Source organism: Eublepharis macularius, chromosome 12 (assembly GCF_028583425.1).
Source record: "Eublepharis macularius isolate TG4126 chromosome 12, MPM_Emac_v1.0, whole genome shotgun sequence".
In the NCBI taxonomy this organism is placed as follows: Eukaryota; Metazoa; Chordata; class Lepidosauria; order Squamata; family Eublepharidae; genus Eublepharis; species Eublepharis macularius.
Genome location: NC_072801.1, coordinates 61,688,372 through 61,813,234, shown reverse-complemented (window position 1 = coordinate 61,813,234; position 124,863 = coordinate 61,688,372). Strand labels below are relative to the sequence as shown.

The 124,863-nt window shown below is 44.8% G+C and overlaps 4 protein-coding genes across 5 annotated transcripts in view; 1 reads left to right on the top strand and 3 right to left on the bottom strand.

Moving 5' to 3' along the window:
• Positions 1-9,425: 9,425 nt before the first annotated feature.
• On the bottom strand, positions 9,426-24,082 carry LOC129338274 (beta-2-glycoprotein 1-like). Its single transcript, XM_054992352.1, has 8 exons — positions 23,741-24,082; positions 18,038-18,181; positions 16,126-16,311; positions 15,831-15,942; positions 15,576-15,652; positions 13,449-13,628; positions 13,095-13,292; positions 9,426-12,555 (listed from the first exon to the last, which is right to left on the bottom strand). The coding sequence occupies exons 1-8, from the start codon at positions 23,817-23,819 to the stop codon at positions 12,491-12,493; spliced, it is 1,041 nt and encodes a 346-aa protein (XP_054848327.1). The 5' UTR covers positions 23,820-24,082; the 3' UTR covers positions 9,426-12,490.
• A 1,348-nt stretch (positions 24,083-25,430) lies between these two features.
• Positions 25,431-67,683, top strand: PRKCG (protein kinase C gamma). The gene is made up of 18 exons (XM_054993152.1): positions 25,431-25,597; positions 40,757-40,788; positions 46,481-46,563; positions 48,266-48,377; positions 51,163-51,294; positions 53,814-53,970; positions 54,074-54,208; positions 54,641-54,728; positions 54,991-55,020; positions 56,616-56,753; positions 57,546-57,719; positions 57,851-57,942; positions 59,942-60,004; positions 60,310-60,448; positions 62,441-62,521; positions 63,897-64,004; positions 64,481-64,621; positions 65,897-67,683. The coding sequence occupies exons 1-18, from the start codon at positions 25,431-25,433 to the stop codon at positions 66,125-66,127; spliced, it is 2,103 nt and encodes a 700-aa protein (XP_054849127.1). The 3' UTR covers positions 66,128-67,683.
• Positions 67,684-78,929: 11,246 nt separating this feature from the next.
• CACNG6 (calcium voltage-gated channel auxiliary subunit gamma 6) lies at positions 78,930-110,961 on the bottom strand. Its single transcript, XM_054993148.1, has 4 exons — positions 110,468-110,961; positions 84,685-84,759; positions 81,424-81,561; positions 78,930-80,458 (listed from the first exon to the last, which is right to left on the bottom strand). Exons 1-4 carry the CDS (start codon positions 110,790-110,792, stop codon positions 80,223-80,225), a joined length of 774 nt encoding a protein of 257 aa, XP_054849123.1. The 5' UTR covers positions 110,793-110,961; the 3' UTR covers positions 78,930-80,222.
• Positions 110,962-119,105: 8,144 nt separating this feature from the next.
• Positions 119,106-124,863, bottom strand: part of CACNG8 (calcium voltage-gated channel auxiliary subunit gamma 8) — a 15,541-nt gene continuing 9,783 nt past the window's right edge. Inside the window, exons 3-5 of one of the 2 annotated variants that reach the window (XM_054993151.1) lie at positions 121,041-121,181; positions 119,318-119,749; positions 119,106-119,275 (exon numbers count right to left, since the gene is read on the bottom strand). In XM_054993151.1, coding sequence (XP_054849126.1) covers positions 119,106-119,275; positions 119,318-119,749; positions 121,041-121,181 — 743 coding nt within the window. Of the gene's footprint in view, positions 119,750-121,040; positions 121,182-124,863 lie in introns of both variants that reach the window. The other variant, XM_054993150.1, reaches the window with a different exon arrangement.

The following is a 124,863-nucleotide window of genomic DNA, read 5'->3' as shown; positions in this document are numbered from 1 at the left end:
ATAAACAGCCACTTTGAATTCTTGCCATCTTTTGTTTGAAAACTATCCGGGGGAGGGGAGGCAGCATCCAAGCATCCTTCCACGGAGGGCAGGAAGCAGTCAGGCTCCCCTCCTTTATGCCTAGACTCAACTCTGAGAATCCCTTTATTATGAGTTTTAATGAATTTTGACTGCTGAGAGTTGCTTTAGGGAACCAATTTCAGCTGAAAAGAGGGATGAAATATGGAAAAACGAGCTAGCTAGAAGGGCGGGCAGGTCCTCCATCTAATTCACATTTTGGATGGTTGGAAGCAGTATTCTAAAATGTCCAAGGTAGCTGCTTTAAACTGGTACACAGTCATGGGCAAAGAGCCTAACTCATACAGGATTTCAAGTGGATTTCCAGATGCCATCCCATACTAAATAGATGGCTGTGTATCATTCATTAATTTTAGATTCTGGCTGTCTGCCCCTATAGGCCCAGAAACCATAGGATGGACCCATGCATAATAACCAGAATCCAAACCCATAATATCATTCACAACATAGTGTGCCATAGACATCATCCCTTCTTGCCCAAATCTCCAATATGGGATGTCAAAATTCTGTAACACAATGTAACCCATTCCAAACTTCTTTTTCACCATCCTTACAAGTACAGATGTCCTGCAGTTTTGTAAAGAGTCTAGGGAACCTCAAACTAAGAATTGTTATCAGCCTCATAAAACTTGAATTACCAGGGATTTTGTGTGTGTATGTGTAGGTCCTGACACTTAAATATGAAAAAATGCAGCCACTCAAAAGTGCCTAGGGACAGCAGCAACTCTACAATACTTTCCCATGTTCTCGATCTATTGCTGTAATGTGTAATTGAAAATACCAGTAGTGTCCAGGAGGAATGCATATGGGACATCCCTGCAGGGAAAACGATCAACTTGTCGTGTAGACAACTCAATTCAGTTGCATGGATTGTGGCCCTTTTCACACTACTTACCTGCTCCTGGAACGTTGCGAAATATGCAAAAAACGTGGAAGATAGCGTCTTCTCATGAGAGTTTTGCGCGACATTGCTATCTTCTGCAGTTTTTGCGCGATATTTCGCAACATTCCAGGAGCAGGTAAGTAGTGTGAAACGGGAGACAATTCACGTATCAGTGGGTGAGAGCAACACTGAAGTACAGAACCTGTGTTAAGGCACTTCTGAAACCCGCTTTACATGTGTTCATATGTGTTTTGTATATATAATCTTGTCCCCATGCCTGTCCTAGCTAAATTATATCCCTGCTCAGTGTGTCTGGGCCACAATGTTTGGGAGCACCTTTTCAAACAATAATGCATACCATCTGAGTAGCTGTAGTATGTTATTGCACTATTGTGTTCTAACCATTTTTCCAGCAGCTTTGCAGCACTTGATTCACTCGTAATACTTTCAGGAAGCAGTATTGTTAGTTACTATCATCTCTAGGACTCAAGAGTGAGCTATGCCCAAAGAGGCAAGCGAAGCATCTATGTTTTGCTCTGGATTTTCCAGATAAATCAATAGTTCTTCATTAAGTATATACATGCCACAGATGGTTTGTGTTGTTTTCACAATACAAAAGAACCTTAGAGGGACATTTTTGCATAAGATTTTGAAAGTGAGCCTTGTACATGCTATTGGTGTGTACACATGAATCTTGATAATGTGGGAAAGAAAGCCATTTTAAAAGTCGCATATGCAGTCTAGCCTGTGTTGGATTTAACCGGCCTTTCAAATCGCCCCATCCAAAGAGACCCTAGGCTACTTCCAGCTTTTAAAGCCCCTAGCCGTAATACAAAATCTTAAAATGATGACATGTGATTCACATAATGATAAGGCATGAAATACATCAAATGCAAAATTTTTACAGTCTGTTTAAATTTGAGCCAAAGGCCAAATGAGTCCTCTGGTCCTCCCCCTCCTTTGACCCTGCTTAAAGATAAGCCTACAAAAGATGCTAATCTATAACAAATGTATTAGCCCATGGACTTCTATTAATCATTTAAAGGGAGGGGGGACACACCAACTTTGCTACTATTTCTTGGTAATTCTTACTCACCAGGAAACTAGGTAAGTGGCCACTTATAAGTCTGTTTTTTACTTTGAATTACAGATGAAAGAAAGAAAAGCAAAAAGCCATTTTAATTCCATGTGCAACTCCTGTCCCCCTTTGAGAGTAGATTGAATTTTAGCTGAATCTCCTGGCCTTTTTGCTTACATGTAATTAGAGTAAACTTTCTTCCTGACGCTGCAAGGACAGTGCATGGCAACAACATCGCCTGCTCAGAGCATAGCTACAGCATCTATTCCTGCTTTTCCAGCCAAAGTGGAGGGTGGCCGTTTGTCCAAGGGTCACTTGCCTGAGGTCAGACTTTGGCTATTCAGGAGAACTAATGCAAGGTTTAGGGAAGCGCATAGTGTGCTCTTGGGCAAGAGACAGTCACCTCTTTCTCACTCCTCTACATTAACATCACATTCTGTCCCTTTCCTGGTGTCTTGTCAATCATTAATGAATCCAAGGGCACAAGGGAAAGGACAGCAGCAGGAAGGGTCAGATCAGCCATCATATGACTATCCACTGAGAAATGAATGGATTGCTTTCTTCCATCTAGGAGATTCGCATGCTGTCATGATTTTCAATGATGTCACATTCTATCTGTCATCAAGCCTATCTTGTGAGCCCCACCTGTCCCAATTTTCTAAGCTTTCGAGACATCATGGAATGTTCACAAGAATTCCAACTGCTGAGGGATGGGAAGGGTCAACAACGGCATGCTCACAAACTGTACAGCTATAGTTATAGAAGTAAAAACCTTGGAAAAACCATTGCACCTATTGGGATTATCCTCTTGGACTGATGTAGGATATATGTTGTTTTTGGACAAACTGACATAATAGAGGACATTGCTGGGAAGTGGGCACTCTTTGTGATCTTTAGTGGATGTCCGTAGATAATGTGCTGCATGGATTGGGGAGGTATAGCAGTGGGTGGGATGATATGTTTGTTAGAGGCTCAGGGAGATATGGTTATGGTCACTGCCCTTCTAACTTCCAGCCCATCACTAGGAATGTGGGAAGGAGGGTTCTCCCTTTAACCCCTCCCCTCTACCCTTCAAGTTGTGTAATGCCAGGTCTGTTAAAAATAAGGTTGCCATTTTATCTGGCCTGACATGCACTATGACCTGGCATGCTTGTCCAAAGACTTGGCTGGATGATTCTGATACCGTTATTCTGTCTTCTCTCAGTTGGTCCCAGCTGGATATGAGGCCCTTCAATCAATCTTGAATGGAGGTTGGGGTTTGTGACATGGCAGTTGTCCAAGAGTCTTTCTCCTTCCACAGGCCCCCAATGCAAAGTGTTGCTGGAAATCATTGTGTCCTATTGGTTTACCATCCTCCTAGCATGTCACCAGATATCCTGTCTGAGCTGGTGGAGGCCGTCTCTGGTTTGATGTTGGAATCTTCAAGACTCTTGGTTCTAGGGGATTTCAAGCATCTAGCTAGAACAGTGCAGGAAGTGTTGGTGTACATAGAAGAGTTTCTGGTTTCATTTCTGGGAAGGTTCACAGCAAACACTTGTTTTGCTAAGCAAGGCCTAGTCCTGTCTTTGTTATATACTATGTTCATAATACAAAAGTGCACCAAAATAAAACTTTCCAATGCAGCTGTCTCTGAGGGATTGCCTGCCTCTCAAGATAGGTGGCCCAGCAGGAGATTTCCCAGTGAGGAAAATGCTCTGCCCCTGGGAGTAGCAGAGCAACATCTGCCTTGGTCCTGCTCAGCTGGCTGCAGGCCTGGGTTTGGGACAGCAATGTCCTTGGTAGCACTGTGGATGTTCTTCGCCTCAGATGGAGAAACAGAATGCATCACTGTTGTTGTGAGATCTGTCAACAGCCTTTGGTATGGTGGAGTATGCAGTACTGCTGAGGCACCAGGAAAGTGAGGTAGTTCTGGGTGGAGCAGTGTTGAGATGCTTCTGATCTTTTCTATCAGACAGCTGACAAAAGGTTGTAGGAAAAGGTGATGAATCATCTCCTTGCCAGCTGACATATACTGATGACACCTGGGTACATAGCACTTTGAAAAAGCCACCTGCTGCTACCATCTCTGTCTTGGCTAGTATCTGAACGTGGTACTCAACAGGTGAAAATGAATCCATATAAGGTGTAGGTGATGTGGGATTGTGCTTCTTTCCATTGATACAGTACAGCTTTTGCTGAAAGACTTTTGTTAAGCACTTGCTGGATCCCGGTTCTCCAGTTTGGGAAACAGGTGTCCATGACAGTGGAAAATGCTTTCCCCCTGGCTGCATCTAATTAGGAAGCTGGCTTCCTATTAGCAGATGCCTGATCTGGCTACACTGATCCATGTGTCAATAACCTCAAGGCTGGATTACTGTACATGGAGCTGCACATGGAGCTGCTCTTGAAGACAATTCAGAAATGGCAGCTGGTGGAAAATGCTGCAACCTGTTTGTTATCTGGAAATAGATGAATATGTCACTCCTGTTCAGAGGTCCTTTCACTAGCTGCTAATTAGTCTCCAGGTCCTAGTCAAGGCTTTAAAGCCTTCAGGGACCTGGGAACCGCATACTTGAAGGATGGCCTTTCCATGTCCTCCAGTGTGGCAGTTGCATTCTTCCCAGCAGTGTCAACTGGCAGTCAACCTCTTGTCCAAGGTGCATTCAGAGCATCGCGGAGGGCAATCTAAACTTCCCTCTGTCTGGAGATCAGGAGGAGGGGGTCACCAGCCATGTGACCATTTTCAAGAGGTGCCAGAACTCTGTTCCACCACGTTCCAGCTGAAAAAAAAACCCTGCTTGTCAGAGATGCTTTAGGCTGTTCCTGCATTGGGCAGGAGGTTGGACTAGATGGTCTTTGTGTAACACCTTCCAACTCTAGAACACTATGATCCTATACCCTGGAAATCTAGTTGGTCTTTAAGGTGCTACTGGAGCCAAACCTTACAATTGAAGCCTGTCACTACAAATGATGCAAATGGGCTGTGACACTGCTTGCTGCAAGCATGACAGTTTTTATATTTTAGGATATTGTGTGGCAGGGAATTGTGTACCAACAAAACTTCATTTGGGAAGCTGTAATAAAGGTTTGGCTGACTACAGAGTTTGGTTTGGGAAGGAATGTTTCTCTTGGTCAACTTGGCTCGCATCCATGTTATATATCAGTGTTTTTTCTTCCTCTGCAGTGTGTGGCTCTGTTCACTTGCTTCAGCCCTCTGGGACTCTCTGTTCTCCACCTTTCTGTGGTTTTCCTGCCCTCTGCTTGTCTGGATGGCATATTTTATTTATTTTAAGTATTTATAGCCTGCTTTCTGACCCATCGTATCCACAAAGTAGCTCAGCCAAACCCCAAATCCAAACAATACAGGCTAATCTGTGGGTGGGAAGGGCAGCAGAGGTCTGGTGGGCCCTACTTCTCAAGAAGGAGGTTAGACAATATTTTAGGAGCATCTCTCTGTTCTGATTTAGTCAACATGTCGCTCAGAAACTTCTGATGCATTCATTCAGCAGGGAGGGCCAAAGGTGAATGACAACCTAATCAGGAAGAAATCAACAGCAAATGACATTAGTTCCTGTCCTTAGGCTGTTGGGTACAGGAAAGAGACAGACTGCATCTCAGATGGCCAAACTTACAGCATTAATTGGAGATAAAACACTCTCTATATTCATGGCAAATTGGAAACCCTTTATGGACTATCTGCGAGAGAAAGAAAAATGAATTAATGATTTGTGGCTTTGATTTTTAAGAATAAGGTTCTGAGATATCAAGAAGAAGAGAGACAGAAAAAATATATTAATGAGACCACAAGCTGATTGATAATAAGGAGGGAAGTGTCGTAGGCGAAAAACTGTAATGGATTAATAATATGTCTATTATGTTTCTTACTGTTTTTACTTTGTAGATTGATTTGTAGGCCATTCTTGGCCCTTGGTAGTTGTCTTCTTGTTATGTTCCACTTTCTTCCTCTTGTTCTATCTTTTAACTTTTCTACAATAAAAATAAAAATAAAGGAATGGGACAGACTCCAGACTGAAACACAGAACTGACTCCAGGGACCTCACCAAAACGGGCCATTTCATGATCAGCGGCCATCACTCCCTTTACTCTCCCAGTCACTTGTCCCCATCCTGTGGCAGTATGAAGACTCCCCCAGTACGAATGGGCAAGGCACTTGGTGAGTATTTGCAAACATTATCTCTAGGATGGGGAATTGCTTGTTCTGGGGAGGCTGTTTTCGGTGGCGTCTCCATGGCAACCACAATGTATGCTGCAGCCCAGTGGTTTGACATTTGGCAGGCAACAAGAAAAAAAATGCTTTCTCGTCACTGGAGACCTTCACCTCTTTCTCACACAAGGGCAGGCTCTGTATATACAAACAATGCCAGGAATTTTTCCAGAATAAAGGTCTCTGTCCTATTGCCGTTGTGTGTGCCTTCTTTCTCCCCCTGCCCTGTATCAAATACTATTTGTCTCATATTCTGTGAAATGTGGCAGTAACTATGAGGAATACCTCTCATCCACTCTTTAAAAAATTGTGAATTTCTGATTAATTTTATCTTCTCTATTTCTTTAAATACTTCCAAAAGTAGTTGGCCCTGATGCGTACCCTCCCAGGAGCTTCCATGTTCAGAGGAAGTTTGCCTGGAAATACTACATGCTGGAGGATAAAAGCAAAGGAGGCCTGTCGCTTGTCCCCTGCTTGTGACTTTCCTTGGTGCGTCTGGTGGCCCTGTGGGAAACTCTAATATGGGTCAAATCCACATTCACCCATTACCCGTATGTTTATCAGATATCTTCCGTTTGCCTCCAATCCGCGATTTTTTCCTCTTCATTCACATTCCTGCTTCCATTCCGTCTTTCTTGCACGTCCCTCCGGTCACACGGCCGCTCGAAAACCGCTTTTTTGGGCGGGACCTTTTTTCCCCACCCATTTTTTTAATTTTTTTGAGCGCACTTTTCCATTATTTCGATCTTGCCTTATAAAGAAACATCATTGAAGATAATGATGCCTCTCTTTCCCCCACTGACAGCACTGATGGCTCTCTCCCGTTTCTTTTTTGGAAATTTGGAAGCATGTGGGAAGCTTTCGTGGGCATTTCCTATGCAGGACAGTTCAGTGCCTGAATTTTACTGAAGTTTCACTTCCTTGGAGTGTCATTATTTTGATATTTCATAATTTCGATATTACAGTAATATAAAATAAAAAAAATTAAAAACAGTTAAAAAGGAAGTTTCGCGAGTCCATTCTGAGGATGGATTCACCCCCAAAATGATTTTTCAAACTACCAGATTTGATTCAGAAACAGCATAATCGATAAATCCAATGCTATGAAGTCAAAAACAGTCTTTTGCAGACTACGGAGCACTTGCAAGTTGAATCAGCCAATAGGAACTCTCGGAATGGCTGGAGAGACAGGAAGGGGGGTGGTTTTTAAAAAAACCGCGTAAATTGCGCATTGGCCCATTCACGGCCACCGTGAAACTCCCATTGAAAACCTATGACCACATATTCAGGAGAAATGCGAATGACATGCGTCTGTTTAATGAGGTAATGTGACCGGCACTCGGGATTGCGTGGGGAATGCGGGGAACATGCGACTTAGAATGAGTAATGTGGATTTGCCCATGGAGTAATCCGATCTTTGGTCTGATCTCCATACACGGCAATGTGCTCCCCTCCCTCTCCTGTGCAGGAGCACAAACCCACCTGCTCTCTACCCGGCTGCATGCAGGAAAACCTTCTGCCAACTTTCACTAGGAGTACTGAAACTCCTTTTGTCTCCTGCAAAATAACAGTGAACTTTTGCTCAAGCCGATACCTCCAAGTTTAATTAAAAATTTCATTTTAGGTGAAATTAGATGGAAACTCTGGCTGAGGCCACCAGGTGACAGGTATGTGAGGGAGAGCAAAGGTAGGGCTTGGTAAGGCACACCACATTTCCAGCCTCCCTTGGTGCATGTTTATAGGCACACAGATCACATCAAGATGACGTGGCAACCCTAAACAGGGTGAGTTATAACCCCTCAGCCTCAGTTTTCCATTGATGAAACAGAACTATGAATCTAAGTGTCAAGATTTGTTGTGACAATAAATGAGCCTCTAAAGGAAGATTTTTCATTCACAATAATATTCCTGTGGTAAAGATTTAGTCCAGCTCAAAACACACAGGGAATCTACTGAACTGTGTTATATGGACATATTTTCTGCAGCAGTTTTAAACAGCTGCTTCTTCAGTTGTGGTGGTATCTCCCTTCCAGACATGCTGCCTGGTAAGCTAAATCCCATGTTTACTACCTCTCTTGACCTTCTTTGCAAGACTGGCTGTGAAAGTGCCCTGAAGAGAAGCCCAAATCTCTCCCCAGCCAGCCCCGTCATCCCTTTGCTACTCCCTTTAATGTCTGGACTGGAGTAGTTTCTCCACTTTGCCGCCCTCTGGGGAGTAGTATTGTCAGCTGGCCGGGTGAAAAATGTCCCAAGCCTTTACAAAGGTTTAACATGTGCACGTGGACAGTTGGAGCTTTCATGGCATGGAGGAAAATAACATCACCAGGTAAATAACATCCCATTAAGCTTCTATTAAGGGACAGGACATTTCTTCTCCAGACCATTTAGCTACCCTATGGAGAAGCATGTTGCCTAGGAACCAAAAGGCAGTGGCTGGGGAGCACTTGGTGCAGGAAACTGCCCGGCACTTCCATCTTTCTTTGCATTGTGTGTAGAGAGAAAGAAAGAAGGAGCATGAGACGGGGGGGGGGGGCAGGGAGAGAAGGGAATGCCGCATTAATGGTGAATACTCGGAAGTGATGTTATGTCATTGTGAAGCTCTAGGATTTGGACAAAACTCTAAAGCATCATGCCAGTGTCATGCCAGCAACATGATTTCACTTATGGGTATTTGCCAGAAGTGATGTTACGTCACTGGCGTGACAAGACTTAAAAAAAATTCCCCCGCCAGAGGAGAGGATGGAAGACCTTGTCTCCTTAGCTGTTTGTATCCCACTCTTCTTGCAACGAGCTTAAAAGGGTCACACAGACTTGGCGTCAATCATTCTTGGACTGCCCTCATCATCTTCTGTCCTGAATGTGCAAAATGCATAGCTGTGTAGGGGGCGGGGAGACAGGAGGGTAAATTAATGTATTTAAGATCTTTATAATGCAGAATATGCATAAAGAGCAACCATATACAAATAAAAAATGATGGTTGGCTGTGGCCTGGCTTTACCTACCCTCCCCAGAATTGCTATCCCCCCTTTAATAACATAGTGATGGGGAAAGTAATGTCTCACTATCATGCAGGTCCTTGGCACAGAAACCTTTCCAGAAAGCAGCAATGCTAAAATCACATTACATAGGAGAGGCTTCTTTGGCTTCTCTGTGAGTTATGTAGCAAGCACAAGATCATAGCACTATATACCAAGTATCGTTTATTAAATACAGATGGATTTATGTGGGTGTCCAGCAGAATTTGCTTTAAACCTGTTCTCCCCTCAAGCATATTTCTCTACTGCCAACCTTGCATAAAGATTCCACTCCCTTAGTAGTACATTCACACGAGGCTTTGAACCTGCCCAGAATGACTCTTTTTTGTTTGCTGTAGTATCATTACTACACTATATTCAATTGTTTGCTTGATTTAATTGTCTTTCTTCATTTCCCTGAGCACAATCCATTTTTACATGTGTGTAAGGAATGCTACAGCAGCTGCATCATGACAAACTGGTTTGCGTAACAAACTTTAGTTTTGTCTATCAGAGGTATGTAACAAAATGGCTGTTTGTGCATAAACTTTGGTTGTCTGTTTCTTCTTCTCTGTCTCCCAGGTGGGAGGACATCCTCTCTAAGCTGCAGTCTCTATGGTAAGGCAGTGGCAAGAGACAGCGCTTCTGAAGAAACTATAGTTTGCAGACTCGGACATCACATCAATCCACAGTTAAGACAAAGAGTGGTTAACAAAGCAACTACAAACCCTAGTTTGAAATCCCAATTTGATACTGATAAGCCTATTGGACTTTCTGTATTTGCCTGTCACGGATAACCGGAGTTTCATCAAATGATGGGCCGTTTTCACACTGCTCACCGGCCACGGAACATCATGCCAAGCTCCCGGAACAACAGTGTCTTCCTGGAACAATTTCGCGTGAGAACTGCAGTTCTCATGCGAAATCGCACCAGGAAGACAGTGTCGTTCCAGGAGCTTGGCGTGATGTTCCGTGGCTGGTGAGCAATGTGAAAATGGCCCTGGTTTACTGAGATGTCTGAATGCAATGCAGCCTTAGTGTAAAGTGAGCTGGTATAGTATGGTGGCTGCGCTAGAGATTCCTGGTTTAAATCTATCTCCTCATTAACTAACTTGGTCACTGGTGTTTCTCAGACTCAGCCTTTCCACCACATACAAAGAGATAAATAATAATAGAGACCTACCTACCTTCCAAGCTTGTTTTAGGGAAGACAAAGATTAATGTTTGTGAAGTCCATTGAATGCTTGACACACACTATATAAATACTGTGCATTGTTTAGTGTTGTGAACTTTGAATGAAGCTGCCTTAATGTAGAAAAAGCCCTCTAGTGAAATCCCTGTGGTGCTGATTTATCAGTCCAGCCATGCAGCCAGAGGAAGAAGGATAAACAAGGGGAAGGGAGAGCAGAGGATTGATGGGTCTAGCTGAACTAAAAGGCATTCCAGTGTACTGAACTATAATAGCAAGTCACTAAGCTCTCCCAAAGGGTTATGGTTGCCAGCCTCCAGGGAGTGGCTGGCGATCTCCTGGAATTACAATTGATCTCCAGGCTGTAAAGATCAGTTCCCCTGAAGAAAATGGCAGCATAGGAGGGTGGACTCTATAACATTATACACTGCTGAAGTCCTTCCTCTCCACAAACCCTGGTTTCCCCAAGCTCCACCCCCGCAAATCTCCAGGAATTTCCCAACCTGGAGCTAGATTGTATCTGGATTCATATGCCAGCTTGATTGGGCCTTATGCGAATTCTTTCCAGATCAGAAAGGGACAAGCGCAGGGCTTCTTTTCAGCTGGAACGCAGTGGAATGGAGTTCCGGAACCTCTTGAAAATGGTCACATGGCTGGTGGCCCCACCCCTGATCTCCAGACAGAGGGGAGTTTAGATTGCCCTCTGTGCTGCAGCAGTGCAGAGGGCAATCTAAACTCTCCTCAGTCTGGAGATCAGAGGGTGGGGCCACCAGCCATGTGACCATTTTCTCCAAGGGCAACCCACTGAGTTCCACCACCTCTTTTCCCAGAAAAAAAGCCGTGGACAAGTGTATCAGTGCTGGGAAGGAACTGGATCTGGATTGTATGTAGCCACGGGAATGGGGTAGGCTTTTGCACATTTGTGTCCATTGGCCCTGACTGGTGTATGTTGTTTGACTTTATTTACTTATTTAATTCATTTATACTCCACCTTTCTGTCCAATGGCAACCCAAAGTGGCTTATTTCATTCTCCTCTCCTCCATTTTATCCTTAAAACATCCCCGTAAGGTATATTAGGTGAGATTCTGTGACTGGCCCAAGGTCACCCAGCAAACTTCCATGGCAGAGTGGGGATTCGAACCTGGGTCACTCAGATCCTAGTTCGACACTCTAAATATTATCCCACACTGTCAGCTGTGACTCCTGTCTAAACATGCCTCCCTTTCCAAAACACAGATTGTGCACCAAAGTAGAAAGAAGAGTGTAAAGAAGAGAAAAACCCTGAATTTGAGCTTAATAGACAGGATAGTTGTATTCTTGCATGCATCTCTTCCCTTTCCTTGGAAATAGCTCTCTACCCATTGCCTACCAGGGCTTTTTCTATATTGCCAAAACTCTTGACCACATTTCTATTTTAAATGAGGATTGTTATTATTTGCTTATATCAAATGCTTTTTAAATGTGTTCTGATATAATTAGCTCATTAATTAATTAAAATATATTTAACATGAATTTCTCCAGAATGCATCACTTTATATTTAGCTTCATTGGGGAACTGGGAGAAAAAACTGGCACCAGGTTATCTTGCCATATGCCATAGACTGAATTACATTTTAATGTATGTCTCCCCCACCCCCCCAGCCTGAACCTAAATAATGAATGATAACAAAGTCTAGGATGAATGTAAACCCTCCCCCATCTCTGATCCCTCTCCTCCACTTCCTCCAACACAATGAATATATCAGATTGTGTTTAATGTAATAAGGTGGGAGAAAACCTGACACTAGGATTTGCTTCTAGGTGGAACAAACTGAACCGAAGTATCGCCTTTCCTCTCTCCTCCCTTCCTTTTCCTAGACATAGATTATTCCAAATTGTGACAAGTGTCAAATCCCAGTCTGGTTTCCTGTAACGGTGCCAACAGTGTGAAATGTAAACCAGTGACCCCCTTAAGCTTTCCCACGTGTCACTTAAATAATCACGCTGTCTTTCCTACACCTTCAAGACTCCTGTCCAGCAGGAAGAAGGAGGGTAGCAGAGCATTCAACACGCAGGTATTTCAGATACAACTCTTTTGGGGAACAGGTGGTATTGCAGGTAGGTGGGCTCTGAAAGAAGAGAAAGGAAAAATTAAAATAGCCCCTCCCAATTGTATATGTGCGCATCCCACCCTAGCCTTCAATCATGGGAAGCAGGTAGAATATCTAAGAGCCGGGTGCCCAAGTTTCTATGCTATCCATTTCCTGGCTCAGTACTTTGATCCCCCGTAAATCCTGCAATTAGCAAATGCACTCTAGTTCTTAGGTATGTTTTCTTTTGCTTACACGGTTTTGTGTTATGAAAGTAGTAGGAGATTCTTTTGTTTGTGTAGAGCTTGGGACTTGTCTTAGTGAGGTGCTGGACTTTTCCATGAAAACCATTGCAAGTGAAGCTTTAATCAAGGATGCTACAGGACTAAGCATAGCTACTTAGACTCCCTTGTACGTTCTGGGACATATCTTGTGAGAAACCGCTGGTGGTGTCACTACTATCTTCTGAAACCATGACTCCATAGTATCCATGGTAGAGTTCTAGATCATTTTTCCTCATCTACTAAACTTAACCTTAACGTTTGTTTGCTTGCTTGTTTATTTATTTACTATCTCACCTTCATAGCAGGAAGGCAGCTTCAATACACCATCAAAACATCGGCTTTCGGCTTGAAAGCTACAAGTTTTGTTCTGGCTGCGGCAGAAAAACATGACCGATTCTCCATGATGGACCTCACGTCCAGGGATATCATCAATCCAGAGCTTGTAGCCTTGGTACACCACTCGACTCCTCCGGGCAAGGATGGGACAACGCGCTGAATAGGAAAGGAAAGCCCTCATTACTGTCCAAGATTAGCTCATTGGCATAAGATGGTAAAGATAAGAGAGAACTGGATTTGGGCAATGAGTTGGAAGGATAAGTAAAATCTTGTTCATGTGCAAAGAGGGTACAGGGAATAGAAAAGAATTACCTCTGCAGTAGGGGGGCTGAGACCAGTTCCCATTCTCCAAGCAGATGCCTCTAATGGGGCCATCCAAGTAAAACTCCCTCTTGCACAAGTAGTAGATCACAGTGCCCGCTGGGTACTCATCTTGGTCCACAGCAACCACACTTCCATTGGCAATGGTGCCAGGGCGTGAACACTTAACAGCTAGAAAGAAAGAAAAGGAGGCGTTCTAGCTGGATCCATTGAATATATGTATAAGTTCTAATAATGGGCAACTGGGCAAGCAAATGGACAGAACAGATGTGTGGACAGGCACATTCCCCACTCTCCCATAAAACTCACTGGGAGACCTGGGCCATTTCCACACTACTCACCTTCATCCAGAACGGGGTGCAACATCGCGGAAAAAACCCCACGGAAGATAGTGTCTTCTTGTGTGAGTTTTGCATGACATCTTGCAAAACTCGCGCGAGAAGACGCTATCTTTCGCGGGTTTTTCACGACGTTCCACAGCGTTCCGGATGAAGGTGAGTAGTGTGGAAACGGCCCTGGTGGACCAGTTACACACAAACTCACGTACTCTTTCTCAGCCTATCCTACCTCACAATTTTGTTATGAGAATAAAATGGAAGAGGGAAAAGCCGTGTAGCTAGAGATAGAGAGATGGATGATAAATGGATGAATGTTTGCATGTTAAGTACAGATAGATAAGCTGTGGGACTTGGAGGAACCAAGGACAGGATGGAAAGGAACAACTTGGAATTTTTCCTTGTCCCTCCTCCAGAATTCGATAAAGTCTTAGGAGTTTGTGGACGCCATTTTGTCTGTCTCCGTTTTTTCCTCTTTAACTGATTTTCAGCCTGTCTAAACATTCTATGCCTCCTAGAACCCAATCAAGCCTTTTTCTTTTTCTTAATTTACTGTTATAATTTTCTGAGTTTATAAGAACTTACTGACCTGTTTTTGCTGCTTTTGTGACTGACATAAACAGCTTAGTTTAGAGGGTTGGATCCCACCAACTTCTCTGCCGATGACAGAAAGCAAGGGGTGGGGTGCCCTCAGACAAATTTAAAAGGCTGTGCTGGGGGTCATGGGACTGAAATGCAAACATAGCATGTGGGATGGGGACTGTGGAGTTTCTCTACATGAGACACCTGGGCGTGTGTTCATCAAGTGCAGGGGGAGACAATGTTATCTGGCAAGCGTAGTTTTAAAAAGACAGAGCTGGCAGAGATCACTCCTCACAGGGATTGTTAATTTCATCTTTGCCTCCCCAAAGGTTCTGTCAATATCACCTCTCCAGTCTAAAACTTTGTGGGATCGCAACCAGAGGGCAGCAAGGAATAGAAATGGGCTGGAGCTGACTTCCAGAGCCAGGCTCGGAACTGGAGAGGTTATAATGGGCTGAAGTTTCCCTTCTGGCATTTCATAGCGCCTTCACACAGCATCAGTGTGTAGCAAAGCCTTTGTCCTGCTGCTGGCTCTTTTTAAACTACCCTTCCCAGTTTACATTGCATCTCCCAACACATGTTCTTCACATGCCAGATATCTTGTGTAGAGAGACTCCTTGTTAAGAGGGGGAATTGATGTGATTAAGTGAAAAATCTTGACTGAATCCAGTCAATTGTGATGATATGTAGAAAGATGATGGACATGTTATTGGCTGGACAAAAAGGTGGATGGATGGATGGATGATCATGCTACTGATAGATGGACAAAACCAGGGAGATACTAATAAGCAGGGCTTTTTTTCTGGGAAAAGAGGTGGTAGAACTCAGTGGGTTGCCCTCAGAGAAAATGGTCATATGGCTGGTGGCCCCGCCCCCTGATCTTCAGACAGAGGCGAGTTTAGATTGCCCTCCGCAATCTAAATTCCCCTCTGTCTGGAGATCGGGGGGCGGGGCCACTGGCCATGTGACCATTTTCAAGAGGTTCCGGAACTCCATTCCGCTGCATTCCTGCTGAAAAAAAGCCCTGCTAATAGGTGTTCCATGTCAGCTGTGAGTTTATGATTTACTCACAACTACAGTTGTGTTTTCATTGAGAAAGGAGTGGTATAATGTATGAATCTGGATTACTAGGCAACAGAGCATGTCTACTTAACCCCAGTTGAGAAAGTTGTGCTTCACCACCATTGACTTGACTACTTACATTTGCAGATTGGGGCCCTGTGTGACCATTCCTGGTTTTCCTGGCATAAGAGGGCACTGGCCCCTTCCAGACGATATCTGTGAAATACAGGGGGGAGGATGATATTAGTGTATGTGTGGCAGGGGGGGGTGCTCATTTGCCTTTCACAGCTTCCATATGCATCCAAGTATGGGCTAGAACAACATTCAGGATTTGGGGCGTGGGGGAGAAGTGTCTTTTCAGGAGTGTAATTGGAAAGGAATATATTGTACACACCCATAGGCACACCGGTAATGTACTTCCCTCCCTGTCTTAAAGGGGCCATCTCCATGGAACCCATTTTCAATGTCTGGTGGAGGTTCACAAAAGGCTGGAGGAGTAGCAACATCTGGAAAAGAAGAGCAAGAGAGGATGCATGCTTTGCATATGTGAATGTAATCCATTAGTTCAAAGGTCTGGGAATCATTTGCTAGAATAATTGGTCATCAAGTACTAGTCTTATGATCTCGAATAACTGCGTTAGAACAAATCCCGCTCAGTTATTGATTATGCCGGAGAAACAATCAGTTACCTTCACAGGAGGCAGTAAAGCTCCACTTCTTGTCTCCTTGACAGCGACTCATTGTCACATTCTGTCCGTCCTCCATTCTAAAACCAGGCTTGCACGTCACCTCCATGAAATTCCCAAAAGTACTGGATTCCTGGGCGAGACGCGTCTCAGCATTGTTAATGGTCACTGGCCATGGACAGTGTAAGCCTTGAATGAACGCAGTAACGGGGGGGAAATCAGATGATGGTGGACATAATTCCAAAGGAAAGAGTATAATGTATTGTCGAAGGCTTTCACGGCCGGAGAATGATGGTTGTTGTGGGTTTTCCGGGCTGTATTGCCGTGGTCTTGGCCAAGACCATGGCAATACAGCCCGGAAAACCCACAACAACCATCGAAAGAGTATAATGTTCTCATTCTTGAAATCTACTATGATACATTGGAAAAAGAACTTGGAACCAGAATTGTGGGGTTCCTTGGGTAGGAATAGGGATCTTGTGAGTTAGGCAGAAAGATAGGAGCCAGCGTTGCTGCATTTCATTTTCTCCCAGAGTGGCACTTCTCAAACAGATATCTTGAATCTCTGGAATGAGGGCAAAGGAGGAGGTGGGGGAATCTTGAGGCTAGGAGTAAAGACGAACAAGGATGGAAGGACTTCAAGCTTGTTTTTCTGGGAGATTAGTATAGAGTGAGAAGTGTTTTGAGCCTCTAGGAAGCCAGGAAAGCAATGAACGTTGGTGAGCTACAACAGGTGGAGAGGCTGTATGAAGCTATTATAAGTTGTCTGGAAAGGGAATGTGATTAGAACAGGGGCTCCCAACCTTTTTGAAGCTGTAGGAACCTTTGGAATTCTGACACAGTGTGGTGGGTGCAGCCACAAAATGTCTCATGCAGGAGGTAGAACCAGCCTCAAAATGGCGCCTGCAGCTCACCTTCAGTCACACAGTGCTTTGGTGGCAGCTGCTGCCAAAGCAACATCTTTTATAAATCTGCACCGATAAAACTCCAATGGCAAATCAGACACACTGGAAAGCCATGGGTTAGAGCACAGAGTTTGGGAGTCAGTATTCCTAAATTCTCAATGATGGGTGTTTGGCAACCAGAACTCCTGGATACCTTGGAAAAAGCTGACTAGTTAAGTTAGGCCAGGCTTCATGTAGTGGTTAAGAGCAGCAGGACTCTAATCTGGAGAGCCAGAATTGATTCCCCACTCCTCTCCTTGAAGCCTTGGGTAAGTCACAGCTTCTCAGAGCTCTCTCAGCCCCACCCATCTCACAGGGTGATTGTTAGGTGGATAATAATAACATACTTTGTAAACTGCTCTGAGTGGGTGTTAAGTTATCCTGAAGGGCGGTATATAAATCGAATGTTGTTGTTGTCATGTTAGGTGGGAAGGAAGGAGATGTGAAGCATAACTCCTTGGTTTTTAGTGACTGTATAACTGAGAGAGTGAGGAATTTGGGGGAGGCCAGTAATCAGCCATCCTGTGTCCCATGTCAGGTCCAGTGTATATGTAAACTGTACTGACTCCATTTTCTAACATTTCTAGTGCTTAAGTGCTTTCCCCACAGGTGCACCGGTTCCCAGGCCGACTTCTCACCATGCGAGATTGTTTTGTCTAACACCGTTCCACCAAGGATTGGCCTTGAGAGAGAGAGCAACTTTCCCGAGACTGAAAGATGTTGTTTTGAGAACTATGGGGGGAGGCTGGTGCAGCTGGGAACTGTTACTTTGTACCTCATGCTTTGCTCTTCATTGGTAACAATGATCTTGTACCATCCTGAGTCTCCTATTCAGGACAGTGGACTATAATGAACCATTTCTACAGTAAAGTTTCCTTATTCAAACAATGGACTCTTGTTTGCTTGTAAAGGGGAACCTGTGAGAAGGACATTATTTAGCCACAGTCTGACATCCCATACCTTCGTCGTACCTGACACAACACAGCTCAGTCCACATAGCCCATCACACCTACACTCCCGGAGTTTGCATTGGCTGTGTTCACAACTCTTCTGACACCTCTGCCCTCTCAACTCTGCCGCGTTCTTTTTCCGAAATGGGCATAGGGGGTCTGTAGCTGGAAAATAAGAAAGGCGTAGAAGTTAAAAACAATATCAAAGATTTGAGGTGGGATTCATGGGCTTGCTTCCATGGCCATAATATAGTATTTAGGGCCGTTTTCCCACTGCTTGCCGGCCACGGAACATCGCACCAAGTTCCCGGAACGACAGCGTCTTCCTGGTGTGATTTCATGCAAGAACAGCAGTTCTCACATGAGAACTACTTGGCACAATGTTCCGAGGCCGGTAAGCAGTGTGAAAATGGCCTAGGTCTGCAGCTGCTGTATGGAGGAGGCGCAGGAAGATCTTTTACAAGATAGCCGAAGAGGTTTTCTAACCTAAAGCAGAAGATACATATGGTGCTCCCTCTCCTTGTGGTAAAAAAATCACCATAAACAAACAATTGATAATTCAGTGCCCTTTAATGTTATCCTCAAAGCTGCCGCTTAATGTGGAATGCGTCACTGTGCCTTGAAGTAAATCTAGTCCTGCTTCTTCCACTTCTTGTGCAAAATGAAGAGTCTTGGCTCATTTCCTTCCAGAGCACTTCTCAAGTGTCCCTCAGCAGAATCTAAATTTTGTGCTGTGCCTCATTACCCTCACAGCATCCTTGATTCTTGCCATGTGGGCCTGTTCATTGAGATCTGTCTATAAGGCAGCAAACTGAACTGAAAAATGGATCGGACCTTTGTTTTCTCCCCTAAATTGTAATTCGGGTTTCCAACCTCCAGGGGATATAGAGATCTCCAGGAACTACAACTGATTTCTGGACAACAGAGATCAGTTCCTTTTGAGAAAATGGCTGCCTTGGAGGGTGGACTCTATGGCATTATACCCTGCTGAGGTCCCTCTGCTCCCCAAACCCTGCTCTCCCCTGACTCCACCCCCAAATCTCCAGGAATTTCCCAACCCAGAGCTGGCAACCCTAATTGTAATATAACCCAAACGATGATTTGAAAGGGTCTGTTGAACAAACACATTAAACAAATAAAAATGAGTTACCAATTTAGAATAACATTTGACTTGAACAAAATAGATGTGGTTTTACTGTTGCTGACCCCAGAGAGTCATCATGAGCACACAAAAGCAAATCAATATTGGGGATAATTTGTACATTTTCGGGGATGGAATGTATGGCAAAATGCTGACAGCTGGGAATAACTCAAGGAGAGAAGAAGAAACACAGAGCCCTGACGCAAAGGAGCTTGGCTTCCAGCCAGCTTTATGGGAGTTCCAGAAAAACATATAATCCATTTTAATTAGGTGGCAGTCCTTGATTGGTAGTGTCTCCTTCTTTCTTTACATTTTCATCCAACAAGTTCTAAGTGTTTCACCTTCATTACTATGGTAATTCTGGCAATAGTAAGGCAAGATGGGTAGATTCCTGTATTGCACATGGAAGACTAAAGCTGGGAGTTTGAGTGCCTTGCCTCAGGCCATCTAGGAAGTTCGGAGCAGAGGAAAGATTTGAACTGGCAAACTTTTAGATGATTGCTTAGCTCCCAGGATACAGCATGAAATGCGCAGTATTCATGCCACTCCACTAGGGTTGCCCATTCTAGGTTGGGATAGAGTCCACCTTCCAAGGCAGGGCCGATTCCGCACGGCTTACTTGAAGCCGGAACGTTGCAGAACATGCCGGCAAAAATGCGATCTTTCGCATTTTTGCCGGCATGTTCCGCAACGTCCCACAACGTTCCAGCTTCAGGTAAGCCGTCTGGAATCGGCCCAGCTGTTTTCTCCAGGGGAACTGATCTCTGTTGTAATTCTGGGAGATCTCCAGCCACCACCTGGAGGCTGGGAACCCTACATTTTACACCAGACCATGCTTAGACTTCACTGCCCATCAGTACCCACCTCTTCTGAAAAAAAGGCCCAACATTCATTACTTTTTTCTGCAGGCTTTGAGTCGATACCTTTTATTCTGGACATGTTTGTTACACAGAATAAACATGCTAGGGCTTACCCCATTCTGTGCAAGGTTTTCTTTGTAACAGTTGACGTCTCACACAAAGACTGGCAGTTGTTTGAAAGTACTGTCCCCCCCCCTTTATAGTTGTATATTGCCACCTGAAGGACTCCAACATAAGGAAGACCATAAGAAAACAGCACCCTTATGTGCTTCAGAACATTACTAATATTTTGTTAGATAGCCCAGGTGGGCTTAATCTCGTCAGATCTCAGAAGCTAAGCAGAGTTGGCCTTGGTTAGTAATTGGATGGAAGACCTCCAATAAAATCTAGGGTTGCAGAGGCAGGGAATGTCAAACCACCTCTGTTAGTCTCATGCCTTGAAACCCCCACTAGGGGTTGCCATTAGTCAGCTATGACTTGAGGGCACTCTACCATCACACCAGACTTCTAATGCATAAAATTAAAACCTCTCTCTCTTTTTTTGCAATTATAGTGCATCTCCTTTTCTCCAGGAAATAAAGACGAAATGTTGCAACCCTGTTTATAATGACATCTTTCATTTCATTTTATCATCAATTGCTCATGTTTTAAGGGTCTGAGGCTGAGTAATGTTTATCAGTTTTCCCTGTTTTTTCCAGAGGAATCAAAGGGTAGGGCTCCTTGTCACTGTTTTAACTTCATCCCCACCTCCACCCCCATCTCTTCTACCTTTGTTATTCCAAATACTGATTTACATCCTTTTAACATTTCACAGATCAAAACAGAGACAGGCCTGGTCACACCTCTATTTTCCTTACGAGGTTTGCTACCTGAGCCTCACCCCCCCCCCCCCATTATTACACATGGCAGGAGGCTCAACTCCGCTGGCTGTGTGTTGCTTTCACTTAAACGGCCCTCTGCTGAATCAAAGCCAGAATGGCTGTGTTCCTTTGGAGTTGAAGACATAATAGGGAAAAATGTGTAACTATTCTCCAATATGTTATCAACAATTGCAAACTTTGCTTAGCAGCTGCAGCATGTGAAATGGCAGGTTGTGCAATGGAAGGATTCTTTAGAGCTCATATGCCTGAATTAATCTACATGTGTGCGAGAAGCAGGGTTGGATTGAGATCAAACGGGTAATTTCATCAGTTCCCCCCCCTCTCCCACTACATAACCTCTTCGTGCTGTTGATGGAGACCCCCTATCCCCCAGGAGCAGTGTTTGGTGAAGATAAATGGGCTGGAGGAGAAATGGGAAGGCAAGAGGTCTCCTTTCTGCTGATGGAAATCTTAGTCTGGATTCAATCCATTAGACGGAATCCTCCCCACACACCAAGATTTGACTTTCAGAGATCCTGTAGAGCAAGCTGAGCCTTGAAGAATCACAAATTTACAGTGAAATCCTAAACAGAGTTACTCCAGTCTAAGACCATTGAAATCAATGGGATTAGACCGGAGTAACCCTGTTTAGGAATGCACTGTTAGACTCTCACATTAACGTTTTTAAAAAATATCTAAAGCATCTCCAAAAGGCAAAATATAGAGAATGAATGGGATACATACCAGGAAAGAGACTTACTAATTAAATGGGGGACAATTGGGCCATATTAATAGGGTTTGGGGTGGGCCAGAGTAACATTGCCCTGGCCTGCTTGTGACAGCCATTTTATATGCAGAAGTCAGCAGGTGACGCTTTTCACAGGATGGTGATAAACGTTATCACTGGCAACACTAACTGTGAATATAACATGGGGTTGGTGGCGTGTTAATAATCAGCGTTAAAGAGCACTTGAGACTGCACCTTTGTACGTGTGTGTGTGCACGTAGAAGAATGGGTTTGATAAAAGAAGGAATTTTTAGATTCTTATGGAAAGTTCTCTCACAAATACATCCTTCCCTTCCTTTCTCAGCATGAAGTTGTGTTGCTGTCAGTGACCACCAGATGGAGAAAAAACTGTTTTGGGCATGCAGATTGCCTTTTAGCTCCATCTACAAAAAACCCCGAGTCTTCCGCTTTATTATAGTCATGCATATTTGTTTGTTTCAACATTTAGCCTACTTGGCACTGAAGGCTTCAGGTGGGCAGTAACATGTTCAAAGGTGCAGCGCATAACATAACCAGTCAGTTAATAAAACGTAACAAGGGGCTCTCGGCTGGCTGCTTGTCTATTGAGCAGCCAAGGAGTCTTATTAAAAAGATGGCTCAATTATGCAGGTGTGAATCTGGTAAGGTTGCCAACTTTTAAACTAGTGCCTCTAGCTGTCTGTTTAATATCGGCTTGGTCTACAGCAGTTACCAGGTGATGCCACAGGAAGCTTTGCCTGTTCATTTCTGTATATTAACCCTGTATTAAAGGGAGAGAATATTTTTTTCCTGACCCTTTGGCAACCTTAGAAACTGGGTAAATGTAAGGGTGATCCTTGTTTTATACAACTCCTCCAACAAATTACAGTAGAGAATTACAGCACTGAATTCATAACTACAGACATCCTACCTGGGAGGAAGGAGAGAAAGGAACTGGGAATCACATTTGTCCAGGGGAAAATATTAGAAAGTATTAGAACGGAGACCTGGAAAAGTGTGATTTTGCTGCAACAGAAGTACCAGCTTGCAGAGATTTAGCTGGATCAACTAAGCTTCAACAACAAATTAATTACAACTGAACTTTTATGCCTATTGATAAATAGAAAGGCAGCAAGAGGAAGTGTCAGAGTAGGTGGCTTACCTGGATTTAACGTACAGAGGGATGGCTGGCTAAGCAGGCAGGTAAGAAATTGAACACTGGATGAATGGGATGGGGAAAGAATCAGACTATTATCTGAGAATACCAGAAGAAATGGAGATGGAAGTTAGAAAGATGGGGAAGGAGCCCAACGCATCAGCCTTCCCGAAGGTTAGAGTGTGGAGACAGTTCAGCATGAATTCACAGGGTTTAAATCACTCTTTAGTCTAATTCAAGGTTCTTTTGATGCTGTGTTGGGCTCATCTTCAATTCTCTGTCTGTAAAATGGGTTTAAGAGTGACCCACTTGCCTAGAATGACCCAGATTGTGGTTATGCACCCTGGATTTTAAGAATGAATGAAGTACACACACACACACACACAGATGTGTGCATGATTTAGATAGAAAATGTGTGCATCTGTGGAATGACAGATACTTGGGAAAGTTAACAGTTGAAACTGTCCTGAGCCAACAGTGAAATCTGGATTCCAAAAAAGACTCAGAGGTAGAAGAAAGTGAATGGGTGATAAAGCTCCTGCCTAACCTACAGATTCATGTATGTGCTATGGCGGTGCGTGTGCAGGGAGCCTCAGTCTCTTGCATTCTGTGTGGGTGGTGTACCTGATAGTACTGCCTCGAAACAATTTTGCTGGTGTAAGCAACTGTCCCAATCAGACACCTACTTTCTCCTGCATCGTTTGAAATCTAATGCCCATATGGGAATACACTGTTTGACTAGTGCCCCTTGAAAGATTGCAATCCCAACCAGCTGTTTGGGTGCCCTATGCAGAGGAGACAGCCCTGGGAGCTGGCAGCAGGGCTTAATATAAATGCCAAGCTGAGCTGGGAATTTGGTGGGAAATGCAGCTTAGCAGCTTGAAAAGGAGTGAGCAGAGCGAAGAAGAATAGAGGAGGAGGAGGAAGTGAAAAATCAGGGGAGGGTGGAATGTGGGACTCACCTGCTATTTGCTTGGTGCCTTCCGAACAGAGGGGAGAAAGAACCATCACCAAGAGCAGCAGGGTAGCAAAGCTGGACATGCCCCTTGGGGTTCTTTGGTTATGTTCAGGATCACAGTGGGTCAGGACTCCTGGGTTCTCAGGGATGAAGCAATACTTAGAAGACTCTCGGAAAGATGGGGTGGTGGTGGTTAGAAGGACTCCTTGATTTGATGAAAGAAGTGTTGTGTCCAATGTGTGGAGAGTGGGGGCTGAGACCCAAGACCTCCCGAGTCCTTTGAGAAAGGAATTGGGTTTAGTGGGTGACAGGATCCTTGGAGGGCCAGTCCAGACTTACTGCAAGGGTTGGACCTTCCTGTGGGATATATACTGTCTCTGTCTCCCACTCTGCACCTGAAGTTATTCGTTAACCAGGCCTGGAAAGTGCCAAAGGGCAGGGTGGCCTTCTACAACTGCCATGAGGAACTCTGAACTCCTCAGTAAGAAAACAGAGCAGGGTCAGGGTGGGAGCAGATGGAGATGAACCCAGGAGTCCCAGATCCTCAGTCCAGCATCCACTGCATGGGCTCAGTTCTCCTCTAACCAGGACCACTGCAGATACAACAGAGAGAGAGGGACCCACAAGGACCAGGGCTGCTTCTCAGGCAACTGTTTGAGGGGTAGCACAGTCAGGAAGGCGCTGGTGCATGGCACAGATGGCTGCCCAAGAGTCAGCAGCGTGAGAAGTGATGGGTGTACCTCCTTGGGGGGCATCAGAATACCCCCCCTAGATCCCCCCCCCCAGAACCCAGGCATCCTGTTCTCAGCTCCGACCTTTGGCAACACCGGTATCTGTTCTGCAGTCGCCACCAAGCCAGCCCCTCCTCAGCCGGACTTCTCAGCCCCGCACCCGCTTCTTTGAGCAATCCTTCTTCTTTCTAAGCCGAGGACCAAGATCTCCCGGGTCAGATCCTGGGCGGCGGCGGCGGCGGGGGGGTGGGGGTGGAGGGCTGGCGCCCAGGACGCCTGGGTTCTCCGGGAGGGCAGGGCTTCGCGCGCAAGGGTTAACTGGCTCGGGGAGGGGGGGGGACTCCCGGGCTCTCTGGCGAACGAGCGATGCCTCTTTAAACTCCTCCTCCTCCCCCGTCCGACTCTCCCGTCCCCGAGCGAGAAACAGACCCAGCCCAGCCCCACAACCTGTTTGTCCCCCTCCGGCTGCGCTTCCCCCCTCTGCTTCGCTCTGCCGCTTCCCTTTCGCCCGTCCCCGGCTCCCCTCCGCCTTTGGACCGCTCCAGCCGCCGCCGCCTCGTCTCCTTCGCCTCCATCCCCAACTCGCCGCATCCGCGCCTCCTTGCCTCTTTCCATCCATCTTCCCACGCCCCGCGGCTCCTTCTCGCCATCCCTCCTTCCCTCGGCTCCCGACTTCCAGTCTATCCTTCCGCACCCATCTGCACGCCAGGACTGGAGTCCAGCGGCACCTTAGAGAGCGTCAAGATTTGCAGGGTCTAGAGACCCGCTCGCCCGCTCGCCCTAGCTGCCCCCCAGCCCCTCTCCCTCCCCTTACCCCCCAGCCCCTATTTCTCCGGCTCCTGTATTCGTTACTTCTCCACCTGCCCCGCTTCTTCTTCTTCCTTTCCTCCTCCATCCCGCCATCTCCTCCCCGCCGCTCGGCTCCCTGGATCTGGTCACTGGGGCTTCCCCCAGGGGGGCACCATGGCACTCCTGAGCTCCCCCACCGAGACCGAATGCTTGACCAAGCCGCTCTTCTGCCGAAAGGGGGCGCTACGCCAGAAGGTCATCCACGAGGTGAAGAGCCACAAGTTCGTAGCCCGCTTCTTCAAGCAGCCCACCTTTTGCAGCCACTGCACGGACTTTATCTGGTGAGACAAATCTGACCTCCCTGTATGATGTCCCTTGGTTGGCGCTGACCCTACAACCCATTGGGCTTCGAATCTCTAACCTCGTAGGCATGCAGCCCTCGTCCTATAAAACCCTGGCCCTAAAACTGTCCCCTGGTCGCAGGGCTGCCCTGTCTTCCACGATCTGTTCAAATGCAAACTGAATACAGAATTTGGTGGTGGTTGGATCCTGAGAATCACAGCTTTGATGTGTAAGATTTCAATCTAGTGGCGCCTGAGAGACCAAAAAGATTTTTAGGGTCTAAGCTCTTGAGAGACAAAGCTCTTTTCTTCTTCAGAACTTTGACCCTTGAAAGCTTGCAAACTGAAAATCTTGTTGATCTCTAAGGCGTCACTGGACTGAAATCCTGCTGTTTTACTGCAGACCAACAGGGCTCCCTACCTGAAATTAGCTTTGATGTGTGTCTTTTTCTCTGTATTAAATCAAGTTTCTAGTCCTTATGGCTTTGGAGGCAGTCATGAGATATTGCAAGCAATGACATTCTCAAAGTCAGAGAGAAGTAGGGTTTTGAGTGCCTTCTGAAATGTTGTGCCTTTCCCTGTAATTAGAAGAAAAAAGAAACTTGTGCAAGTGTTCATAAATGTGTGTAGGTCATGGTGTTTACTTTTTTCTTGCTGGAGAGCTTGAATGATCTTGACCCAGAATTGTAGACTCACAACCCTTGCTAACAACCCTTCCAGCTCATCTCTGTTATCTGTGACTATTGGTGTGTGTCCAGTCAAAGCTCTTGAAATTGAAGGGACCTTGCCCTTGCCTTGCTATCCAAAATGTCTTAACAGAGTTTGCCAAGACTGGTATCAATAGATTCAGATATGCAAAATAATTGTGGTGTCACTGATGTCTCATATCCTATAATCCTGGTACCCTGCAGCTCCATAGATTTTGGGCTATAAAGTTATAGTTTTAAAGGGGTAGCCATGTTGCCCAGATCCTATCATGTCACTACCTTGAGAACACTACATTCCACTAATAGGATCTCTTAACACCACTTGTGTGGTCCCACAATCGTGTCATATGCTGTGAGCCTACTAGACTCCTAGAATCTGCAGTCCTATATAATCCTATTTGCTCCTGTAGAAACAGAGAGAGAGAGAGAGAGAGAGAGAGAGAGAGAGAGAGAGAGAGAGAGAGTTTCTGTGTTCCCCCTTCAGTTGCAATTCTGCTTCCAGGAAACCAATGTCTGCAATCAGAAAATATTATGTAAATAACCTGAGTTTGAATAATTCATTTTGCTTCTGTGATTCAGACACGGAAATGATTAGATATGTTTGTGGCAAGGAAGGGAGTAACAGGAGGTGAGCAGAAGAAAGGAAAGAATAACATGGGTATGTTTCCAGGCTTCACCCTTGAACTAATGAGGACTAGAAGCCTGCTTTTTAAAAACAAATGATGCAATTATCAGGATCTCAAATACCACACTATATATATATATATGTTTATATTTTGGATTGTGTACAGTCATCATCTCAGAATTCTGCACCCCCCATGCCAGCCCCTTAATTCTATAATTTCAATATTTTGTTTCTAATCTCATTTTTTTTTCTTTAGAAGCTGTAGTCCTCCTGACCAATCTGAAATTTGGGGCAGGGGAAGTACTGAGTACACACATCTATGCCCCCAAATCAGATAATGTATTATCCCCCCATTGTACCCCAGATTTCAAGAGGGCTTGTCCCTACTACTTCTGTTTCACCCTTGAGAGTTCTGGGATTCAGAGGGACTTCACAAACTGTGGCTCATTCATCAATTCAGTGCTTCACTGGGGTTATTGTGATCACCATGCAATCAAGGGGAATATTTTTTTAAATGATTAAATCTGGAGTTGGAAAACAAGTTCCCAATGCATAGTGGCCATTAGGTACAGTCCTTTATTATTTTTCCACATGGCAGGTTGAGCTTTCAGAGTGGGTGTGACAGCCAAAATAACAGCGCTATGCATTGCATTGTACTTCTAAAGAACAATGTACCATTATTAGAGTCTCTCTTTCGGAAAGCACATTTGGTGTTGCTTTTTGCTGCTCCCAGAAGCTCCCCTCTCTCAAATATATTTTTCCCCTGAAGTATATTCCCGAAGACAGCAGGAGTGATGGAAATTTGTTCCGACACACAGTTCTGCCGTCACAAAAAGCTAGGGACAAACTCTGTGCATAATACATTTTCTGCTTATTATGGGCAGAGATCCCAAAAACATGAACAATCCATTAGGGGAAAAAATTATGAATGTGTGGCAAGCCTACAGCTGTGACAGGCTCCTATAATAAACAGTTTTCAAGTCTGCAGAATTGCTAAGGATAGGCAAGGAATGGGCTGCATTCCACTGAAGGTGGCCAGAAAGCACAAGGGGGAGAGCTATAGCTGGAGAGGGACAGGTTTTTAGGTTAAGCGACAAATACAGTTTTCTAATTGTTCAGGTTAGTCGGATGAAAGAACCAAAAGCTCAGGGGCATTGTGGCGTTTTAGAATCTGGAAATCCAAACCAACCACCAGGAAGCTCTGAACTAAATAATTTAGACTTTCCCCAACAATTCCCCTCTGTCTAGGAATGCCCATCCTGCAAGGCTGCAGCAGAATTTGATGGTAACCTCAGTCAGTCAGTCAGTCAGTCAGTCAGTTTTATTACGGTCCACAAGCTATACAGAAGCAGGAAAAACAAGAAGAAAACACTTTATACAAATACCACCAATACTATTTGACAAGATATCACAGGAAATATTGTGGTCTAAACATCAAAGGTATAACATAGCTCTCAAGTGTTTATTTTTACTTTACTCTTTCCTTCATAATGCAACAATGTAAGTATGTTGTGATAAATGTGGTTATCTTACTTCTGATATACCCAGAATAATCTTAAAACTGCTAACAACTGGATTCAGGCTGCACAACCTTGGCCCAGTCACTGTCTCCCAGCCTAACCTACCTCAAAGGGTTGTTGTGAGGGGAAAATGTGAGACACATACGCCACCCTAAGCAGAAGCAGGAAGGTTCAAATTATTATATTATATTATATTATATTATATTATATTATATTATATTATATTATATTATATTATATTATATTATATTATATTATATTATATTATATTATATTATATTATATTATATTATATTATATTACCTGTCAGGCTATGGATGACAGGATACTGCAGACAGATCTCTGGCCCATTTGCAGTAAGACACCAGTGCTTAGTCAAATGGATTTTATTCAGAAATCAGTTCATTTCAATATACAGTTCCATAGGTCTACTTAGGAGTAATATAAACATCTAAGCAGCTCGACTAGAGATTGACCAGAATGACAACACGAGAAAGAAACAGTTCTTTTCTAGTTCACTCTTCTCCTCCCCCTCCCATTTATCAGCAAAGTTTCCCGCTTCTTCTCTGTGAGAACATTTTACATATTTGTGCTATCATGCTTCGTTGCCAAGGAGAAAGACATATCATAGTCTGAGAGGAAGCCCAAGGTCATAACAGTAGAGTCCTGTAGATAGCCACCTGTAAGCTTGAGAAACAGTTATAACACTAACAAAGAGCAAATCAAAGTACATCAAGCCTCTGTTTACAAATACTGGCATCAAACATCTAGCATCCAGCGTCAAGCACTGAGCAGTAGAATCAACATTGGCATGGATAGCTAGGCAGAGACATACATGACAATACCACAAGCCAGAAGATTCACCTCACTGCAGTGAGTAACACTAGTTTAGTAGCTGAAAGGAATAGACAACGTCATGGAGGCTAGGTCGATCAACACTTATTAGCTATGATAATTCAACAGAACTTCCATGTGCAGAAGCAGTTAACCTCTGAATAGCAGCCACTGGGAACACATTCATCATTTGTTTGCCTCCACATCTAGCAACTCTCTGTCTACTGCTGGAAAGAGAATGCTTGTGATAAATAGTCCTTGGGCTGACCTAGCAGTTCTGATGTGCCTCCTATATTCTACCATCCAGGGCTTTTTTTCAGCTGGAACGCAGTGGAACGGAGTTCCGGAACCTCTTGAAAATGGTCACATGGCTGGTGGCCCCGCCCCCTGATCTCCAGATAGAGGGGAGCTTAGATTGCCCTCCGCGCTGCCATGTGGTGTGGAGGGCAATCTAAACTCCCCTCTGTCTGGAGATCAGGGGGTGGGGCCACCAGCCATGTGACCATTTTCTCCACTGGCAACCCTCTTTCCAGGGCCTTAGTCCCTGGAAAGAGCCAGATTACATGACGCACAAGCATGTGTGTCTTTTTGCAGATGTTTTTCTTTTTTGATTATTTTTGTAACCAGCTTGTGAGGCTGTGAGTTTCTGGTGAGGAAGGAGAAGAAGAGGGAGCCGAGGGATCTGCTTAATTTTCTCCCTTCTGGTTGTTTTTCGACTCCAAAGTGCACTCTAATTGCTTTTCCCCTCCTGCAAGTTCCTCCACATGTTCTTCCATGGAAGAGAAAGCAGCAGGGCAGGGCATTTTTGAGCAGAATAAGGGCCAGTTTAAGCTAGGGTTGCCAGCTCCAAGTTGGGAAATTCCTGGAGAGCTGGGGAGTGAAACCTGGAGAAAGCAGGGGTTGGGGAGGGAAAGGACCTCAGCATGGTATAAAAGCAGCCATTTTCTCCAGGGGAACTGATCTCTGCGGCCTGGAGATCAGTTGTAATTCTGGGAGATCTCCAGCTACCTGGCAACCCTAGTTTAAGCACCCCCCTATACATACACACTTACTATGCTTTCTCCATTATCTGTAGTTTCAGGGGCAGCTTTTGATTTTTTAAAAAAGAAAACAGTGAAAAGAGTCACATGTCCACACATACAACATGTACTCACCTGGGGGACCAAACCAGACGAGGCTCTGGAAATGCTGTGATTGGAGTGCCTAGCTTTTTGACAGATAAATGCAGTTTTCTGGCATGTGGGCCCCTGATTCTGACTGGGATCAGAATACGAGGGATGCTGTGGAGTTTAAGCCTTTCCCTGCACTGTTTTCCTAACATAAAACAGCCCCAGGAGGCCCTATTTGCCTCATTGAGCGTGCATAGGATTTCAGCCTAAATGTCGAAGTCCTGTTAAGACTGCTATCCCATGCTGCTTCTTATGCGTGGAACTCCTTCCCAGAACTAAACAAAATCTAAATTTGTGTAACTGCATTTGCACAACTGCTTTCTTTTCCTTCCTTCCTTCCTTCTTCCTTCCTTCCTTCCAAGATAGTTCAAGGATGCAAGAAATGATTGAAAGTTTACTCCATGAGAGTGATCTCTTCAGGCTATTTGATTTGAGTATAAATTGTTACCTTTTTTCAGAGCAGAAATTTTTCTTATTTTGCTTACGTTGCTGTCTAAAGCATAAGATGGAGTTAAATGAGACAATAGGGATTTGCAAAAAAAAAAAAAAGGTAACCAGATTTGGTTCTTCTGTCAACTTATTTTGGTTCTTCAGGTACTGGGATTAAGGCGAGCCATTATGAAATCTGATAGTCATTTCTATTTGTTTCAATGGGAAGCAAATTGGAGATGTAATTCCCCCACTACAATAATGATGTCTGAACCTGAATCAGTCATTCACTAAGGACAATCTGGTCCTTCGTTATCACAGATCTTTCTCTTTCTCTCCCTGCCTCTTTGAAGCCTCTCAATGATTGTCTGTATATGTTTGTTCTTCATTATCATGGGGTGGAGGAAGCCTAAGCCTCTGCCTCTATTTCCCCCCACCTCTGCAGTCTCATCTGCCTGCCAGTGTATACAAGCAAGTGTATACAGTCTCATCTGCCTGCCAGTGTATACAAGCCTGCCAGGGTACTGGTCTGGCTGCCTGTTCTGTTCTGTTCTGTTTCTGTCTGCTCCTAATCTGCCTTCCTTATTTGACAATAGGTATATAAGTGAAGAGTTTGCTCCTGTGTAGCAGATGCAGCTCCAAATAATGAAAAAGCATGAAAACACAGGATCTTTTCTTATATAAGATTAGGTCCCCTAAAGCCATTGAAACAGTGGCAGGCAGTGGAAATGTGCATAGAAATATCAATTGGGATCATTCTATTTGGCGTGAAGATGAGCTAAGTGTTGTGACTGGTCTAGGTCCCTATCAGACACACCTGCTGAATCACCCTCTTTCCTGCTTGCCTCCTGGGGAAATGAATGCTGATATCAAGCCACCAAAATTGGGTTGGACGGTTTTTCCAGCTGCTCCTAGAATTAATTCTGCTCCAGTTCAGAGCATTTATGAACAGGCATGGTTTGGGTTGGATCTTTATTAGTAAAGTTCCAATTTTACATCCCTATAAACTACAGCTGTCAATTAAAAGTTAATTGTATGCATTTTAATTGTTTGAGTAAATCTGCATCAATTTGCATATGGATAAAAGAATTCTTATGGAGGGAACAGCATTTTTAAATGAGATAGTCCCATGTCATCATCTGAGAAGAGGCATTCCTTCCTGTGTGAAGAGGAAGAAGAATACCTCTTCTAAGAAAGCACCTGCCATGTATAGATTTGTAAACCCTTACATTAAAAATAATTAACTTTTTTAAAAAATGTGCTGCTCAGTTAACTGGGGGGGTACACTTCATAGACCTGCTAATTGATACATCTGATTGATTGATTGATTAATTGATTAAAATAAATACATGCCATAAGAACCATGATAGTTTCCCAGAACTAAACTGATATGCTGGAGAGGAAGGCTGATGGAAGGGGCATCAAACTCTATTTGAAATCAGATGAAAAGGCAGTTGTATGTCAGCTTGTGGTAAAACCTGGAGCTCTGTAACAACCACATCCCCCGCAACGTCGGGAGTTAGTGTCAGGCGGAGACGAAATATGCTAAACCCCTCATTTCTATTCATGACTCATTGCAGAGGGCACAGAAGTCTTTATAATAACTAACTCTGATACATACAAACATTTCCAATTCCCAAATGGGTATGTGACAGTCGGTGCTCCTCACAAACACAAGTGTATTTATTTTGCATTATTTATTGATAAAACCTCTGAGCACCTTTCCAACTTGAATAAGCTGCTCAGAGAGACATACAGCATAATAAAACCCAAGCATATACACCCAAATTTAAAATACATGCGCGGATGCGCACTTGCGCACGCACACACACAAAACATCCCATTGAAATGGCAGAAACTACAGAAACTACATGGCAGAAACTACAGAGAAACAAATCTATTTCACAGCTTATAAAATGAGGGCAATCTTGGCAAAAGGTAGCAAAAGACTTGGAAAAACAGAAATGATTTCAGTTTTATGGCAAGAGGACTGACACCACTGAAACAGTCCTGCTGTAGCTGACATACAACTAAAGTACAGGAAACATGCATGTTTTCTCTAATTGGACAAATGCCTGCTCCCAGGGACAGTTGAGTTCAGGAAAACAGTGTGCAGGTTGGTAGGGGTGGAAGTGATAAGAATCAACCCCCCTTGCTATTTACTAATAGAAAACCCTAAAGAGATATCTCTGGGACCTGACTAGTTTGGCCCTTGGTAGGTAAAAAGGTAAAGGTAGTGCCCTGTGCAAGTCACCAAGTCAAGGGTAGTGCCCTGTGCAAGCACCCATGTGGGGACGTCACATCACGACGTTTTCTTGGCAGACTTTTTACGGGGTGGCTTGCCATTGCCTTCCCCAGTCATCTTCACCTTACCCCCAGGAAACTGGGTACTCATTTTACCAACATTACCTTGGAAGGATGGAAGGGTGAGTCAACCTTGAGCTGGGTACTTGAACCTGGCTTCTGCCAGGATTGAACTCAGGTCATGAACAGAGCTTGAGCTGCAGTACTGCAGCTTACCACTCTGCCATGGGGCTCTGGAACCTGACTAGTTTGGCCCTTGGTACTAAAAGTATAAGACTCTAGACCTTCACCTGATGATCTTAAGGTGTGCAGCTGGGAGAGACACATATGGGAGAAGGGACTTCCACCAGTATGCAGTGCCTAGGTTGTGATGGTTAGAACTGCCATTTTGAGGTTGCATCTGGAAACGAATCAAAAGCCAGCATAGACAAGTTAACACTGGTGTGATAACAGGTGGGCTGCTTTTTGAATTGTTTGCAAGGACAGTCCAACGTAATGTGCATGATTGTATTCCAAGTTAGAAGTTAGTGTTGCATTCTGGTACATCTTCTGAAGCTGATGCAAGGCTGTTCTGTCCACCATATCCCAGAGCAAAGTGGGAGCAAGGAAAAAAACACCCCCCATTGCAGATTACCTGCTTCATCTTGGTTATGTAAGCACAATTGCTATTCTTGCCTTGGCCATTTTTCTATGGGATGTAAAGCTAGGAGCTAGCCTAGTCCACAAGCAATCCCGTATCCTAGGCAGTCTCATGTATATGCTGGGATTCTGCCACAGCACTGGGAACATTCCATATTGTGTGCAGAATTTAGCATCCTGGGAATCTCAGATTTCATTACAAACAGCAAGGTTCTGTTCAGGGCTTTTTTCTGGGAAAAGAGGTGGTGGAACTCAGTGGTGGAACTCAGGACCGCACAATGATGTCACTTTGGGTCAGCTGGAACAAGGGGGGAGGTTTTTTAAAGTTTAAATCTCCCTTGGCGAAAACGGTCACATGGCTGGTTGCCCCGCCCCCGATCTCCAGAGAGAGGGGAGTTTAGATTGCCCTCTGTGCCGCTCCAGCAGTGCGGAGGGCAATCTAAACTCCCCTCTGTCTGGAGATCAGGGGGCGGGGCCACCGGCCATGTGACCATTTTCAAGAGGTGCTGGAACTCTGTTCCACTGCGTTCCCACTGAAAAAAAGCCCTGGTTCTGTTCCTGAAGGCTGAGAAAACATACTTGGAAAAGTGTGTGTGTGTGTGGGGGGGTCGTCTCAGAAGCAAAAGAGAGGTAGTTAGGCAAACACTGGATAACTGTCGCTGCCATTGTGTATTTCTTTGTTCAACTTTGTAAGAGATTATCTTTAACAATTTGTTTCTTGCCTCAATTGAGTGTGAATTTATGTGGCAGTAAATTCCAGTGAAATCAACTGAGATTGCAACTATTAAATAAGTTAAAGACAGTGGTTGACAGCTAATTATATACCTTGCCAATTCAGCAAATTTGTGCAGAGACCTCTTTTCAGCTTTGTTTTTGTTTTCCCTGGGGTTTTCCTCATATGCCTATGGTTCCCAACTGACCAGAACACAAACTTGGCCTTGTCTAGTACTGTGGTTTTAACAGTGCTGGACCATCAGAGATCAGCCAGTAAAGCTTTTGGGAGGCATGGAGATAGACATTACCACCTGCTACTGTCTGCTGATTTTTTTTAAACATAGGAACAGGGGTGTGATGTTGGCAACGTTACACGTGCCTGTTTATTTTGGTATTCCTTAGTGACACTTTTTAAAAAAGATTATGCACGCCTCAGCAACATTAGAAGTGTCTATGTGGGGTGAACATCTGGCAATGTACAAATTTGGAATGATAAGAAAACTACACTGGCACACACACGCATGCACCTGCCCCCATACAAAGGACAGCCCAGTAACCATGGGAGAAGGAAATGTGTATATAAATCCAAATTCTCTCCATCAAGCTACCCTGACTGTAAGTTTGTCAAGTCATTTATTGTTTGCCAAGGCATAATTACTAAGAGATTGAAGCTAGTTCTCTGACAGAAAGCAGATTAATCACTACAAAGAGTGACTGTAAAATACTGCCCAGTTCAAAAATCCTTTCAATTTGTGATTTTAACCTGAGAGATTGGAGGTCTGCATAAACAGACTTTTTGAATAGCTAGAACTTTAAATTCAGATCGAAGGGAAATGTTGCCTGATTGGTCTGATTTGGGGTAGTTTAATCATCACTATGGCAGAGTGCAGCAAAGCACTCCAATTCCTTATGTGCTATTGTGTTTTTAATATGAGAGGCAGGATCAACCTACTTGTCAGTGTGTGGACCGCAAATGGATTTTTGGACTGATTGGATCTTACGGAAGTTAGGCAGAGACAATCTCCTTTTTGTGTGGACCTTGCAGAGTCCCATTTTCTATTTCAACTTATCCTGGGTTTGCACCTTTATATCAAACAGAGAATTAAGAACTACGAATCAGAAACATCAGAAGGGAATGGCCTGAGGCCTTGTAAACTAATGTATACTAAGCATACCAGCAGCATTTCACAAACGAAAACAGAAGTGACCACTCCATTCTTAACAACAAAGATTGGAATCTCAAGCCCCCTTCTCATTGCACACTGCTGAAGGCTGAATGGTGTGTTAATTTAGCTCATCCTGCACTGTTTTAAAAGCCAGGAAGGTCTTTGTTCTTTAGGCTGAAGATAAGTGCGATAAAGATAAAGGGGGGGGGGCGGATACGTGATTGTTCTGCCATCTGATATCAGCAGTTCATAACTAAACCTCGCCAGTGTGTAAACAGCAGGCTGTGTACAACATGGCACTTTCATGTTCACTTGCATACATTTAAAATGCATGGACATTACATACAAGAAAATTAACTATAAAAGAAGGAATCACAGGGTAAGATAACCAAAACAAAAAATGCCAAAGCACGCAATGTAACTGAAAGAAGATAATAATTCTCTGTATATCGTATTGCGAAGCCAAAAACTACATACAGAAATCCAGAAAATCCTTCATGTAGACCAGAAATTCAATTCTAAATCTTGCATACAGAGCAAATTACAGCAAATCTTGCATGGAGAGGAGATTCAGGAATCCGGATGTGGTCCCCGCTTCATATTATACTTCTTCAGTAAATCATTAAATGCAACTCCCATCCTGTATGGAGACCAAACACTTCTTTAGCTAAAGTGAATTGTGAATTCTGGAACCCTCAGGGTTCCTGTACGCTTGTACAATCAGCATGAAGGTTTTCAACAGCAGCAGGCAGGTTAAGGCTCTCTCTGCCGGTTGCTGTTGAAAACCATGCTGATTGAACAAGCATAGAGAAACCCTGAGGATTCCAGAATTCACAACTCACTAGATGTTCTATGAAGCTTTTCAGCCGAAGAAGTATTTTGTCTTCATACAGAGTGGTGCTTGCATTTGATGGTATACTGAAGAAGTGTAATACAAAGTTGGAGCATATTCAGATTCCTGCATCTGCTCTCCATGCAAGATTTACTGTTGAATGTCTGTTCTATGTGTATGATTTCCTGAATTTCTGTATGTCGTTTTTGGCTTTGTGATATAGTACACAATGAATTGTTACATTTTTCAGTTACAGTGTACTTTGGTATTTTTCTGTTTTGGTGATTACAGACCAGGTACATCCACCTGCCTGTCCATTCAAACTAGACAAGGCATTAGAGCTCAGGGATGGAGTCTCCTGCTTAGTTAAATGTCTATAACAAGAGTATACAATTCTCTAGTATGTTACGTCAAAGAGTGGCACAGTGGACCATTTGATGCAGCGTGCAGGGCTGGTTCTCCTTCTGAGCTGCCAGCAGTGCCACTGGTGCTTAGCTTGCTTCCAGTATGCCTGCCCCCCCCCGGCCTTTGTTAGCATACCAGCATCTTCACAGGTAAACACAGCAGAGTTTTTTTCCCCTGACACTTTTGCCCCAAAAGTTGCCCATCTCACTCTGTAACTACCAGCCATGGGGTGGAGATGGCATTGGACTGGGACTGCAGCACTAGGCAAGTGGGAGAGAACCATTTCCACCTGCCTTTTTCCCCAGAGGGAATCAGGCTCTTGGAGATGCTATTTATACTCTACAGAGACAGGAGATCTGATCATAGGTCTCCAACATGTCTAGTCTGTTCCTCTAAAAGAGTGATTCTCTCCAAACGTGGCACTCAAGAGTCATGTAACCTGCAGATGTGCTTCTACCCAAAGCAAAGAACCAGTCCTAGCTTTCAGGAGTTTAAGACGCTTCAGAACAGCCCAGGAGAATCTCCTTTGTATCTACAGGGAGTCACTGTTCAGAAACAGCTGCCTCCATCATAGAACAATGTTTGACTTGGAACCTACCAACATTTTGTGATTGGCCGCTGCCACCATGGCAGCCATTTTGTGGTTGGTGTCCACTACCTCTTCTCAAAATTCCAAACAAGTCCTCAGGCTCAACATGGTTGGGAATACCTTTTATAAGATTTCACTTCTAAAAACTCTGGAGAGAAAGAGTTGAACCCTGAACAATGACAGCTTAAGTAAAATATGCTGACAGAATTTTAAGAAGATGCTTCCCAGTCATTGAGATAGGGCTGCCAACTCTGAGCTGGGAAATTCCTGGATATTTGAGAGTAGAACCTGGTGAGAGACCTCAGCATGCTATAATGCCATAGAATCCACCCTCAAAGGAGCCATCAGTTGAAATCAGTTGAAATTGCAGGAAATCTCCTGCCCCCATCCCCACCAGAAGCAACCCTGCATCAGAACAATGATTCACTAGGAACAGGTACCAGAAATTAGGGGCTGCCCCTGAAAAATAGGGAAAATTGGAGTCTGTGTGTGATCCTGAGATTTTCCTCTTGTTACTCCTCTGTGGCGGGAAAAGTGGCAGCTGTCAAATGTCACCATGCAGCTGTGAAGGGCAGAGAGGCGCTGACAGGACAGGGTAGGGGAGCTGGCAGCAGTAACTGATGGGCAATATCTACTCTTCTTTCTGCTTTGCACAGAAGGATGTATTCAAAGCCTACAATTCTAGGTTATATCTCAGCATCCATTCTGGCCACCTCCTGCTCTGTCTTTGTCTGCACATTTTAAAAGCTGTAAAACCATAGTGTGGCTTTGATCCATCCTTGGAGCACCACGGGATGTGGAAATGCAAAGGCATAGGCCAGAATCGCTGGGGGAGGGGGGAACTGGAGATAAATACTAGTCAGAAATAATCACACCAAAAAATAAAACCTTTCCTCCTCCAAGCGAGGGTGCGATTGACTCCTTCAGGATCTTCCTCCCTCTGCTCCTCCCCAAACATCTGTCAGACCCAGAGAATTGAGCTCTTCCACCTCCATTTTCTTAAAATATCTCTAGAGAATCTCTGGGCTGTTTTTTTTTTGTCATTGTTGAATTCCCTGTGGTAAAATTCACCCACTTGGGTCTGAGAGAAAGCCCCTGAGGCATTCTTACTAAAGGCCAAGCTACAAGTGACAGACGACACAGGTTGGACCCTTGTCAGCTTCCCTCAAGTTTTGATGGGAAATGTAGGCGTCCTGGTCTTGCAGCTTGGCTCTCCAACTGCTGTCCAATGGACTTTTCAACCGTCTCTTGTCCAGCATTCCGCCCAGCTGCCTACATTTCCCATCAAAACTTGAGGGAAGCTGACAAGTGTCCAACCTGTGTCATTCATCACTTGTAGTTTGGCCCTAAGAATCCTTGATTGTGGGTTAGTTGCAGCCAAACCTATTTCAGCTAAACTTTTTTTACCATCAATCAGGGCACGTGTGCGTTGTTAACAGGAGTTATTCCTTCATATTAAAAAAAATTATTTAAGTACAACATCTTCCACCAACCTTCCACTTGAACCACAGCACCCCCCTTCCCCCATACTGATGGAACATGATTCCACACTATTACACCAGAAAAGGGTTATGTTATGGTGTGTGTAGGGGCAAATTAGATGTTATGGTGACCCAATCTGTATGAGTAATGCTGTACTCTTACAAAGCAAGAGTGCGGGGAGATTTACAACCTAGCATTGGGAGGGGGTGGTAAACCTTTCCTTTCTTTCCCCCCACCCCTGCAATCGCTTCCCCACAGCTGTTTTGCTCCTGACAAGGATTGCTTAGAATCTTGGAAGGAGAAACACAGCTGAGGTACAAAGCAGGGGCTTCTTTGGCAAGGGGGAGGGAGAATTAAGCGCCTTTTCCTGTCCACCCATGTTGTGCTTTAAATTTATTTGCTATTTTTTTTATCCCACTTTTCCTCAAAGCAACACAGGGCAGTGAAAATTATTCCACTTTCTTTTATTATATTCTCGGAACATTTTTAGAGAGCATGAATGGCCCAAGGTCACCCATCAAGCTGCTTGGCTGAGTGGGGATTTCAACCTGGGTTGCCTAGATGATAATCTGATACTTTAACCACTACACTGCACTGCACTGGTCATCACTTCAGTGCTGGAGCTAGAATTCCTTACTTGTTGGGGGAGGGTCACAATTTGTGTGTTGGGGAGAGATCCTTCCCAGCCAATTTACACAGGTGAGGGAGCATTAATACCATGGCTTGGGAGATATGCCTCTCCCAGGTTGAAAAAGTTGGACATTCCTGTTTTAAGGTACCCCCTTGTTCCTTTTACATACCGTGCCGTGCTTACAGAATTAATAAAGGGAGATACCTTTACCAGAAATGTCTGCTCTGAAACAGGTGCTTATTTTTAAAATGGGAACTGCCATATTCCAAATTAAAAGGCTGAGGGTTTTTTTTGCAGGAGCAAGGTTGTCTTATGGAGAGCGCACTGATCCAGACAGGGTGGTGCACCAACTGGTCCCTCCTCTGGTTATAGCCTGTTTTTTCCTACCTCTGCTTTGATTTTAATACACAGCCACATTGAGTTTGCCCATACCAGTAAAAGAACTATCTGCCCTCAGAAGAACCTCTTCCCATGTCTCTGCATGAGTTTCTATTCTGGGTGGCTTTCTCTGAGAGCAGGTAAATGTCAGCCGCATCTCTGTGTCAGGAGTGATTGGACAATCACAGTGACTGGACACAATTAGGGCATCAGTCAGAGATGCAGCTGCCAGCCTCTAACGCTCAGCCCCTCTAACATTTAAGTCCATATTTTATAAAAGTTCTAGGATTCAGTACTCATTTAATGCCACTCAGCCATAATTATCGTCAGGGTAATAAAATGATGGATTTTATCCCCTCCCACCCCCTGCAGAACCATCCAATGTCTGCTATTGGGAGTAGTGGGGATTTTAATCCATGTTAGTAATTGTGAGAACAGAACAACAGGATGATGGTTATTCCAGATGCATTAATTCAGGCTGTGTGGACCTTATCAAAATGCAATTGACCTCACTTCCTTCCCAGAGAAATAATCATTACTTTACTTCTTTCCGTTCTAACCCCTAGGCATTATTGCTTTCCAAGCAGCTCTGGTTCAACCCCCCCCCACCAAGTCTTGTGAAAGTGTTTGTTAAGGTCACATAAAAGAAATTTGCTAGCTCAGTGCTCTTTAAGCTGGCATCCCACGCTTCATGTGAGCTAACAACCTGTTTCTTTTCTTTTTTTTCCCATGCAGGGGGATTGGAAAACAGGGCCTTCAGTGTTTAGGTAAGAGCTTTCTTCAGATTTTCCTCTTTGAGCAGGTTCTCTTTTCGCTATTAAAGAACCCCATGTTGTGAAAGAATAATAATTATATGTAACAGTTAGCATTTACATTGCACTCCAGGATGTTGTTCACATGCATATTGTTGTGGAAAGCCTTCTGACAACCCTGTAAGGCTGGTCAGTATTGTTGTTCCTACCAGGTTGTAGATTGTGGGGAGGGGCTGAGAGAGAAGCAGTTTACTTAATGCTGTGGTTAAGGCAAGATTCAAACTGGGGGCTTCCCGCTCCATAACTTGTACTGTGACAGTATCTTTGCCACCTCACTACATCATCTAAAAATGAATTTGAAGCAGTGTTGGGGCAGTGACGGGAAGAACTTACAATTTTATAGAAATGAGGGGCTGAAGGTTTCCTGAAAACCACTCCATCTGTCCTACAGAAGTCCATATTGCATGGGGATTGTCCCTAGCAACTCAGTGTTCACGTAAAAGAGCACACAATATGCTCAGAGGTACTCTCTCCAACCAGCTGACAAAGAAGGAGGGGTGAAGTCTGTTGAGTCTGAGAAGAATTCTGGATCAAAAGTCCCATAAGTGCTTGTAATTTATGTACAACAGCATCACAACTGACGGGTATTCCTCAAGTGTAGCTTTTTCCCTGGCAGGAAATGGGGAAACTGCACCAGTGGGATTTCTGCTTGTCACATGGCTTTTAAAGTTACAGAGCCTCTGTTGAGAGATGGAGGAGAAGAGAATGATATTGTAAGCTGCTTTAAGTCCTCATTGGGGGGTAGACTGGGGTATAAATATTGTAAAATTAATAACAAGAGGGCAACTGAGTGGGAATAAGAACACCCTTGGTCCCCCCCCCCCCCTTCACAAGGGATACTACATGCCAGGACTCCTGGATTGTTTGCGAGAAGACCAGGGCTGCCAACTGCCTAGAAAACAAACAGTTTGGCCTGCTACACAGAAAGCACTACATGAAGCTTTCCATGGCAAATAAATAAACGCAGTCAACTATTAACTGCTGTCAAAAGGGCTATTTACAAGGACTGGCTCACAAGTTGGCCACCTTAAAGAAGAATTACTATTGGTGAGTTACAGCAGGGGTGCCTGGGGGTAGAGCTGGAGTTCAGGAGGACTCTTGGGTTCTTAGGAGGAAAGCGGGATTGTATGGGGGCTGGGAAAAATTGCTTCTAATTTCCCTAATTCCCTTCTTAATCAGGCAGTTCACACAATTGGCCCCTCAGCCAAGTTTATTGTTTCGCTGAACTAGATTTTTCCATCTATTTTAGGGCTGTGAAATCTCTCTCTCATTTTCCTTGCATTTTATATACACTTCACCCTCTTCTGCTACCCTTGTCCCTTTCACATAGTTCCAAATTTACCGACTCTTTTGCACCTGCTCCCGGCTCACCTGACCTCCCTCCTATCTAGCTTACTTGCACAGACCATCAGATAATATACTTAGAATGGTTGTTATGCACGTGCCTTGGGGTTATGCTTGCTAATGCAGAAGCATTCAAGTGCATGTGTGGAAAGTCGTACCCTACTTCTGTCAGTTTCAAGTGTGGGGGTGGTGGAAGGGGGAAAACATAGTTGCTTGGCCATGGCTCCTAGTATGTGTCCTATGCCTGTCTGGAGGTGCATATTTTCCTTTTTACAGTTTGTATCCCTAGTAGCAAACAGGAATTGAATATTAACTTATTTGGTCCACTGCAAACAGAGTTTTATTCCACCATGATGACACAAACTGAGCATCTGATACGTGCAACAGATTCCTGGACTGCTTGTTCTTGCCCAACCGCCCCACCCCATGCTACACTTTATTCTTCCATGAACACATGAAGTTACCTTATACTGAATCAGTCTATTGATCCATCAGTATTGTCTACTCAGACTGGCTGTGGCTGTTCAAGGTCTCAGGCAGGGGTCTTTCATATCACCTGCTATCTGACCTTTCTAACCGGGAACGCTGAGGATTGAACCTACAGCCTTCCACATGCCAAGCAGATTTTCATACTCTGAGTCACAGACTCTTCCATGGAAATTGATGTCTGTGTTATGGTAGAATTGTGTGAAGTTTTCCCCTGGTGCTCTTTTTTTCTTCAACAAGATGTTAACCGTGGAGGCTGCAAGCTTCTGTGAAATACTGGCGGAGGGGGGGGGGGGGCGTGTCTTCTTAGCCCTTGAATATTTTTCTGCTTAAATTGCCCATCGTAAGCTGCTTTTTGCTTTACAGGGGGAGAGAGCAAGGTCTTGTATTTCTCTCCTTCCTCGGGTTTCCAGGTCCCTCAAGTTTCCTGGCGGGAGACTGGGCTGCCGGCTCTTACTCTGCGGCTGCCTGCGAGGAGTGATGTCATCACGCAGGGTCAAAGGGCGCCCTGCGTGATGACATCACACATGCCAGGAAGGGGCAGAGAGAGCAGGCAGCTTGCTCTCTCGCTGCCACCGCTGCCACTACACCCCTTGTCCCTGCTGGTGCGGGCTGCACAGGGGCAGCGGCGGCTGCAGCGAGAGAACGGGCCACGGACACTGCAGCTTGCCGCTGCTGCTGCTCCCCTTGTCCCTGCTGACGCGGGCTGCACAGGGACGGTGGCGGTGGTGGTAGTCGTGGCGAGAGAGCGGGTTGTAGCGGCCGCAGCAACGGCAGTGAAAGAGCAGCCCGTGGTGACCGCAGCAGTGAGAGTGGCCTGCTCTTGCTACTGCCACCTGCTCTCTCTCTGCCGCCGCCACCCGCTCTCATGGCATGGGAGCGCGCCCCCCACTCGGGGGCATGCCGCACCACCCGGGGAGGGGGCGCCTCAGGGAGCACGGGGTGTGTGGGCATGGGGGGGAAAGAGTGGGATCGGGGGATCCCCCACCCCGGGCAGGGGGATGGTAACCCTACTCCTCACCACGGGAGAAAAGTAGCTTGGTGTATATGTGTTAGCAGAAAAGCTGTTGGCAGGAAAGTGATTAAGAAGCACCTCCCTCCCATTGGTCCTTGCAGAAGATTGTAGAAGATTCAGCATTGCATGTAATTTGGCTCTTATTTACACATAGGCCCAGGGCTTTTTTTCTGGGAAAAGAGATGGTGGAACTCAGTGGGTTGCCAGTACAGGCAACTCCTGGCGGGAGGTGGTGCCCCTGGTACCACATGCGCATGCACAAAGTGTGCACGCGCTCCCAGGACCGCACAATGATGTCACTTTGGGTCAGCTGGAACAAGGGGGGAGTTTTAAAAAGTTTATATCACCCTTGGCAAAAATGGCTGGTGGCCACGCCCCCTGATCTCCAGACAGAAGGGAGTTTATATTACCTTCTGCGCCGCAGCTCAGAGGGCAATCTAAACTCCCATCTGTCTGGAGATCAGGGGGCGGGGCCACCAGTCATGTGACCATTTTCAAGAGGTGCCAGAACTCTGTTCCACCATGTTCCAGCTGAAAAAAAGCCCTTCATAGGCCCAATTGCCCTGAATAGCTCTCATTGACATGTGATTGCATAGACCGATAAAAATTCCAAATGCCCATGCTCTTCCGTGGACAGAACCTCTCACAATGATCACATGCACACATAGACATGAATATGCCCTCTCTCTAACATGTATCCTCCTTTCATGTATGCGTACTGCTTTCTTTCACGCATGCTCAGGCTGAAAAGCAGACGTTCTCTCACAAGTATACATTTTGTCATGTATGTATGTATGCATGCTTTGTCAGGGCAGGCACATATGCTCCCTTGTGGAATTTCTTCCCTCACAAGTTGTAATTGAGAAGATTCTTGTCTGCAAGTCAGCACTTGCACATTTATATACCTGGACAGGTATTTGCAAGACCCTTGCCTTTTGCAATCATATTCTAAGGTGCATGCAGTTTAGTACTGTGCTTTCTCTACTCCATTGCTTTCCAAAATGCTATAAGACTCCATTACCCATCAATGGGCAGCTTGTAAGGCCAGGGTCTCCCCTCCCTCTCCAACTTTATTACAATCTTGGAAACACATCCTCAGCGATCTGTGTCCAGACCTGCTGGTTGCTAAGAAACCACACTCTTGGCTGCCATAGAGATCGCTAAGCAACCCCCCGTCTTGCCAGTTCTATCAACACCTGCCAATCAACTGCTGTCCCAGTTCATATTCACCTGTTCCCACTGTGCATCTTTCACCCTGAGAATTCTTGTTCCCACACCTATTGAGTGTTCTAACTTCTCAAGCTTCTCTTCTCTTCTATGGAACCCAGGAGTCCTGTTTCCCAACATGCTCTGATCTGATGTAGTCAAATGGGCTACACTCCCCTCCAGGTGTTGTAAATGTCCTCTCCCCCTATTCCCTTCACATGATATTTCGCTTGTGCATGATGGACAATGGCTCCCCCAGGGGTAAAGGCTCAGTTGGCAGATCTGTTGCCATAGGAACCCAGAGACATTTACAGAAGTGACTGAGCACGGGAGAGAGATTGAGGAGTAAGGTTGCCAACTGGCCAGGAAAAAAACACAGAAACAAAAACCCTTGCTTGGCTTGCTGTTGTGTCTGGCAAATGCAACCAACGGAAGCTTTTGGTGACATGGAGAGAAAGAAGATTGCCAACCTGGCACCTGTACTTGTGCCCTTAACAACCGCTTTCAAGGCAGCAGCTAGCAGGCAGTAATGTTTCTTTCCTGAAGAATGTCACCCGATAATTTCTGCAGCTAAAGCTTCTACTAAAGACACAGCTACATGGGGTGGTCGAGAAGCTGGCAACCACAGAGGAGAAACGTGATCGCCAGCTAACGGTGATGAATCAAGGGGCCAGTTCAGGAACTGGTAACTGTACTTGGGTGGGAGTGGGTAGGAAGCAGGACTCCTCCTGGGTTCTTTGAATCAGGACTTTAACAGAAAGATACACGGGAGAGAAGACTTGAGCTCTTGGGACTGTGAGAAGGGAACAGGTCTGGGGGGGGGGTCTATTAAAGCAGGGTGATACTCAGAGCCAGGACTCCTGAGTTCTTTCTGCCGATGCCTGAGCCAAGCCATCCCTGCCCCCTCCAACTCAGTCCAATCCCCTCCCCTACTGTGCTGGGTACTTGTGGATTTGTCCCCTGCCTGTTGCCATGGAGACCCATCTTCCAAATCTCAGGCCTGGAGATGCTGAAGGCAGGAGGAGAGAGGGGAAGGGAGAGCAAAGTCGCCCCTCTCAACCTGCCCTCATGGATTGATGCCCTGCATTTCTCTCCGTCCTGAGAAATCCCATTCTATGGGATCCAGCTGGTTGGGGGCGGTGATGGAATTGAGAAGACATAAATTGGTAGCCCAAGTTTATGCCCAAGATCAACAGTCACTTAGGCATGCCCACATGGTGGCTAAAAGAGTAGCCGTTCCTTCACTATTTCATGGCAGATTTATGGGGGATCTCCTACAGCAATTATGACTCGACAGAGTGGGTGATAGTAGTTACTCCAGATTATTTAACATGGAGTATCAGGGTATGAATTTCTATCTTAGGCTGCCAGACATCTGGGGCAAACATGTTCCCAGCCACCTGCTTCTGTCCAATAAACAATGTCTAACATTTATTTTCTTCTCTGTTTTTCCTTTCTTCCCCGCTTTTTCATTCTTCTCCATTCCCCATTGCCTATTATATTTAAATATACTTCCTATATTTGGTTCCTCCTTAATCTCTGTCATGCTCCTTTTCTAATATGCTCCCTCTCCACCCCTTCTCTGTTCTAACTCAGTATGCAGCTTTGTCTTACACAAGAGATGCCATGAATTTGTTACCTTTGAGTGTCCAGGAGCTGGGAAAGGACCCCAGACAGATGTAAGTGACCTTCCCCCACTGCCTCAGGGTCCCACCTAACTTCTCAAAGGGGCATGTGTGGTTCTAATGGATAGATTACTGTTTGTGTGTGGGGGGGGGAACAGTTTAGGAGCCAGGACTTTGGGTTTTGCCACCACTGCAGGTGTGTGTCCCGGTTTCCTTACTATTTATACAGCTGATAGAGGGACCGCTGTCCCATTTCTGTTGTCCTTGGCCTGGAATCCCGTGGAAGGAGCGAGAGAAGAAAAGAGGATTTGTCTTGTCTGCTCCCTCTGCTCCTTCTACCACACATACACAGTTAATTGTGCATTGCACAAATTTACACAACCTTCAGATGCATAAGCTGCGCAAGCAGTAACTTGGTGTTGTATATAAACAAGATTGGAATCGGCTTGTATCCAAACTAGCCTTTACAACAAGTCCTTTTAAATTTAATTTGCTTTACATTCAGCTATTTATTTTTATGTTGCTGCAGCCCTAGTTTTGCTCCTGATATTGAGCATAAGAAGAAGAACTTAAGAAGAGCCCTACTTTATCCAACCAGTTGTCCATCTAGTCCAACATCCTGTCTCATACAGAGGCCAACCAGTCACTCTGGAGGGCCAACAGCGGGGCATAGTGGCCAAGGCCTTCCCTTGAAGTTGCCTCCTGGCACTGGGATTCAAAGGAATACGGCCTATGAATGTGGGGGTTCCCTTTAGTCACCATGGCTAGTAGCCACTGAGAGACCTATGCTTCATATTTTTGCCCTGTGGTATTCACAGAATTACTATTTCCTTAAGCTGCTCTGGTCTCACAATGCTAAATAGTTATAAAGATTGGTACATCAAAGTATAAAGTATCTTGTAACAGACTAACCTGATAATTATACATAATGTTGTAGCAATACTTTGTATATGTGTTTAATTGTATATTGTTTAATTTCAATAAAAATTGGTGGTGGGGGGGAAGAATTACTATTTCCTGTGGGCAGATCCACCTACATGTTCATAGAGATTCATACTCTTAGGACCAAATTAGATGTGACAGCACTCTGTCATTTAAAATGCTGCAAGGGACCGATCATGATTGGGCCCTTAGTGTGCCATTCTTGTTTCCTTCCTGTGTCTTTTCAGGTGCTGAAACAGCTGCAGTGTGGGGATGGTCAATATTTGATAAGGTGTTGTGGGGGGGGGACACACTACCATCTCAGCTCTCCATGCAATGGGCCTGATCAAATCGGGCCCCTCGCAGCATTTTAAAATGGTACTATTGTCCTCATGGTAGCCATCATATATACACACTGTCATCTCATAAGCATGGCTGGCAGCGTGCACCCTGATTTGACACACACATTCCCACATGGTTCTCTGACAATTCAGGAATGTATATTGTTTACCCTTTTGCATTTGTGTATCATTTGTGAACACTGACAATTGAACTCTAGAATGTGCATTAATTGGAAATCCAAATGTGCAACCTGCTATGCTTTTGCCTTTCATGTGCTTCTTAATTTTTATATGTTCTCACATTCAACTACTAAAATATAGAGAGAGGGTGCTAAGAACCCCCTAGAAAACTAAAATGCAGAAGTTTCTGGAGGATAAAGATGGGAGGGAGATGGGGCATGAGCCATGTGATTTTGTGCGTTAGAGAACAATGTCTACAGTCCTAGTGTCTACAGCAACTGACTGTGCGTTGCTATGGATTTTCCATTTTACAGGATCCCCGGAGCAAGCATAAGTTCAAGATCCATAGTTACAGCAGCCCAACATTCTGCGATCACTGTGGCTCACTCCTCTATGGGCTAGTGCACCAGGGCATGAAATGTACCTGTAAGTACTCCCTCCCCGCTTGAAGTTGTGTGGTTTCTCATGGCATACCTAAAAGATCAAGACTTCAGTTCTACACACACTTACCTAAGCCCAGTTGAATGGATTACCCTGGGCTGTAATTATGGTAGCATTTCTCCAGGGCAAGCACCTATTTTGTCCCAGAGTTGTTATAGACAGTAAGGGTACATACTCTGAACTGTTCACATCTCAGCTGTCATGAAAGAACTGGATAGGCTTAGGTAAGTCCAGGGCTTTTTTTCAGCAGGAGCATGGTGGAACGGAGTTCCAGAACCTCTTGAAAATGGTCACATGGCTGGTGGCCCTGCCCCCTGATCTCCAGACAGAGGGGAGTTGAGATTGCCCTCTGCGCCGCCGAGTGGCGCAGAGGGCAATCTAAACTCCCCTCTGTCTGGAGATCAGGGGGCGAGGCCACCAGCCATGTGACCATTTTCTCCGAGGGCAACCCACTGAGTTCCACCACCTCTTTTCCCAGAAAAAAAGCCCTGGGTGAGTCACTAAACACCACCAGCCTCAGTAATACTTTTTGGCTTGGATTCTATGGCATCGTTCCTTTTGCTTTTCTCTCTGGCTGCTATGAAAGCTTTTGTCTGCCGTGGAGAGTTCTTCCTCTGCCACTAACACTTCCATGTACTGAAGGGCTCTTTGGAAAACACTGATTTTCCACATGCAAGAGTGCTAGTGGCAGAGGAAGTGATTGCCACTGTGGAGGCTTTCAGGAGAGACCCACGAGGGGAATGATGTCATAGGATCAAAGCCTTTAGGCCCTGAGTTGCCATGAAAAAGGCAGGCTTATAAATATTTTAAATATCTGCTGTGTGTATTGGACTACCTTAGCAGATGGTTGTACAGATTACAAATTATGACTGTGATTTTTTTTAACACTTTAGGAGAATGTTATAAAAATATTATTACAAACTGGATATATCACTTCTAGTCTAAATAAAATTAGTTGTAACTTAGGATGGATCTACATATGCAATAACAAAATCCCTTTATTAAGACTGGCTAAAGTGACAGAATGGTTACATCAGTGCTTAGTTCTTGTGGCCCCTTCTTACATGCCCAGGGTAATGCCAATTGCCACCTTGGGGTCAGGTAGCAATTTCCCCCAGGCTAGTTCAGCTAGGGATCCTGACAGTGTTTTGTCATCTTCTGGGCATGGAGCAAGGGTCACTGGGTGTGTGCGGAGGAAGGGGAAGTAGTTGTGAATTTCCTGCATTGTGCGGGGGGTGGATTAGATGACCCTGGAGGTCCCTTCCAACTTTATGATTCTATGAAAACAATGGGCAAGTTTACAAGTTTCCCAGAAACATATGCAGCAGAATGAGATGGTAGAGTCTTGGGTGAGAGAGAGGACTGTACAACTTCCAAGTGGGCAATACCATTTTTAAATGCTGTTTCACATGAAAGTATCTTTCCAAGAAGAAAATCAGCATATCAGGGAGAAAGAAGAGGGGGTATGTTACAACCTACCTGCACTAGTTTTCTTATTGCAAGGAGTTTGTTTTTAATTTGGAGAAGCATTTAAAAAATGCGACCCCCGACCCCCGCACTGCAGTCTAAATTAGTACAATCTGTTGTACAGCCTCTGGAATCTATCACTTTATTCTGCTGAAACCAATTAATCAAATTTAGTTGCAATTAACTTAAATCTTATTGATTTCAATAGGATTTAGTCATGGTTATAAAGTTAGTCATAACTCACTTCCATTACAATCAATGAATCGTTTTCCGTGTGCATATGGAGAGAGCCTGATGCAATGTTACACACCTCACTATAGCAAGATAGCATCTGACCAGATTTTTCCTGGGCACGTAATGGCAGGATCTTGTAAAATTTTACCGTTCAGACCCACAGCCATTTGCAAATTCTGAATCCAGAAAATAGAAAATGCCAGATTTGATGTCACTCAAGTGTGCTGTATACAGTAAGAGAATGGGCCACATGTTCTTGGCTTCTGCATGGGCGCAATATGTGAGGAAGTAGTGGGGACACTAGAGGCTTTGGAGGACAAAAGTAGAGAGATTTGGGCAGGGGAACCCATTGCACCTTGTGGTACCAAATGGATCTGGGTGCTTGACTTAGTATATGCCAGTGAGCAAGGATGCCATTTCTTTATTGCATGGAGTTCCTCTCTTGGAAAAGTCCTTGTCAAATCCTTGTCAAATTGTTTTGCCTTTTCATTAAGGCGAATGACTGTAGCTTTCATTCATAAGATGGAATCTCTGACCTCAGTGGGTTTTCTAAACTTCATGAATATGGAAGGGGGGTGGGGTGGGCAAAGTAGCGGTGGTGAAAATGAGATTCTCCAAAAGTGGAGAGCACTGTCACATGCAAACATGGCCGTTTCCACATGTCCTTAAAAGGACAGCCCACTCACCAAATGCTAGCGGCTTTTCTCCTTCGCTCCACACGTCTCCAATGTCAAAGCGGTAGCAGGCTGTTTGTCTTCCATTTTTTCGGCACCTTTTATGAGAACGCAATTTCCTGCAGTTTTCTGTGTCCTCAAAAAGGCGCTGAAGAGATGGAAGCCAAACAGCCTGCTACTGCCTTGAAATCTGAGACATGTGGAGTGAAGGAGAAAAACCACCAGCGTTCTGTGAGTGGGCCATTCCTTTAAGGATGTGTGGAAACGGCCATTATGCTTATCTGTGATATGAAGTTATAGGATGGGAGTGGGGTGGAGGTTAGAGAACACAGTGACTGACTACTCTAGGGATACTTGATCCTCGCTGACTTACCCACCTTGGTCACCCCTTGCAGGCTGTGAGATGAATGTGCACAAGCGCTGCGTCCATTGTGTGCCCAGTCTGTGTGGTGTGGATCATACAGAACGCCGAGGGCGCATGAAACTCCACATTGAGACATTTGGGAGTGATGAGATCCATGTGACTGGTAAGGAGTAGAGCCAGGGGGGAAAGGGAATGGTTTAAGCCCAGCTGGGCCTCCTTTTTTTGCCTTTGATGAGCTTGGGTAGTATAGAATGGCAGAATCAGACCTGAGGAAGATCACTGATCTCCATCTGTCTGTAAAAGGCAATTTGTATGTTTACGTAGCCCCAGTTTGCAGGGACGAGAGAGCCAGAATACCTACTTGGTTTTGCTAATTGAAACCAAGCTATCTGAGCTGTTTGGGGTATTTTAAAGGGGGAAAAGATGGGTTGCTAATAGGGCACATCTTTTTTCCCTATAAAATAGTAATCACAGCATGGGAAGCATGGTTTCAGCTGGCAAAATGGAATGAGGGTTGAAGGGTTAAATCTCACATCTCCTCCCCACATGGCTCCAATTCAAACGGGGGCTGCGTGTGAGCACAGTTTGCTTTTGCAGATGGTTGGAGATCTGTGATCTTCGTTCTGTTAGTGTGTGCTCAAAGAGACTGAATTACGAATCAAGAAGACCTTCATTCAGATTTCCACCCTGCTGTGGCCTGAGACAAGCTGCTCTCTCTCTCTCTCTCTCTCTCTCTCTCTCTCTCTCAGCCTTAGTCCCAAATCTGCAATATTGGCATACTAATATTGACCTACTTGTAATCCTTACAAAAAGATCATGTATGTGAAGCACTCTGAACACTCGAAAGAGTTAGATAAATGTGAAAAATCATCATTGAAAACCTTCTTTATACCCTGCTGTATCCTAGGGTTATACATACCCTCTGTATTTAAAAAGTAAATCCAAATTATTTTCTAGGAAAAGCCAAGATTAGTAACCTGAATTAACTGTGCATGATGAGCAATTTCGCAAATACTTGCTTGTCTTTTGTATAATTTATTCTGTTCTACTTAGTCATGGGGCCAGTTTAGTGAATTACAGACAGAAAATCCTCTTGTGATTGAAGTTCTGCTAGCTGAAGCTTGCCTTTATGAGGACTAGAATATTGTTTGTTTTTTAAAAATGAAAGCTAAAGGAGTCAAGATGCTACATTCTACACCCAGGGAGCTAACTATACATGAGGGAAGGAGTAGTCAGTGGCACGGGAAAGAAGATTTGTGTATGGTATTCTCACCTGTTCCCATGTCCTTTGCTGCTGTTGTCTTGGCGGAGGTGTGCTTTCATGTTTCTGGAAGCAACCACGCTGTCATAAGAATGCCAGAAGAGCCTGGCAGGGTTGGCTAAGGGAGGGTTCATCTAGGCCAGATTTTGGCTTCCCACTGTGGCCAGCTAGAGTCTTCGCAGTTTATTATTCCTGTTGTGGTTATTAAAAAAACAAGTGATGCTTGACAATCAGTGGAACGCAGAAAGAGGCAGGGGTGCTCTAGGACTTCTGGCAATCTGGAGGTGGAATTTCATGCTCTTTATAGCTTCTTGTCCTTCGGCAACGCAGGCAGGGGTAGACTAGATAATGCAAATATATGCTTCATTGCTTCATTTGCATAATTCAATCACATTCAGTTGATGTATACAGGTCACAAGATTCCAGCTGAATTTAGCTCAGGTATGGAGCTATCTTGGTGCAGTTTTTTTTAGTATACATGTACATACCATTTATTCTAGCATTTCATACAACTTCTTCCTTCCTTCCTTCCTTCCTTCCTTCCTTCCTTCCTTCCTCTCTCTCTCTCTCTCTCTCTCTCTCTCTCTCTCTCTGTATCTTTGTCTCTGTCTCTTTAAGGCAAACAGACCAGATGCTGGGTCAGACTGAGACCCAGAATGCCTGGGCTGTTTACAAGGGAACAAAGTCTGGTGAAACCAAGCACAGTACCAGGAACAGGGTGCCTGATTTTGCCCGGGTGGAGTGTGGGACTCAGTGAGTTAGCAGAGGCTGGGAGCCAGGATGCCTGGGTTCTATTCCTAGCAATAGAACTTGACATCCCCGCCTCTTCTTTTCACACCTTCCTCTGCACTCTTTCTCGTTCTCTTTTTCTCCCTCCTGGAACCAGCATGTAGGCGGTGAGAAGAAAGCCATCACTGGTATCTTTACATAAAGGGATTTCCTCAGCCACCCCTCTCTACTATCTCCTTCATCCCATGCCCCCCCCCCCATGTGATGGGGGGTAGCAATTTGCTGTCGCTGCAATTTTTGTGCACAGCAGCAGGTGGTGTGAACTTGGGAGAACCTTCCTCCAACCAAATCTAGAGTTCAGGAGACCTTCCTTGCACCACCAACCCTCCTCTCCTTCAATGTTTACACAGAATAGCCATGTTAGTCTGTTACAGAAGAAACAAAAAAGGAATCTCGTAGTTATTTAAAGTTTCCAGTTTTATAGTGGTATAAGTTTTTGTGATATAGATCCCACTTTATCAGATGCATGAAGTGTATTCTCAGCTGGCAGGTACATAATGCACACCTACAGTCACGAATATAGAGAAACAAAATTGTAAACAGTGAGCCTCAAAACCCCACAAAATGCAAGAAGCGCAGTCTGTGACATCTCAGTGCAAAGCACATATCTGTACCTGTCCTTTCTTTGTCAGTGGTTGAAGCACTGAACTTGATTCCGATGGATCCCAATGGTCTCTCTGATCCCTACGTGAAACTCAAGCTTATTCCTGATCCAAAGAATTTAACAAAGCAGAAGACCCGGACTGTTCGATCTACCCTCAATCCAGTGTGGAATGAAACCTTTGTTTTGTAAGTGCGCCAGTTGCACAAGTGAAGAGCTTAGCTGGCAAAGGGACTGTTTTCTGTTTTTGTTTTGACTTTTTAATTGAAATCTCTCTTTTGCTCCACACAGCAACCTGCAGCCGGGTGACATGGAGCGGCGTCTCTCCATCGAGGTGTGGGACTGGGACCGAACAACCCGCAATGATTTCATGGGGGCCATGTCCTTCGGTGTCTCTGAGCTTTTCAAGGCTCCCCTGGAAGGCTGGTAAGCAAGAATGGGGGGCAGAAACGAAGGTGGAAGAGAATCAGGGGGCAGCTTAGGGAACCACGGGGAGCTCATTTTCTCTTTCTTTTCCCGTGCGTCTTTGCGTCTCTTTGGGTCTTTATCTGTTTGCCTCTCTATCTATCTATCTATCTATCTATCTATCTATCTATCTATCTATCTATCTATCTATCTATCTATCTATCTATCTATCTATCTATCTATCTATCTATCTATCTATCTATCATATGCTCCACCCACTGCCATATAAAACTGTCTAAACCATCGAATCTGTTATTTCTACTCCTGTCCACTCTTCTTTTCTCTTTTCCTTCTGCTGTCCTCTCCTGCATTCATCTCCCCACCTATTCCCTCCTCTTGTTCATCTCCCTTCTTTCCCCCTGCCCGATGTCCCTGTCTGCGTTGCTGTCCCAGGTACAAATTGCTCAATCAGGAGGAGGGCGAATATTATAGTGTCCCCGTGGCTGATGCAGAAAACTGTGGGCTGCTGCAGAAATTCGAGGTAACCTCGTGGCTCTCCCTGACACTGTTCGGATTGGTGCTTCCCCTACCATGTGCCATGCCCAGCCCAACCGCAGAGCATACACAACTCCACAGCTAGGGGGCACTACTGTGATTGAAGGCATACCTAAGGACCACTTTCGATCTGAAGGGAGGGAGGCGTAGTGGTTGTACTTCAGCACACAAAGAGAGAATTTCTGACCAAGTGGTGGGTCAAAGTGTGTGTGGGCATTACGTAATTGATGACCTTTTTGTTTTGGCAGGCTTGCAACTTCCCTTTGGAGCTATATGAGGTATTTGGGATTACTTTGATTTCTTCTGTTGTTTCTCCTGGTAAAATGAGAAGAGGTAGAGGTTTCTCCATGTTGCCAATAAGAACATCAGCCTGTCTTGTTGCTGATCTCTAGTACATAAAAGGCAGGAAGGAAAAAAACAGAAATTGTAACAATAGGTTGGGGGAGGGGTAAGCTACCTGGCTACAGCAGAGTCCCCAACCATTTTGTGCCTGCAGGCCCCTTTGGAATTCTGACACAGGGTGGTGGATGCAAAATGGCTGCCAGAGGAGGCAGACCTAACCACAGAAGATCAGAGAGTGAGGTTATGCATTACTGTAATGGTATCTCTTCAACATTTCAGGCAGCATCTCTGCTTAACAGGATGCCTTTTAAAATGAATATATTGTTTAAAAATATTTCCTTGCTTACACATGTGGTGAGAACTTTTTGTTTTGGATCTGAAACCAGGCCAGTAATAAAACTCAATTCAGGCTTATGGGAAGCAGCTCCCTAATACTTTTGCAGAGGCCTCTCTGACCAACTGGAGCCTGCTAACAAGTGGCATGCAAGGTCTTTTAACTTTAGCCCCCTAAATTTTAGCCAGTCATTCTGTTTTAAGGTCTCTCTTGTTTTTGAGCAAATGAAGCTAAGTGCCAAATTCCTTTTTCCAATTAGTGAAGGCTAAGTGGGATCATGCCCAGTATGCACTTTCCCAGGTTGCCTGCCAGTGGTAGGTGATCTCCGTGGGGGTAGGGCAAACCTTCAGGAGATTGCCCACCATTGGCAGGCAACTGGGAAGCCTATGGGGACCCCGGAGCTAGAAGTTCCTGGGAAGCTCACCGTTAATAGATGCAGCCACTCCTTGTTGTTTTAACCCCAGCATTTATTATTTAAAGGTATACTGCCTCTGAACATGGAGGTTCCATCCTTAGTCATCATGGCAACTTACCATGGTTACACATATCCTCTATGAATATCCCTAATCCTCTTTTTAAATCCTTCTTAGCTAGTGGGCCTCTCTGTCTTTTCTGCAGCATGAATTCCACTGACTAATTATGCAGTGCATGAAGAACTATTTCTTTTTGACTGTCCTAAAACCTACTTCTGAGTCCTACAGAAGCAGCTGAGCTGAGACCAGCGAGTACGTGGTGTGGGGAGGGAAGGGGTAGAGGAGGAGAGAGAAACGTCTGGAGATCTCTGAGACAAGGCTGCTTATACACAGGACTGTCACACTGAGAAATGCCTTGGCCCTCCACAAACTGCCAACACCCCCTGTTGTAAAGAATGGACCTAAATGTGGCAAAACTGGTTTACTGCTCATGTACAAGTTTTCCAAACTTCCCTGCCCCTCTGGGAATTTTGGCACATGTGCAGGGTTTTAAGGTTTGCCTGTACTAGTTAGAAGATTTCTGCTGCTTGCTGTTTCAACAATACCAGTAAGGGGGTGCACCTCTGGGGATATGGTATGTCAAGGCCAGTGTGCAACTGTGGTATCAGTATACCAGAAACTGCAGCATCAGTTCTTGCAGTCTTTACTCTGAGCCAGTAGGGGGCACTCTCAACTGTCTTTCTCTGTGTTTCTTTCCCTCTTCCCCACTTCTTGTGTCTTGCAGAAAGTTCGTCATGGCCCCATCTCATCGCCGTCCCCAAGCCCGACAGACTCCAAGCGCGGCGCATTCTTTGGCACCAACCGCTTCCACATCTCAGACTTCAACTTTCTCATGGTGTTGGGCAAAGGCAGTTTTGGCAAGGTGTGTGTAGCGGGGAGGGTGCTGTCACTAGGCAGTGTTATGGTCTGACGAAGAGAATTCTGATTCTCAAAAGCTTATGCTACAGTAAAGTTGGTTAGTCTTAAAGGTGCTACTGGACTCTTTTCTATTAGACCTCTGCAACACTCACTGAAGCATGGATGATGCCGGGACAATATACAAGCGCTCATCATAGGAAACAGTGTTTTTATCATACCAGCTTTAACTCACTGAAAAACATACTGGCTAGGAAGGGAATTTTGTCAATTGGATTGTATTGGGTTATGGGAGTCTGGCATTAGAAAGTACATGTAGTGGACACTGACTTCTGTTAGGACTTTGGGTCAGATGTGTATCCAGAGTCTCATGCTGAGAACTCAGCTCCCGGGAGCACAAGGGCTTGATTTGGATTGGATCGCCATGTGCCAGGAGAAAGGGTTTGAACAACTATCTTCTTGACCTGAAACGGTCTGGGGAGCTTCTGTTCCCCTCAACAGGGAAACTTAAATGCCCGGATGGCAACACGTAAGTTTTCCTAACAAGCCAAACAGTGGCTCCCAGGGCCATTTCAGATCAGGAAAATGGTGTGTGTGTGTGTGTGTGTGTGTGTGTGTGTGTGTGTATGTAGTAACGTGACCTGGATTCCAATCTACATGGAGCTCGGTCTTTCTCAGTCTAAAGGATTGTGCCAAGGCTAAAAAGGGTATGATAAGAGTACATGCGCCACCCTACGTTCTTTGGAGGAAGGATGAGGAAATGGTACAAATGGCACATTTGGTGGCTCCTTCCCTCCAGGTGATGCTGGCGGAGCGACGTGGAACAGAGGAGTTGTTCGCTATCAAGATCCTCAAGAAAGATGTGATCATCCAAGACGACGATGTGGAATGTACCATGGTGGAGAAACGGGTCTTAGCCATGGGGGACCGTCCCCATTTCCTAACCCAGTTGCATTCCACTTTCCAGACAGCGGTAAACCCTGTGGCTTCTTACCTGGGATAGCGAGGAGAGGGACGGGGACAGACTCTATTAAGAGGAGGTGTGTCCTTCTCTTTGTCAGCTTGAAGCAGTAACTGATGCACCCCGTGGTCTTTTCCCCCAAGGACCGGCTCTATTTTGTGATGGAGTACGTCAATGGAGGAGACCTCATGTACCACATCCAGCAGGTTGGGAAATTCAAAGAACCTCATGCCATGTACGTGAGTCTCTGCAATCTTGATGAGGAATGTGTTTTGTGTATTCCTGGGTAATCACTAAACGGTATCACTGAATGGGTGATCACACCAAGGGATGCTTAAGAGCAGAGCCAGTGCACAGGGTGGCGAGGTCAAGAATCAGCTAGGGCCTCCAAGCCAGCAAGGGGCCAGCTGCTCCAACTGTATCCCCATTCACACTCTGCATAGCTCAAGAGGATCAGAGGCAGGAGAGTTTGCCTGTTCTGCTTCTTCCAAGTTAAGGGGACCCTTTCATGGGGGTCCTCCAGAATCCTGGAGCTGACTCTGCTTTAGAGCATATGTGAAGATCTATTTCAATATCTCTTTCAGAAAAGTCAGAGAGGTGAGTGTGGCCTGGTCTGCAGCGGAATGGGGTGATACAGTCCCCAAGTGGAAGAAGTGACTGTACCACTTTAGGTTGCTGGTGGGAGATCACATTTATGTGCGCTCCTCTGTGTAAAAACAAAGAAAATTGCTTCAAGTGGAAACTAGCACAGCAAAGCTAGGATCGTTATCCTCAATTGCTTGTTTTTTTAAAAATTGTGACCCGACCCCCACACACCTACCCCTAATGTGCAGTAGTGCAGTATGTTCTGCCGCCTTATTCTACTGCATGTGTCTTTAACCAGGCTTCGATTTCATGGAAAATTAGTACACTCCAACAAAGTTATGTAACTGAGCGGCTTCTGGAGTTGAAAGCCAGCATCCAGCCATCCTAAAAAAGCAAAAGGCATGGGCTTTGTAGGTCTGTACAAATGAACAACAGGAAGTAACCTTTTGCTACACTTTGAAGCCACAGGGATGCCGCTTGCACTTCTTTTTGCAAGGGACTCCTGTCTCTGAAACTACCAGCAGATGCAGTTTGAGAATGAGAAGGCAGGCAAGTCACCTTGGAAAGGAGAACTCTTTGTTTAAGAGCCAAAAGCCAAACTGAAGGAAAGATCTGATGAGAATTTTCCTTGGTTTTTAAAAAGTTCTTTAGCAGCCACAGGCTTTGAGTTGCTAGTGGAGGGGGGCAGGGAGAGAATTTGTTTAACCCTTTCTTCCAGGACCTGTTCTGTGATGTAAGTACCTCCCCTCAGCAAAACTGCTTGAGAGTGCAACTCATTTTATGGATTTGGAGAGGCTATTTAAATTGTGGGGAAAGCATTTCCTCCAACCAAGGAAAGGGGAAAATACCCCTTTCTTAGTCTTCAAACCAGCCACCTGGGGAAAGGGGAATGCTAATATGTATTTACAAAAATGTGGACGAGCCTATTCACTAATCTTTTCTGCCTTATCTACTATGGCTTTAAAAATGCCATCATCTCTCTGTTCCTGACCTACGGTCATTTCCACATTACATCTGAATGTATTTTCATAACTTCATAACTGCTAAGGCTCAAGTGTTATTCATCCTTAATCCTTATCCCTGACTGAAAATAAAGGTTAAGTATGTATAACTGAGCTAAATGTGTATTATTCCGCTATTTCCATCTTCCTCTTCTGTGTCAAATTTTAAATTTTACGCTCCTTGGAATTGTTTCCTTTAAATGCTTGCTGCATTGATGGTGCTATGTAAGTTATGATAAATCCTTATATTTTAAAAATAACTACTTGTGCTATTGCATATTAAAGGACTGAGTTAAGTGCTGGTGCATGAATATTTATGTCAGAAAGCTTGTACCCACAATAACATGTGAATGGTGATATAAATGTGGATATTTTTAATCCAAGCAGGAAGCCAAAATATACTGCAGCTTCTTGATGTTTGTACCAGAAATAAAAACTGCTCTTACTGCCATTGAAATGTTACAACAAAGCAAGCCCGCAGGAAAAAGTAATGTGTGGAAAAACTCCCAGATACAGGCTTCTCTTGAGAGGATGTGATATGCCAGCCTGTATTTTTCAATCGTTACATGAACATTCCTTTGGATGATGTGACTAATTTAGTATAATTGCTATTCTCTCATTCCCCCCTCCACGTCTTTCCTGTTACAGGTTTTATGCTGCTGAAATTGCAATTGGCCTGTTCTTTTTGCATAACAAGGGAATTATTTATAGGTAAGTACATCCCTTCCTTCACCTGCATGGGAGTCGCAGGAATCCTGGCTCAAGCATCACTACAAATCCCATCTCTCCAAGAATCCCAGGATTCTGGCTTCTACTTCTTCCTTCCTTCCCCTCTCCCTTGAATAATGCTCTAACCCATACGGTAGCCCATTCCCCTCTCAAAATCAAGATCACCATTTAAGAGCCCACATCCTGTTCCCAGATGGTCCGCTTGAGCCACATTATCTTAGTGATAATCTAGCACCCTCTAGTGGAAACAGTGTTCCAGTTGTATGCACGCTCTCTTTCCTATCCAGAGATTTGAAACTGGATAATGTCATGTTGGATGTTGACGGTCACATAAAGATCACCGATTTTGGGATGTGCAAAGAAAACATCTTTCCTGGTATTACCACCCGGACCTTTTGCGGAACACCTGACTACATTGCTCCAGAGGTACAGAATGCTCTTAGCTCTTTATCTCCCTCCCCATCTGACTGCTAGTTTCTTCTAAAGAAATCTTAAAGGAGCCAGTTTGGTGTAGTGGTTAAGAGTGGCAGGACTCTAATCTGGAGAGCCGAGTCCAATTCCCCACTCCTCCTCTTGAAGCCAGCTGGGTGACCTTGGGTCAGTCACAGCTCTTCCAGAGCGCTCTCAGCCTCACTCACCTCACAGGGTGATTGTTGTGGGGATAATAATGACATACTTTGTGAACCATTCTAAGTGGGTGTTAAGTTGTCCTGAAGGGCAATAAATAAATCAAATGTTGCTGTTAAGTTCTTTCTACTCTAACCCAAACTGCTGGTCAAGAAAACTCTGGAATCCTAGGTCGAATCCACATTCACCCATTACCCGCATGTTTATCGGATATCTTCCGTTTGCCTCCAATCCGCGATTTTTTCCTCTTCGTTCACATTCCTGTTTCCAATCCGTCTTTCTCGCGCGTCCCTCCGGTCACACAGCCGCTCAAAAACCGCTTTTTTGGGCGGGACCTTTTTTTCCCGCCCATTTTTAAAAATTTTTTTGAGCGCACTTTTCCGTTATTTCGATCTTGCCTTATAAAGAAACATCATTGAAGATAATGATGCCTCTCTTTCCCCCACTGACAGCACTGATGGCTCTCTCCCGTTTCTTTTTTGGAAATTTGGAAGCATGTGGGAAGCTTTCGTGGGCATTTCCTATGCAGGACAGTTCAGTGCCTGAATTTTACTGAAGTTTCACTTCCTTGGAGTGTCATTATTTCGATATTTCGTAATTTCGATATTACAGTAATATAAAATAAAAAAAATAAAAAACAGTTAAAAAGGAAGTTTCGCGAGTCCGTTCTGAGGATGGATTCACCCCAAAATGATTTTTTAAACTACCAGATTTGATTCAGAAACAGCATAATCAATAAATCCAATGCTATGAAGTCAAAAACAGTCTTTTGCAGACTATGGAGCACTTGCAAGTTGAATCAGCCAATAGGAACTCTCGGAACGGCCTGAGAGACAGGAAGGGGGGTGGTTTTTTTAAAAAAAACGCGTAAATTGCACATTGGCCCGTTCACGGTCACCATGAAACTCCCGTTGAAAACCTGTGACCACATATTTGGGAGAAATGCGAATGAAATGCATCTGTTTAATGAGGTAATGTGACCGGCACTCGGGATTGCGTGGGGAATGCAGGGAACATGCGACTTAGAATGAGTAATGTGGATTCGACCCTAATTTCCAGGCCCATTTTGAGGATATTTAGATTTCTGAAAACTGAAGGGTCAAACTTGATGTGACCAGGGTAGCCAAATAACTGTTTGCTCTCATATGTATCTGCTTGGGACTTGAAATCAGCTAGTGAAGCCCTGTTATGACAGCCTGCTGTGTCAGTGGTGAGGTTGGTGTGTTCTGACAGCAGAGAATTTTCAGGGGTGGTACCCAAACTGTGGCATTTCCTGCCTTTTGGGCCTTTCTCTTTTGGCCTTCTGGAGCAACATTCCTTGGCGAAGGGGGGAAATCTTTGAAACTATTTTTGATGTTTTAGGTACATGGAGGTCTTTTAAAAAAATTTTTGGAATGCTGCTGAGATGTTTCTTGGTGAATGTATATTGCTTTATTTTAATTTTTTTTGCTGCTTTTACGATGACTTAGTTTTTATTCAATATTGTGTTGCTTCTAGCTATTTTAGCATAGGTTTGAAGTATTGGAAGAGCATCCTTTGCATTCAGCTTGGACTTTAAAGCCTTTGGAATGAATGAATGAATGAATGAATGAATGAATGAATTTTTGTACTTCATTTACAGTCTGCCTTTCCTGCTGGAACTCGAGGCAAATTACACAATTAAAAACAATGCAAATATAGCGGTGTAATCCAACCAATTCACTCTGGGCCCCAGTTGACCCCATTTCTTTTACAAAGGATCCGGGGCTAGTAGCTCTCAGCTCTTTCACCTCCCATTTCTCCCTGTCTTAGATTATCGCCTACCAGCCTTACGGGAAATCTGTGGATTGGTGGTCATTTGGTGTCCTCCTTTATGAGATGCTGGCTGGGCAGGTGAGTGGATTCCAGACAGGATTTTTTCACTATCATTAGGGGATCGGGGGAACTTGCTGCTAGATCTGCAGATGAGGCTTTGAGATAAGCAAGAATGATAGCGAACAATGGATATTGATGTAATCAGGGCTTTTTTTCTGGGAAAAGTGGTGGCGGAACTCAGTGAGTTGCCCTCGGAGAAAATGGTCACATGGCCGGTGGCCCCGCCCCCTGATCTCCAGACAGAGGGGAGTTTAGATTGCCCTACACGCCGCTGGAGCGGCGCGTAGGGCAATCTAAACTCCCCTCTGTCTGGAGATCAGGGGGCGGGGCCACCGGCCATGTGACCATTTTCAAGAGGTTCCGGAACTCTGTTCCACTGCGTTCCAGCTGAAAAAAACCCCTGGATGTAATTGATTTTCCAGGATGGCTAGAATCTGCAAGAGACTTGTATTTAAGTGTCTAATTAGAACGCTGTTCGAATAAGAATGTTTATAAGGTGCTTCTTCTACCAACTCAGCTAAGGGGTTGCTTCACTTTATGCTTCTCTGTTTCTCCCAGAAATTCAGTGCTGTGCTTTCATTTTCCTCCTCTTCCCTTGAGCTGGGGTTGGGGGGGTTCCTCTCTTCCATACCTTTATGGACACTTGAACAAAACCGTTAAGAGGATATCTGCAGCCATTAAAGTACATTACTATTCCCTTTGTCACGCAGGAACACTCTGATGTACTGTGATCAGGATCCAAGCTTGTTACAAATATGCTGGTGACCAGATTCCAAGGTGCATAGATCTAGTAAAAGGGAGTTGGAGTGACTTCTAAGGAAAACTGATCTTATTAGATCTTTCAGAACATAGAAAGTCCTGTATTCCAAGTGGATCCTAGAATTAAATGAGAAAGGGAATAAATTAAGGCATCAGTTTAGGAGTAAATTCCATTGAGTTCAGTGGACCTTACTTCTGGGTAAGCTTGTTTAGGATGACACTTCATATTAAATAGAGAGGCTTCACATACGCACGTGCAGAATTTACAGTCCTGGTGAGCAGTGTTGCCTTTGTCCACACTTGCAGGACTTTGTGTCTTTGAGATCCTAGAGGCAAGGTATCCAATTCCTCATTGGCATGAAAGCCTGGAATTATGGAAAGAAGAAACACAACTTGTGCATTCCCTGTGCATCCTTGTACCCCCCTTGTGAGAAAGGCATATCTTTCTTCCTTTGTGCTTGCAACCTCTTTAACATCCTACACAAAGCAGATAATAGCATCTAGCCTGGGTTTGAATCAGAATTCCACAGTAGGAAAAGGTGTTTCATAGACTAAACTCTACCTACAAGCTGCCTCCTGAAGACCTGGAAGGGAATTATGTTGATCTTGTTTTCCCTTTTCTCTCCACCTGCAGCCACCATTTGATGGAGAAGATGAGGATGAACTGTTCCAATCCATCATGGAACATACGGTGTCCTATCCCAAATCTCTTTCACGAGAAGCCGTCTCCATCTGCAAGGGGGTAAGTCCTTGATCTGAATTCATGCCCTGGAGGAGCAAGGCTCCCTTCATTGATGCTATGCTAAGGGTGAGACTACATCTTATGAGGGAAAATAAGGAGTTTGTTCCGTGTGTTAGTGTTACTGTGTTAATGTTAATGCGGAAGTAGGATTTGATGTAGAAAATTGATGAATGAACAGGAAATACCTCTCCGCTGCTGCTTTTCCCCATGCTATTTTTCACTGATTGGTTCTCCCTCGAAATGGGCAGAAACAGCACAGACAGATGGAATCAAGTATTCCTGTCTCTTGCCTGCCCACCTGCCCCTATAAACACTTAGTACCTCTGCATGCTTCTGAAAAAATGTGACTTGAAGGGCAGGCATTTGCTGAGATAACATCTAGTTCCGTGACCCACCCGGAAGTCTTTGATTGGAGCCCGAGCTCCTTAGAAACAGAAGTCTGCACTAGCAAACTCTCTCTGTGTCTCTCTGCTCAGTTCTTGACCAAGCATCCGCTGAAGCGCCTAGGATCAGGGCCTGATGGAGAGCGGGACATTCGCGAGCATGGCTTTTTCCGCTGGATGGACTGGGAGAGACTGGAACAGCTGGAAATTGCCCCTCCCTTCATTCCCAGGCCAGTGAGTAGCTTTAAAGCTTTCCTCATTCAGGCACATTCAGGGAAACAGACTCGCATTGTCTGCGGTCTACATGTATGCATGCACAAGTGAAGTGTATGCTCATATTGTCCCGCACATCAGAACAAACGCAGACTGTATGCATGTGATGCATGGCTACAGATACATTAATTAATGTACATACTCACACATTTGTTTACATATGCATTACCACACATACAATTTGCTCTAACAGTACTTCTCTCTTGGTGCATGTGATTCTGCATTTAGACACAACTGGTTTCATATCTAATCATCCTCTCTAAGATGTACAACTGTTCATACATTTATTATGCACAAAGGAAAAAAACCAACAGCAGTCTAGATGCATTTTTTTTTGTTCTGCTTCCCCATCCCCTTTCTTGTCACTTCTCCTCCAAATCTTTAAAATGGAAAAAATGATCTCATAATTGCGACACCCGGAAGATCAAGTATGAAGCTTCTGAAATGCCAATTTTTTTTCCATTTTAAAATGTTGCTTTTCTTCATTACTGATCTCACTTGGCATAGAGTTTCATAGCAGCTTCCTGCACTGTGACATTGAAATGTCATTGGAATTGAAACCTCATAAAAACATTTCTCCTTGATACCCTCTTTTCTTGTCCCAAAATGTAAATATAGGAATCTTTCAAAAGTGATTTATTTTTGCTTTCGAAGGCTTTAATTGTTACATTGAAAGTTTATCTTTCCATTTCTTTCTCTTGAGAATAAAAAGATTTAGTAAACAAGACTTGGGAGGTAACAGAATTGGGAAAAACATCTTGGCTAAAAACTCAGTATTTGCATGTGATATTTTAATTTTAAAAATGTCATTAAATAGCCTAACTCTCCTTGGAACATTAGCAAGTTAAAAGTTTGTGTGTGTGAGATAGAGGATGGGCCAGTTTGGTGTGGTGGTTAAGAGCATGGGACGAGTTTCATTCCTCAGTCCTCCACTTGAAGCCAGCTGGGTGACCTTGGGTCAGACACAGCTTCTAGGAGCTCTCTCAGCCCCACCCACCTCACAGGGTGTTTGTTGTGAGGATAATAATAACATACTTTGTAAACTGCTCTGAGTGGGCATTAAGTTGGCCTGAAGGGTGGTATATAAATAGAATGTTGTTGTTGTTATTAAACAAAAAGACTGAGCAAATGAAAAAGGTAGTGGGGTGGGGTGATTAAAGAAAACAGCTACAAGGTAATTTTTCCGTTTCTCTTTTCCACCCACCTTTCCCCCTTTCTTCCCTCCCCTTTCTCCAGTGTGGCCGGAGTGGTGAAAATTTTGACAAGTTTTTCACGCGAGCGCCGCCAGCTCTGACGCCTCCAGACCAACTGGTACTTGCAAGCATTGACCAGAGTGAATTCCAGGGGTTCACCTACATAAACCCTGAATTTGTACACCCGTCCTCGCTGCGGAGGGGAAGTCTCTCCCCAACTAGCCTGCCTCTCTCTCCCACGGGAATGCTCCCATCCCCTACTTCCCTAGTGTGACTACCTTCACCCTATAACAACCTTTGACCCTAACAGCCCTAAACCAAACCTTGCCCGTAGATCTCTGCTCTCAAGAGAATGACCACCTGGAAACCCAACCTTAACCAACATCCCCTTAAAATATTTTATTACCATCTCCTCCAGTGTGTTGCTTCCATCCTCCTTTCTTCTATGAGGTGAAAGTAAATCCACAAGGATAAGAAAGAATCATACTAGATATATCATGTATATATATTTGAGAGAGAGAGAGAAGCTGGTCGATTAGAAGGCCCCCTCCATCCAAGTTCACCTGTTCCCACCTCCCTAAGTTTTAACTGAGAGTTGTGTTCTCGAAAACAAAGCAAATTGTGCTAGCATTAATACAGGGTAATGGCAACTTGCCTAGCCATGGAATTGCTTCTGCCTAATTTCATATTTTGCTTATGTGGCAGGGGGCCAAGGAAAGGTGTTGGGTGCTTAATTTAGGGCAAGGGACTGGATGGCGGGTGGGCTGTGGCCTAGGTTTGCCAAGAAGCCACTCATGTCCTCTTCTGCCATACCAGTTCCTAGATTACATGATCATAAAACGTTGGAAAGCAGACCGAATAACAGCATGATGAAACAGGGCTGTGTGATGAAGCATGGAGATCAAAAGGTATTGGCAGAACCAGACCAACCTGGTGTCTCCTCCCCTGCAAATAGTCATATGACTTTTTACCTTTGGCTTTCTTCTTCAACAGGGTTTAGTTTCTTTAGTAAATAAGGGGAATACATTAGGCATAATTTAACCAGAGGGATGGGGAGGTAAGAAACTACTGTAAGGCAGGTATGTGACCTATTAAGAAAACAAGAGTCTGTAATGTGTCAGCCCACCAGAGAAGGGGCAGGACTTAGGACCAGAATGTCTGCATTCTGCCACCTGTACCCAAAGTGCCATGGCTCCCAGCTGCTGTGGCACTTGGGGAGGTAGGGTGAGGGGAGGCAGCTGGGCTGGTGGTTGACAGAAGTTCTCAGCCTATTTGCAAGCCTTTCCCTGCTCTTTCTGGTTGGACCCTGAAAGTTGGAAAAACTCCCTGGCTGTCCCAGGTCTCCAGCTGGTGATGCTGCCCCTTCCTCTTGCTCCACAGGAGTGTTAAAAACAAACCAAGTAACTCCTAATGCCACCAATGACTCTGAAAGTATCTCCTGCTAAACAGAGTTGTACATCTAGCACTCTGTACCTGCGCTGCTATTTAGAGGCTCCACCTAACTGCCTTCATGCTTGCTTGTAGGAGCATACTGAGAGGCGCCGCAATCTCTCACAGCATTGCAAACTCTAGCTATCCTTGCTCCAGGGATGGTGAGCTTGCCTGCTGTCTCTCCCTGTTACCACACTTCAGGGAGCAAGACTGAATAGGTGTGGAGCCTTTCCAGAGATTGGGCTTAGAATGTTCAAAATATAAGAAAGTTTAATACATGAATAAAAAGAGTATAGATATTCTGTTCAACTATTTGGGCTGAGCAAGGGAACAAAGAAAAGGTGAGAATGTTCAGTCTCTTTTCCCTACACTTGGAACTTATGCTAAGCACTGCTAAATTAGGACAGGCTAGCTGTACTTGAAGTTGCAATAGTTTAAAGTTCAGCATTACCTTAGGGTCAAACTACACGTGCAGGTTTTTAAAGAGTTGGTCTGGGTTCCTCAGAACGACATCGCTGAGGGAGGAAGAGCTTCTGCTTTCTCTCAAGCTGTTCCCCCATGTCAAAATAGCATGGGGGGGGGTATGTCCCTGTTTTTACTTCTCCTTGTGCACATACTTCATGTGGAGGAGCAAAAACAAAGTCACACCCTGCTCATTATTTTGGAAAATGGCTGGAGCAGGGGAGGCAGGAGGTCTTCCTTCCTTCACAATGACATTCTGAGACCGTTTGGGCTCTCCTTTATTTTTTAACAGCCATAACAGCCATTCCCCACAACTGCTGTGTGGCTGTGGAGAACCAAAGTCTGGATTCTCCAGACCCATCTCTTTACAAATTTGGATGTCTAGTTTGACCCTTTGTGCTCATGTTATTTCTCCCTATTGTCCCTAGCCGTGTGGACAAGGTGGAATCTCTAGGTAAGAGCTTAGTCCATCACAGCTTGTGCCCGTCTGAGGAGCTGGAAGCTAAGACAGCTTCTTCCTCATGTTCTGAGCATAACTAACATCTGTCTCTCTCATCCCTTAGGGATGTCCTGACTGTCTCTTCCTTTCTCAAAGGTAGAGTTTTCATTCTAGCAATTTAGCTGCCCCTCTCCTTTCTTGGGGGTGACATACTTAGCAGGGTATAGGGTGGTAAACCATTGTCCTGCCTCCACCAGAGTCATTAGCACAACCAAGCGCTTGATCGCTCTGTGCTTGGGGCTTCATTGCCCCTTCTTTCAACCCCCTTCCCTTACTGACAGCTACTAGTTTCCAGCGAGGTTCCTGAGAATACTCGGGGCCAAGCTAGACGTGACAAATTACACTTGAATGGCAATTGAAAAGACTCACATGTATTCCTCCCTGTTCACTTGCACTCCACTCGATCACTATGTGGAGTGCAAGTGAACAAGGGAGGAATACATGCGAGTCTGTTCACTTGCCATTCAAGTGTAATTTGTTACTTCTAGTTTGGCCCACAGGCAGTCACAATAACTGAAGTATTGGGACGAGTTCTTGCATGGAGGGCGTTTCTCCATGCAAACCATGAAGAACAAACCTAAAGGTGTGGCAACCCCCTCTGGAGCTTAGGCTCTGGGGACACAACAGAAGAAAGGAAGGGGAGCAGCCCTCCAGGGAAGGGGAAAGACTAAGAACCAACCAAGCACCCTCTTACATAACTCCAGGTGTTAATCTGCACTGAAGGAGTTGTCGGTATGTGTGTGCGTGTGGAAATCTATTCTTTCATTATTATCTGTCTTGAATGTGTGAGCAAAAAGATGTTTTTGTGGGGTTAAATGTTAAAGAGTAGCTAATGTGCATTAGGTAATCTTAAGCAGGTGCTCTTTGGCCATTTTTTTCATAAGAGAAAATATCAAAAAATATCCCACTCAAGTCCCCATCAACTGACCATTCCAATAATTTCCTGTGACCCTTTCAATCCCAGTTCCTCCTCCCGCATCCAGATCCTAAACTTAAAATACAGTTCTGCTCTGTGGTGGTTTTTCTTGCCCCACCTGCTACAGTCTAAGAACATAACCCTAAACATGATATATCTACCCATAACTCCTTTTCCTAATTATGCATGAGGTAAGCCCGTCCCCACAAAACTCCTGCATAAAGCTAACCAGCCTCACTCCCCTTGGTTCCATCTCTTTCATGGACACCCTGGATTGTTTTCTCTAAGATGGCCTCCCCTCTCACCATCTCAGAGGTTGGGAACAAAACTTTGACAGGAAGCAATGACGGTGATGGAGGTGGCACCAGATGCTGAGGAGAAAATATTTCCCTTCTGTAACGAAGCATGTCCGAATGCAACCTTCCTCCCTATTTTTGGTGCATGGACTATTATATGAATACTATACAATTATTTATTTATTTATTTACTACTGATATATGTATCTTCCAGTTCTCTGTTATTCTAAATGGACACCTACCAGCCTGCATTTGTTCTCCCAAGCTGTACCTGGCAATCTCTTTCCAGCTTTAAAACTGAGGTGTGGTAAACTGAAGATGGCACATTCAACCTCCAACCCCACCCTCCTCATTCACCAGAGCTGTTCTTAAGCAAACAGAGTCTATATAAGCTCAGTCATGATTTTTCACCTTACCTTTTTGACATGAGAGTTTTCATGAGGTATAAAGGTTGGTTAGGCACTGCCTGGGGCGGGGAGCGGGGGTGGACATCCGACTCAAGGTCCTCTGGGGCTGCTTCCACATGGTGAAGATTCTCCAGTTGCTTGCAGCAGTTCTGAAAACGCATTTGTACTGGCGACAGGATCTCCCACATGGGAATTTTCTGCACTTTTTCCTGCTGTTAGCCCGTTGGGATTATTATCCCTCTGCTGCGCCATCAGGTTTTCAAAATTTGTAAATTTTTTTTGAGTGAAGTTTTATTTAAAAAGATATGAATAGCAATAAAAAGTGCACAAAAACTTATATGAACGCTACATTTGAATTAGATTTAAACTAACAGGAAAATATATTAAAATATATAACAGCACAACTAAATTATGTGATAGCTCTCTTCCTCTCTCCTTAGTTGCTTCTACATAGATTTTAATGTCAATGATTTTAATCAGTCATATCATTTGTATTTTATCTCTATAATATAATTACCTTAATTTATCTTAGTTTTAACCTAAATAATCAAAGAAATCTTTCCATTTTCTCTAGAATTCTGATATTGGTCTGTTGTGCACATAGGAAGTTAATTTAGCCATCGATGCATATTCATACAACTTGTCTGACCACTTAGGCAATTTGTAATTTTTATAACGTTATAGCTTTACACCTATTGTCAATTTTTAAAAAATCCATCCAACCAGGGAAAATGTGAGGGACTGACAGCAGGAAAATGGTTCCACCTGCTATAGTAGCAAGGGAGGGGGGACTTTGCATATATGTGTACCGTCCCATCCAGATAGTGCTATAATGCACTTGGACAGCATTGTAGCAAAACAGGAGGGAGGGGAAAACCTGGAAAGAGGACAGTTAGAGGACAAATTTGTGTAGGTTCTCCAAATAAAAAGAGCTCCTGTTTGGAAGCATGTGGGGAGAAAAAAAACTGCAGTGTGGAAGCAGCATGGATGTGATGATAAATAACAGCTTTTGCCGTAAGAGGACACGTTGAAATGAAATGTTTGCTCTGCTTAATCTGACATGGTTAAAATTGCCCTTCTGGCTACTTATGTTCTGCCAAAAAGTAATATGAAAGCAGTGCCTGCGTTGGCAGTGGAGGGGAGAAAAATAATGATCCTGACAGAAGGATGTCCATGCACTTAGTGAAATATTGAAAAGTCATTCTCTTTGCCTCATGGAACAAGACTCCCAGTCTTGGAGCTGCTGGCTCAGCAGCCCTCATTGGATTATTCCATCACGCTGAAGTTTTCTGAAGCTAGACAAAGCCTCCGTCAGTCCACATATTCATGTAACTATGCTAGCCAGCCATACCTTGTTCAGGTGTTGTGACTTCCTCTCTGGAAGGCTACAAATATAGAGAATTTATCAAGCACCTAATAGGCCACGAGGCAGGCCTGGCCTGGTATACTGCATGTGGGGAGGAGACCCATCAGCTTGTCAGACCGTCTATGAAGCATGGGAGGGAGGGAGGCTCTGGGATACGTGTGACGCTCCGGGTGATTGTATTTTTTCAGCTACTTAAGATAATCCAGGGCTAGTGCAAAGGATGATGGGAAGCAGAATGTCTGAGTTCATTGGGAGGCAAGCATGATTCTTAGCACAACAAAAAGCTGTGTGCGTGCCTGGAGTCAGGACGTTCTTGTTAGACTCTCTTCTGTAGCTCTTTTTCTTCCAGCTATCCTGATCTTTCCAGCCTGTCAGTCTTCCATCAGTTTCCTGCCTCAACCTTTTCACATTGCTGTTTGCGTCCCTGGCTTGGGAATAATCTGACATCCTTCACATTTTCTTTTCCTTTGGCTTGTGGTTCCCTGTTGTCAGTACCATAGATAAATCGACTCTCCTATGCATTTCAGTATAAAAAATATTTATTCAACCCACAGCGTGTCTTGTTTTTCTGTTCGTTCTGTGCTGCAGCTGACAGGGGATTTGAAATCTCAGCTCTGAGGCTGGGGTGTGTGGAGAGGACAATAGTATTGAAGTCACCAGTTATCTGGCACGTCCAGTGGCATAAAATGGGGCAGGGGATTGCTGAGAATAGGCGGTTTCCTAGGACCAAAATAAAAGGCTGAAACAACCCCATTCCCAAAGTTTGGCAAAAAGGGTACAGGAAATACATTCTGGTTTCTAATCCCTGTAAACCTCTTTCCTCCCCGAGGACTCTTGAAGAAAAGTTACTTAGAGCGCACATTAAAAATGATCATCTGGTATCCTTTCCATCTTTTTTAAACCCCAATTTCTTCCAATCCATGTTCCAGAAGTAATTAAAGGTAATGGACACCAGAGGGTGCTGCAGGATAGATTTAAAATTCTTTAAAACAAGACTTGGGTCATTCTTTACATATCTGATGAAGGGAGCTCTGAGTCTTGAAAGCTCATACCCTGGACGTCTAGTTGGTCTTTAAGGTGCTATTGGACCAGAATCTTGCTGTTTAAAACAAAACACTGTACATATCTGTCCAGCTCTTCACCTATTTATCACCTTTTGGCTGAACTCTTGTGGCTTTAACAACTGCTACATAGGCAGGCATCATTCCACAATTACATGTCTTTCTGTGGAGATTTCCCGATGAATTTCTGCCTGTCCAAAACACCGGAGCCACTGCACTCAGAGACCTAAACCTCTTATTTCATCCAATATGAGACAATTCCTTCAATGGAGTGATGTGTGTGTGATTATTATGACCTAGGGCTTGTCACTGAGGCATTAGGATGGGAAATGGGCTTTTCTTTGGGGTGGCATAGCTACAACATTCTCACACAGAGGAATAATCTAGGCTAGAATGTCAAGAAAAGAGACAAAGGGCTGTCATGCAGTTTTGACTGACATATGTCTAGCGCAGTTTGCTGCTGTTCACTTTGGGTTTCCTATGACATGGGGTGCCCTTGAGCTGGTGGTTGAGTATGGCAAGGATCCTGCCAGTACAGAGGTGATTGGAAATAGTGGGAGTGAAGTCTCAAAAGGGCTGAATTTGAGAGGGATGGGGAGGAGATTGATATAGATATAGAGAGGGATAGCTAGTGATAGGTTGAGATAGCAATATTGATAGAGATTGATAGAAATACATATACATAGAAATACATATAGAAAGAGATAGATGCATACAGATAAACAGATTGCAATATAGAAATAGAGATAAAATCAGATAGTGTTAGAGATAGAGATAGCGTTATTGATAGAGACAGCAATATAAATAGAGATATAGATAGACATAGGTATAACAAGAGATAGATAAATCATGATATAGATTGAGATAGATATTGATAGAGATAGAGACAGATAGAAAGAACGATATATGTAGAGACCGAGATACCTATCACCTGGTAGGTTCTGGCCTCTGCCTATAACTTCATCAGGTTTCACCCCTGATCTGGCTTTACTTCCCCCAAACTTGACTCTCATATCCCCTGCCCCTTACCTTCCATCTTCCCACAGATGCTGTCCTTGACCCGCTGGGTTCTATTCTGACTCTTGCCCTCATGCCCAAATACTTATTAATTAAAAGTTGGCATCCTTCCGGGAGAGAATGCTGCAGCAATGGAGAATGAGTTGAGCTGTTTAAGAGAGCAGGAGAAGTTTGAGTCAGTATGAATGAGAATGTGATTGTATTCAAACTAATGATGAGCATATTGCTGTAATCCAATGCTCAGTTTACCCAGCAAGAATCTCCACTGAACACTGTAGGGCTTACTTCTGTTTCATTATGTCTGTGTGTATTTCTTTATTGTCTGGCTGATTATTGATGCTGTTTTGGATTTATTCAGGTGACTGGCTTGAAATCTGCTTGATGTAGTATTCCCTCCTCCTCTCAAGGTTTGGCTTTGTAGCAAGTTTGGTTTAAATTTACCAGAGGTTCAGGCAATTAGATTGTGAAAGTGTTTTCTTTTATATGACTCTGTAATGACAACATTAAGTGGGAGTCAATCCTGTTTATTGCAGGTGGAATTCCCGTTATGCAAATATGGGCAGCATTATTGTCGTTCTTGAATTGCCTTCTGTATGGGCATTTGTGTGCTGGCCTGTGGAGAAAACAACTTCTTAAATTATTCTGTGTGTGCATTTAGGTCTGTCCTCACAGCCAGTCTGATTCTCTCTCCGGTTTGGTAAATACATACTGTGTGTTTGTTTTCACATGGAATCTATTATCTGCTTGGGGGACTGTTTGCATGTGTTGTGTTTCACCAGGTGTTCAGGCTGACACCGTGCTTGTGAATGGTGTATGTGTGACGTCGCTAGCTGCAGTGCCTGTGCATTCACATTCTAGTCACCCATCTCCTAGACTCACACAGAGACAGCTGGGCATCCCTTGTCCTTCCTCATTCTCCTTGCAAAAGAAGTAAGAGGAGAGAGAGAGCTGGAGGAAAGCCATTTCATATTTCAGTAAGCTTGGTATGTGTGTATTTTGTTTTAAGGCCTCTTCTTAGATGCATTCAAGGTAAAGCTTTTAAAAAAAAGAACAGTGCAAATTTTACATTTGTTGCTGTTGATTTTTTTTTTAAAAACCCTCTCATAATATCAATATGAATGTTGTTAGCACTGGTGACTGGACAAAGAGGCATAACACACCCCACCCACCCCAGCCAAGGAGTTCAAGACTTAAAACTACCAATTGGAGTAGAGAATGAAAGATGGATATTCTTAAGGAGTAATCATGCGCTCTGTAATGTGGCTGCCAACCCTCCCTAGATAGTGCCTCTGGAGGGCTGGCAGACTGGAAGAAGAAGCCTTGACTACTCTACTGCGGACGATGACTAGGGAGTAGAGATGGGCATGAACCAAAATACGAACCAAAATTTGTGACGAACCAGGCTGGTTAGTGGTTTGTGAACCAGCGGTTCATCAGATCCCATTTCTGATGAACCGCCATGAACTTTAGGCTGGTTCGTTTGGTTTGTTTTTCAGTTCATCACTGCAGACAGCCTAGTGCCGATCAATCAGTTTCCTAGGTAACGGGATGGACTTCCTGCACACCTTCTGCTGACCCGGAAGTTAACTTCTGCTGACCCGGAAGTGGTGATTTGCTGGCCCGAAAGTGGCATTTTCACTAACCAAAATAAACCAATTCGTGAACCGGGGCAGGTTCGTGAAAGTTCGTGGTTCGTGAAACGTGACGAACCACAAGGTTCGTTTTTTTTCTGGTTCATGTCCATTTCTACTAGGGAGTGTAATTAGTTGCCGTGTTTGAGGGAGTACAACTGAACAGTCTTTTGCCAAGTTACCAAGCCTGGTACTGCTCCTGTACCTTTAACAAAGGCCCAATCTACAGGTATTTGCAGATGCTAATGCTTCTCCCTCTGCTTTGAAAAGACGCAGCTGCTGATATCGACACAGCAAGTGGTTCTTAAAGGCACAAGAGCTGTGGCTTTCCCCATCATATGGCAACCCTTTTTTTTTTAAGGATAGAGTTTAGTGACATATGGTGGCTGGTAGGAGCACAGACTCATGGGATTTTAGAACATGTATGCCAGAACTGGACCAGGGTTGACAACTTCCAGGTGAGGCCTGGAGATCTTCTCATCTCCAGACTACAAGAGATCAGTTCTGGAGAAAATGCTAGTTTCTGAGGGTGGACTGTATGGCGTTATACCCCACTGAGGTCCCTTCTCTCCCCAAGATCTGCTGTCCCCAGTCTCCACTCTCAAAATCTCCAAGATTTTTAAAAAAAACCTCTGCCAGACTTACTTTGCCTTTTAACAATTGACACATATCATAGAATCTCTATGCTGGTAAAGCAGCTCCTGTTAAATGTGTGCAGATGTTAAAGGTTGAAGTGCTTCCAGGAAAATAGTGATGGTGGGATGGGGGAGAAAAGTGGGGAGATAAATTAGAACCCAGACTTCTAAATTCTCTCAAAATGGTGTGCAGTTGAGGGGATTTCTACAGACCAGGACTCCTGGGTTCTGTTCCTGTCCTCTTTCTCCCTTGCAGCAACAGACTTTGCTGAGCCTGAAAAAAGCTTCTTTGCCCTGTTTACGTCTCAGGGTGTAACTGGAGAGGCTGAGAGTAGGACCAGAATAACCAAGCGGAGAGCCGTGTGCCTTGCTGGAGAACCCCCTTCTGCCTCCTGTGGGGACGCCCTGTCCCTGGGCTGAGATGCTGACAGGGAGGAATGGAACCTGGCCCTCTGTGTTGCACCGGCCTGAGAAAATCCACACACAGTTCCAAGGCATACTCCCCAAAATTCACCTCTCTCCTTGCTCCCTCACAACTGTTCCCCTCAGAAACTTTTTTAAAAAAACTTCAGCAATAGGCCTCGGCATGAAGAAGGCCTCTATGAAGTCTCTTGGGGTGTTCCTGTCCTGTCAATCAAGCTTAAATTCCTTTTTGTGTATCCCAGGTTCATGATGAAAATATAACCACCTATGTTTGGCTAAAAGGGTGCATCTGATTTTTAGAGTGCCTACTTTCCACCTAGCATTAACTGCCATTCAGAATAGTACACTTCAAGAAGCTCTTAGACCAGATTTAAACACGAAGATAGCTGAGGCAAAACAATTTGTCTCCAGAACTGTGGTTTTAGGTTGGTAGCCCTGTCGATCTGCAGTAGAACAGCAGAGTTTGTTTGAAGAAAGGAGCTCTGATTCTCAAAATCTTACGACCTGAAAATCTTGGTCTCTATGGAGCCACTGGAATCAAATCCTGCTGTCTGTGGGACTGTGTGCCTGCAAAGCATTTCCTTTAAATGGGGCTGCTCCCTGTGCAAATCACACCCCCTGAAAGTACTCCGTTTTCAAACTTCTTGCCCTCGGGCCTTACTGTTTGCATTAATTTATAAACTAAGGAACTTCCGTGTATATGAAGAAATCTTTGTGTGTGTGTGGCAGAGCATTTTGGGAGGGCAGGGATACTGTAAGTACCAGTCAACCAGGGCCGTTTCCACACGGCTTACCTTGTTCCAGAAAACAGCGAAATCTCACGTGAAATCTCACAAGAAGACGCTGTTATCACGTCTTCTCGCGCGATAACAGCATCTTCTCGCATGATTTCATGCGAGATTTCACTGTTTTCCAGAACAAGGTGAACAAGCGGACCTTGTTCCAGAAAACAGTGAAGACGCTGTTATTGCGCGAGAAGACGTGATAACAGGGTGTTCTCATGAGATTTCACTGTTTTCCGGAACAAGGTAAGCCGTGTGGAAACGGCCCAGATTTGAAGGGAAGGTCGTAAAAAGCAGAAAAGCTGGTTTTCATTACTGACCTTCTCCTCAAGAGGTCCCAGGTGAGCTTTGAGGAAATCCAGAGTTTCTAAAGAGCGCTCACACCGTGTAAGCCTACAGAAATCCTCTTCCATTTTAGTCCAAATTTGTCTGGTGATATTGAGTTGAGTGGTACTAATCAAAAGCCATAATGAGCTCAGGGTAAAGGCACACCAACTGTGTCATTAGAAAAATACAGATTTAATGATTTATAGACAGGACTTCAGGATGGCGTGCTGGGATTATTTTTAGCGTCAGGGCAAGTCAAATATGAACAGGATGCTTCCCTCCCCCCTCAGCTAATTTCAGAACCCATCTGAATCAGGTACCTCAGCTTCCAATAAAGTAACTTTGAGGCAGGTTTAGGCCCCATTGTTTCTCTGGTTAAAAATTAAAGACTTGATGATATTCACCATTCCTACCCTAGTTGTACCCCAAAAATCTTCCTTATTAAATTGGCTGTTGTCCCTTATATATTCTGTGCTTCAGAACTTTGTCAAACCTCTAGTTAAATATTGCAATAAAACTGAGCTTGTCTCTCAGTATCACAAGTCAAGTAAAGTGAGGGTGACCATCTTGATTTTTAAAATAGTCCTTAAAAAGCGGGCCTTGAACATTAATTTGGATGAGGTATAAAGGAAACTGTAAGTCCACACCTCAGGAATGGCAAGGAAGCAAGAACGCAGGGCAGGTGGAAGCAGAAAGAGAGACAAGTTGGGCAGTCATGGACAAAGACGGCAAGACTACAGGTCAGGCTACCAAGAGAATTAAGAGCCATGAGAGGAAGGCTTTGTGTTTGCAGCTATCTTGCCCTAACCTCAGTAATTTTCCTCAGTTTTGAGGACATTTGTACAACACTGTCATTAGTTTCAAGCTATCTAGGCCTGTGTTTTTTTGCAATGACCATGAGAAGTGAAACTGTATTCTTGTTTGTTTGAACTGAAAATAGAGATTTAGTGATTCCAGATTAGGTTTGCCAGTCCCCTGCCAGGGAGGGAATTCCCCGCCCCCCACCCCTGCTTACCTGGCCGGCAGGGTGAGAAGGCTGGATTTGGGCCAAATCAGGCCGCTGCGGAGCGCGGGAGTGCTCCCATCCACTTCGGCCCCCTGCAAAGCGTGGGAGTGCTCCCAGGGTAACACGTGGCCTGTGTGATGATGTCACTTCTTGTGCAAAGAGGATCAGCCAAGGTAACAGTCAGGCCTCCAACCTCCTGCTGGGAACTTGAGGGTACCTGGCAACTAAGGTTGCCAGGCCCCCTCAATCTCCCAGTGGGGGATTGGGGCCTGGCTCTTACCTTTGAGCAGGGGGGGAGCACGCGCACAAACGCGCGCTCCTGCAAGCATGATGACATCACTTCCAGGAAGTAATGTCATCACACAGCCCTGGAGCATGCCTACACTCCGCAGGGGCATGGGTTGGGGGCCGCTGCGGAGCGCAGGAACGCTCCTGCCCTCCACAGCACCTGAAACAGGCCCATTTTGGCACGGATCGGGCCTGTTTTGAGCTGCTGTGGAGTGCGGGAGTGCTCCTGCGCTCCACAGTGGCCCAAAACGGGCCCGATCCGCACCTGTCTTGGCACGGATCGGGCCTGTTTTGGGTTGCTGCGGAGCGCAGGAGCACTCCCGTGCTCCACAGCAGCCCCAATCCGGGCCAAAATGGGCCCTATCCTGGTGGCTGCTGTGTGCAAGAGCACGCAGCACCGCAGGGGAGCATGCACAGAAGGTGCGCACCCCCCTGCTGGCCAGGTAAGTGGGGGTGGGGGTGGGGGATCCCCCGCCCCCGCCAGGGGTCTGGCATCCCTACTGGCAACCCTAGTATAGATGCACACTGCTGATCCATACTTTTGATCTCCAGCCATGGGGCCTTCTCATGATGGCTCCCCCCGTCATTGATTCCTCTTTCCATTGCAGAAACTTTCCTTTTCTCCACAAGGTTTGCTCATGTGCCCTTAGATGTCTGGGGGGAGGGGTGTGTGTGTGCTGATCACCTGACTCAGTGAAGTTAACAGTTGTCTCTTCCCATAAACCCCAAAGACAGGAGAATTTTCAGAGCACAGAATACACTGAGGAGAAGAAGAAAAAAGCCCTTGCCCCCCCCCCATCACCTTTTGAGAAATTCACAGGATGTAAAGTATAAGAGACAGCTCGAATGCTTCCTCGGTGGCTCTTTGAACACAACCCTGTCCTGTGTCCTCTGCCTATTCGTGGGCCTCTCTTAAGTAGGCAGCTGCATCAAGCTCTCAGGATTTAATAATTTCCAACTGATTATTTCTCTAAAATTTCACTTACAGCAGTATCACTAATTGGGAATATTGCTTAAAAAAGATTTAGATAAGGAAAATTTTAATTTCAGCTTTGTAAGCAAATTAAAGTTTTTTTTAAGAATTTTGCCCCTAACAGGAACAGATCTTTAAACTGCACTGGGGCCACCTTATCTTTCCCAGGTTCCTGGAACAACTGGTTTGGAATTACTCTGCGCTTCAAGGCACCCTGCTGCAGTGCCCTGCAGCCTTCAGGCTAATAAGCCACATGTATTCCTTACACCTTGTAAAAGTCACAGGGCCCAGTAGGGGAGGGATGCTTGAACGTTTGCATGTGGGTTTTGAACATTTACGTTGCTGTTCACGTACACTCAGCAACTCAATTTTCTGATTATGGGGCTGTCAGTTTTTTGCATGTTACAGAATTTCACCACGTCAAGGGACTGACCACAAAGCAGTTTTAACAGACTCCAAGGCACAGCCCCTCTATTGAGCTAAATATAGCCATTTATAAAAACCAGGTTTTTAATACAGCCCTTTATCCTCCCTCCCATCAGAACTGCTCAGTTCATTAATACAGCTGTCCCTGCATTCACAAAGAGAGCCCTTTCCTTTCAATTCCTCCCTCCCCTCACCGCCCCCCATCCCAAATCCAAAACAAAACAAGCACTTGTGGTTCTATTTACATGTCACAAAATTGGAGGGGGAAACTGAGTCCAGACGAAGAAATGGGGCAGATGTGCAGAAGGGGAGGGGTCAAGATTGGTTCTTTCCATCCCCTCGATGTGGGTGGAGGAATCAGTGTGTGTGTGTGTTGCACAGTGAAACAAAGAGACTTTGGGGGGGTTCCCTCCAAAATGGGTTTTAGGAAGTGCTGCTGCTGCTTCTGCCTTTGATACAGTATTCCCAGGGCTTTTTAGGTAAGTCTGGGATGGACAGAAGGATAAAACAGCCTCCGCCAAAGATCAGGATGGCTCCAGCGGCCACAGCACAAGCCACAGACCAGGAATACTCGTACTCCAATGGGACGGTCTCATCAGAGGTGATAAGCCACCGGACTGAGTGCCGGAAAACCTCCAGGCACACCAATACCATGATACCTGAAGAAGAGAGAGAAAAGGTGGGGCTGAGCATTATACACAGAGGCCTTGCCTGCTAAGTTGTGAGCTGAAGGGTGAAGACGGTCAGATGTATCTGTTGGGATGTGCTGTGGATCTACATTCTCCTCTGCTTAGACAGCATACAAACTCCTAAAATGACTGGTTCTTTCTGTTTCCAGGAGAAACTGGCTGTCCCATGGTCAGGCAAGGGCCAGTCAATAACCACCTCCTTCTCACCTCCTCATGTGATAGTGCAGCATAAGGTTGCCAACCTCCAGATGGGGCCTGGTGATCTCCCAGAATTACAACTGATTTTCAGACTACAGAGATTCATTCCTCAGGAGAAAATGGCTGCTTTGGAGTGTGAATTCTATGGCGTTATACCCTTCTAAGCCCCCTCCCCAAACCCTGCTCTCCCTAGGCTCCATCCTCTCCCAGTCTCCAGGAATTTCCCAACCTGGATTTAGCAACCCTACAGTCTGCTGATTTCCACAACAGCTGGTCAGTCATAAAGCAACTTCCACCTCTCCTTTTATTTATATAAATACTTATATGCTACTTTCTCCCCCATGGGGATGCAAAGTGGCTTACAACATAGTTCTGCCCTCCTCTGTTTTATGTTCACTGCAACAACCCCATTAGATAGGTTAGGCTGAAAGAGAGACAGTGACTGGTTCAAGATCACCCAGTGAGCCTCCATGGCAGAGTGGGCAGGTTTGAAGCTGTCTCTCCTAGTCTGACACTAGGTACCACCGCTGCACGAGAGAGGCTTAAAGGAAAACATGCTGATTGAAGACTTAAATCAATGTATGTAAAGCATCTGAAAAGACAGGTTTAAAAAAGAAAGCCAGAAGCCGGCTTTTGAACCATTATATATAGAAATGCATGCTAGTTGTGTTGGGGGCAGGGGGAGTGCTTGCTCTACAACCAAAGAAGGGAGGGCTGTTGGGGGGGGGTTCTCTTACCTGATATGATAAAGAAAATGGATGCTGGTTTCAGGAGGAATTCGACTCCTTTGCTCAGCGCCATAGTGATGCAGAGTGAGCCCATGGCCATGAGCGTGATGCTGAGAAGAGACACGACAGCAGCCGTAATGTTCAACTCTACACAGGGTTGCCAGGTTGGAGGGTAAGAGAAACAGCAGTGGTTTTATTTATTTATTTATTTAGAAAAGAATTTCTGCTGCCTCTTCAGGATGAAGCTGTCAGAGGCGGCATATAAAATAAAAACAATAAAAACAAAACATTTACATGATACGAATGAAACCTCAGAATTAAAAACCCAGCCCAGCATAAAAACATAGACCCTAAAAACAGACTATTGTGAGCTTAAATTAACAGTTTCCAAACTAAACGAATGTTAAAAAAAATAATTGAAAGCATTTTGGCTTGGGGTTTAAAAAAAAAGAAGCAGCAACATAGGCACCAGGTAAGCCTCAAGTGAGATGCCACTACTGGAAAGGCCCTGTTTCTGGTTGCCACCTGCCTCACATCTGAAGGCAGAGGCACAGAGAGCAGGACTTGTAAGGCAGATCTTAACTGATGGGCTAGACAGTATGGGAGGAAGCAGTCCTTCAGGTACCCTAGCCCGTTTCGGACTTGAAAGGCAATAATCAGTGCTCTGAACTGTGTCCAGGGAGAAATGGGCAGCCAGTGCAGATCTTTCAGCATTGTGATGATACAGTCCCTATATCCCACCCCCACAATAGTCTGGCTGCTGCATTTTGATGAGCTGAGGTTTCTGGATCGTTTTTGAAGGAAGACCCAAGTAAAGCGCATTGCAGTAATCTAATCTGGATGTGATCGGAGCATGAATCATCGTGACTGGATCACACTTTTGGAGGGATGGTTGTTTACATGGCTAGTACTGATACCTTTTTCCAGACTCTGTCTGTCTGTCTGTCTCTGCTCCACAATGGATGTATGATGTGTTGGGTGAGGAGAGCAGTTTTCTTTGTCATAAGATAGATAGTCTTGGTATTGGGAGGCTGGGGAATAATTACACTTCTGTTCAGGAGAAAAGTTCACTCCAGCCCTGGAGAGAACGAGTATACAGTAAGGGAGGTGTCTGGGCTAAATGTGAGCCCTGGAAGGGTATTGCCTGGTCCCCCTGTTGCCAGTCTAGGGACACTCCAGAGGAATGTGGAGAAAGTGGCAGATGTAGAAAAGAGGCATGGCAATGGGCCGTGGTGGGGGTGGGCTACGAGTCAAGCCCTGGCCCCTCCATGCATTACTGTATTCTTAAAATAGCCCTCCAGGAAATCTAGTTGCTGCTGACCATGGGCATACTGCCTTCAAAGAAACAGAATTTCAAATAAGCCAGGTTCAAATGGTAATGTTTTCCTAAGGAAGCAGGGCATTGCTCCTTTTTACCTCCAAAAACCAGTAAATTTGCAAACCATCTCAACTAGTACAGTAGAGAACACTTAAGCTGTACAGAGCTGCACAGCTACATACATAGGAGAAAAGTCATATCCAAAACCCTACAGTAGGTGCTGGCAGCCACTGTGTGGAGCAGAGAAAGGTGTAAGGTTTAATCATGCTAAGAACAGAAAGGTGTAAACTATGGCAGGCCAGCTAGGGAGGCTTGGTAGGTGTGGCGGAGTTCATACCTTCCAAGATTTTGCTGATGAAAATAAGGACACTGCTTGCAGTGCCCTATATCAAAGATCACTGCCTGAGGCCACCTCCACAATGACACACATAGCTGCAGTCTTTTTCATGCAGGCTGCTATTTATTTACTCTGCAAATAGGCTGCTCTCACTTGATTTAAAAGCCAAGCCTGAGTTTGTCCTTTCGGGTTAAAGAAATAGCAGACAAATATCACCATCCTTCAATTTACCCCAGGAACAATGAAAAATATATCTCAGCAGCAGAAGTGTGTCAAACAGCAAGCAGCACACTGTGTGATGCTGAGTTTACCATGCATGTGGGTTTCGATGTGCATCTGCTCGAGACGAGGCATTCATATATACACCCACTCAGACGTCATGACAAACAGAGGTTTGTCTGTGACAGGCTTGAGTCATGTTCCTGCATCTCTCCCCCTTCCCCTTGCATACAGAGCACAATTAAAAAGTTCTTAGTCTGGGTACCTTCAATTAAACTCCAGTTTACTGTGATGTCTGAATGCAAGAGCCTAGATAGACTATGATTGGTTTCCTCTCCATAAACCTCAGTTTAATCCCAGTTTAGAATCCTGGTTTATAGAGAGGAAACAAATCTCAGTTTATCTAGGCATCTGTATTCAGATATCACTGCAAACCAGAGTTTGATTCAAAGTTTCCCAAGCCAGGAAGTCTTTAATCATGCTCTCTGCCTAAGGAAAGGGGGAGGAGAGGGGTATAAGAGCATGACAACAAAATTGTGCTTGTGCCTGTCACAGACGAAGTTCTGTTTTTCTGAATGCAGAGATGAAGTAGTTAAGTACCAAAGGCTCGAGGGAAATGGTAATATCCTGAAATAACTAACTCTAACAAAATGTTAATAAAGCATTTCCCCAAAGACAATATGGGGATGGGGACTGATCTTGGAAAAAAGTACCAGAAACAGGGACTACTTTTAAAAGGTGACCAATAGGTCACACAACACTCCTTTAAACACATGTTTCTCCATGTTGTTGTTGTTGTTGTGGTTGAGTAATGTTTTGCGCACAGAGAAGAGTACTGTGATACTTGACATTTTGTGACGCTCAGCTAAACTGGATGGCATCTTCGTGTCTGCCTTGGGGACACCACCACCATTTTAAAGTGATTTTTTAAAGATGCTGCAAAGGCCTGATCTTGACTGGGCCCATGGCAGGCTGAGGCACTCATATCCCCCTTTCTGCCACAACTTTTCAAGTGCCCTACACACAGCAAGCAGCGGACCCCCTTCTTTAAATGCAGGTCTTCCATATTCATATGTAAAGTGGGATAGGGAGTATGATTTTAAAAGCACAAGGGCTAAATAGGGCAGGGTGTGTATGTGATGGTGTTGACCAAGCTTAACCTGCAGCTCATCTCTCCACTTGGTTTCCCTCCAACATTAGAAATCGGCCTGGCTGAGAAGACAAAGAAGCTCTGAGCAGTGAGGAAACTACAAGTGGAGAGAGAGAATTCAGCACCACCCACAGCCCACATGCCCCCTTGGCTTTATAAATTGTACCCTGACCCCACTTTACAAGGGGGCTGGAGGACTAACACAGTGGCCTGTGCTTGATTAGTGAGGAATGATGCTGGTTTCACCTTTTTTAGTTGTCCTCTGGAAGATATGGGCATTCTCCCCAGTGGTGAAGAACTTGAAATAAGAACAGTTGGCTTCTGAAATGAAGAAATAAAAGTGAATTAGAACAGACAGGAGCAGATGCAAGGGGCGGGAGAATGGAGGCTGCGGTGTTTGAGGACATAGCTGATAAAAGAGGCATAACGGACAAAATTAGGCAGGTTATACAAATATACATGAATTTACTTCAGGGCTCTGGCATGGAGGAGGGCTAAATCCTCCGCCCTCCCTCTGTTCCACTTTCTTGACTTCAGTGGCCCAATGGAGTTGCTATTTTCCATGTTGGGGAAACAGACCGGCGTGTTTCCCCCAGCGAAGCAATCATTGGAGGCCATTTGAGGTCAGGTCAGGAAAGTGGTGTATGTTGGGAGAAGAGTTATTCCCTACCTCCTGCTGTGGCTGCTCTCTAGCCATTAAAAACAGTCCATTGATCCAGAGAGCTAGGATGAAATTTAGAATGTGTGCAAAAATAACAAAACATTTATTTCTAGCTTTATCTTTGAGCATAGCTCTCACTGAGTTCTTGACAGGAAACTGGCTACTGATGAAAAAGCTAGGTGTGTTTAACAAATCACAGTGCTGCCAAGATTGTTTGGAAGTTGTCATAAGTCACTGCTGGAAAATGCAGCAAAATGCATCATACTGCCTGTGGTCCGAGAGACTCCGTTTATTTATCATAGGAATAACTGTTGATCGGCCTATCCTCCGCAAATCTAACCGATACCCTTTGAAAGATAGTCAAGTCACATTTGCTAATGGCATGGAGAGCCTGTTTCCCCTCTTATCATTTGCAGAGACTACCTATGTCTTTTCAGGGCATTCTTGTTTTCGCCATTCAGCACTGAAGACAACTTCCTATATTGCCGATTATTATTATGAACTTCCAGAACTGTGGAATGGAAACTCGTGTCAGGGTGGCCCCTGCCATACTTTGAGGAACTGGGGGTTCACTGTTCACTGATCTCTGGTGCCATGCTTTAAGAGTGCTATTGGAGCCTGTGTATCAAACCTGCCTGAGAAAACATCACATGTTGCTGCGGGAAGCTGTGAAAAGGAATGCAGTTATCAGCATTGCTACAAAGATGCAGCCAGTTAGTTGGAGAAGGACACAATGACTCTAGTTTACTTTTACTTGTCCTGCTCTCACTGTGTAGATGGGAAATTAGAGCTTAGATACGGGGGGGGGGGAAGTAGGGTGGGTTGTGGGTTGTGCTTGAACGGTTTAAAGCTTAGCAGGGGGAGGGGACAGGCAGTCCCATCGAGAGATGTCTTCTGTACTGTAGTCTTAGGTTATCATTAAAACTTTAACTCATGCATCCGTGGTTCATGCAGTGAAGTCCTCTGAGATCTAAGTTGGCAGTCTCTGACAGTTTGACTAATTTCAAGATTTCTATTTTGATTGCCCCTGCTTGGGGCTTCTTTCTTTCTTTCTTTCTTTCTTTCTTTCTTTCTTTCTTTCTTTCTTTCTTTCTTTCTTTCTTTCTTTCTTTCTTTCTTTCTTTCTTTCTTTCTTTCTTTCTTTCTTTCTTTCTTTCTTTCTTTCTTTCTTTCTAGTCTGGCCACTACACCACAATAGCTACATACATTTTGTGCATAATGTACATGCAAATTTTGCAACATGTGAAGCAGTCCTGAGGACTAGAAACTTGTGCTTTTTTGGGAAAAGGAAAGTTGAGAGCATGAGAGATGATTCTGTAGTAAATATTCGGCAACTTGGGAACAGGCAAAAATACCTAGACTTTACAAATGCTTATTCTATTTGCTGGTTTGTTTAAAATCTGAACTTAATACCAGAGATGTTTTTTAGAACTCCAGAAGATGATGCAAAGATTCTGCAGTGAGCTCAAGTCTCTGCACTAGTTTGAGTCACACAAACTTTAAAAAAAAATTGGAGGCAGGTGGGGATTTCTAGAACTTGGCAAAAAGAAAAAAGAATATTCTTTGCATATCAGGCCTCAGGGCTTGTCCTTTTTAAGGTCGTCTCGTATTGCCCAGTGGAGTGTATTTAATTGTGTCCCTGGAGAAAGAAACACTAGCAATTACTATACTCTGTACAGCTGGACACATTCCAGCTAGCCCCAGGGTATGGGGAGCAAGTGTGTGCTTTCTCTCCCTCTGTATGCACATATGTGTGTATGCAAGGCATTTGCATGGAAGATTATTGTGCCAAAATTTGCTGTTGCAGACTGTAGGATCACTCCCACCGTGGGCTTCGTTTGTGAGCAATGCTTCAGCCCTGCAGTCTTCAACCATCAGATTTTTGCTTAAAAGAACTAGACATGGGAGGAGGTGGAAGATGGGAACGGGTTGTGGGCTGACAAAGTATGAAAGCCATTCTGAAGCTACTGCCTGCATACACAATGTACTAGGGTGGCCAAATGTCACAGAGGCAGAGTTCTTGTGTCTTTTAATAATCCTGTAGAAGAGAGATTTATGACAGGTACAGCTTGTCATGTCAAGATGCTAAACGGTGAGAAAAAGGGTACCTACAAAAGTGTGTTTGTAGAGGGTATTTAGAGGGTATTCTCCGTTTACAGGCAACATTGACTGGATTTCTTTGGCCTCACCTAGTTAGTTACATGACTACAGATACGCAAATGCCAATTCAGAAGTCAAGTGCACATAGATGTATTATTTACAGCTTTTTCTTTTAAAACGTATGAAAGCAATGACCAGGAAAGGATCATTCCAAGAATAATTCAAAAGCAAACACTGAGAATGTTCAGACTTCAAAACTTTAAATGCAGATTCTGATTTTTTTCGAATTTTTAGTGTGTTCAGTGCTGGCTAGCATTCCTATACTGCAAGCAGGTGGACGCTGGCAAAAGGATCCAGACATGCTGTCTCCTTTAGGATTGCTCACTTAGGGCCTAACTACAAAATACACAGTTTCCAGGTCCAACCTTGTACCCCGCTTGGGTCCTGTTGAGCAGAAACTTGTGGGGAGTTCCTCACTGAAATTTAAATTCTCATTTGCATGGGGCCTAAATTCAGACTGGAACTGCAGTGTGCAGGGATAGGGGGAATTAAGCCTCCCTCCAGGGCCATTAAGCCTCCCTCTAGTGGAACTTGCGTGATAGTGACGTCAGCATGCTGGCAACAGGCATGCTCCCATGCTTCGTACGAGGCAAATTCAGCCCGTTTGGGGCCAATATTGGCCCTGACGAAATGTGGGAGCATGCTGGTGGCTGGAGCAATGACGTCACTTTGAGAAGTCATGTAGTTGCATCTTGCCGGGAGTGTGGCCAGTGTGCGCTTTCTGGGTTGCCTGCCAGTGATGGGCAATCGCCAGGGGGTTTGCAACATCCCACCAATTGTGATCAGCGGGCAACTGGGCAAAACCCCATGAGTAAGCCCAACAAGGCAAACCCCTGGGAGATTGCCCACCACCAACGGGCAACTGGAAAACCTAGTTATAATGCCAGAAATTCTCCAGGCCCTACCTGGTGGTTGGCAACTCTAGATTACATGAATGAACGAAGACTATGTACTAGTAGGGAAAGTTTACATAAACTGGTGGTGGAGAGTGCCCTCAAGTCAGAGTTGACGTATGGCCACCCCTGGTGGGGTTTTCATGGCAAGAGACTAACAGAGGTGGTTTGCCATTGCCTGCCTCTGCAGCTCTGATCTTTAGACATTTATATTGGTGATAAAAATAGCCTATTTGTGATGTTGAATAGCTTGGAAAAGGCTACTTTTTCATTCATTAAAGAGGTGACACTTTCAATGAGCTGTACCACTTAAGGCTGCATGTTAGTTTTCTGGGATTTGTTTCAAGGGGGAGTATTCAAACATGCAACCCCCGCCCTAGGGCTGCCAGACCCCCGGTGGGGGTGGGGGATCCCCGCCCCCACCGCCCCTCCCTACCTGGCCAGCGGGGGGGGCGCGCACCTTCCATGCGCGCCCCCTGCGGTGCTGTGCGCTCCCACGCACAGCAACCTCCAGGATCAGGCCTGTTTTGGCCTGGATCAGGGCCCCTGTGGAGCGCGGGAGCGTTCCTGCGCTCCGCAGGGGCCCACAACAGGCCCAATCCATCGAGCCCGTTTTGGCGCGGATTGGGTCCGTTGTGGGCCCCTGCGGAGCGCAGGAACGCTCCCGCGCTCCACAGGGGCCTAAAACGGGCCCAATCCGTGCCAAAACGGACCCGATCTGTGCCAAAATGGGCGCAGATCAGGCCCATTTGGGCACGGATTGGGCCCATTGTGGGACCCTGCGGAGCGCAGGAACGCTCCTGTGCTCCACAGGAGCCCACAACGCGCCCGATCCGTGCCCAAACAGGCTGCGTGGTGACGTCACTTCCCAGCAGTGATGTCATCACGCTTGCAGGAGCGCGTGCGCGCGCACCCCCCCCCCCCATCCAGGTAAGAGCCAGGTCTCAATCTCCCGCTGGAAGATCGAGGGGGCCTGGCAACCCTACCCCGCCCTCACTTGTTGCCTGAGTCCAAGAAAATTATCCTCCATTTCTGTGAATACACAAACTGGCTCTCTAGAGACTGAAGTGGAGTTTAAGCACATAGACAGAGGGGGAAAGTGTGATCCGCTTGTTCCTCCCTTAGCCCCCAATTTTGTTTAAGCCTGAGTCCCATCCTTTCTTCCAGAAGCACCATTTTAGCCTCAGAGCAAGATATGCTACAGTGAAAGAAGGTGTCTTGCCCAAGATCCCCCTCTCTCACCATCTTGTGCTGCTTCACACATTTTCGTGGCAGCAAACCATGAGGTTGCCAGTTTCCAGGCACGTCTTCCTTGGAGGCATGCAAAAGGAGTGGTTAGTTAGTTACTCGAAGTTGGGCCTAGCTCAGCAAAAGGCAGCAGTGGCTCCAGTTACGGGGAGATAAGCCAGGAGTATTAGCCAAGTAATTGGCTCCAATCCCTTTTTTCCGGGCTGTTCTCCAGGCTGCTGCGCACAGGCCCAAGCTGCCGATTAAGTTACAGCTCAGTCACCAACCCTGTCAGGCTAAGAAGAAACCAGTAGATCCTGGACACAGCCGTGGGAGACAGCTGGATTTAGGGGCCCTGGCTCCAGGCCCTCCCATTATGTCATACCCAGCCCCATTTCCTTCCCAGACAGAATCTAAAAGGCCTTGTGGCCTGCAGGTGTAACCTCTACTCCAGATCCTCCTTCCAGTTACCTGAGGAGTTCCCCACTCAGCTCCATTGACATCAAGGCACAGGCTATTCCTGTGAGCCCGCATGAACCATTCTTCTGTTCTGACCCATTCGCTGCCAATACAATCCAGACTAAGATCCTCTTTCACACATTCCTGGCAATGCAGCTCTGTCCTTGAACACCTCGTTCACCACATAGATATCCTCCTAGGCCTTCGGTGTGGCCTGGAGTTCTCCCAGAATCACAATCGATCTCCAGACTGAAGAGATCAGTTCCCCAGGAAGAAATGGCAGTTTTTGGAGGGCAGACCCTGTAGCATCACATCTCCACGGACTTCTCTCCCCTCCCTAAATTCCACCTTTCCCAGGCACTGCCCCAAATCTCCAGAAATTTCCCAAACTGGAACTGGCATCCCTAATAAGTCTTACTAATATTTGAAAATTAAAAATAGAAGTAGTAGTAGAGAATAGTGTGTGTGTGTGTTGAATTCAGTCTTTGCAGGTCGCATAGTGACAACAGGCTACAACTAGTTTCCGAGCCCAACCCACCCCCATCTGGCCCAGTTTGTTTTGTTTAGTTGTTTAATATCGTGGACAGAAAATGCCAGTCCTGTCACTTTCCCCCCTACTGAGGCCTAACTTGATGAGGGTGGAAGGTTTGTGATCAGATCTTCAGAGATAAGTTGTGGCTCTGGGACCCCTCTGTTGAATCGACCTTAGTGCAAGGGGAAGAAAATGTTTAACCCTTCCATCACATTTTACCAGTTGAAGGAGACTCCCCTACACCCCCCACTGTTAGCTCTGTAAGGGAAAATATGTACTTTCTCTTTGTCTGTTTATTCCCTTTTCTAAAGCTAATTACACTCTGTGTATGTTTGTGCTGTGCTAGTTTCAGTAAGTAAAACCCTAGAAGATTGGGAGGGTTGAAACCTCCCCCACCCGTGCACCATGGCCCCATCTAAATCGGGGCCCTGTGTACTTGCCTTTTAAAAATAGCACCAAGAAGATCCAATTCTGGATCCTCCCCAGTGACTCATCTACATTTTTATTTGTCTATTAAAAATTTTATCCTGCCTTTCCTCCAAGGAACTCAGGGCAGTGTACCTTGTTCTGTGTCCCCCCATTTTTATCCTCACAACAACCCTGTGTGAGGTAGGTGAAGTTGAGAGAGGATGACTGACCTTCAGCACTGAGGCGCCATTTGTACTTTCCGGCATGGGCATGGCACTAAAATACCTTAGGCTATATCAGGGATGGGTTTATTTATCTATTTAGAGTATTTATATTCTGCCTTTCCAGAGTCCTGCCCTTAGTTCCTGTAAGAACATATAATAAAGCAAATAAGTGACAATTTGATGGCCTTCCTTGATGTCTGGAGTCTGAGGCAGGCAACCTCCTCCTGCCCAATAGCACCTTTTCTCTCTTTTGTAAGTGGCTCCTTATCCTTGTTAGGGTGACCAACCTCCAGGTGAGGCATGCAGATCTCCCAGAATTACAACTGATCTCTAGACAACACAGATCAGTTCCCCTGGAGGAAATGGCTGCTTTGGAGGGCAGACCCTATGGCAACGCATCCCTGCTGAGCTGCCTCCCCAAACTCCAACCTCCTCAGGTCCTGCCCCCAAATCTTCAGGAATTTCTCAGAATTGGTAGCCCTACTTGGTGTAGATAGTCAAGCAGCTCAGCCATCCAGCCAACCGATCACAAAAATCAAACGATTTGATGGGGCAGCTGAAAGGAATAGGCCAGTGGCCAAAAACTGAAGACTTGTTAAACATTTGTCCTAATGGCTGATAACTGTTGCTGGTGCTGAAGTACAGGCCAGGAAGGTTAGTACCCACTTAATGAAGCATTAAGTGCCTTTTGACCTATCTCAGTTGTGTGCATGTGTGAATGCCTGTGAGCTGACTCACACATCACTGGATTTCTAATCACTCGGCACTTGAGGATTCACAGCTGAGTGTGTGATCCGACTGACTCTTTTCTTAAGTATTTGGTTGGAGATACCAGGGGGAAAACAGAATGCTTGTAGCAATGTGGTGTCTATAGTAAGAGAATTTAAATCTGAGGTGGATCATACAAGCCGACTTGGTTACTTATTTTTGCAGCAAGCAAGGAATAAACATTGCACGTGTGAACTGGCAGTCCAAAATCTAAATCTGAGTGAGCAAGGGTCTGGAAGGGGGATTTAAACTCATTCTTTTGGTGTGGGTAAATGTATTCTATTTATAGGATGGTAACATTCCTCCATACACCATTATTTCAATAAATGCACATTTTGCACTGGATGACATGGGTTCTGGCCAATGTAAACACATGCTTCAGTAAATTTCTCACTGCTACCACCAGATTTCTTTATGTTTTTGCTGCAGCAGATTCATATGGCTGTCCCACTTGGATTTGTTACCATAGAGCTTTAGGCTTTCCAGAGGTAAAACATTCTTCTCACTTGTCACAGAGGGATTTAGCAGGCTTTCTTGGAGCAGAAATCTCACTTATGAACAGTTAGGTCTTTTGAATCCTTTAGAGCATCAGTGATATTGTTAAAAAAATTGAAGGGGGACAATTTAAAATGGTTTTCTAGACTCGCGTGAAAATTCCCTTTAGGATAGTTCTCACACATGTGAATGTATCACTTGCTTTTTTGTCTGCATGTAATTATTGCTCGTTCAATGACTGGCAGCCGAATGTGCAAGCCAACTTCATTGCAGCGATTGCGTTTGAGATATATATGCAAGGTCCAGCAGCTCATCTGGTTAGCACATACTTGGCTGCTTATTTTTGCAGCAAGCAAGGAATAAACTTTGCACGTGTGAACTGGCAGTCCAAAATCTAAATCTGAGTGAGCAAGGGTCTGGAAGAGGGATTTAAACTCAATCTTTTGGTGGTGCGGCCTATTCTGAAAAAGCCATCTTTGGACCCTGCTAACCTGTCCAGTTACCACCACCCAGTCTCGAACCTCCCATTTCTGGGTAAGATGATTGAGCGGGTGGTGGTGGAACATTCTGCAGGTGTTCCTGAAGGATTCTTCTGTCCTGGACCCATTCCAGTCCAGCTTCCGCCCTGGTTGCCCTCACAGATGACATCCACAGACAACTGGATAGAGGCAGGTCGGCACTACTAGTGTTGTTAGATCTCATGGCATTGTTTGATACAGTTGACTATGATCTGTTGACTCGTCGCCTTGTCGATGTAGGGATTTGTGGGGCTGCCTTGCAGTGGCTTGTCTCTTTTCTCCATGGTCAGGGACAGAGGGTTGCGCTGGGGGAGCAATTATTGCTTTGCCACTCCTTAGTGTGTGGGGACCCTTGGGGGGCAATACTCTCCCCAATGTTATTTATCATCTACATGCGTCCCCTTGCCCTGTTCATGTGGGGCCTCACGAACAGCTTGTTCGAGAACAGCAGATTAGGCTGTTCGTTGGTTTTTTCTGTTCGTAATGCTGTTCGTGCCAATGTCTAGTATCTCATGATGAACCTGCTTGTGTGGAACCAGACTTAGTTCATCACAGGATTGTAATAAATGCCTAAGGTTGCAAGTAAAATCATTAAAGAATCCAGTGGTCTCTTAAAGAGAACTGACTTGGTTGTGTTGTAAGCTTTTGTGGGGCAGAGCCCATTACATCAAGCCACAATAAATGTGTCATCTGGGAGTCATTAGACTCCTTGTTGTCTTTGCGGCCACAGATTAAGATGGTTTACTCCTTTGGAATTTATCACTGGGATGAGTAAGGATTGCCTCCCAACAAGCAGAAAATGGGAATGGGTTCTTGCCTGTATATATAGGAAGTCAGTGTGCCACAAATATTGGTATTAGTGGGTAGATGAGCTAGTAATTTGGGGGGGATTGGTAATTTTTGTTCAGGGATATGAATTTGTTTGATCTAGATAGATGTCGTTTCAGTTCTTCTCTGGCTTGGAATGTTGAATGAGATTCTGAGCATGCCAGCGCAGAGATCAGCAAAGTAGGCACCCTAAGCCAGCTGCTTACCCCTTACTCTCCAATAAAGCTCTCTGGTGAAGTTATGTAAACAAGAAAACAAACCTCTTTGTAGGCAGATGCACAATTCATTGCTGTTAACTCTTTAGATATTGTTGATTGCTGGGATCTAGGTGACTAGAACAGCCTGCCTAAGTACGCTAGTATTTGGTGTATCTCTTTTCTGCTTGGGTCTGTTCTCTTAATTGTTTTATAAACATACCTGTCATTGCCACCCCTGCCCAGTCCAAAGCCTCTCTTGCTCCCAAGTGTGTTCGTTTGGGTTGGCTACATTCCTAAGTGGCTGTAAGTGACGGTGGGTGTGAGATAGGAGAACCCAAACTGCAGTTCCCAGCCGGAGGACAATACAGTTATGCTGTGCAAGTGTATTGTGGCAACATTACAAGCGTGGAAGAGCACTCTGGGAAAACAGCCTTTTCTGAACATTTGCCAAGAAAGCTGCCTATCACTATTTTTTATTATATTGTATTCACTGGCAGTATGTGATGCATCAGTGAGAAAGTCAGGCTATAAATAAACAACAACAATAATAATAATGGATCAGGATCAAGACATGGAATAGGGGGCAGAGAATTGGTCGATCTGTTTGCAGCCTTTACTAATTATTAATATTATGTCAATTAGCTCTTCTGACAGTAACATCCAAAACAAATATTTGTCTTTTGATCCTGAAGTGTACTTTAAGTCCTAAACAGTGCAATCCTAAGAAGAGTCTCTGAAGTAACTCTTCTTAGGGTTGTACTGTAAATGGTGTTATTCCTGGCCTCGTCCTCCTCTAGATTTTTTTCATACTAAATGTTTTAGGCTGTTTTTATTCGCTGGCTGTTTTTTAATGGCTGTATTTTTAAAAGTGGGCTATTAATAGTTTATTTTAATGATTCGCATGCTGTTCTTATGGTTTTACCATATTTTACTTTGTGAGCTTCCTCAAGCAGGTCTCTGGGGAGGCAGCTTACGAAATTTCTAACTAAATAAATGTATAAAGAAGAAGAGAACTGGACAATTATCACAAAATCAAAGTGGTTAAATGCCATCCATGCATATCTAAAGTGCCATGCACAAGTGTTTTTTTAAAAGTTTTAAAATTAATAACTCTTTTAGAAATGCCCCACAGTTGCTTATCCAAACAGTCTCCATTTTAAAAATTCTCTGTTGATTATAGGTAGTAGGGTTGCCAGGTCCAGGTTGGAACGTACCTGGATATTTTGGGGGTGGTGCCTGGAGAGGGTGGGGTATGGGGAGGGGAGGGGCCACAGAATGGTATAATGCCATAGAGTCCATCCTCCAAAGCCACCATTTTCATCAGGGGAACTGGAGATAAGTTTTCATTTCGGGAGAGCTCCAGCCACCACCTGGAGGCTGGCAACCCTAATAGGTAACTGTCCAACTACAGCCATGGTAGTCTTTATTGAAACTGATTTTTAAAGAAAATTAAGTTGCACATCTTGGACCAGAGGGCTTGAACCCGTAGATCAGAATTCCAGTAGTATCTGATGAAGACGGTAATAACCTCTCTAAGTGAAAAATTATGGTTAGTCTAAAACAGGAGTCTGCAAAGAGGCAGCCACCAACACCTTTCCTGATACCTGCCAAGTGTTTTTAAAAACTGGAAGAGGTCAGGAAGGGCTTTTTGAGTTTCTGTGTTTAATATAATGCTGACAGTAGCTTTATTTAAATTGTTTTACCTGTGCCATTAGCTGGGTGATGTTTTAGAAAGGATTTGCTTCTGATCAAACACGATAGGGCTGCGCAGCTAGCTTAATGGACCTAACTGGGACTTCTATTGAAGGCATCCGATCTTCCCATTTTGAATGTAATAATTCAGGTGGAAGCTGATAACAAGATCAGATTTTGTTTACTTTTCAAAATGTTCCTATCAAAATCTGTCCAGAATCTCTCTCTTACTGTACACAAGGAGCTCTCACCAGCCCTTCAGCACCAGCTGTCATTGTTAAAAGTAACAGTGCATGTTAAAAAATGGCTGAGCTCATGGGGAAAGGAAATGCAGCAGCATTTCTCTCCTTTTTCTTTTGCATATACATGTTACAAAATGAAGACAGATACTGCCAGCTGAGGATTTCTTAGCTGGCTTAATATGTATATACTCATTTTGTATGTATGCAAGGAAATATTTTTAAACAACATGTTAATTTTAAAAGGCATTCCTCTGAGCAGAGCTTCAGCCTGAAATATTGAAAAGGAACTATCACAGTCTTTTGTAACGTCACTCCCTGATATTTTGTGGTTGGCTCTGCCTCCTGTAACGGCCATTTTGCAGTTGTATCAGAATTCCAAAGGTATCCTTGGTATAAAAAGGGTAACTTGATTTGCTGAAAATAACATCTTATTCCTGTATCCTTTCATCTCTGCCACTGCCGTCCTCCTTTTCCCCTTCACTGCAATCTGTGGTCTCAGTGGTCCACAACTTCATTACAACCTACCTAATAATGAAAGAAATGGGCGAGTTAACCAGTTTTATTACCTGCCTATTCAATCAAACACTGGAAACTGGCATCACACATTATATGAAAGGAAGTGTGCACGCGCGTGCGCGTGTGTAAAAGAGTGAGTTTGCATGTTTTATCATGCCATGCTTCTGATGTCCCATACAAGGAGGGGACATAGTACAATGTCAGAGCACTTGCTTTTCATGCTGAAGGTCCCAGATTCAGTCCGTAGCATCTCCAGTTAGACAGGATTAGAGGTGGGCACAAACCAAAATACAAGCTGAAGTTCGTCATGAACCGGGCTGGTTCATGGTTCACGAACCAGCGGTTCATGGGAACTCATTTCTCAAGAACTGTGACGAATTTTAGCCCGGTTAATTTGGTTCGTATTTTGGTTCATCATTGCAGACAGCCTGGCACCAATCAATCAGTTTCCTAGGCAACAGGGGGATGGTCTCTCTGCAGACCTTCTGTTGACCCGGAAGAGACATTTTCACAAACTGAACGGAGCAGTTTGAGAACCGGGGCAAGTTCGGAGTTTGTGAAAGGTGACGAACCATGAACCGCACGGTTCAGAATTTTCCCAGTTCGTACCCATCTCTAGACAGGATACATAACAGAGCTGGTCAAAGATCTTTGCCCAAGACTCTGGAAAACCATTATCTGTCAGAGTAGACAATTCTGAGCACAGAAGCATGGCAGGAAACATGGCAGATTCATATGTAAGGGTCTTTCCCATGTCCCCTATGGAGAAACACATGCATGTGCTCCTAATGCAAGCCCAGTGTTCATGCATCTCATTGTCAAGGGAACTGTCTAAGTTCTCCTTTTGGATGAGCTGCTGGAACTGTGGAAAGAAACTACATGTCATGGATTTGCACATTCTTCCTCATGCTTCTGCATCGCATGAGCTCAGAGATAGAAGGCAACAAAAAGTCATCTAATTCAACACCCACCATCACTCCAACAAAGGAGAACTGTCCGCCTCCAGTCCTCACAGGTCACCAAATGCAATCCAGATTCTAGCGAGCAAGAGTTATAGCAGGTGCAATTCCAAAAGAGGCTTGCAAAAGAAATAGCATTAGATGAGTTCAGCCCTAGGACAAAGCTAATCAACAAATGAAAACCAAATTCATTTGTGAGTCTTAAACTGCTTTTCAGCCCCTCTCCTGCTGGTGCTATGAAGGAAAAAAAAAACCCCAGAAAGGCAGTTTTAAAGACCAGGTTTCTGAATGGATTCATTAAGAATCGATGCAGCTTGATTTATAGTCATATTTCAGCTTCCTGTGCTTTATAATGCTCATGTGGTTTTGGCCCCATTCATTCAGTCCAGTGGAACCTTTTCTGTTTAATTGAAGGGCCTCTTCCTTCTCAGTTACTAACCATGACTAGGTGGTCATGATTTAAGATATCAAGAGAAAAAATGGAAAAAGAAAATTGTAGATATAATTTTAAAAGAACTAGACCAGTCACATGAGTAAATATGATTAGGTTAGATTAGATGACAGGGTTCAGTTTCTGCCAAGAGTCACCAGAGGTCCCTCCATCTGTTTTCAATATGATGGTTCAGAATCAGAATAAATGACATAGGGAAAGGATGACAGTTTCCATGAGCAGGTACAGAGTGCATTTTTCTCACCATAAATCCTTATACTTTTGGGAAACTAGACTAGAGCCAGTGTAGTACAGTAGTTTGTCAGACTAGTGGGATACCTAGGTTCGAATGTGTGGTCTGCTATGGAAACTTGTAGCATGAGGCCTTGGGCCACACGCACATTATCAGCCTAACCAACCTTGCAAGGTTGTTGCTGTGAGGTTGAAGTGGAGGAGAGAATGATGTTGTAAACCACTTTGGGGGTCTCCTAGAGAGAAACTTGGGCTATAAATGATGAAAATAAATAATGAATAAAATAGATACTGAACTCAGAGAGAATTGTTACCAGTTCAATTTGGCATTGCCATTCTAGAAATTAAGCAATAGATGGATGGAGAGATGGGTAAAAGGCGGCCTCAAGATTTTCTGTTGCTGTAAGTGGGACAGGGCCAGCCTCTCACAAATTGGGTATCTGCTTCAGACAAATTAGGGTAGTGGTAACAGTGTTGTGTTTAAACCAGGGAGAGCCAACTTTGAACCCACAGCAACACAGTTTCCTGGGCCTGACCTTGGCCTGGCCAGCCACTGTGCCTAATTTACCTCACAGAGTTGTTGTGAAGATAAAAGACCCGAGGAATGAGTATGCTGCTCTGACTTTTTAGAGGAAGGATGGCTGCCTGTACCTTTCAAGAAAACTGGAAGCGCAATGGAAGTATACAGGAAAAGAAAAAAAAGGCCTCCACAGCAAGTCCTTCTGAGTACTGTCTGCTGTCTTTTTTAGACAGGCGTCTAGTTTCAGTTTGATGGAGTGTCCACGCCCAGGCTCAATCATCACCCCTTACTGTGAAAACCTGGTGCCTCGTTTCTAAATGGGAATGTGTCCTGATATAACCGGTGCCAGTGCCAGTGTTTTCAGTGGGCCCTCCCTGTGCAGAATGTGCTGTTGGTCATTCAGCCCTTAGTACCACACTGGAACCATAGTTCAGGAACTGTTTTGTGAACTGCAGGGCTGTGAATCATGTGAATATTGAAATGACATTCATATTGGGAAAGCTGCATTTTTAAGAGGTTGCTAGTTTTTGCCTTCATAAAATGCTATTTGCATTAGAAAACGTAACCCTTAAATAGTGTTGCCAACCTCCAGGTGGGGCCTAGAGATCTCCTGGAATTATGACTTAACCCCAGACTGCAGAGATCAGTTCCCCTGGAGAAAATGGTTACTTTGGAAGCTGGGCTCTATGGCATTATACCCCACCGAAGTCCCTCCCCTCTCCAAGCTCTGACACCCCTCCAGGCTCCACCCCCCCAAATCTCCAGAAATTTCTCAACTTGGAGTTGGCAACTCTACCCTCAAATGTGTGTGTATGTAGCATGGGGGGACTCAGCAAACTCTTGAAAAAACTTCAGTGATTCTGAAAGATCATTTCCCCAATTTGTGGTGAGCATACCTATGCCATTGTGCCGCTAGAGCCATCCAGTCCTTAGGGGCACCTCCAGTCATGGCAACACAGGGAGCAGCTGTAGCACTCTGTGCAACCCCAGGGTGACCCCGCCCTCCCCGGGTGCCTGCAGAGGTTCACTGAATGTGGGAAGCTGCATATGCACTTTGGAGTGCATGTGAGGTTGGAACATGGCGAGATTCTGAATTTGGGGTTCTGATTGGGGGAAAAAAATCATCGGAACTGTTTTGTAGAGCTGGGATTACTGTTGTAAAACGTGCCCTTTCATGGTGCCCAAAATCTGTTGTTGGAGGCAGCTGCCAGATGCTGTCTCATTATTTTTAGATAGGCTTTTATGCATTGATGTGAGGCTTTATCTTACATTGTACTGCTAGTGAGCTATATAATTCATGCCTGCTTTTATTGGGACCCTTGCTGGAAGCTGTTTGCCTAAGAGAATTTTGCAGACAGAAATCCATTAAATAAATGTTGGGCCTGGCACTAGTGTGTTATGGTGGAGTTTGGGAAGCCGGACTTTCCAAGCCGGCAACTCCAGTTTCCAACTCTGAGTTGGGAAATTACTGGCAATTCGGGGGTGGAGCCTGGGGAGGATGAAGTTTGGGGAGAAGAGAGATCTCAAAGAGGTCTAATGCCATTGACTCCACCTCCAAAAGCAGCCATTTTCTCCTGGGGAACTGATCTACGTATTTTGAAGATGGGTTGTAATTCTAGATCTCCAGTTCCCACCTGGAGGTTGGCAGCCCTAAACAGACTTCAGTTGCAGGCTCAGGGTAAGGGGAGAGGCATTCTTCTCCATCTTTGTTCATGTGTTCCAGCTGCCTTTTAAGCATCTGAAACCAGTTATCGAGTTTTTGCTTAATTGCCTTTCCTTCAAACTAAACATATCCTGTTCCTTTCTCTGTCTCTCTCTCCCCCTCATTTGTCTGGCATTCTAAACTCTCTCCAATTTGTCAGCAGTGATAGGGGATGTAAAGGGGGGTGGCACGGGGTACCGGAGTCTTAATCATAAGAATTAATCCATCAAAGGATTCCTTCAATCCCCTCCCTTTTTTTTTTGGCTATAGCTTTGCACCTGGAGTTCACTGTCGTTTCATTGGGAAACAGTTTAAAATCATTTTCCCAATATGAAAATGGAGCAGAAGGATGTTTGTAGTGCTTAGTGAAAAGGGAGAGTCTTTCATAGTAACATAGGGCTGATCTTTCATAGTAACATAGGGCTGATCACTGAGAGATCTCTGTCTTTTGGTGCTACACCTCTGAAGATGCCAGCCACAGCTGCTGGCGAAACGTCAGGAACTACAATGCCAAGACCACGGCAATACAGCCCGGAAAACCCACAACAGCCATAGGGCTGATCTGCTAAACCCTTTTGGTGTATCAAAGTACAAAACCTAAGCAGTTCCTGGTGAAGCTGTAAACACATTTCTGGTAAGCGTGCCTTCATTAAATGTGCTGTGTAAGGCTTGGGAGGACATATCTATTGGCAACAGGCAGCCCTGAACTCTGGGTCATTGGTACACAGCCAATAATGCTTCCCTGCTGTACCACTCTTGCCCAGTTTTCACAAATATCTGCACAACAATTGCTCCTCAGGTGCTCACACAGTACTTAGGGAAAGGCTGTGGCTCAGTGTTACGGTGCATGATCTCCAGCTCGGTTTGCCAACCTCCAGATGGGAAAACATACAATCTAAATAGACCAATTTATTACAAACAATATCCACAATAAATAAGTATTGGATGACCGAATGGTCCAGTTATAACGACCATAGGTGTGTCCTTGTGAAGTCTTTAACTTTGTCTTTTCCTCTTGTAGGTACAGCGAGATGAGGAACAAAAAATGGCTCCGTCCATCTCTGGTAAGTAAATAGAGCTATTAATTTCTTAGATGTGTTCTCGTCACAGGTGGCAACTTCGTATTAGGGGACAAAGCCTAAATGACCCGACAAGGGGCTGGCTAATTATATGCTTGTTTCATGGTAACACTTCATCAGGAGTTGTGTAAAGAGACCACCATTTATCTACAATATAAATAAATAGTAAAGAAATCCAAAGCTCAATTGTGTGTTCATTCACAAACCTACAGAACAATATCCATCAATTCCAATTGTGAAATTGCCATCTGTGAAGAGAACACATCTAGGAAATTAATAGCTCTATATATTTACCAGAGATGGACGGAGCCATTGGCGTAATCCCCACTGGCGTAATGATGTCACTTCCAGGAATGATGTCATCATGCCTGGGGCAGGGAAGCTCCCAACCTTCACAGGGGCCTCCTGGGCCTGTTCCCTGCGGCCTTTCTATCCCCACCCCTGGACGGGTGAGTGATGGCAGGGGATAGAGGCTGGGAGCAGGGAATCCCCTCACCCCAGCCTGGGGATTGGCAGCCCTACAGAGATCAGTTCCCCTAGAGAAAGTGGCTGCTTTGGAAGGTGGTCTATACAGCATTATACCCCACTGAGGTCCCTCCTGTCCCCAAACCTCTCTCTCCTGGGCTCCACCTCCTAAATCTCCAGGAATTTCCCAACCTGGAGTTGGTAACCTTATCTTGGCGCCATTTGAAATTGGCTGGAGGAAGGCCTAAAATCCCCTATTTCCATGTGCCACAGTCACCACAATCTGCTAATGAGTTAGAAACCATAGACATCAATCCTATGTTGTATTGGATTCCTGCTAATGTCTTTGTGAACTTGCATCTATTTACCCTTCTGAGGGGTTATTTACCCTATGGCATTGTTCATGGAAATGTTCCTGATATTGACTGTACTAATCTCACACTGTGTAATCCATCTTGAGTCTCAGTGGGAAAGGTTGACTATAAATGACATAAATAATAAAATAAACACATGTGCCAGGTAGGGTTGCCAGTGCCGCACTGGGGGTGGGGAATCCCTTGCTCCCACCCTTCACTTCCTATCCCTGCTTACCTGGCCAGCAGGGGGAGAACATGTCTCCCAGGGCAGCATGTGACCTGCGTGATGACATCACTTCCTGAATGTGTCGTCATCACACAGGCTGGGAGCGTGCATGCTGTGTGTGCACGCAAACAGGGGAGACATAAGGTAGATGCAGGGCCTCCAATCTCCTTCCTGGGGGTGGGCGGGGGGGCCTGGCATCCCTAGTGCCAGGGAAGTGAATTCCAAACAAGTCCTACAATCCATCTCATTAACAGAACCTGGACATGTGGGGGGCATGAGGATTTTGTAATGTGTGAATTGGCTACAAGTGTCTCCTTCTGGACTCTTCCCCTTTCCCTCATCCATATGGATCATACCTTTTCTGCCCCCTCCCACCTCCTTCAGCTGCTATATTCTTGGCTCTTGCCTTCTTTTTTCTCACGCCCCTGCAAATCTACCCATTCTGCCCTAGTTACTCCGCTGCTTTTCTGCCTATCCTGTACCTCTGTATCTATCCTGTATCTCTTTGCACTTCTGAGGGGTTACATACTTTCCTGTGAGGCTTGCCAGGGTAATTCTACACTGAATTTCCTGTCCATGCAGATTATAGAAGGTTCATTATGGATGGCTAATTGATGAGTGGGATGGATCAGGAATCTCCCCTCCCTCTTTGTTTCTTGAGGCAGGTAATGCAAGCACACTTACCAGCTTCCTAACAATATGAAACATCATTCTAGTTTTAACTGTATAGAGTTGAAGGTGCTCAGCAATAAGCAAGAGGAAAAAAATAAGGCAGTAACTTCCTGTTTTTGACTAGAACAAAAGAGGAGAAGCCAGCTATTGGTAGGAATTGGTAGTTGGTGCAAGTACAGGTGGGACAGAAATGCCAAAAGTGGTGGAAAGGTGTGACCAGGTAGATATGCAGGTAATATTGAGAATATAATTACTAACTTCAACCAACCTCTCTTTCTGGCAGGAGGGTGAAGGGGAGCTACTATACATGCTAGTTTTTCTGATAGTACCTAATAACAAATAAACGGCCATAACAGCTCTTAAAAGGACTTAGATATGGGAAAACATAGAAAAGATCAGGCTGGGATGAATGTCTGGGGATGGATCATGTGTAATAACAGAATGAACTCAGCACTGCAAGCTTTTGCATAGATTGCCGCTAAAACTGGAGCTGATCAGTCAATGTCAATGAAAAACTCATTCCACCTCTCTGTGATGCCAGAGCAGCTGTAGCCAATTGTAGGCCCAGAGGCTTCATAATCAGTACAAAATTCCTTAGTGCATTCAGTTATAAGGAATGCTGAAGAGGATTCCAGACAGCAGAGAGTTTGCTTTTTAAGAAGTAGGCATTGTGCAATGAAGAATCTACATTATCTGAAGAAATACCATGCTTTACCCTTCCTCCAAAAATTCTGCAACCCACAAATCCAAAACAATACATTCAATAGCAACCTGCAGCTTCAATGAAATATAGAGCAATCTTTTCAAAGGGTTAAGAACACAGAATGCAATACAAACATGTTGTGAGCAAAGAAATTGCCCACAACATGTTGCAAAGAAATGTGGTGACTGGAATAATTAATTGAGAAATTCCCCTTTCCTGTTGAAATCTCTCACTCACTGTAAGGTCATATGTTATTGAGCACACCGGTTTCCCCATCCCCTCTATTTTGCTTTGAATGGTGCCCAGAAGTGTATTAAGTCCTTCAAAACAGGTATCCTATTATATAAAAGGCAAGCCATACTGGTGACAACTCCAGAGGGTGCCACCACGGCAGGAAGGCCAGGCAAGACGGTCCATCTCTCTGGAGGACGCTCTGTTTTCTAGAGCCCATTTTTTAAAAAACCGGCCTGGTTGCTAGTAAGACACATAATAGGTTTTCATCAGTTAAGTACTAGTTTCACATTTTTTTCTCTAAAATTGGGGATTAGCGGCATGCATCATTGGCACTTGGGGAGGGAGAGGGAGAGAATGGATAGACAACTGCAAATAATTATCCTGCTTAATCTACAATGCTTTGTAATATCAAAATGTCAAAAGTTATAGCAACCAAAATAAAAGGCTCAACTTCAGATCAAAGATAATACTACAGGTGTCCGAATTCTATATTCTTGGGGGGGGGCACTCTGTTCTCCATAGAATATTCCAGAGGTTGGAACCATATTTTGTTATAGTAATTGACCTCTCACCAGATAGTTAAGATCTTCCCAGTTATGGAGTAGCGGCATTACATACAATTATGCATGTTTACATATTATGTTACATATTATATACATGAGGCATATAAGAGAGAAATGCAATATTAAGATGTAGCTTTGAAAACATTTATCTGTTCTTACACTAGTGGACTGACGTTTTACCGTTCATTGATTTGGGAATGCTGTCAATGAACAGCTAAAATTTGTCAATCGGACCAGATTCGGACTGCGGGTTGCCATTTGCCCATCCCTGCACTAATATTGCAATCCCAAGAACACTTTTCTGTGAGTAAGCCTCTTTGAATGGATTTGAGTAGAGTTTTGGGTAGAACTGCTAGGGGTTGCTTCAATATAGTAAATGAAGGCGGTGGAGAATGCCATCAAGTCATACTTGACTTATGGCGACCCTTGGTGGGGTTTTCATGGCAATAGGCTAACAGAGGTCATTTGCCATTGGCTGCCACTGCAACCCTGGCCTTTATTGGAGGTCTCCCATCCAATTACTGACAAGGCCGACCCTGCTTAGCTTTTGAAATCTGATGAGATTGGGCTTGCCTGGGCTATCCATGCCAGAGCCTAGTAAATGTTACAAAACAGATAATTAAAAACACTGTTAGATCAATGCCAGGTTTATATAAGATTTCTTTCAGGGCAATTCTAGCAGAAAAATACCTAAGTGGATATATATGATAGAAAGATGAGAGGCATGACTACAGAATATTAATTTTTTTAGAAAAATCTATCTGGATTTCAACGGGTGAGCTACAGTCTCTCACTGACAGTTCAGTCTGTAGATGAACACCTTGACTTCAATCATGCTGGACACATGCAAGATACCCACCCAACAAACTTTGCTGATCTTGCCAAATTTATATTAGCTCCCCATGAAATTCTTACAGGTGCTTTGCCTCAGCAGGCTCCTCCAAATTTATTTCCAACTGATTTTTGGTTGGAATTCAGAGGAAGCTCTGGACAGCAACCAGTATTAAGTGTTTTACAAGCCCTCCATTTCTCAGATGGACATGCTTACAGTATCCCAGATCTCAGACCAAAGAGCATTGCCCCCTTCTTCTGTCAGTATCCCTTAACTCTGCATTAGTTTCTCTGCCTTCAGTGACCTGCAGCTTGTAGTTGGATATTGAGCAACTGTTGCACTATACCAGTCATTGGCCATAATACTGTTTTATCCACATAGGAAAAGCCAGAGCTGTTTTTCAGCTGGAATGCGGTGGAACGGAGTTCTGGCACCTCTTGAAAATGGTCACATGGCTGGTGGCCCCGCCCCCTGATCTCCAGACAAAGGGGAGATTAATCTAAACTCACCTCTGTCTGGAGATCAGGGGGCAGGGCCACCAGCCATGTGACCATTTTCACCGAGGGCAATTTAAACTTTAAAAAACTCCCCCCTTGTTCCAGCAGACCCAAAGTGATGTCATTGTGCAGTCCTGGGAACGTGCGCGCACTTTGCGCATGTACATGTGGTCCCAGGGGCATTACCTCCCACCAAGAGTTGCCCCCTGTGCTGGCAACCCACTGAGTTCCACCACCTCTTTTCCCAGAAAAAAAGCCCTGGGAAAAGCTAATTGTGAAAGATTGCCATAGAACCTCATTAGTGCCATTATCCAATGATGTGTGGATTTAGTCTTGCTCTGCCCCAAAGACCAGAATAGGGACAATATGTTACCAGAGACAGGCAAACTCTCCTTTGAAACTGGTGTGTCAAAGCAGAGGACAATTTTTACACCTTTTAAAATTGTCTAGAAGAGGGAATTTCCACAGTAGTTGCTTTTCTCCTCTCTTCTGGGCAAGCAGCACAAGGGCTGGCACCAGGTTTAATAAGCCCAGGAGAAGATGCCCTCCTGCGCCAGCTCCATTCAGAACGACATCCTATTATATAAGTCACCCCACACACTCCCTCCTGGAGGAGAGAGCAGGGCATCACGCTTTCACATTCCCTGCCAGCGCTGTCAAAGCTAAAAGAGTTGTACCCCATTCCCTCCAGGCACTTCTCCCAGTATGAAATGAGAGATTGCCTGCAATGCCACAGGGGCCTCTGGGGTGATCTCCCATTTCTCGGGGTGGGGGTGGGGAATGGACCAGGCATCTTAGGTCAGCCATGGGACTTCTGCCCGCCTGCAAACCTCATCGTGCCAATCTTTGACCTAAGCCTGGGCCGCACTGACTAACATTTCCTCTTCTACACATCTATTAAATGTTTGAGGTCACTCACTTTGTTGCCTCTGATCACTGTAATGGACATGGATGGCAGTTGCCTACAAACCAGAGCAGGGGGATTTCAGGTGTGGGACAGGTTTCCTAGAAGTCAGTTGAAAATAACTGCCTTGTTAAGTTCGTCGAACAGTGGCTGAACAGGTGCAGATGAAGCTGGTGTGTGCTGTATGTGTCCTCCCAAAGCTTTATGGAGTATCTACCAATGATTCTGCTTTGGAACTGCTTCCACTCTGCACTGCTTCCAATCCATTCCTTTTTTCAAGCTGTAAATAAACAGATTTTGACACGGACGCTGTAAAACTCTGGCACTCTCCTCTGAAGGAAACTGGAAAGGCTGCCCAGAACTTCCCACTGCTGAAAGTACAGAGGGCAAGATGACAACGCCGCGTCCTCTTGGCAAAGGGAATGACAACAGTTCTCTCGTCTGGGGGCCGCAGCAGAAGGCTGACAAATCGGGCAGATTTTTGGACTAGCGATTAGAAGTTTCAAGTGAGGAAAAAATTGCTGCCAGTGATAGGTTTACCTCTACAGAAAAAACCACCCAGCTGTGGCTGAAACTTTATCTAGCTACCTGGCATTGCAAGGAAATCTCTCTACTGCCACAAGATTTGTCAAGGCTAACCAGGTCAGGAGGCAGATGCCCCAGGTGGTAATCTCTGAGTGCCCTTAAGGGGTAGAACATTACTGACTATTTTACTGGTGGTGGATAGGGTTGCCAACAGGCTGGGGCGGGGTGGTGGTGGGGAGTCCTGCCTCTTTAATAGAGGCCTAGGGCCGTTTTCACACTGCTTACCTTCCCTCGCAATGACCCATAACATCGCACAAAAACCGCGGAAGATCGCATTTTCTCGTGAGAGATTTGCGCAACATCACACGCATGTTTGGAAGGGGGCAGCTGAAGCATTTCATGGCTTGGAGGTAAATAATCCTCTCTACAGGCAGTTGGCAACCATAGTGGTGGAGTCGGTCATCGCTAGGACTTCTTGCTTCATGTATCAAAATGCCTTGGGCTGATCCCAAGCCCAGTTGCGTTATTACTATGTTTATACCGCAAAATGTTCCTTAAAAACCAACATTCTACAAACATCTGCATTTTATTAGAGCTTCCTTAGGAATGCCAGTTTTTTAAAAAAAAACAGGTTTTTTTTAAGCCACCTGTTCCTTATTTTTAAACAGAATATCAAAGCCAGGCAATGGAAAACTTGGCATGGATTTGCATTAAATAACACAAGCAAATGAACAACAGACAGCCCACTGTTCTGTTTTTTGGGGAGGACTGGTGGTAGCCCAGATTTTCACACTGGAGGTTAGAAAATAAATCCAGAGTGGAGCATGTACTGTTTGTATGTAAGGGTTATATGTGCGTGTTGTGGGGGAAATCAAGGGTATGGATTTTCCTGCGGATGAGAAATCTAGTATATTAAAATCAAAAAGAGTCCAGTAGCACCTTTAAGACTAACCAATTTTATTGTAGCATAAGCTTTCGAGAATCAAGTTCTCTTCGTCAGATGCATCTGATGCATCTGACGAAGAGAACTTGATTCTCGAAAGCTTATGCTACAATAAAATTGGTTAGTCTTAAAGGTGCTACTGGACTCTTTTTGATTTTGCTACCACAGACTAACACGGCTAACTCCTCTGCAGCTAGTATATTAAGCCACCTTTTGTTTTTAAAAACAAGTTTCTAAACCTGGGACTGAGCTCACAGGTGCTATGGCAAAGCTTGGCAAAGCCCTTAGCTCATATTTAATGGCCACAAACAATTTAATGCAGTGACCTAAATGCAGCTGTATGAGAAAAGTGCTACAAAATAAATCTCTGTTTCCAAATCAACAGCAAGAAAAAGGTACATGTGGAGGGGTGGGGGATTGAGTAATAGAACCAAAAAATTAATCTTTACATGGTTAGATTTTTGCAAAGCCCCATCTAATTTATAGTTTATTGCATGAAGAGAGCAGGAGCAAGAAAAGAGCCTCTTGCCAGAATGGAGTAGGAAAAGTTCATTGAACGGCAAAATTAAGTCAAATTCTCCCAAAAGAAAGGGAAGATGGGTACAAAAATGGTCGGATGTGTGCGTGAATAGGTTTTTTTTCAATAAGGCAAGCTGTCTTGATCCAAGCCTGCACAAAAACCAACCCCCACCGCCATCAAATTCATGGGGAACGCCAGAGTACCGAGGGACATGTACTCTGCACAAACTCCGGGGTGCTCTTTTCTTCCAGCTGCTTTGCTTGTGTATAGGGCCATAGCTGGCTTTCCTCTGTTCTTCAAATGGAACCCACCATATCTGGAATTAAAAGCCTTTTGAAAAAATTAGGTGGGTCAGAACTTTAGTTGGGTCAGGGCCCCCACTGCCCCAGCCATGACTACTGTCCTGGGAAAAATAGTTCTATGTAATAAAGAAGACTCAACCACTGGACCGATCCTGAATCCATGAACGATCACCAGGCTGAAAATTGTACTTTTGTTGTGTTTCTCTATTGTAGCCTATACATCAGGGGTATTCTGTTACATTCTATATTCAATTATACTATATCAGTGTACAGCAGGAGTCTGGAAAATATGCTAGCAGAAGCACAGAGATTATCCTTCATTAGCAGGCGATAATCAGGGCATCAGCATTCTGCATTGCAAGATCTTGGCTAAGTCTGGCATTGCTAACAGGTTCCAGAGTGGGTGGGACTGAATTGTGGTGAGGCCAAGCCCTGGGCAGGTGGGGAGGAAGAGAGACAGAAAGCAAGTGTGTATATTTTTGGAGGGGTAAAGAGATGAGAGGGAAAGGATGCTGTGTTTGGGATGCACATTTACAAGGAGATGCGTATCAATGGACGCAGGGCTTAAGAACTGGAGGGAGATCACATTTACTCAGTTCTGTTGTGGGGGAAGGTCCCACGCTTGTTGATCTTGTATATGCTGGTAGTCCCTTTCTAGCCACTATGGTTGCTTTTGCATGATGACAATTCTCCACAGAGCTCTCATTACTGCTGCAAATGAAGAGACATTTGTAGTGGCCATGAAGCATCCCCGTTGCCATTTCTCCTACATTTTATTTGTCTCAGCTCCCTGCAGCTGCCATTCTTCCCCTGCACCACCAGAGCTATTTGAGGGGCTTAACCCGCATAAATATTTTGAAAAATATTGTAAATATTTTGAAAAAGAGCCCAAAAAACAAGCAAGGGGGGAGGCAGGAAGCTGAGTCAAGGAAAATGACACCAAATGTGGGTAGGAAGTGCAAAGATGTGTACTTTCCTGTCCACACGGGATGCAAACACACTTTGACTACAGTCTTTCTCAAAATATCATCTCAAACAAGGTCTGGAGAAAATAGTAGCAAAAGAGGGGAAAAACTGGCTAGTGGATGATTTAGGGGACAATTGCACATAGATGCTCAATTTTTTAAAAGCCTGCTTCAGTTTGAATGCCAGACTAGAACACAACTGCCCTGTGGAAACAACCCTGTGTTCCCCTATGAACGGTGCAAGTCATTCCTTATGCTATTTCACATTAATTGTATCAAATGGAAACCTGGCAACAGGAACTGGGCCGCCAGTGACCACAAGAACAACAGTGGGAGAAGTGTGAGTGGGGGGTGGTAATGGTGATGGAGCAAGGAAGAAAAGGAAAGAGGGGGGCATTCAGCAGAATGGTCACAGTGGCTGGGCATGCTGGCCGTTGCCTGTGGGTCACCTGTGGAGGGAAAGGTTGCAGGTTGTCCCATGTGTATATCTAAGAGAGTAGGGAGAGGAAGAGAGGCGAGAGAAAAAGGGAAATGGGGGAGTTGGTCAGATGTATGGTTACCTCCAGGCAGCTCTGCAGGTCCACAGGTCGCCCGTTGCTCCTCTATATCCTCCACCCAGAGTCTTTTGTAGCAGAATTTCCAAAGGCCGTAGTGGGCCGCCTCGCAGATGGCTGTGTGGTTCTGCTTGTAGGTATTGAGTTCCACCCAGAATTCCGTGCCCACAGCCAACACCGTCAGAGTCATCCCCACAATGGCCACAAAGAAGGCCAGCTTGATCTTCCCCTCTTGCTCATCGGTCAGTATCTTGCGCCTCTTGCCCCCAGCCCGCGTGCGCATTGCCATACGCTGTTCCTCATCTTGAAGGAAAAAATTAGGCCACATCATAGCCCCTTCCCTACCCCTTCTTTGAGGCCCTCTATTTTGTCTCAGAAATAGCTTGACCCCACCCCAGTTCGTAAGTCCCCCAAGCTGTGTGCTTCGTGTTCTTTGAGGGCTCCCCTCAGCTCCTCTTGGGTCTTATCTAGGTCGCTGTGCTGCAAGCAGTGCTGAGAAGTTTTTCTCTCCCTTTCTCTCTCTCTCCCCACCCCTACCTCCCCACCCAATGCCCCGGCTTGACAGGGTGAGGCAGGGATGGAACGGCAGCAACCTCACACCCCCACGGTGGCCTTGGCAAATATGTGGAGCACCTGTTACCGTTCCTCATCCATTGCCTAGGCGATAAGGGTTATTTTAAGGCTGCGGGGTGCATAGACAGTCTGGATGTGTGTGCGCGAGTCTGACGGTTTTAAAGATGCAGAGACCCAAACTGAAAACGCCCTTCTCACTTCAGCAACGAGGAAGGAGAACTTTTGCATCCGCTTCCCATAGTGCCCCCTGGAGGGTCTGGAACAGCCAAAGGCATTCCTCTCCTTCAGAGATGAGCATGGTCCTAACGTACATGCTGTGCCTCTTCCAAAAGTCCCCCTGCCTTAGCAGCATTTGTGCATGTCACACAAACAAAAATGTGCATAACAGAGTAGAGATGTGCTTCATAGTGTTCTGGGTGAAAATATGCCAAGTCCCTCCCTCCCTCCCCCCGCTCCTGTGCATTAGCTGGCATGCCTGAGAAAGTTGATTATAACGCTTCTAAGCACACTGAAGTTCTGTAAAAGCAATAATTCAATTTATTTCCAAGCAAGTGTAATATTACCCCCTTGTTCTGAAATGGCAGTCATTAATCTTGCCCTGGCAATGAATTCATTTGGTAGCTTTAGATCCAGCTATGATCTCTTGGCCAGCCTTGGTTCTGTTTAGAATATGAGGGACTTTTTTAGGTTCATGTCAGGGAGGATTACTGAGGTAAACTTATGTAGGGCTGCAATCACACTAAAGAATGCTATGTAAATACTAACTATTAAAGTAGATTAGAAGCCAATGTGGTGTAAATTGTTGGACCAGGACAGGAGAGACCTGGGTCTGAATTAGCCGTGAGGCAACTTTGAACCTGCCTAATCTACCTCAGAAGATTGTTGTGTGGTGAAAACAGAGGAGGTGAGAACAATGGGATACCATCTTGCTTTGGATGAAGAGTTGGATAAAAATGTAATAGGTAAGTGCCAAATACATGGTGTGTGTATGTGTGTCTTGGAATATGACTGTACCCTTTTTAGCTTTGTAGAGCGTTAAAGTTGTTGTTAATCTGAATTAAGAAATACCTTCCATCAGAGATCATTTTGGTCTGTAGTAGCTGACAGCACATTTCTCTCGTTTGTGTTTGGAGTCTTCAGAGACGGCATAACACAGGTATTGTGATGACGAAGAAAGAAGAAATCCTCTTCAGGCTGGAGGTCTGGTTAGAGAACAGCATCTTGGATTCCAGCCTGTGTGTGTGCCTCTGCATTCTGTCATCGTGCCTACTGTTCAAAACCTGAGAAGATGGCATTATTCTGGCTTTTTTGAAGGTCTTGCAGTTGCTTGGCAACAGCACTGGGGCACGTGTCCCTTGGCTGCCTATAAGCCCCTTCTGTTGGCTGCTGGCAGGAAGATTTCCCTAGAAAACCGGGGCTTGGAAGAGGATAGAGGAAGATGCTGGAGCATCAGAATCCAGGACTGAAGATGTTATGTAAAATTTGTGGAGGGCGAAGCGGCGACTTGAGGACGTTCATCCATGCAGTTACAAACAGGCCGGAGCATCTGGTGCCAGTGTCCCTGCAAGGGTGGGGGTGGGTGGGAAGCAGGACGAGCTGAGCGCTCGGCAGAAACTGATCCGGGAAAGAGCTGGTTTATCTTTTTTTAATTTTTTTTTAAAAAATAATTTTTTATTGAATGGGTTAACATACATTCCTCTAAAATATACAATTTCATTTACCCTTCAAATTAATATATATGCCCCCCATCCCTTCCCCCTTCCCCTTTTCCCCTTTTGACTTCCAACAGCACTAGAACCCCTTTATTTCTTATCATTACCTCTATTCACACTGTAATCCCTATTATCAAAGATAAAGTTCATATGTATAAGAGCTGGTTTATCTTGAAAGGAGAAATTTTGGAATTTTAGGGGGTTTAGGATTGCCAGCACCAGGTTGTGAAATTCGTGGAGATTTGGGGATGGACTTTGAGGAAGGTGCCGTTTGGGCATGAGAGGGAACTCAGCAGGATTTAATGCAATAGAGTCCAACCTCCAAAGCAGCCATTTTCTCCAGGGGAACTGATCTCTGTTTGGAAATCAGTTGTGATTTGAGGATATCTCCAGTCCCCACCTGGAGGTTGGCAACGCTAGGAAGGATAGAGGTGGAGGGGTTGGATCAGCATGGGGCACTGTTTCAAGCAGTCAGATGCAGGTTAAGACCATGTGTGGTACTTCTGGGGAAAATGCCAAATGGAGCACTCTTTCCTTTTCCTTATGAATCTATTAACAGCCCCAATGAGGGTCACATTCTGAGCCTAGAGGGCCTGTGAAGCCTTAGCATAAATTCCTGTTTGTTGCCCTAGCTGCTAGGAACAAGCTATTATTTGTGCCATAAAGTTAGTACTGCAGCTTACACCATCTAATCTTATACAGGTTTATGGCATTATGAACAATACGGGACCCATAAAGTTTTGCAGGAGAAAGGGAAATCTGATTTCCAACTTTCTTCTTCCCTTTCCCTTCTCCTAGTCACTATCCCAGCCCCCTACCCCAGTCAGGAGATAGATAGATAGATCGAAACAATTTTAGATGCCTCTGCAAACTTGGGGGTTCCCCGGTATTTTTGGAGCCCAAAGTTGTAGTCACTTTGGGTTCCCATTGGGGAGAACAGTGAGGTATAAATGAAGTAAATAAATAAGATATAAAGATACTGTAATCATAGGAGACACATCTCAATCCTAAGGGCCACTGTGGTGGTGATGTCGAGTCACTGACATAATAGCAGTGACGTTAGTCATTTCCCTATGGATTTTCTTTCGCGGGGGGTGGGGTGGGGTGGAGTAGCACATGCTCTTCCAGAAGGCTCGGACCACACATTGAGTGTACCCAAGTCCATAGCAACTCTGGCAACACCCACCAATCAAGTGGCAGCACCAAACGATGTTCCTCTGAATGGCACGCACAGGTGCAGGCAACCACTGGCTGCTGCTGTAGCTGCTTGATGCCACTTCCTCCATAGCACACTAGAGGATGGGGGGCGGGGCAGCAACAGCACAACCCCAACAGAGGTACATGGCTTGAATGTCCTGTCATAGCCCACAGGGGAAGGGCACCCACATACCAGACAGGGTGCACATTTGTCCTGTCAAGGGTCTGACTGGTAGCAAAACCACTGTCCACACACAACCATCCTTGCTCCAAGCTTTTGGCTTATCCCTTTAATCTTCATTCACCTTAAGGACATGTACCTGTATTTATCCGATGCAGCTCTCCCCTTCTAGTATCTCCTTTCCCTGGTCCCATTGGTCCCCCCCCTATTTTAGATGGTAAGCTCCTTAGAGGCGGGTAACCCTCTCTTTTATGCAACTATAGTAAAGTTAGGAAAGTGTTAACTAGTTGGACAATTAATGGCTGCATGTTCTAACATCTACCATTCTTTTACCCGTTTCCCACTAACTGCTGAATTTGAAGGTTGCCTGGTTGTAGCCTGAATAAAAAAAATTCCTAATAAATAACCATAACTGTGAGTACCTGTTTCCAGGTGTAATAATATCTCTGTAAGAAACGATACACACACTGGTGGTGCAGAATAATAACAGCAACACCCTATTCTCAGAACTCCCCAGTAGAGGTGGGCACAAATCAGGAAAATACCAAACTGTGTGGTTCGTGGTTCATCGCGTTTCACAAACCTCGAACTTTCATGAACTTGCCCCGGTTTGTGAAAATGAGGCAGCACATCTGGGGCAGCAGAATGTTACATCTGGGGCTGCAGAAAGCCCATCCCCCTGTTGCCTAGGAAACTGGATTGGCATCAAGCTGTCTGCAGTGACGAAGCGAAAAACGAACCAAACGAACTGGCCTAAAGTACATGGCGGTTCATCAGAAATGGGCTCTGACGAACCGCTGGTTCATGAACCACGAACTGGCCTGGTTCGTGCCACCTCTACTCCTCAGCTTTTAGATTCCCTGCTCCAGAGATCTGACATAGCCCAACCTATTGAAAGTGATGCTGATACCCTCTTTATTGATATAGAGCATTCAGCCACACAGTGGCTGAGAGCGAGCAGCAATTCTGGGTATTCCATTCTGAGCAGGACAAGGTAGTTGACTTGACACAGCATGCTCTATGCTTCCCTAACTGGAAGAAGCTACTATTTAAAGCAGGAAGCGATGATGTAAAATAATGAGATTAGGAGTCATTACGATATGTGGGTTTAACTAAAACAAGGAAGTTATCATGGAAGCAGAGAGAGTCTTTAGTGATTCTGAGACCCAGAATAACTGCCCCCTATGGGGGCCCTCACCTATGTGAGACAGGAGGGATCTGCTGCTGGAAGCCAGCTACCCAAGGCCTCGATATGACAGGCATGAGTAGTTACCACTAAGAGCCAAGCTACAAGTGATGCCTGACACAGGTTGGACACTTGTCAGCTTCCCTCAAGTTTTGATGGGAAATGTAGGCATCCTGGTCTTGCAGCTGTAATGTAGAACCAAGCTGTAAAACCAGGACGCCTACATTTCCCAACAAAAATTGAGGTAAGCTGACAAGTGTGCAACCTGTGTAAGGCGTCACTTGTAGCTTGGCTCTAAGTTGGCTGTTTTAGCCTCAGATGCGGTGGTTGTCAATGTGAGATGTGCTTTCACACATGCCGAATAATGCACTTCCAATCCACTTTCAGTGTACTTTGCTACTGGATTTTACTGTGTAATATGGCAAAATCCACTTGCAAATGATGGCTGAAATGCATGGTTAAAGTACAAGGTGGATTAAGTTGAAGATGAAGAACTTCTTAACTCTAGAAGCAGTTCAGCACTGAATCAGTTACCTGGTGATGGTGTGGTGGGCTCTCCCTAAGGGGAGGTCTTCAGGTAGAGGCTGAACAGCCACCTCTCTAAGATCATGTAGTTTGGAATTTCCTGAACTGAGCAGGGGGTTGATAGAAAGGCACTCATAGGCCATCTCTGTGATTCTGTTTGTGCCCCTGGCATTCAAAGGTAAGGCAGATACATACCAGGTGGGAGAGAAAATTGCACGTAAGATTGTTTATCTAGCAATCCACATTGACCCAAACCATTTAGTGCAAAAATAGGTAGGCGTTCCAAAATTCCTGGAACATATTTTGGTCTCTTCCAGTAAGTAGCCCAGACCAGCATGTTGATACCAAGTAGTTCATATGGGTGTGTCATTCTTCCCAACAGAGCCTCCATTTTGGCTTCATTTTTCTTTCCTTCAATAACAACCTCCCCTGAAAATATTTTCATAGGACTTTATTTGAAAGGCAGATTCCAGTAAAAATCCATGCATTTTTGTTGCTATTATGACAGACAGTTTTTGTTTGCTTGTTTTTTTTTCTATGAGTTTCTCTTCTTTATTCACCAGTAAGTAGCACAATCATTGGATTTTGCCAATATTTTTCTAGGATTTTTAACTGGCTTTTAAAAATACGAAACCCACTTTAAGTTTATACAGAAAACTTGGAACAGATGATGTTTTTCCATTGAACTGTATTCTCTCGCTTTATCTTGCAAATTTTAAAAAGTTCACTTTCTTCTCTCCAAATATTTTCCTTTGATCTCTCATTGCCACATAAAAACTAAGAAAAACCCCCCAGCCCCCCTATATAAGTCTACCCGTTCCCCAAATTAGACACTTTCATTCAAACAAATGAAAAAATACTATTCCTTAAAAGGCTAGAATAAACAGTAAAGAGACAGTCACAGTTTCTAACTGTTATTCAGACATGGCTTTCCCAAAACATTATTGATAGAAGAGTGTATTTCCAATAAACTGATTGTAAGTAGTAGTTCTATTATCAAAACATTTAATGGACGTAGTTTTAGATACTCTCCCTAGCCATATGGTTAAGTTGAACCTTACTGAACCATGAAGTCTGTCATTCTTTATGAATCTCAGTCCCCAGTTCTGCAGCCCAAAAATTCCAAACCAAAATTATTTGATCTGAATTACGGGAAGTGACTTAACAGCCTAACATTATGCATGTTTACTGAGAATTAAGTTCTATAGCATCCAGTAGAATTTACTTCCTAGTAAGTATATTTAGGATTGCATCCTAAATCAATTTGATTTGTTATGTAAGTTTCTAAACTGTTCCCAGAACGTGTCACATTCTGTTTCATCATTTTTCTCATTCACAGAAGAATTTGGAATTTAATAGCCTATTTTTTACATTTGACTTTTGATTTTTGCTTTCTCTTGCTCGCCCATCCACCCCATCCTGTGAGCCTTTAGATACAATGATCCTCTTTGTTCACATCTACTTACTGTCACCATCCCTGAGTCTGTGTTTTAGGGTGGTTATGAAGTAAAAATAAAAATCTGGCACCCCAATGGCAGCGCACATAGGATAGGCTTTAAAACTCTGAATCCTAATGCAATTGTTCCATTTCTATTCTTTCCTTAAATGCAGAATAGGAGACCCAGTCCACTGCTTACACAGCAGTAAATAAACGAGTGTGGGAGAGAATGTGTTTTTAATGAGGGAAGAGGGAGCATAAATGCTGCATGGGGCCACACAGGGTCCTGCAGCACACAGATAAAGGAGATCCGTGTGGATTGGCAGTGAGAATCTGCAGCTCCATTTCTCCATGCATGAGGTAAGAACAGTGGAGCAGCGTAAGGGAGGGGGACATTAAAACATTTTCAGGAACAGAAATATTCTGTTTCGTAAAAGCAAATTGCTCCCCAATGGGGATGAGTTCTACCGGGGAAAAAAACAAAACCAAAACCAATCAATAATTGGCCACAAAATCCCATTTCCGACAGAAACTAAATAAATCAAGTCCTAAGAAACATCACAATCATTTTGCCTAATTTCCTGTCTATGTATGTGTGTGTGTATATTTATATATTTATAATACATGTAAAAATTGAGGGTGTTGGGTTGAGGATGAGCAGAGGTGTAATCCATCAGTTGCTTCTTGTTTGGTTTTAAATTCTTTCAGAAATGGAAGAGAAAAAATATATTCCATATACATATATATATGAATGAGACAAAAAAAATTGAGTCAATAGTGATGAACATCATTTCAAAAAAGGGCAAAGGATGCCTGTTTAAATATCAGGACCCCTCTTCCCCTTAGGCAGCATTGTCTCGGGAACAGCTATGGCTCAGTATTTGGAAATGGGTCAAAAGCCAGACAGGCTTTAGTCAAAGATGTACCAGATGTGGCAAAGCCTAATGGATTAGAAATACCTCTGATCACCAGCAGGGGGCAGTCGGTCCTTTTAGATTTGCCAGAACCCTTTTTTATCCATTTTTCCTCTCTGTGTTTTGGCACAAACTTTTGTCAGCCCTTAATTAAGCTGCAGCAAAGAAACAGAGAGAGTTCCCTTATATTGGCCCAGGAACAAAACTCCCTCTTGATCTACACTGCAGCCCCAAATTTGGCACGGTATGCTGTGGAAGCCATCTTGTAGGAGCCTTATGAACTGAGAAGTCTGGGCTTTTATTTATACATGCTGCTTTTGCTTGTTAGGCCTTCTTCCCCTCTCACAGGATCCTGGGATCATGGCTGTCCACTATAGATCTCAACCAAGTAGGCAAGAACTCCCCCAAGCCCTAATGAGATACAATACTCCTTATTCTAAAGCTCAGTGCAGAAAAATCTCCATTCTGGTTATTTTGGAAGTGCCTGCTTGAAAAAAGGACAGTGGTGTTTTGTTTCAAACTGCTTAGGAATATTTGATCCCTGCCACTCTTTCATGAAAAGCCCCTTCGGGGTCTGTCTCCTCCACATCTTTCCCAGATGATGTGAGATGGGTACTCAGGCCCCACTGATGGGTTAAAAAAGGTGATGCGAGATCATGAATGAATGGAGAGATGGAGGGATAAAACAGTGGAAGGGAGGAAGACAAGACAGTGGAAGAAGAAAGAAAATGCAGAAGGAAAAAGGAAGAAAAGATAGTGGGGAAAGAGAGAAAGGAAAGAAGAAAAAGACAGAAGAGAGATGACTGCATGGGCGGACTGTTTGCTCGCTTCACAATATTCTGACTCTCCCTTCATACTTTGAGCTGTGCCTTCCCTCCATATTCCCTTCCTAGGCCCTCTTCTCTCTTCACTCTACCCCTACACTGGCGTTGTTTTCCTGTTGAGCGTGTTGGTGTTAGAAGAGGCATCTTTACCCAAGGTGCCAGTAGCCCCTGCTACACCAGGCCCGGTCACTGTTACAGTGACACCAGGGTCCTTGGGGAAGGTGTTGTGTAACTGCAGGAACCCACCACCGGTAGCAGTTGCGCCTGATGCTGCTGCACCCGTCGATGCTGTTTCACTGGCACCGCCGTACAGCGAACTGACGTTGGCTTTGGAGGGGTCCCTCGATAGCGTGTACATGGAGATGTCGGTGGAGGGGAAGCCCTTCAGGCCAACAGGTGAGGTTTCTCGAGACTGTGACGGCTCAGTAGAACGGGAGCTGGAGCGTGACCGGCGGCGGTATCGGAAACGGTAGCTGGGCAAACGCAATATAGCCGAAGATGAGGAAGAGGGGTTCTTGAGCAGCTCTGTACGGCTCTTGCAGTGGGCTTCTCGGTTCTTCTCGATGTATATGTTGACGGCTAGGACCCCGATCATCTCAGCCAGAATGAAAGAAAGGCCACCGAAGTAAAAGGACCAGCCATAGGAGTAGTGGCTCTTCTTCTCATCGTCACGCTTTGTGCCAGGGTCTCCAGCATTGGCTGAGATATAGACAATGACACCGATGATGTTGCTGAGACCTGCAGTGTGGAAATAAAGGACGGGGATGAAAGACGAAGATGGACGGAATAAGTGGAGGAAGCAACCAAGTGTGAAGATGTGTTCAAGAAAGGAGTTGTCATGCCTCAGGTGGGGTGAGCCACCTTACGCTGCCACCACTCGGATTTAGGGCCCAGAGTACCTTCCCAATCCTTCTTAACTCCGTAGCTTGGCCAATAAACAGGCGTGAGGACCCAGCAGAGTAACAACAAACAAAAGGATTTATTTACAAGGAGGTCAGTTAATCAAACAACAAGAAAGCAAGGTACCTTAGCAACAATAGACGGGTGAAAGCAAAATAAACAAAAAGCCCTAGCACACCTGAACTCACTGTCCCCCTGTCTGCCAGGCCTGTCTTCTCACCCTACCTGGATGAGGGCCTCTCTCCCTAGCAGAAACCTCCTCTGGCCTGCTCCCTGGGAGAAAGAACACAGGCTTTTCCCCTCCCAGACTTATATACCACTAGCCCCTGTGTTCTGATTGGCGCAGAGGGCGCCAAAATGGCCCAGGGGCTCCTGGGAATTGTAGGCTCCTGGGAATTGTAGGCACTGCTAACAGGCTTCTGAGGCCTTGCTAGGCCTTCCTGGCACAGCCAGCTCATGAAGGGAGTAAATGAGAGAAGAAGCATATTCTGGAGTTTGTGGATGGTTTGTTAGACAGCAGGACTGTTAAAGGAGAATTTACATTATATTATCGATTTTTATTATTTATAGCCAACCTTTCTTGCTGAGACACAAGGCGGATTAAACAGCGTAAAACCAGGCAATTCAGCAGCATAAAAACAATCCAAGCAACAACGCAACAGGAGGACTAGAATCACAAAAATTAGAAATGATGCAAAAAGTAGGAGATATGATGCATCTGGAAGAGGAGAAGAAAAAAAGTGATATGTCAAGATAAATATATGGAGGGAGGCATGTAAGGGGGTGGTGGAGATGGACAGAGGAGAGAGATTCGGTGGGTAGATGGATGGATGGCTGATATGAGAAGAACAGAGGAAGATGGGTGAAGGCCAGGTAGGAGTGATAGATGGATCAACATGCGTGGAACGGTGAGCAAGGAAGGGAGGGAGGGATGTGAAAACAGGTGGACGTATAGAGTACTAAAGGGAAGGAGAGAAGACGGGATGGCTAGTCGGAGAAGCAGATTGATGGACGGAGAGCGGTCTCTCTTTCCGTCTCTCAGTGAACTGAACAGAAAGTCTTCTGCCTACCTATTCGCCTTTCAGAGCCTGAGAAGGATTCTGTGAGGTCTACCATGTCAATCACTCACCTGCAGCAACAAACAGGATACCAGCTCCGAGGATGATGTTGCGCTTGGACTTGTAGACGCGGCTGGCAGCCACGCAGAAGCCTCCCAGCAGAAGCAGGATGGCGCTTAGGATTGGGAAGATGCTTGAGGCTCGTACCACACCTGTGAGGGGAGTGACAGTAATGAGAGGGTTATAAGGCAGGGCATCACAAAGGTCTGAGAGCAGAACTATGCAATCGGATGTGTCGTGCGGCCACATCTCTTACTAAGTGGTGTCACTTCCCACTGCAGGCAGGAACTCTGTGTGCCGAATGAGATTCCGCCCATCTCCTATAAAGAATTTGCTGCATATAGCTTGTCATTGTGGACTAGTCGTCTCCCCGGGGGCCTATTTTTGTATGCTGAGAGAGCTTTTTAAATGCAAGAAACAGTTCCGTTTGTTGTACCTCCTCTAAGTGGTGCAGTCTATGAGAATGAGCTACATTGTATGATTTTGCTGAATTGGTGGTTCTGCTGAATTGGCTGCAGTTAAATCTGCTTAAATAACCAGACCAATCATTGCACAACTAAAAGACTTTGCAGATCACCAGTCAATTCACTGGGACATCTTAGGGTTACATGTTCTAGAACAGTGGTTTTCCAAGTGTGTTCCAGGCCTTAGTGAGAATGTGCAGAAGAGTGAGACAGCTTGCGCATGTCCAGTTTTCCCTGACATCGTGCAGATGCACCTCTTCTGAGGTGGAGCTGTGACTCAGTGGTAGAGCATCTGCTTGGAATGCAGAACATCCCAAGTTCGATCCCTGTGAGTAGCAGGCAATTGGGTGGTAGGCAATGTGAAGGACCTCTACCCGAGACCCTGGAAAACCATGGCTGGTCAAACAATACTGACCTTGATAGACCAATGGTCTGGCTCAATTGTGCCATTGCGGAAATGGTGTCTGTCCTACTATTGAAGCAGTTCGTTTGAAATTTGAAATAACAGTTCAATGATTCACTTTGCTCTTGAGGAAACTGTGATATGCGAAACAAACCTGAGCTAGCAGTTTGTTGAGCAATATACGAGTTCTGGCTTTTCACAGAAGCTCATGAATGGAATGTGACCAGATCATTGAACTATTGTCTTTATCAGTAAGCAACATCTGTACCTCCAGTTATTGAACCTACAATGGAAGAACTGTGGGAGACCTATACGGACTGCAGAGTTGTTTGAATGGACTGACTTTGGTTATGAATTGACTATCATTCATCGATTACAAATTTTATATTATGATGTATTAATTTTTGTGTAACGCACTTGTAGCTGGAGCGGCAGGGAGGGCAATCTAAACTCCTCTCTGTCTGGAGATCAGGGGGCAGGGCCACCAGCCATGTGACCATTTTCAAGAGGTTCTAGAACTCCGTTCCACTGCATTCCCGCTGAAAAAAAGCCCTGCTCCTGCCCATGAAAAGAAACAAATGCTCAGACCTTTCTATATAACCCTGTAATAGACAGAATTCCAAGAGTTGTTTTTTTTTTTTAAACCATGCACAAGTGACTCCTAACTCAGCCAAATCAAAGTGGATTTCATAGGAACAACCAAGAGAACTCTTTTGCCTCCAGGGTTAATGTCAGTTCCAAAAGTTGAGCCAAGGTGCCTCAGCTGTACTGACACTGGACAGGAGGAAGGCAAAGATGGAGCTGTTGCCTTTTTTTAAAAAGGAGAATGTGCAATGGCTTTGCTCCTTTGCAAAACGTCGGGAACATTTTGTTCGCATTCTTTATATATAAAAGAATGACCCCTCAGTGCAGGGTTAAGAGAACAGACTTAGGTCTAAGGGAAAAAAAATCGGGGCAGCTGTCAAAAATGATTAATATCCTTAAATGCTTAAATAACTTGATTTAAAAGAACTGCAGATAAAATTGTGAACCTGAAGTTTTCTTTCAGGATAGCCTTTAGCCTTTTCAAAGCCTGAGACAAAATGAAAACGGGTCCTTACCTACACTCCAAATTTTGTTCATTTGGCAAGGGAGCTGAGTAATTTGTTAAAAATCCCTAATCTCACTCATGGAACTACAGTTCCCAGGGTTTCTGTGGAGGTGAGAGGCGGGACAGAAAGAATGACTTTTTGAGAACTGGTCCAGCATAGTTTTTTAGACTGAGAGTCTCTCTACACAAGACATCTTAGAGTCTCTCTACACGAGACATCTGACACGTGAAGAACACATGTTGGCAGATGCAATGTTAGCCAGGAAGGGTAGTTTAAAAAGACAGAGCCAGCAGCAGGGCATAGGCTTTTCTATACACTGGAGCTGTGTGAAGAGGCTGTGAAATGCCAGAAAGGAAACTTCCGCCCATTGTAACCTCTCCAGGTCCAAGCCCAGCTCCAGCCCATTTCCATTGCTTACTGCCCTCTGCTTGTGATCCCACACAATTTTAGATTGGAGAGGTGAAATTGACAGAGCCTTCCAGGAGGCAGAGATAAAATTAAGAAACCCTCTAAGGAGCGCTTCCAGGCACAGTTTTAGACTGGAGAGTGTGAAATTGACATAGCATATAGGGAGGCGAGGATGAAATTAACAAACCCTCTGAGGAGTGATCTTTGCGGGCTCTGTCTTTTTAAACTATGCTTCCTGGCTAACATTGAGTTTCCCAACACTTAACAAACATGCGCCCAGACATCTCGTGTAGAGAAACTCTTACACGGGAACACTCAAGTGAAAGATCTTACACTTGTTCTCCCCATTGTGGATACACATGCACTGCTAGAGAGACAGAGTACACTTGAATATAAGATGACACAAAAAGTAAGTCACTTGAGCATCCTCGTGTAAGATGTCTTGTGTAGAGAGACTCTGAGAGTCTAGCCAGATGGGGCATTGTGCACAGGTCGTGTCTGCCTGGTTAGCTGCACATTATCACTATGTAATGTATATACCCCAGCAGCTGAGAGCTGAGAAGAGGAAAGGCTATCTCAACATGACTGTTATGAGTTACGTATAAAATATTCGGTAACTGGCAATCTAGATGGAGCAGCAGGAGAATTGAGATCCATGTGGGCAAACAGCTGTGAAGAGCCCAATGAAGACTGCATCCATGGCATGGTTGAGGATTTAACCCTTTCCCCTGTCTTTAGGCTGTACTCAGAGGTTTCAGTGAGCAGACATTAAACTGGGATGTGCATAAACCCACCTTCTTGACATACTCTTGCATCTGCTCCTTGCTGCTCCCTCTCCTATTTTTTTTCATGCAGAAAGAATCCAGGTTAGAAGCAGACTGACATAGGAATGCTCATGCGCGCGCACACACACAGGTTGGTTTGTTCTCCACAACCTGGGCTTCTAAGCCTGGATTAAGTCCTGGTTTGTGTCTGGGAGGACAATTCTGGTTAACCTACGTGCCTGCGTTTGTATATTGAGTAACTGGAGATAGTTTCTAATCAGGATTTTCCATGCGAGAAGGCGCAGGGGAGGAGTGAACAAACAAGCACAGCAACAAACAGTGGTTGTGCACACCCAGGCTTCATGTCAGCTTGCTGTGATCTGAGTCAAAAAGAGTCCAGTAGCACCTTTAAGACTAACCAATTTTATTGTAGCATAAGCTGATTTTGCTACCACAGACTAACACGGCTAACTCCTCTGCATCTGTGATCTGAGTGCAATCCTTGTGTGAAAGCAACCTTGTTTATTTACTTGGGGAGGAGCTGCTGTGGATCAGTGGTAAAAATATGCTTTGAACATAAAAGGTTCCACATTCAACGCTTGTCATTGTCGGTCCTTTGAAAAATCTCAGATAGCAGGGACAGGGAAAGGCCTTTCATTGCTTGAGACGCTGGGAAGCCGCTGCCAGTCAGAGCAGACAACGCT

What these genes read in the sequence shown, in the direction of transcription:
- LOC129338274 (XM_054992352.1), bottom strand. Translation starts at nt 23,819, where the DNA reads ATGTCCAGCTTTGCTACCCTGCTGCTCTTGGTGATGGTTCTTTCTCCC. An exon ending in CATTACCGGTGTGCCTATGG is followed by an intron (nt 15,653 to 15,830) that starts GTGTGTACAATA and finishes TGTATTTCACAG; the next exon opens with ATATCGTCTGGAAGGGGCCA. An exon ending in TCAGCCCCCCTACTGCAGAG is followed by an intron (nt 13,293 to 13,448) that starts GTAATTCTTTTC and finishes TTTCCTATTCAG; the next exon opens with CGCGTTGTCCCATCCTTGCC.
- PRKCG (XM_054993152.1), top strand. Translation starts at nt 25,431, where the DNA reads ATGGCACTCCTGAGCTCCCCCACCGAGACCGAATGCTTGACCAAGCCG. An exon ending in CCAGGGCATGAAATGTACCT is followed by an intron (nt 48,378 to 51,162) that starts GTAAGTACTCCC and finishes CACCCCTTGCAG; the next exon opens with GCTGTGAGATGAATGTGCAC. An exon ending in ATTCCACTTTCCAGACAGCG is followed by an intron (nt 57,720 to 57,850) that starts GTAAACCCTGTG and finishes TTTTCCCCCAAG; the next exon opens with GACCGGCTCTATTTTGTGAT.
- CACNG6 (XM_054993148.1), bottom strand. Translation starts at nt 110,792, where the DNA reads ATGATGTGGCCTAATTTTTTCCTTCAAGATGAGGAACAGCGTATGGCA. An exon ending in ACCTGCAGAGCTGCCTGGAG is followed by an intron (nt 84,760 to 110,467) that starts GTAACCATACAT and finishes TCTTCATTTCAG; the next exon opens with AAGCCAACTGTTCTTATTTC. An exon ending in CATTTTCTTTATCATATCAG is followed by an intron (nt 80,459 to 81,423) that starts GTAAGAGAACCC and finishes TCTCTTCTTCAG; the next exon opens with GTATCATGGTATTGGTGTGC.